The 116,264-nt window shown below is 39.6% G+C and overlaps 2 protein-coding genes across 15 annotated transcripts; both read right to left on the reverse strand.

Annotated features, from left to right (window-relative positions):
* Positions 1–16,061: 16,061 nt before the first annotated feature.
* HEATR5A (HEAT repeat containing 5A) lies at positions 16,062–79,613 on the reverse strand. Of its 11 annotated transcripts, none has more exons than XM_068684422.1 (38): positions 79,513–79,613; positions 70,519–70,597; positions 69,072–69,312; positions 67,857–68,068; positions 64,184–64,292; positions 63,496–63,645; positions 63,045–63,216; positions 60,907–61,067; positions 58,169–58,424; positions 56,903–57,058; positions 55,784–56,034; positions 52,825–52,936; positions 51,759–51,911; positions 50,331–50,430; positions 49,464–49,573; positions 45,287–45,450; positions 45,013–45,188; positions 43,451–43,556; positions 42,321–42,511; positions 41,709–41,868; positions 40,449–40,638; positions 39,712–39,881; positions 36,784–36,810; positions 34,728–34,866; positions 33,444–33,626; positions 32,458–32,697; positions 30,902–31,083; positions 29,167–29,235; positions 28,556–28,735; positions 27,080–27,314; positions 26,391–26,639; positions 25,468–25,595; positions 23,566–23,713; positions 22,620–22,892; positions 20,811–21,035; positions 19,748–19,899; positions 17,993–18,206; positions 16,062–17,713 (listed from the first exon to the last, which is right to left on the reverse strand). In XM_068684422.1, the coding sequence occupies exons 3-38, from the start codon at positions 69,195–69,197 to the stop codon at positions 17,412–17,414; spliced, it is 6,171 nt and encodes a 2,056-aa protein (XP_068540523.1). In that variant the 5' UTR covers positions 69,198–69,312; positions 70,519–70,597; positions 79,513–79,613; the 3' UTR covers positions 16,062–17,411. The 11 variants fall into 11 exon arrangements, with proteins under 11 accessions (XP_068540523.1, XP_068540522.1, XP_068540519.1 ...); XM_068684421.1 differs by having other exon boundaries at positions 19,748–19,902; positions 33,444–33,623; positions 79,513–79,612; XM_068684418.1 differs by having other exon boundaries at positions 19,748–19,902; positions 79,513–79,612.
* Positions 79,614–88,203: 8,590 nt separating this feature from the next.
* On the reverse strand, positions 88,204–97,917 carry DTD2 (D-aminoacyl-tRNA deacylase 2). 4 transcript variants are annotated; one of them, XM_068684432.1, is made up of 4 exons: positions 97,776–97,883; positions 93,808–93,932; positions 90,507–90,576; positions 88,204–88,558 (listed from the first exon to the last, which is right to left on the reverse strand). In XM_068684432.1, exons 2-4 carry the CDS (start codon positions 93,826–93,828, stop codon positions 88,233–88,235), a joined length of 417 nt encoding a protein of 138 aa, XP_068540533.1. In that variant the 5' UTR covers positions 93,829–93,932; positions 97,776–97,883; the 3' UTR covers positions 88,204–88,232. The 4 variants fall into 4 exon arrangements, with proteins under 4 accessions (XP_068540533.1, XP_068540532.1, XP_068540531.1 ...); XM_068684431.1 differs by having other exon boundaries at positions 97,734–97,872; XM_068684430.1 differs by lacking the exon at positions 93,808–93,932 and having other exon boundaries at positions 97,776–97,917.
* Between the last annotated feature and the right edge of the window lie 18,347 nt (positions 97,918–116,264).

The following is a 116,264-nucleotide window of genomic DNA, read 5'->3' on the forward strand; positions in this document are numbered from 1 at the left end:
CTCTCCCCCCCATGAGTAAAATACAATTGGCGATAGCTTTTTGTTTTAATCTTGCTATATTGCCATGTTCTCAGCCACTTCACTGTTGCACAAGTCCAGCGAGCACAAACACAGTGTCAGCATCTTGACTTTCCAAACCTCAATGCCAACTTCTGAAAGCATGGCAATCACAGAACAATTATCTGCCAGCTGTAGAGCACGGTGTGTTTACTTTGTGCAGTCTTATGCAATCTGCTGCAACGAGCACTATGTGAGAGGTTGCCTGGTTGGTCGTTCAAGTGTTGCAATTACACATGTTGATGTGGTGAGCATATTACTAATGTTGACGTGATAAATGTATGAGTGACATGCGGGTGTTTATGGAGGCACCCAGCTGAGTCATTGCTCGTTTTGTTAGACTCTTCCTCAGTAAAGCTTCGACTTCCTGGAAGGTTTCTTATCCTCAGAACCGAGGGAACAAATATGTGTACGTACAGAAGAACGTGGCTTTCAAAAAGTTGCAGACACTTCAGTATTACCTTTTCTTTCTTTATGAAATAGTAGTTCAAAAACATATAAATTATAGTGCTGTTTCTTAAATTAACTCACCTATGTGGATTTTTTATTGCTTTGTCTGTTTTTGTTTTTGTTTTTTTTGTTTGTTTGTTTTTCTATAGATTCACTTTTTTGGTGTTCAAGTCTAGGGAGTAAGAAGTGGATAATCTTTGTATCACTTTTTTATATCACCTTTTGCCTCAGTTTACCCTCAGCTATATCACTTATGTGGACATACAATAGGAAGGAACCCCTTATCACAGCCTGCCTTACTCATGTCCCTCATACCTCTGATTGCCAAAGAGAAAGTGAGGCAGAAATTAGACATCGGTTATCTATCATAGGCGGTAACTGTACCCAGTCCACCAGTAACATACGCAATGGCCATTAGTCTAAATCCAAGACAGGTGCAAGGGAAGCTCAGCACCTCAAATCAGAGTATTTCTCAAGGTCCCTAGTGGCACACACCAGGTTATAACATTCTCTGATTCTCTGATTATCACATTCTGTGATTATATCATTTCTGTGACTCATGATTCTGTGATTCGGAACCAGAAAACTGAGAGTTGAGATTTGTTTCTCCCAGTTTTACTCCCCTGCTGTGTGAGTAAAACATACAAGTAATCCCAACCAAGAATTTGATGTGGCTCCCGAAGTACGAATGAAGTATTATAAATCAATTTCAATGTTCTTTGCTGATGAGGCGATGTACAATAAGAATAAGGTATTTTAATCATCAAACAAATGTTTCATATCTGTGGATTAATAGCCCGTGGTTACTTACAGTTGTATTGGAAAGTGTAATTTTTACTGACTTAAAAGCTTATTAATGCCTTTTACTGTTCTTGTAATGAAATGATGCCCTATTCACCACCACTGTAAAATGTCTTAGCACGCAAAAAGGAAAAAAAAAATCTGAAACTTCTAAAACCTGAATTACTGGATTAGTTGCTAACTGGTAAGTGCTACATTCTTCATTCAGACTGGGAAAAATTAACTCAATATTATGTTGGAACATGTCAATGTTCAATGTTAGCACTGGCCTATGGCACTTGAGACAGAATGAAAAAAAAAATTACTGTTTACTAATGAAATACTAAAACTTGCTTGCCCTGTTGGGGGGCCCTAGGGAAAAATGAGAAAGTTCTGTAATTTGGTAATGGTGTATTCTTTTGGAAAGATAATCTGTGCACTCTACAAGTTCAATTAAACTTTGGACTGTTTGGTTTATAGGAAAGCTGCCATTCATGCAACTTGAATCCTTGTCAGAAGTGATGAAATGACCTTATTCAGAATTGTGTTAGAAAGATTAAACAAGGGGGGTGGGAACTGGGTGGTCCTTATGGGTCCCTTCCAACCCAAACTGTTCTATGGTTTTATGAACTTTGACAGGGCCAGGTTTTCTTCTTTGCCAGCTGTGAGTGAATGCAGCAGATACTGCTGGGGGTCTCTCTCCTATTTTCTTTACTTTGGACTTCCTTTGCTGGTCTTTCATTTTTTCTGAACTTCCTTAATGCAAAGATTTTTAAAAAGAGAGAAAGAAAGAAACAACAACAACAACAAACAAACTCAGAGACCTGAAATTCATTCTATTATGTGGAATGGCAAACTAGAATATAAGGAAAAGGATTAAAAAAACACAACCCTTCTCAAGACATAAATAATAATAATGACAATAATAATAATAATATGCTCCTGTTTAGAAAAAAAAAAAAAAAAAAAAAAAAACAAAAAACTTAGAAGGAGCATATTTTGAATGAGAAAGCTTTTACATCTCAGGTGTGTTTATACCAGGTCTGTATTGGCTTAAACAGCATGTGCAGCAGAAGGAAAAAGTGGACATACTGCAGTGAAGACTCAAAAATGTTTCCCATTCTAACTACGTTTCAAACTGTGACTCGAGCCAATTAAAGAGAACATTTTTGATCTGATAGTAGAGAGCTTTGTGGCAGAGCTGCAAGTCTGTAGGAAAATTGGAAAATACATAAGCAGTCATAAGAGAAAATTAGTGTTGATATCAAATTATTCTCCTAAGAGCTTTCACTTACTTATCTAGCAGAACTTAAGCATAATGAAGATGGAAAGTATACTTAGTTGTTAAGACATATAATGCATGGTTACTGATCTACCGCTTACAAGTTTCATCACCCGTGTTTTACCTCCTTAGGAATTCAAAGACCCACATGATGAGTGAGTGAGTCGCACACGGTAAATGATTCATACCCATTTTTCTTTTTGTACCCTACCTTTTGGCAACCAATTGACTCACACCAGAAAGATGGGATTTCAGTGAGCAGGACACAAAGTTATTCCAGCTACTGCACAGAATTTTGCATTTCAGTTCTTGTGTACTCAGCACCAATACCCCCAAAAAGAAGCTAGATATAAAGTAGTTCTGATCCGATGTCTGCCCCAAGTTTCTGTGACTAAGCTTTTTCTGTCAGTGTCCTTTTTTCACTAATTCTTAGCTATTTATGGTCAGACACCAGCATTGTTTTATTAGGCAAGCATTTTGTGCATGCTTTTACTGTTGTTTCTATGTAATTAATTATATTTTTATTCTGTAAAACATTAGCTCGTTGGGATCTTGTCATTCATATAAATTTCTCTGTAAACACTGATCTCAGTGGACACAGGTAACTTATTAAAATGACTGTGTATTGTGTGTCTGAGCCTGCATCAAAGCAAGAATGTACTCTACCCAGCTTCTACACAGAGTGCCAGCCTTAAAAGCAGCAGGCCAAATTATTTTGTAAAGAAATGCTGTTCTACTGAAGTCAGTAAGACCTTCCCAGTTTGACCCAGCCCACAATTTGGCTCAAAGACTAGCACCTATTAAAAAAGTTTAGCTGAACCTAGTTTCCAGAAATACCAAGTTTTTAAAAAGATTCTTATCTGGCTTGATGTTTTAAGATGAAACTCTTTGGAGCACTTAAACTCAACATTTTGGTTCTAGCCTATCTCCAACAAAAGATTTGTTCACCAAAGGTTGTGTTATATGATAGCTCTTTAATCAACAATATGGCTTTTCATCGATCATTTGAGGAACAGCAAATTACAAATTTAAAGAGTACAAAGAGTTGACAGTAATTTTGTAGAATTTCTGCTTGTATTTCAAGAAGAAAAACATTTAGATTGCCCCTTGCAATCTAGTTTTAGGGAGCATGAAGCAGAGTTATTCTGACAGAGAAATGTTACCTGCTTACAAGGTGTCTTCATACTGTGTCTCATTTATGATGTCAGCGGTTACTGTTGTTAGAAGCATTTGTCTACCTCGTTTTTGCACTAGTTTTTCATGTATGTAATTACAGCTGCTTGACTACAATGACTGGTCTATGTCCTAGTCCCGGTTCTGACCCTGATGGCAGAAGGAATAGCCTGGAGCTGCTCAGTCTTATGCTACTGATTCCTGGGTATTTGCTAGTGGAGAATCAGTGTCACTGGTGGAAATGTTTAATATCCTAATGATCAATAGGCCTCAACTAAGATTTAAGCATTCCTGCACATGTGTGACAAAAGAAGTTTCCACCCCAGATAGAAAATTTAGTGAAAGGATACAAAAGGGATCATGGGGCAATATTGTCCATACTGATAAGCCATTTAGTAGTTTAATTCTAAAGTCCCAAACCCCGACTTCTACATGTTAGTGGTCTCCCGACTACATTGAACTAACTCTTCACCTTGTGCAAAGAAAGCCAAGAGGAAACAAGAAGCTAATCTGCATCTGCATTCCATACAGAGCATGGATGGATGTAAGCCAGCCTGCATCTCCCAGCCCAGGGATGATTCACCAAGACAATGAGGATATACCCAGAGGGAAAGATTTGGTCCCTGTACTGGAAAGAAGGGGAGCACAGCTAGGAAGGAGCTAGCCTTTCCAGCTTTACACCAAGTCAGAGCTTCTTTCCCTATTGGGAAACATAGATAAAAAATCAAAGCCAGATTCCAATCCAGTCTCACAGGCAGGGCTGGTGCCTCTGCTTAGTAAGGTTGCTCAACGTTTAATATTATTAGTAATTCTATGGGAAAGCAATAAGCAATGTTCTGAAAAAAGACCTGATTACTGGACATGGAAGTTATATACAAATATACTTGCAGGTTATCTCAAGCAGGTAGACTCAGAAAGCAGCCTTAAGACAGATATTTAGAGGTAAATTGCACCTTCCATCACAGTGTAGTATCCCACTGATATGTGAAATTCAAGAATAATTCTGTAGGTGTTTGTACATGTAACTGTGGGCAGAAGTTAGCCCATAAGCACATTTGAAAGTCAGAGATTTCTTCTCATGGTGATAGGTGAGGAAGATGAGACTTCTGTATTCAGAGTCAGGCAATTCATGTATACTTCAGCAAGAACTATGCTGTAGCAACAGGATATCCTGTTTTAAATAATAAAGATAATTACAGACTTCAAGATTGTAGCCCCATCTTCTTTTCGTCTTCATCTCAATTAACAATGACAGTAAGAAACAGGATCCTGGAACTGAACCCTCCTCAAACATTTAGAAGATTCAAGCACCAAAACATCCATAGCTGTAAAGTGATACACAACGTTCTCTATCCTTTAAGCAGGATGTCTGACTCTTTACTATCTTCTTCCAGTAGTACTCCATACCTATCATGGGATTATTTGCTCTAACACAGCAGTTTTAAACACCTTGAATGCCTGCTTCAGTTATGCACTGCTTCAGTTATGCAACAAAATATGGAAAATAGTTTGTACACTTATCAACTACAATCTGCAAATGACACTTGACCACTTTTGGGGACATTCCAAAACCAGAGGATTGGAAAATGCTGGCACTGTTACAACACATCCTACATGCAGGATGTCTCAAAGTAGTTCATTAGGACTGTACAGTGAAGTACATTGCATGTTTATCTTCAAAATATTGGACATCCTCGGTTAGTATGTGGTTGTTAACTCCTGAAATGCCTGAATTCTATATAAGGTGGTGCTGACTCTGCTAATTTGGAGTTGGTTAATTCCCCACCCCCTTCTATAGCAGATTTAACAGCTTTCTTCCACGAGCAGAAGCCAACGCAGCGCTCCTATGTGCTGACACTTCCTCTTTTAGCTCAGTGATGCCTGCCGTGTTACTCTAATAGAGTATGCTCAAATCACAAATGGGAACTGAAAGCAAACCTATTAATTAATAGTAAAAGCAGTTCTGTCTATACAAGTTATTATTTATAAAAAAAAAAAAAAAAAAAAAAAAAAAAAAAAAACATAGAATGGCAGACTATAAAATCATGCAAAACTTGGGACTCAACACTGATATATCCTGGACTACTGACTGTGAAATATGTAGCTGTGTTGAACAAGTCGGCATTGAGGATTTTCTTTATCTGATGGCCTTAAAGACAGTTATAGGTAAGACTGGCAAATGGGATTAAATATTTGGACAAATTGTATTGGTAGAAATTATGTAAATCAAAACGATACTTTTAGTATTGTTCCACAGTGGTGTTGCTGGGTTTCCTTTCAGGCAATCTCTGTTGGTAGACCTATTTGGCACAGTCACTCTTAAGAGCAATCCTGACTGATAAAACATATTTTCTCCCAGGCCCTTCCACCTCAGACGTGGAGCATTTCTGGGATTGTAGCAACACCTACTGCACCACACCCTTGAAAGAGCTTTTCAAATACCCCACACCAAGAAATCCAACTCTCTTTTTGGAGTAGAGTTTCCACAGAAGTTTAAAAGATTTTTTTAAGGAAACACATCTGCAATGCCTTAAGGAGTTCTCCTCCAAAGTGATAAACTATATGGAGAAAATGATTCCTTGGATTTTCCATCCTTGAAACAAACCTTTCCCTCATCATCCTTCAAATGACAGACACATCCTACACGTAAACTTCTTTTGTAAAGATCAGGCAGAACTGATAGGAAGAAGGCAGGACCATCAAAGTACTTCCTCTGTCTCACAGGCACACTTAAGTACAAGTTTCATCTGCCACCAAACCCACGGGCTTCTGCTTCCTCTCGTCTAGGGGCAGGATAATCACTCAGTTATTCCATACAGTACCTTCAGGCCTGGGAGTAGCAGTGCAGGCTGTATTTACCTGATAGGTTGCTGCAAATGCGTCTCCAAAAATCTAAACCACTTCAATACTGATGATATAACATTTCTGGAAATTATCCCCCTCTGCTATTTCTTTCAGGAACTCTGCATGTCTAAATCCAATCTGCTGTACGTTCAACATTTGCCTTTGCAGTCTGTCCAATCTTCTTTCCTCCCTTCCTCCCTTTTTCATTCCAAACTAGTGTTTACATGCAAAGTAACTTGAAGTTCCAGAAAATTCCCATATTTTAATTTAAGGTTTAGCTACCAAAACGTTTGAATTTCGTTTAAATCATGCTGAAGTGTTCCTCAGGCTGTCATTTTCAGCTTTCAAGACCACTAGATCAAAATGCTCTTTGTAGGATAATCTAATGCTCTGCCTCATGGCAAAGTTCAGATCAGCCCCTTTCAGCTTGGAAACCAAGCAATATCAGTGACTAATCTGATACAACAAATACCTGAGAAAATGTTTAAAATATGAGTTATTATAACTTCCATTTCACCAAAGTATCTCATCTTCTGCACATCAGTCTTTTTGATTCTATTTGGAACATGAAATGGAGTAGAGTGATTTTAGACCTGAAGCAACCCAGGAAAAAATGCTCTTAGTGTTGCACTTAGTGTGCGTGAGCACTTTACATATCGGTATATAGTGATATATTAGTGATATATTATATAGTATATATTATATCAGAAATGTGGCAATTGAGTGCCATGTGTAGCACCTTAATACAATTTATTTTACCAGCGTTTCCTTTTACAAAAGAGACACCCACCTGAAATAGCTGCCATCACTCACTGAGTGACTGGTGAGAACACGTCCAGCTGTGACTTTACTTAGAGAGAAAGCCGCATAAAGTCACAAAGCATCAGAGTGCCCTTCTGTACAGTAGGTATGTTCTCTGCTTTCTTTTCACGTTCTCCTTTCATTTCTGATTTTGTGGGCTGTACATGTAATAGGTTTTGGTACCTGGATAGTATTGTAGTATTGTTCCTTGTTTTACTGCTTCTATTGTTTCTCTGTTTTACAAGTAATCTTATCAAATTGCTATTAGTTTTTTTGGAAATTATGTTTTTGTTCTCAGAATACTTATTTACCATTCTAGTGGTCTGGTCAGTGGGAGTCAACATCACTGAATCTTAGCTCAGCTAACAGAATAATCTTGGATTTATAAATAAGAAAACAAACGTAAAAGCTCAGCCATTCTACTTTGGAAAGGTTTTGTTATCAGGGTCAATTTGCTGATGTTGGTGTGACTATCAATGAATCCAGAGGCTTTGGTTTCTAGATAGCATTTGCTACTAAGCAACTGGAGCACTTCTTAACCAGATAACTTGTGCAACAACTATTTTCTTTGCATGACAACAGTCCCTATGGCCTTGATATATTTCTATAAGAAGTGATGCAGCTGTCACTTTAATTTAGACCCTTTCAGATGGAGGGGAAGCATGCAAGAGCACAGCAATGCTCAGTCTTCACAAAATGTGTTTTCTTACACCTCTGTGATTTGTTTCTATTTCCTCTCTCTCCCAAAAAAAGGGGAACATGCACATTTATTTGTGCTTTTGAAAATCAGTTCCCCTCTTAGGCCCTAGTTTGTGCAGACTGTGTTATCAGCAGCTTAAATTTCTTCAGAACAGGGGAGTAAGAAGAAGCTATAATTAAAGACTAAAGGTATTTACCCTCTCTTCCCTGCCCTGAAGGAACTGAGCTGCTGCCAGCAATTAGACAGCTGGCAGTTCCCCAGGGATTACAGTAAGCAGGAACTAGTAAGTGCACTCAGTTCTCATCTACCTGCCCTAGAAAAGCTTATTTGCCACCGAACAATGACAAGCACTTCACAACACTCTTTGGATTCTTTCTAGTCTTTTAAAACCATCTGAAATGGCCTTCATTTTTCAAAGAATTTCCTAGGTTAAAGTCCTCATTTAAGAAGAGTGGCAAAAATTTTGCAACATGCAACTCCTCCATAAGTAATTTCAAAACCTTTTAATGAAAACATCAAATGTGTGTGCATGGATGTTGTAACCAATACTCAAGACAGAAGGCAATGAAAACTAGAGTTAGCGTCTGCCGTTGCAGTTGATTAGTTACATGCTTTTCAAACTTGTCTTCATACTTCGCATACTATTATATATATATATATATATATATTATTTTTTTTTTGTGGAACAGGCACTGCTTTCCAATGAAGTTCCTGTCATTGCTCTGGTGGTTGTCATGGTTTGCTTTGAGACCAGAGAGAATATGATTGATTTGAGTCTGCTTTGCATATTTGGTTAACAGGTGTAGATCCCTGGTATTATATGCAAGTAACTTTACATTACTTCTTACAATAAAGTAACTGACTTACATCATCCTGTGCTGCACATTATGAAGTATTCTGTTTTGATTTACGTGGCTGGTTGGAAGTCTCTTTATTTCCTGATTACGAATAATGGACACTACAAAACAGAATAAACAGAGCTAATAAATCAGAAAATTATGGGAATGTTACAAATCTGAGTAGGTTCACATGTAAAATATTTATAGGATTCCAGTCAACTATTAAGCTATGAAAGAGCTGAGACTAGTAAGCATTGAGACTCTGGGATTTAGTCTGGTTCATCACATCACACACTCTGGTGAGTGCTCTCATCAGTAATGTGAGTCACCAGAAAAAAAAAAAAAAAAAAAAAAAAAAAAAAAAAAAAAAAACAGGTGAAGTCAAACAATCATCTTAATGTGAGAGCACAAATATCTTTGTGGCAACTTAAACAAACCCGGGGGGTAAACTAGCTCTTGCCATAAAGAATCCCCTAGCCTAGCCCTAAGAATGCTCTCCTGTTCTGGCATAGCGGGTGAAACTAGGATACGTGGGACTGATTGTCAGAATGCAAGTGAATGCCTGTGTGACAGTCATTGCTGAGAATTTAAGTAAGTGTCCTTTTCTAAGAATTGGCAGGAGAGTTTCTGACATACTGCTGCATTGACAATTGGGTGACATGACAGTTTATCTTGCATAAGCCATTTTGAAGGAATGAATCTACTAGGCAACTAATTCAATTACTATTTCTTCTTTCTCTCACTATACATGCCATAGTAGCATGTATTGTTATCTTTTGTTCTGATTCCCGCTTTCTTCCTCTGTCCTATCCTTTAGCATTCATTTGATTTGAAAAATAGTCTCTCAACAACATTGTTGCTTCCTCTGCAGCCTTTGTAGTTGCTCCTTCCCTGCTGCTTTTCCCAATGGCCTGCTTCGTCTTCACAGAAATCTCTCTTGCCTCACTTGTCCAGAGCATGTTGCACTCCAGCACTTGTACTGAGCAGAAGTTGCTCTGCAAGCCACAGCTGGGTGTTGGCTATCTGACAATATGGAACATCGCCAGAGAAGATCTGAGTTTTATGTGGTTCTGTGATACTAGCATGAACAAAAAACTTCCTGAAACGCTTACTTGTTTGCTCAGTTCTTGCACTTATTATAAGTACATTAGATACAGAAAAGGTAAACGAGATTCACTTGTTTTGGGGCATTATTTGTAGTTTAGGTACAGCTTTACAAACCTAGAGTCAGAGAGAATCCCCTACAGCTGATACACAATCCCTTACAGTTGATATACTCATTACCTCCTGAAGGAGAAAAACATGGCACCAGAAACCATTCTTCAAGTTAATGTCTGGAACAAGCCAGTGAACAATATGGTTTTGAAGCCTGATCATTGGCTGTGAAGTTCACTCAGCCAAGCCATCCTACAGCCTAGGAAACCCCTTCCCAAAGGCAGCAGCAGGCACTTTAAGAGCTGGTGTGTCTCCTCTCACTTATGGATCAAAGACTTTCTGGCCAACTTATAGAATGGAAAAAATTCTCACATAAGTACACAAAGGTGGTCTGTTATACACAGAAGTGTTGTAGCCATACCGTTCATTTCACGCTTGACAAACAAGGTAAGTTCCTGTTTCCTTTTCACTTTTCTGCTCTCAGATTAGTCTTCCCTGTCTGCTTCAAAAGTCGCTCTGCTCTATAGTCAGCAAGTCCAACATCATTTCCACTTCTGTTTCGGGTAGCAAAGCTTCAGGAGTTTTTACAAATTACTGTTTATCCTAAATCATTTCAGTTCATGGTTTGGCATGTTGTTGGAAATGCACAAAACTGAGCAGGACACTAAGTGGATAAGTGTGCATGCAGCAACAGGTTTAAACTACTGCTCTGAGGGGCAGAGACAGAGCCATGCCTGCATTATGGCAAAGAGAGCTTTGTGAGCAGGTTCATAAAGAAACCTACCAGAAAGGTAGGCAATTACCCACCTGGGTAAAAGGGTATTCACTCAGCTTGTCCAGGTTCAGTTGCCTTCAGATGCAGAGGATGACTATGGTAGTTCATACCAAACTTACTGATTATCTTTCTTCTTTGCACCTACAGGATGCATGCATGGCCTTTATGCCATGGCTCCAGAGCTACGTGGGAAAATCAGGACTGCAAATCTTTGAAGCCCTGAGGGTCTGTATGTATCTATACCTACTGTATGTTTTACAGGGAGCCTAGAACTAAAGATCACTTGCAGCTCAAACCAAAAATTACACATTCTTGAGTTTCTTTCCAATCAGCTTGGAAGTTCTTGTTTTACAAAACTGAAGTGTTCCCAGATTTGTTGGCCTCGGAGTGGAACTAGGAGGAATATGGAATGAACAGTCAGTGTACCCTCCCTCCAACCATGATCATGTCATTTGACTCCCTGACAATTAAACACTTCACCACTTGACAAGTCACATTTGGCTTTTCTGCAGACCAGCACAGGCTTAAACTAAGCCAACTGAGTGAGTTTTTTTCCATGTTCCTCTAGTTGCATTCAAGGAAAACATAAATGTTAAACAATAGCATTGTTTAGCCAGTTATACATCGAGCAGAGCTGTTCACAGTAACAGAACCAAAATAGATACAGCTTGAGCAAGATGGCTGTTTTAAAATCATGGCTGCAGTGGTAAACAAAGTGGATAAGCACATTTGTTTGCTGCTGCAAGGAAGTAGCAAGCTGTAGCTAGATCATATTTTGTGTCAGATTCAATGTGGAAAAAAAAAACATTTACTTGCATTTTTGCTATTACTTCTCTTCATCTCCCAGTGCCATCCTTGCTCACTTGATAAATATACTTGATGACGAAGTATCATAAAAGAAAGCCTGACTTCTCCTACAGGATTTTTTTTTTTTTTTTATTCCTCTAACTGCATTTCAGGTAAATTTGGTGGCAAAAGCTTCAGCTCGTTATCGTTGTGTCTTTGTTTCCTGTAAAACATGAGTACAGCTGTTACAAGGTTTTTTCCTTGGTGTTTACAACAAACCTTACATGAGAGAAGACTAAAACCATTTGCCTTCATAATGATAGGCAGTATTTTTAAACTATACAATATTTCTATTTTTAGCTATTAGTCAAAATTGTTTCCAGAATCCCTGAGGCCTGTACTGCCACAGAAAACATGTCTCATACAAAACCTTTTTTTTTTTTTTTTAAATTCAGAATACTGAGAACTGAGTAAAAATACATATAAAATATCATAATCAAAATCTTATCAAGAGAAGGCTATAACATAAGAAATATTTCCCAAACGTAGCAACTGGGCATCTCAGCAATTGTACATTGCATTTCATTGGCAGTGAGATAATTTACATGAATTTTAATACTTGAATATTAACACTGGTTTGAAAAAATCCAATTTTAGGCTAGACAATTCATTAAATGTGCCAGCTTAAAATAGGATTTTTTTGTAATCTTTTCCATTACTAAATTTAGCTTTTTACCAAGTTTCAAAAATACACTCTTCTCATCTGCAAACTTCTTTAAGTATATAAACAATGGGCTTTTCTATTATAAGTGGACAAATCCGCACATATAATAATATGCATATGGAGAGCATGCTCTGCTGTCTGGTAGTCATCATCTCAAGTTGTTTTTTCATGTGAGTGCTGCCACTCGCTAAGCAGCTAGAGTGCAGGCACAGAGGAAGGAGATCGGATGCCACATCCTGCCCTCTACACTGATTCAGTGTACTTCAGATACATTGACTCAGTACTTCAGATCACTAGGACTATAGCAGTGGGAATAAGACCATTGAGCAAAGTTCACGTTCAGCTACAGCACAAGTGAATTTGAGTTAATCTACCACAGATTACTTAAGGGGAGGGGACTGGAAGTCTGCTTTTGTTTTGGACTGTTCCTCAGAAAAAATCTTTAGGCCTCCTTTTGCTATATTTAGATTTCACTTCCCCTTTCATTGTTACATGCAATAAACCATTTATTCTCCAGAGAATGTCTCAGGGAAAAAAAAAATTTACAACTGTACCTCAAAAACCAAAAGAAGCACCACAAAACATTTTGGAGTGACCGGTAGCATAGCACTGGCATTTTTAGGGTCTCCTTGCACAGACAACATAATGCATCTTTTTACTTCAATTCTATATAATTCACTTTCAGTGTTAAATGTCTAAAACATGTAAGGGACAGATCAAGCGTGTAAAAGCTGGTCAAACATGCTTTTTATGTGTGGGTATACGCCACTGTCATTAAGCAGCTTGAGCAGTATACATGCAAATGAACTGGGTGTTACACACTTGAGCTAAATGGAGTGCTGAGTGAAATGCCGTCTTCTCTCAGCACCATCCTGAGCTGCTGCTGAGGTGTGTACAAGTCTCAGTTAAAATACAGTTTAGCTTGATTTTACCGGCTGTTTTTAAGCATGAGTTACAACTCAAGAACAATTTCCTTATGGCCTAATTTTAAGAGAAACTTTATCAGGCAAAACGTCAGATAAGGCACATGGGTTACCTGTGCAAAAAGCAGTGTCTAGCAATCCCTACAGCATCAGGGCATTTGTGCAGTAGCCAAGCAGCACTGCTTTCAGGACGTAAGGGTGTGACTCTTCCTTGGTCCTTTGACACCACGGTGCAGAGAAATAGGAAATTTGTCTACCTTGCTGTATGTTGTTTTATTTAAAAACTGAACAAACAGTGTTGACGTTCTAAGGACTTTTTCCCTTCCTCACTTGCTTTTCTTGGAGTATTATTGGCCAAATTTTCCAATGAAAGAAAATATGGGAAGTTCATTAGTAAATCGAAAAGGCATTGACTGATTTCAATCGCTATTGGTTAGGAAAATACGTAATTTTAGGAAAAAGTTTATAATATACTGATAAAATAGCTACATTTCAGGAAGCTGAAAAAAAGGTTTATACCTCTCAGTGAGCTTAGGGATGAAGCTTGAGAGGACACTGTGTCATCACAGTGACCCTTCACATGTAATGCCTGCCACTGCTACGTTTTCAACTTCACTCAACTTTAAATTGAAATGCCATAGATCGCCTGATCCCTGCTAAGTAGTATTACTACCGATAAAATTGGCAAACTATCCTAAGTCACTCCACACCAAGTGGACCGACTTGCATTGTTACTGTTGTACCAGTTCTGGAAAAATAATAATTTCATTTGGAAATTCTGCTCATTAACTGACTTTTATTAACAAGAAATGATTATGCTTCCTGTGCATTTGGTAATCCAAGTTTATGGTGATGCATGTATCACTTCACTGATGCTCCTCTCAGCCTGAAGGTGACTGCTGCCCTGGGGAACATACCAGATCAGAGTCCGGGCAGTTCTCATCTAAACAAGGCCATTAGAAGCGTTGCCTATTCAGCTGCAACATTACAGACACGTATCAAACTGAAAACAACCACATCCCAACTGGGCCATACTTGTGGATGCTTTTGGCTAATTCTGTTCTGTTGCAGTGAACAGGAAGTTGTCTGCAAATAATTACTGCACAGCACATATATTGTATTCTACAATGTACCCCTATTTATATATATTCTTAACATTGGACATAAGCAGGAATTTTTGTTACACAAAAACATTTGACTTTAAACAATGAGTAGAAACATACAAAGTAAACATGCATGCTGGCCACATGCTTCATTGCACAGAAAATTTACTGGAAGTTTACTGGTGCTTACAGAAATATGGCAAGGAAAACAATCAGCAAGGAGGCATGGGGCACACAAAGCTGTACTGGTACAAGTTAGATTTTGTTTTATGGCTAAACATATGCTTGGCTCTTTATTTATGACTAAACGTATGAGCTTGAATGCCAAGCAATGCCTAAAAAAGAAGAGTAAAAAGTAGAATTACAAGCCAAAACTATTCTTGCTTATTTTTTCAGGAAAAAAAAAAAATCAAGTTCCTTGTAAATAGACAAGACTGCATCAAAGATATCTAATACAAAAATATTTTGTGTTTTGGATAATTGAAACAAGATTCTTCTATGATCCATTTATAGAATCTTAAATGAGTAGATTTATTCATGTGAACATGCAACTTGTTTTAAACGCACATAATAAAGCACAACTCAGGGCAGATGTATTTTTACTGTCTATGTGGATGAATTATCTGGATGGATGAAGCTCATGCATATATCCTAATTTACAGAAGATGTTAGGAATTAGCAACGGTTCTCTTCACTCAATCTTGTTGTATTTTTTCTGCATTTCGAACACAGATATGTTGAACCTGGAACTTTTCCACACATGGCCACAAGACTTGACCAAGAAACATCGAAGCACAGAGTTATGGTGCTTTTCAGTCTAAGTTCGGTATCAGCTACTGTCATGAGGTACCTTAAAAAATTCAGGACTAAGCTCTTCTGAACTTTCATCAATGGCCTTCTAACAGCTTTGCTTGGTGCTCTTGCAACTTGACTTTGTTTCTTAAAAGCAAATAAGATTTCATCAGATTGCATTAACAATATAAAAAAAATAGTAAAAAAGAGATGACTGCTGTTTTTACATATTACTCAAATAAAAAAAATAACCACATATACCTCTTGTAGCAGCTAATTTTCTCAGCAATGCATTTGGCTGTTAGTAAATTGGACACTTTGTTAGTAAACAGGACACTAGAGTCATTTAAAAGTTTCAAGTCTTCAAGTTTAATCAGAACCTATGATTTTCCAGAAGTGGCCTAGGAACAGAAGAATCAAACAAAAAAACGTACTCAGTCAGCTTTGAAAGGAAAAATAGGAAGATCAAGAACTGACTGAAGAAATCGAGATAAGTAACTGCCAAACTTAACCTAACTCCCTCGTGGCACATCCAGCAATAACTGCAGATTTGACTGCAGTGAAGGAGTGGAACAAAATGTCTGGCTCTCCAGGGAAAGACGGAAGGTATCTAAACCATCTTCTCATAGTTCATACATCTCAGCATTTGACACAAAACTGCTATGTACATATATATAAAGTGTATCTCCCTGATCCTACTTATTTACCGTTGTACTATGAAGAATAGAAGACGACCTGCCATGTCAAGTCATAGACCTTGGTGCATCTGGCTCGGACATTTCTCACTAGTTTCCTCGCAGCAGCATACAAACATTTCTTTCTGTTACTGAAGTCCTTTGAGTTCCTCTGCTACTGGGTGAAATAAGTAAGACAAATCTTAAGTGAAGAAAATTAGCTTTATTTATGTAAATTAGAAAAATGAATTGTTAGAACTTTGGTCAAATGGTTAATTATGTACAATTTACAATTATATTTATATACAAAACTCTTAATAAAATACAGTACATCACGCTTTTCCTGAGTCACAGTGTGTTTCTCAGTTCTTTCTTTTTTTTTTTTCTTTAAGTAATTAGAATCTAGAAGGAAACACTATCCTCAGTTTGAGTGTTTGGTTTAGACAATACTGGTATTAAGAAAAGTCAATACTATATATAGAAAATACTTTATAGCCATTGCAATTTTAATAGTTATTTTTCTATATTAAAATATGTTCCTTAATAAAAATGTTACTTAAATATTCCTTATTGTGAGTTTGTTGTACTTTATTTGACACAAGACAAGCTGACTTCAGATACGCCCATCCCTCAGTGCAGAGATATATAGACTTAGGTGAGTTGCATGTGTGTAACTGATCATCTAAAGATCAGGAGACAGACATCCAGATAGAACAGATGTCTGAATTGAGGCACAGTGTATTAAATTTACTGTCCTATTATGGACAAGATATGTAAGCTTCAGTTGCCTGGCTAGCATAATACAAAATTAACACAAGTATACATCCTGAAAAGTGAGACTATGTCAAGCAGCAAGGCACCAAGCCTGCAAATACTTACATACATATGCATAATAGTCCCACTATGTAAAGCACTATTGAACCCTCAGTGAAGAAGCACTGTAAAGCTGTTTTTAACAGCATTTGTTAAATTTTGGCCAGCTCAACAAGTTATTAGGATTAAAGCTTTCAGTATTACCTTTACTGAGTTGAGTTTTTTGAGATCAACAATAATTTATTGTAAGGCTTACAAGGGTATTTAATCTGTTTACTTAACAATGCAGTATCTTAAATTAGTAATTAAGATAGATTACCACCTGCAAGTAAATTTATATCACAGCTAAATCCAAAAAACAGTTAGGGTGACTTATTTTCGACAAACATTGACTTAAAACAAAGTTAATTTTACTTTATGGCTAAGTGTGGGCTGCTCCTAAATATACCTATGGTGAAGTTCACTATAGTTTTTTGATATAGGCATATGCATTTCTGATATTTTAGTCTAAAATAATCAAAAAATACAAATTAAATGACCTCAGATTGATCTATTCATAGCGCTTGGAGATGTTTAAGAAGTCTGTTTAACAGGAAGTTATCTAGAGATTTGTTCTCTATTAAAAACTTGCTATAATTTTTCAATGCAAACCAAATGATGTGATCAACTCACAGACCTCCTCTGAAAGAAATTAAAGGGGATATTTTTTGCTGTTAATATCAAAGTGCAAATATTAGACTTTAGAGAAAATTGGTCTTTAGCTGAATGCTTGAACTTTTCCCAGGATTTTTTGCATGTTTAGCAGTCTTCACTTTGATGCTTTCTTGATTGCCTTTTACAGCTGATTCAAGCCTCGCTTTCATAGTTGGAGAAGACGACATTAATTTTTTAAAAACTGAAGAGTACTGTGGACCGATCTGCATCAGATTTTGCAAGGCAAACTCATGTAGATTTTTTGTTGCATTTGTAGCAGAACCCAGGGCATTTTCATCCAAAAGAAATGAAATAAGGATGGGAAGAAGGCAGGCCACCAAATGAGCACCTATAAACACAGAAAACAGTACTTACATATACACTTTTTATAAACAGCTTAACATTTTAGTTAAAAGAATTTCTCATGATTCAAGTCAACATTTAACACAACTCATAAAACAGCAAGCGTTATTTAAACCATACAGAAAAACAAACCACCATTGTAACAATTTTGGTGGCAATTATTGTTCAGGACCAGTTCTACAGTCATCATTTTGTTTTAATTTATTACCTGTGGCAACTTTAAGCCTGTGCAATGCTTTGGATACTAGTAATGGAAGTAACTTACGGTGTTCTTCCTCAGCAGTAGCTATAAGAGCTGTTAACACCTTGATTCCCTCCTGAATAACTTGAAGTTCAGCAGCATTTTCAGGTTTTGCTTTTTCTGTTTCCTGCAATTTCCTCACAATGGATGGTGCTAAAGAATGAATATAAGGATATGACACAGTTTTGTTTGGATGCTGAAAGATGGAGTGCAGCAGCTGGTAGCATTTACACTGTACCTGAAAGGAAAATCAAAGTTGCAGTTACAAACTGTTATACAAGTCAGACTGTTTTAAAACTCAAAGCTTGTCAGATAAAATTTCAGGGAGGGCGAAAAATCTGCCTCACAGCTCAAAAATTCATCAAGTTGCAGGACACTAATGCATAATAATTGATAGGAGCATTATAACTTCTAACCAAATTATTAACAGAAACTAGATCATGCTTCCTATTTCCAGAGTCCTACATCTTCCTCAATTTTGGGGTAAAAGAAAAAATATCATTTTTGTGTTAAGACAGTGTGTTAGTACTGTTTTGAAAATAATCTGTATTTTACTGACGAAGAACACATGCTTCAAATGAAAATATTACTTCTGTGAAACTGTAGGTACAAACTTAGCAGGTGTCAAAAGGTGCAAATAGCTTATTGTGTGTGTCACTGGAGGTCAGTAGGACTGAAACTGTGAAGTGCCTACAGAACTTCTGAAAGTCTCAGATACCTAAAACACTTAGAATGTGCAAATGCATACTACCATTATTTTCCTCAAGTCCCATTCAGCATTCCTGAATATGGCTTGTCATATTCAGAATATTCAGTCATATTCAACTTTTCCTGCTTCGGCAGGGAGGTTGGACCCGAAGATCTCAAGGTCCCTTCCAACCCCTACAATTCTGTGATTCCTGAGTTTACTATCGGGGAAAACCATGTTGACAGTACTAAAAATGTGTCAATATATAAAAAAGTAGTTTTCTAACAGCTGAGTTAGCTGTCCAGTTAAAGGTAACTTAGTTCAATCTGTAGTTACTACATGAAGATGTCCAGAGAAGGAGCAAGAGAACGGTTAACAGTGAATTCTCATATTAGTAGAACATAAAATCTAATGCATTTTCAGAGCTGGACTTTCAGAGTGAGTGTGTCCCCAGCCCTTAGAAAAGCCATTTGTATTTGCACTAATAATAAATAAAATTTGTGATTTTATTTTCTTGATATGCTCTTTTAGATGAAGAGAAGTAACAAATGAACTGTAGCGCTACGTTCTAAAGTATGTGTATACAAACGTTTATAACGAGGTCAGAACAAAGCATTAATCTAGTTCAATACCCTGCCTCCAGCAGTGACCTAGAGATGATGCTTATAATACGGTATAAATTATGTAGTGGTACTTCCTCAACATACTCCTCCAGCTTCTAAAGAACTACAGCTGCAGTATTTCCTGACCAAAAGGGGTAGTATCTAGGCATTTACAACAAAATGACCAATAATATGAAACAGGTGCCTAAAGAACTATGCAACTGTATCATGTACTTATCAGTGTGTAAAGCTCTGAGTCTGAAACAAAAAATGAAAATTATAGGAATGCAGAACTGTATTCATAATAAGTAAGTGATAAAATGCACTGCTGGACAAGTTTTTGCTAACTCGTTCAAACTATTTTAAAATACAACAGATATCCTGCAGAGCAGATTTAATTGGAGTCAACACATGAAGCAACTGAAGAGAAAATAAACAAAAACATATTTAATATGCTATTGATATTCTCACAAATTCACCAGTACTTACAAAAGGATCCTTTGAGTCAAGTGTTATTTTGAACTTCTCAATACAACGCTTTTGAAGGCACTCTATGGTAGTAACTTCTGGACTGCTGGACAAAATAAATACTGTAATAGCCGTAAGCAGGCTAACTTCATCACGTTGTTGTTGAAGACCATCTACTATCAATAAAGCAAATACACTGTTAGATTTGCATTATATAGCAATTCTATGAATTCAAATGTTACAGAGATGGAAGAGAAATGTCTACATGTCTCTAGGAATCTTTTTACATACGCATGACAAACTGATGCACTGATAAGGGCTTTTACTGTAATAAAAGCCAAGGCTAAAACGGGAATTCAGGAGTGGTCATATGCATATTTAGGTATACCAGCATACTTTATTTAATTTTTTCTTTGTATAAGGTGCAATAATTATCTCTGCAAAGCTGGTATGACATGTTAGGGTACAACAATCTTTTTTTTGACAATTATATAAAATCTGAATTAAGAACATACATCCTTCTGGCATGACTGAGACCATTGTTTCCACAAATAAATAAAAAAACAGATGAAAGTTCCAGTAACAAACTACAGCATTGAGATTAAATGGAAGGAATGACAAAGTCATACAAAATTGGGAAGCTGAAGAAACAGTACACAGAACACTAACATTAAGACAAGAAGTTACTTTTCTTGAACTATTATTTTATTCCCTTTGCTGTCAACACAGACACTAGCTCTTCATAAAGAAATTATGTGCAGAAGAACTGTTTTTATGCTCATCTACACTGAAGTTACAGCTCCTGTTCATTTCACCACACTGTGTAACTACATTGTGGCATTATGTAATACAGGAGTAAGGCTGCAGTCCCATGCTTATCCTTTACAGATTTTGACTTCTCACATGAACTGTAGACACAGCATTGCACTATAGTCTCAGCAGTACTTAGCTGTTGGAGAATTAGTTGGTTACCAAGTTCTTAGTGTTTATTTATTTAAGACATGCAGAAATGTAGTCTAACAGAACCAACCAACCTTCCAAAGTTTTTTTACTTTTTAAAAAACACAAACTAAAGTGTGCTTACCTTGATCCCAACAGTCAAGCACTGTGACCAAAGCACTGCGCAGAAGATCAGTCCATGCAGTCCGACTCTTCTCTGCTCGAGCCATTGGAGAAGACAAAAGTCCTTTAAGAGCTTGCAGAGATGCAGCAACTGTCAAAGGTAACTGGCCATCTTGCAGTTTCACTGCAGTTTCTTTAAGCACTCCAATAATTAGGTACAATATAGTAGGCAGAACTGAAACACTTCCTGTAGAACAAAGCAAATTAATTTTACAGAAGTGAAAAAAAGGGACCTCTGGTATTTAAAAATATGAAGAACTTCTCTTGGATTCTCTTATCTATCTAGGGTCAACTAGGTCACTAGCTGAACCTGCTTGGCAAGGGATTTGGACCAGATGATCTCCAGAGATTCCCGCTATCCTTAACTATTCTGTGATTAACAAGTGGTAATTCCAAAACTGGTAGGAGGTAAAATTTCTCTCAAATGATGTGTAATTAGTCAAGGATCTCATTGCTCTAGGAAGTCACTGAAAATCAAGAATCTACTAAGATGAATAGAAAGAGGTTCGCCGGTTAAAAACAGGTAACAGAAATTCCTAGAATTAAAATAGCAAAGTCTAACAATAATTTTGGAAGAGAGGAGACCTCTCCTCCTCTCTAAGAAGAGAAGTAAGGTGTCCCACAGCCTACTGAACAATCACCTCTCGCTGACAATCTGGCAGTTGACATTCTGGAATAAGGACCTGTTAATAACTTAAAAATAATTTTAAAAACCTTTAATTATACGAATTGACCTTTGGACATGCTTCCTTTTTCAATCTTATCCAACTGACTGTATAATCAAGCTGAAGTTTTTTTAGTCACTTGACTTAAATGCTAAGTTCCCTGGTGTAAACATCCCATCTGCTCCAATCCTGCATGCTGTTTGCTTGTGGAGTAACTTAAATGGTTAAAGACAAAAAGTACTACAGAGCCCAAAGAAAATTCACAACTATTTTTCTTAAAATATAGCTGCCCTCAGAAATAAATGATGCTATGTCAGTTTCTGTTTGCTTTGAACTGACTAATAACGGGCTACAGAAAGAAATCATATAATCACCCTACAACAAATAGCAAGAACTGTTAACTATTACGCAATAGTTAACAGTTGTACAATATTCCAAAAGAAGAAACCTGTAAAAGAGCACAAAGGTAAAAAAAGGAGTTTCCAGAAGTAGTAAAAGCAAAAATTTGCAAAGGAGTAATAAATACGTAAGGTATGAAAAGAGGAGTAGGGCAGAAATGGCTTATCAGGGTGGCTGAAACAGCACTGAAATATCATACACATGAGCATGGTATTGTTGGGGAAACAATCTTCACCTTTTAAAGTGTGGTGTGCATCCAAGATGAATCACAGGGTGAAAGTCAGCTAATCTGAGGAATCTGTCATAAATCCTTAACAGCAGGTTGCTAATGTTTAAATGATGGCTTTAAGTGAAAGCTAACATGACACGTTTCCCTTTTAAAATTAATTTATGTTTGCATTATAAGTTCTGGAATAGAAGATTGAAGTAGGATAGAAGCATGTAGCTATTGTATACTTCTCTCACAAAATGAACCTATTAATTGCACTGCTACATGTGGGAGGAAAAGAAAAACTGCTCTTTCAATTGCTTCAGTAACTTTTGTTATCTGACTGTCAAAAAAAAAAATCAGGACAGGAAATTGTCACAGGCAAATCACAGAGCTTGCTGCCAGATTTATCCAGTTGAGAAAATTAGGTAGTAACAAGGGTGCTCAGAAGAACCCAATACTCTTTCATTTAATTTTTCCTTGTGATGAAATAGCATACCTTCAGGAGAGCAGATTGCAGGAACATCAGAGAGAATAACTAATGCTGCTGATACCAGTCTACTTCCATCTTCTGACAATAACAGATGTTTTCCTGATTGAACTGCAGGGCTACAAGTTAATTTAGGGTTGAGCTGGGGAAGCTGTCTGACAAGAATACAAACACATAGCTCTAGTGTTGCAAAGACTAATGATTTCCCAGGCACCAGTCCTCCTGTATCTTTGCCTTCTCCAAATTCTGGTAACGTTTCCTTTTCTGCAGCACCATCATCAACTACAACAAAAAGAAGAAACATAGCAGAAATCCGCAGACTGTACCTTGTTTCCAAAAAGTTTACCTCTTAAGACTGTTTCATCACCAAATGACCATCTCAACACCTACACATGTGTGCATATGTATTCCAGCTTCTATTGGCAAACATCCATCCCTCTGAAAAAGCAATCTGTGCGCTGATTGTGAAAAGGCAAAAGCATGCGCAGTATTTAGACTTCAAACATGCAGAGGTACCATGCGAATACAATGTCATTTTGCTGTTTTTCTCTTTTTTTTTTTTTTCCCTATTAGGAAAAGAACTTTAGGGAGTTACAATCAAAGAAGACAGTGCTGTCTGGCTTTTAACAGCTGTGTGCGCCAAGTTTTTCTGTTGTTCTACTGCAACTGATCCCACCTTTCCAGTAAGATTTCTCCCTCCCTGTCACCACACAAGGGTATCCAAACTGCAGTTTTCCTCCTCACTTCATGCTCTTTAGTCACCTCCAAAGTATCATACCACCCCAATTTCTTAAATCAGGCACCTGAACTGACTTACATGAACCAGGATTAGTCATTAACTGAAAAGCTTTAATTAAGACGCATGTTGGATGCATCACCTTCAAGAATTCCATCTTGCAAGAAGAACTGCCTTAACTCTGTTCATATGTACTCAGCATCTTGTGTATTACTGTACCTTCTGCACTTCTCCGCTTTTCCTTCACGTGTTCCTGAGCTGCAAAAAGAATCAGCCGAACAACTTCAAGGGCAGCAAGCTGAATATCAGGTGATTCTCTGGTCAGTATCAGGCGATGCAAAACATTCAGCAGCTCTACACCCAGCTCCTACGGTAAGAAAAATGTTTAATATATTCACATTTTGATGCAGAAATCTTAGAAATAGCGTCTCCCAAACAAATGGCTAATACTTGTTAAAGCCAACAGTATTACTTTTAGTAATCTCACTAAAGAACACAGCAGTACTATTGATACAATCACAGGACTTGGCTTTATATTAAAAGACCTACCTGCTAGCTCCCAGCAGGAGGGACCCTGCTCAATTTTCCCCCCAAAACCAGTAATCACAATAATTTAGAGATAAAGCACTTAAAACTATTGAAGAAAAAAAAAAAAAAAAAGTAATCTTCCTGATTTTTAACTCTTGAAGATGGGAATACTACAGTGAATTGGGCCTTTTGCTATCCCTGCTACAGTATGCACATTCCTCTGGAGAAAGCAACAATAGTCAACAGAAGTTAGGCATGTTCACAGGCATTATCACTTTAGCTGTGTTAGACAACTGTGTGGTACACAGGATTGTATAAGCTTAATTTAAAGAAAAAAATATGTATTTTTTTCAATACCACTAATTTTGTCCAGTTTCTTTTTATCAACTTCAATATTCAAAACAGCATTAATTGCACTGTTCCTTGACAGAGTAAGATAATGTGTCATCCTGCAAGTATTCATTCTGAGAGCAGGAAATGAAGGAAAAACTAAATAGAGAATCCAAACAACAAAAATGGGGTCTCTCTTCTAAAGGAAAAAGGAAAGAATATCTAGAACATGTTTTTCTCTTCTTCCCCGTTGTTGAGAAATCCTGTAATAGAGGTTTTTCTGTATGATTCCCATCCTTTCCCATAAACGAAAATCAGGAGTGTTAACAAGATGGCATTTGCTATACTCTGTTCTTTACAGGCACTATTTGGAACACCAGTTCTAGCCCAGACTCTCTCCCTAACCCGTCTTTCTTGTACGCCAAGAAAACCATTCTTGCTGAAATCCCTCATGACCCTGTTTTCACCACATTGTTTCTAGAGACACGTCATAGCTCTCTGAATTGCTAGTCTTTCCACCACAATCAGTGATGTACCTTGAAATTATATTCCTAATTTTCTGGAATTCTGTGTTTACCTGGCTCTCATCCTACTTAGCTGATTATTCCTTCCTGACAAAATCTGCTCAAGTTTTCTGCCCCTCCCTAGCTTCTACAGGTTCTATGTTCTGCTTTTTCTCTACTCCCTCCCTTTACAAAGAAGGACCTTGATAAAGCCTATAATTTACTTACTGCTTTTGTGTTGAAGATACTTGGATATACAATACAGAGCAGAGATACTGTTTTAACTAAAATTATGCATTATATCTGGCTTTTCTGTAAATATGTCAAGCTGAAAATGAGAAAAAGAACTCTTGCTGCTTAACTCCTTGCAAAAACTTCCTTAATTTTTGGGATGGCACCTGCTCCTGGTCTGTCTGTCAGTCAGTCTTACAATCTGGATGTAATCTTTGACGCTAACTTACACTTATGCCCTTATACACGGTGTTTTGTCTTACAGATGGTAAGCAGAAATAATCTACTAAGATGTTACTTTTGCAATCTTCAGAAATAAAACTTCAGTCTCCGTATCTAACATCTCATACCACTATTGATCCAGCAGCTTTTTTCCTTCAGTCTTAAGAAATACAGTCATGACTAGATTACAAATCCATCAAGTCTGCATGGAATAGAGTTGTCTAAATGATAAGGAGCTTTTTACTGAATCCCTGATTTTTTTTTTCCCCTGGAAATTAGCTTTGGGCTCTGATCATTAAGACGTTACCTGATCGCCTCCTATTTTAGACCTTGGCCATGGGACATCAAAGAGTGCCTGTAGGGCATGTAAGCAGGCAATAATGTTCTCCATTGCTGCATCCGATCGAGGAGAGCAGAGAAATTCCACACTAATTCCTGTACAGATAAGAAGAAATATATAAATATTTTTAAGAAATGTAAAAAGTGCTTTTAAAGTGATTTTGTCAAATAATAAGTAATCTAATAGTATGCTGAGCAGCCAGATATTTGTATTTTTTATTAAGTGAATTGATCTCCTATTGTTTATGTTTTAGTGAAAGAACTCTACTTCCCCAAAAACAATAAAAGTACTTGAAGTGCTAGACAATTTAAGATGTTATTATAACTGTCTTGTAACAAATAACAATAAATAAATTAGAGCAATTTTCAAGTAAAACACTGAGGTCTGATGAACAGGCAGACAATTCTATGAGTCATAAGGAATACACAGAAGAATATTTGCCTAATTAAATTGATTTATGTAACAGAAGAAAATAACCGACAGATTAATAATAGTTCACAAACTCCAAGGCTGATAGTTTTTCTTCCTATTTTACAGAATTGCTAAAGATTACAGCTACCATAACTGGATCATCACCTACAAGTAAATTACACTAGGCCTAAGCTTGCAACTCCTAGACCAGATAAAATCAAATAACTTTTTTTCTGAGGTTTCAGGACTCTTCAAAGGACATATTGTGACAATGGAGATGAAATACACACAAACTGTGATCCATATTCTCAACCCAGTTAATAATAACCCAGCTGTAATTCCAAAACATGTGATGACTTGGGAAACTGATCAATGTATGTATAAGAACAGCTGTGATACAGAAAATGTCTATGTTTTAAGTTTTACCTATTAAAAAAATACTTTCGGTGTTACAGAATCAAGACGGATCACGCACTAACCCAAAATAAGATGAAATCTGTCAGTATTCACATCCTCAGGAGATTTCACTGATGGCCTGGTAGAAGAATCTTGACACATTGTAGTTGGGGTGACAGGTCTAGAGAGATTAGTAACTCCTTCATCTGGATCAACAACAATGAAACCTGTGGTAGTAAGCCACAATGCTGTAGCATAAAGTATTAGTGCCCAGGAGTTGTAGTAATGAGGTCTGGCATTTTCAATCGTCTCCGCTGTATAAAATGTACCACCTACAAAAAGAGAAGTTACAGTTTCAAGGATATAATTTATTTTCATCTATAATAATTTCTCATTCATAGGAAACTGGCATTCTTCTTATTGAAATGATATTTACCATATTTTATATGATTTATTATTATTACTATTTTTTAAGCGTGGAATATTAAAATTTAGGTTAACGACGACACTTCATTTTGATTTATTTCGATAGAATTCAATACAATTACCTTTCCCTTCTTTCAACCATAAAAATATCCAACTAACAATACTGAACAAACTGCTTTTCACATCAGTGAACCTTCTAAAAAGCAATCTATGTTTAGACAGGTACACAAGTATGCATATCCTCTATAGAATTTCATCTTACTGAAATCTAACACAAGTCACCTAGGACATTAATGACATGTACTTACAAGTGAGCTATAAAAATACAATTTATTTGCCTTCTTACCTTCAGCAGGTAGTTGTGATGCATATTCTGAAGGCAAAATTAAGAGAGCAAAATCCTGAAGTGCAGCAAGCCAGAGTTTGCTTAGAGTTCCAAGATCTGCCTGTACTAAGTCCAGAAGCCCACTGGCTGAAGATGATGTATCTCTGTAGCTTTCCTCCACAGATTTTGTATTTTTTAAAGAGTGATTTTGTGCATCACTTGCATTTTTTTGCTTTTCAACTGCAACTATGTAAACCTGTTATATATTTGAAAAGACATTTACAAATATTAACACTTGGAAAACTACTGTAATCACCACAGCCTATTGAGCAAGCATAAGGTTTACTACAATCTTTTCCTGCTTCAAGTCCAGTAGACTTGGATGACTTAATTACAAAAATTTATCCCCACTTTATTTTGTAGTAGTTTTTCAAATCCAAGATCTAGCAGAAATTATTAACAGTTTAATTTGGAGACTTCTAGTGATTGGAACAATCTACAGATTTCAGTTCTAAAACCTGTACTTCACATTTCATCTGAATTTTGTCTCAGTTTCTGACCAGTGAAAGGATTATTGATGAATGCCATTAAAAAACTTTTATCCATATAATCATTTTAAATTGATCATGGCACGCCTTATCATTTCCTTGAATAGATTGAATAGGTTGATCTACTTAAGCCTCTCAGTGTAGGCTTATTTTCATTTTCTTTATTCCTACTTGTTGGCTTTTCTCTGATGGCTTTCCTATTTTTCTCCAATATTATTTCTCCAGTATAGACACCAGAAGTTGGTATGTGTTTCTACAAATGGTCATGTAAATGTCATCTCGTCTGCTTTCTTCAATACACCTGCCTGCTTATATACAGAAATACCATACAGAATTACTGCGTGATGTGATCGTATTTGGCTGGTTATCCATTCACAGCACCAAGTTCATTGTCAGTGCTTTCTAAGACGTCTTCTATAGGTTACCTACATTGCTCACATTTTCTAAATATCTAATTTTGCATATACACGTATTAAAACATGCAATCATGTGAGCTGAATTAAAGGCAGTTAGCCAAGGCAGTACTGAACTTACACTGTTGAAAGAACTACCTGTAAGAAATTAAATGCCAATAAGCAATGAGAAAAACGATAGCTGTTTAAAATGGCTATGTTCAGTGGGCCATCCGCATAACCATTTACACCTTGCTAATTTTAACTGAATAGTGAAACATCAGAAGGTAAGAATTCTGATTTTATGAAATATGAATAATATACTGCAGCAATTTAACAATCAGTGCTATTGTCCAAGTTTACAAAGTGTATCATAGATCACATGTATTTTCAATGTGGGAAGGGCTGGTGTTCATGTACTATTTAGAGGTAACAAAGCATAGTAAAGAATGAAAAACTTCTGTTTAATGAAACATGTAAGAAATTTCTGAAATCACTCTGTGTGAAAGGTTCCAATTCACCTACCAGAAATCAAGACATGGAGCTGTTACACTAACCTCTGCCCAAGCCTTAAGCACAGCCAGTATCTCCATCGTTGAGGTACTTTCATTATATTGTTGACCTTGTGCTTCTTTCCCAGCTTGCACTTTGACCAAAGAGGATACAAGCAACTGGTGAACTCGTCGAAGGTCATTAGGATCACTTACTACACCACTTGCTATCCAGGCACTGCATACCTAGAGTTGTAAAACAGTTAGTTAGAGACAAGAGCCAAACACCACTACATACTCTATTTTTCCATCTGAAAAATGATGTAAAAGAGATTTAATTTCTATTAAGACATAATTACTTCCAGATAATAATCAATGTTAAATGGTATTACAGTTCAGTATACATAAGTAACAAAAGCCAAAAACATTTAAGAAGGATGTCATAAACAACCAAAGTTTCAACTGCTACAAAGTTTCTCAAAAGATTTTCAAGTGCATAAAATCTGTGGGATTTTATGTCATTTTACACAGAGGTAACACAGGTGACATTATTTTGTGTGCATTGAGAATTTGAGACTAGATGATTTATTATTTTCTTTTTCTTGTGTGATGTACCAAGCAAAAAAAAAGATATTCACAGGGTCTGTTACCAAGGACTTCTGACATTCAACACTTGCCTGACATGCTTTTGCTGTGACATCTGGAGGAGTTTCAGGAGCAAAGGCAGGCCTAAGGGCTGCTCCAACCTAAAGAAGAGTTATACAACAGAGTACACGGTTAGCAATTAAGTAAATAATTACTTTCTATAACTAGGCTTTGTTGTAGTTTTCCCTTATAAAGCATAGTTTCCTTTTCATTTTTCAGAGTTCTGTGGTGGGGTTCAAGCAGAGGGAGACCACAGCAGCCATACTTTTTTGTTTGTTTTGCTTACACAGAAGACATGGTTCTCTTTGAAACAGGTCTTCAAAGAGGTTTCTGTTCTTTGCAGTCTAACATTGAAATAGAAACTTCTACCTTCCCGACCTCTGGATTTGATGAGTAGCTTTCAAAAGGAAAAACAATGTTCCAAACTGTGGAAGACTTACAAGAATACCTAATAAGTGGCATTCTGTTACTCAGAAAGAAGACAATTCTAAGGAAACAAACAGCTGAAGTTGGGCAACTTTGGTAAGTGAAAGAAGGGGAGAACACAAACCCCATTTACCTAGTAAGGAATACACCAATACATACTTACCAGGCTACAGAGATTTCACCTACTGTTATTGTTGAAAGCTATTTTTCCCTAAAGGCTAATGAAAATTTCACTTGTTGATTTAGGTGATATCTTTAAATTCAAACTCAGCCAGATACAATTTGGGGTGAAATTGCAACATGTAGTAGAGGATATATATCATATCCAGTGCAATGGCACCATCCTTACTGAGACTGTCACCCTCTACAGTAATGATATATCTACCTGTCATTTTTAGGATCTTTTAGGGTCAGGTGAATGAAGCCCCTACAGAAAGATTACAGTGATGATGGTTTACATCATTTTAAGGACATACTGAAAGGGTTCCGTTTTGAATTGACGCTAAAGATCAAGTATCACCATGTGATTTTGTTATATGCCAAATGACCAATCAAAAGCAATTTTTACAACAGGTCTGCTGAAGATAAATACACTTCACTGATGATGCGTCTCAGCATAATACAAGTACAGGAATTATGACTGTCCATCTTAAGTTCATGAAAATAAGTGCTAAGTAGTTGGTTTTAGTGACAGATAATGACAGTTTGTTAAGACCCCCTAAAACTTAGACTTCATTTAATGAACTTGCAGACAAGACTTCAGGAAACCGCAACTTAAGTCTGGAAAAATGCATTCTTCTCTACTTCTCTATTTCTGGTTATTATTATGGACAAAATAAATTAAAAATAAATAAATATTTGACAAAATAAATTTTAATGGCTTCACATCTCTTGAACTTCTGTGAAACAGTTGATTAGAAGCTCTAAGCATAGTATCAGCAGAAACACTTTAAGGGTAATGAAGCTTAAAAGGACAATTATTAGATCTACTTGTAACTTGCTTGATGATTTTGGATTGCAAGGAAATGATTTTTCCCCATGGTAGTTCCTGACTAACTCTAGGCAATCCTCCTTTCCACAGACTGCCAACAGAAGAATATTGTTAGGTTGTTTTCTGTTTATTGTTATCGAATAGGGTGGAAGGAAAAAGCTGAAACTTAAAAAATGTTAGTGCTAAAACATCATACACTGACTGAAAAGATGCTTTCTAGATAAATTAAGATAAAAATAAATGAGTAATAGTTTCGTTAACAAACTGAAACCCAGCTACAGCACTACCTACTACCAAAAGCAAATTCCTTTAACTCTACACTTTTCTAACTTATTAACAATGGTGCTTACATTGGCTTGATATTGCTCCAGAATGACATGACCTGGAAACTCTGGTTCTGGAACAGCTGCAAACTTCCGAACAACAATTAGCAATGTTTGAAGCCCAGAAAGACGAAGCTGATCACTGTGATCTGTGGCAGCCATAAAAGCCATACGGATCAAGTCAGCTAAATGCAGTACCAAAAAGTCATCTAAGAACAGAAAAAAAAAATAGTTTATTGAATTTAGATATGGACGTATTTTATAACATTGCTCCTAACATTTTCAAAATGTGTATTTCACATTCTACAACACATCAAGGATTCACTCAAGGCAGTTAACATATACAACAATCGGCAAATTGTCGGCTGAATATGAGCCAGCAGTGTGCTCTGGTGGCCAAGAAGGCCAACGGCATCCTGGCTTGTATCAGAAACACTGTGACCAGCAGGGCTAGGGAGGTTATCGTCCCCCTGTACTCGGCTCTGGTGAGGCCGCACCTCGAGTACTGCGTTCAGTTTTGGGCCCCTCGCTACAAGAAGGACATTGAGGTGCTTGAGCGGGTCCAAAGAAGGGCGACAAAGCTGGTGAGGGGCCTGGAGAGCAAGTCCTATGAGGAGCGGCTGAAGGAGCTGGGCTTGTTCAGCCTAGAGAAGAGGAGGCTCAGGGGTGACCTTATTGCTCTGTATAAGTACATTAAAGGAGGCTGTAGCAAGTTGGGGGTTGGCCTGTTCTCCCATGTGCCTGGTGACAGGACGAGGGGGAATGGGCTAAAGTTACGCCAGGGGAGTTTTAGGTTAGATGTTAGGAAGAATTTCTTTACTGAAAGGGTTGTTAGGCACTGGAACGGGCTGCCCAGGGAGGTGGTGGAGTCACCATCCCTGGAAGTCTTTAAAAGACGTTTAGATGTAGAGCTTAGGGATATGGTTTAGTGGGGACTGTTAGTGTTAGGTTAGAGGTTGGACTCGATGATCTTGAGGTCTCTTCCAACCTAGAGATTCTGTGTAATCTTAGTTGGACATCTTATGCTACCTGATCTAGCCAACTTTCCGTTTGAATGTAAAAATGTACTTAGAATAAAGCATAAATATCTTCATGTATGATGCCCATTTTCTAAAAAAGAAGCAAAACAAACAGTTTTGAAGAAAGCACCTCTAAATAAACACAGGCAGGTACTGAAAACTGACACTGCATTTTTGTTAGTAAAATTAAGGAAAGAAACTGGCAAATTAAGTAAAGAAAAATGTGGGTATTTCTTTTGGTAATACTCACAGATAACCTAACTGTGTTGTTGTAGGCTGGTGCCAGCTATCACTTCTGATTGCCAATTCTTAGGCAGAAACAATGGTTCCATCCACATGGTGCTACAAGCAGGAAAATGAGTGTAGATGTTGCAGTGATATGCCAATATTTTGACTAATTAAAGTTGCTCTACACCTTAGTCAATATAGGCTTCAAATCAGAGTAATTAGATGTTTCAGTGATTACAAACAACATATTTATGATAGATTTCATTAAGATGCAAAAAGCTAACACTTATTTTAGCGTTAGCTTTCTGTAAAATTCTTTCAGTGCTTAAGATGTACCTCTTGAATCACGTTGTTTTCTTTCCTGAGCCAAGGTTATGTCAAAGTGTGCACTGCCTGCATTTTCACACTGGTTTATAATTTTACAAACACACTCTGCAGCAAAAACTCTGGTAGACCATCGTGGATTACTGAAGGGATGAAACCTCTCATCACTTTCAGATGTTAATATAGATGCATCATCCACTTTAGCAGTTTCTTCTTCTTGAGTGGTATCTATTGAAGCCACTGTATTGAAATCTGTTAGGACACAGGGGAAAAAAAGTGAAACGTACATATTTTTTTTTTTGGAGGACTTATAAGAAAATCTCTTCAAAAGTTCATCTCTATCCTTCAACTTGCTGTGACTCCCATTCAACCTCAGTGTATTAAAGTCAATGCTAGATCTAGAAACAAAGTCCAACAAAACTGTTTGCAGTGACACATCACAAGTTACTGCCTTTCCAAATCCAAAAATCCAAAACCAAACCAGTTCTCTTTTTGCATCATGAGATGAGAGTGTAAGAGAGAGAGAAGGGGGAAGAGAAATCCTTTCGCAATACTCAACCTAGTAATAAATTTTATTAGCCTGGGAGATTCATTAATGATATAATAGGTCTGCATCATTCCTATCATCCATAGGAAAGATAGTCTGAATATTTTTCTTGTAGGTGTTTGCCCTGGAACCACAAGCTCAAATGTACTCCGTACTTCCCTTCCTGGTATGCCAGTAACTTAACATTAGGGTAGTAAAACAGCCAGAATATGAACAGCCAAGACATACTATATGCTTACAGAAACCTCTTCAGTAGCAAAAGCGCAATCTGAAAAAGTTGTATTTGTTGTGAAAAAAGTAAGTTAAGCGGTTAAGTGTTTCAGTATGGAACATGAGGTACAGTTCATGAACATCAAACATTCAAGAAGCAGTAACAATTCTTCAGTAACAGAATGTACTGTTCCGGACCTTATTTTCATTGTGTTCTCTACTAGAGTCTCCTAGTACTTACCAGCAGAGGCAGCAAGAACATCTTTACAAAGCTTCAGCCAAAAAGAGAGCTTTTCCACTGCCATTGAAGTAAGCATATGACTCAGAGTTTCTTTGATATCTTGGCACAATCTTTGATCCAATTCTTTGTCCAGCAAGCCCAGCAATGCCCCCTCCAGGCCTATTTCTCTGATGTTAATATCTACTAAGAACAAAGTCTGTGAGATGAATGCTATATATCATAAAACTAATTGCCACAGAAACACCACTGAAGGTTGCACACAGAGTAGCATGTAAACAACAAGTATCTAGTACTCAAATACTTTTGAAATAATAATACATATTGCTTTAATGCCATGTTTAAGTAATCTGGGAAAAAAAAACAAAAAAAACACACTTGGAACTTTTACAGATAATACTACCAATAGGAAAAGAGTTACCCCAGGGAAATAAAATAATCCCACTCAGAATTTCACAACACTACTATCACCATAGCATCTGAGCTCTGAAAAAAATTTGTCTGAAAAAATTTGGCTATCTGATTCCTCACACTGAAACATAAGGTAACTCTAAAATAATCTTTTAAATTGAAAACATTAGTTGAAATTATTCACCAGCACAACTCAAAAAGACAAACAGAGAATTTTTTTTTCAAAAATCAGCGTTTTTACAGAATGGCTATAATCCATCTTCTGAAAAATTTCAGATGAGCTTGAATTAAAATCCCAAGTGACATAATTTATTACCACCATACCTGTACAGAAAGGTATATAAGGATGAGCTAGTGATCGTTTTCAGACCTTTTAGAAGGAAAGAGGGCTCCATACACTCAGGACATGAAAATTCTAGGGATCCTAGCTAATCATTACTTAGCTAATTCTCTGAAGAGGTCAACAGGAACTTTCTTCAGCATATTTTACATACCTTCCTTCAATGACAGACTTAATTTAAGAGGAAATTTATATGGGAAAGTAGAAGTAAGTATGAAAATACATGTAAGATGGAGGACTACGAAGCTATAGTCTTGGGTTTCTCTAGAATTGCATCTGCATTTTTTAGTTTAGTGACCTTTACTATCTAGAGTATATGAAAAGCAATATTATCTTTGTAAAATATTAGTATTTTACCACTAAGAAAGGTTTGATGTTTCCAAAATTTTATACTATATAGAAAACTGAAGTAGAAAATTTTGGGAGGTTAAAGACTTCAACAAGAACATAGCAACGTTTTCAGACTCATAGTGGAGTGTGTTTAGAATTCGTTATCGGTGCGTCAAGTTCTTTGATCTCAAAACTTCAATGCTTACCTGGAGTGAAATCTTCCCTGCTCTCTTTAACTAGTGCAACAGCATATTCTGATACTTCAGCAGCTTCTCTTTGTACAAGCTGACGTAGGCAAGCTACTACTGCACGTCTCAATAACAAGTATGAGCTACAGAGATTCACCTGAAACGTGCGAAAAGAAACAGTAAGATGGTTAACAAGCCTTTATAAGGTTGGTAATTTCAGCTTTATTCCATAATTGCAGTTATGAAAATCTGTGAAGTCAGTAAGCATGAAATTAATGCTAATTTTTCTCAGCTTTTTTTTTCCTTTATTTTTAACTACAAATAAAAAGGTTTCACAACTCCTATAATCAGTTTCAGCATATCAGTGCTTTTAATCTTTTCTCACTAAAAGTAATTTACAAGACTGGTTTTGGGCCAGATACAATTCTCACCAGTGTCAGTAGAAGGCCCCATTAACTTCAATGACAGCTGAATTGTGGTCTCAATGCATAAGGCTATTCTTTGCCTACAGAGTATATGTAAGGGACTTGAAAACTCAGTGCAAGAGAAACATACTCAATTCGTCATTGTTACATGTAAATAGGGAGATACCAATGTAATCAAAAGGGTGAGACAGTCAACCAGGCTTTAGTAAATCTGAACTCCATGCATAAAAGGAAGTTTATAAGAAAGGTCAAGCAACACTGCTACAATTTCTTTGTAAAAAAATATTATAATGTCAGATTACATCGTACTGTTTTGGAGAAGGTGAGAGGAAGGGAGAGAGTTACTGGTAAACGTATCACACTAAGACAAATCAGCTCTCCCGAGCAGTTTCCAACAAAAATTTTATGGTGTCATCATATTTTAGCATCACCAAGGCAGTGCATTTTTTTTTTTTTTTTTTAAATACTGGAAAACATATGATAGATTCACTATCACAGGAACAAGCAAAACCCCTTGAAAAGGGAAAAAAAAACAACACCACAAAACAAAAGCAAACAAACAACGAAACCCCCACCAAACCAATTGCCTCAAGTTTCTTTGTCAGAGCATTTTGATTTTTAAATTTGCTTGACTTCAGTTTTAAGAAGGGGATCCCAAAGATAAATGAACCACATGCATGGACAGTAAGGACAGCTACACCAATATTTATGAAAATTCTAATTTAAGCTTACGTTATCATCAAAACAGTTATCCACTGCAAGTAAGCAATTGTGCACCCTTTGGTGCACAAAGGAGCTGATCCTTTAACTAAAATAGACAGAGCTGGTGTCTGCTGCAGGGAAACCTCGCGGTAAGGTCATGCTCCTTATGTGTCGGCAAGAGGTGAATGTATGTTAATCAAAGTAACTAATCTTTTATCAGTTAATTAATGTAGTTAAAAATAACAACTTAAGAACACAAAGAATAATAAGTGATATAAATTCTCAGCTTTGTTATGTTAGTAAAACTAAGCAGCATCTTCTGAATTTTTGTACATGCACATGAATCTACGATACGCAGAATTATATATTCAATGCACACATGGATACACTCTCTACATTATTCTTCTAAAAGAAAAGTAACCTGACTTAGTATTTCTGCAACATACTTCAATTGAAACTTCACAAACAAAAAATGAGGCTTTTAATGCAACATTTATGCAAGCAGGCTACACATTCTGTTGCAAGTTGGACGTGCATAAACTGCATGCTCATTTTTAATAGGGGAAAAAAAGAGAGGATCTGATTCAAGCTACGGGACAAGGCAAGATGCACATTTCTCATCTCTCTCATTTTCCCGTGTTCTCAGTTGGGGACAAAACTAAACAAGAGACACAAAAATGCAAGCACCACAGACAAACTTAAATGAACAAATATTTCCCTTTCTGTACTGGACATGGTAGGATTAAAATGATACCTAACTAAGCACATAAATGAAATGTGTGTGCCTTCTGCAGGTTAGGAAGGGTCTGGTTAGGATGGCAATAAAATGTCACTTGACATGCTAAAAGAAAGTACATTAAAATGGTTAGGAGGAAGAGACAAAACATGAAATAAAAACAACACTGCAAACTGCTAAAGTTCAGGATTAACAAGGCACGGGGACCTACCAACACAGAATTATCCAACAAGATTTCCTGCACAAAAACAAATGACAAACCAGTCAAGACAAAACCAAAAATATAAATAATCACAGTGATACCAACCATACAAGGAGACCACTACATGAAAATTCAGTATATATTAAAATTCAGAATGTTATCTCAAACGTACCAGAAAATATATTTTATCTTATATTTTATGAACAAATTTAAATCACAAGCCAGCTGCCCTTACAATTAGTACTTAAATAGTACCAAGGCAGCATCATAGCATATTTACTGACATGGTATGCTCATTTTGTTGCAAAGTGTCTTCAGTGTCTTGCAGCTGAAAACTGGAGTGTTCACTGCATCATACACTTCCACAGACAAACTCCCTAGAAGGCTGTGCTTACAGAATTTACCTTTAGAGCTAATGTTAGACATGATTCAAAGATATGATTTATATTCTGCTGGAGCCAAAAATTTAACTGACAAGATATGCACCTGTTAGATGCCAAACCCAGTGCAAAAGATCCAGCTGACAAACAAGGCATACTTCAAGAAGCTGGAGAAGGAAAGCTAGATGAAGACATGCATGTGTACACAGTAAAATACCTAATGAAATAAATGAATAAAGAACTGAACTCATGAACCTGTTGCCCAAGTCATGTTTTGTTAGGGCTAGCATAATGGTCTAAATTCTGTGGGGACCTGAGCCCATGTTATCCTCTAGTGGATGGAGGAGGTACTTTGCAGCTGCAATTGTGTTAACGTGCCTAATGCTACATTTATAAATAAATAAATACAAAGAGAATGTCTAATTCAGAACTTAATAAGTTTGAAGACAAATTTTCTGCAAACCTTGGAGGAGTAGGGTAGAAAGGAAAGTTCAAAGATCGCTTATCTGACAACAGATTCTTTGCCTCTCTGTTTTTCTGCCTTAAATAATGAGTGCAGTGATGAACATCCACAGTATCTGATGCCCAACTTTTATACTTTACTTCTGCTTAAGACTTCAAAATGCCTTGCAAAGGAGGAGTGTCACACTTTGGTTACCACATATAAAAAATTAAACTGATGGACAATGACTTGCTGAAAGTCATCCTGCATGCCAAGTACAGTCTAGGGCAGATCTTAGGGCCAACCAATGGCTTCCTCTGCTTCCCTACCGAGATGGTGACGTAGACATTGGAAACTATATGGATGCATGGTGAATTTTACAAATACATCTGCTTGTGCAACTATCTTCTCACTGAACTGCAAAGCACACATTGAAATAATCTCCATTTATGACACTCACGAGTGACATATTGACATGTCCTGAATATCAGCAACACCAGCCTTAATTCTTTAAGAACTTCTTTACCATGAGTAAAGTTCAACCATGCAAGGCCCCTGACTTTGGTGGATTCCTCTTCTGTGAAGCTCATTAAATTTCTGAGGGTGAAGATAATGTGTGTACAGATGCACAACCACATACACCAAAGCCATCAAGTACACATCTTAATTTAGAAATTATTACTTTAAAGTTTATAAGGTACTTTGTGAAATACTTGAGATAATTCCTAGAAATAATAGAAATTTTAAAACATCATATAGACAAAGATTTCATCGTAACAACCTATTTATTCATGTCTACTTGGTATTAGTTAGACATACATGTATCATACTGTACATGAAAGCAGACTGTAAACTCCATGGACTTTCAAATGATCCCAAATCCTAAACACATCCTCTGTGCAAGAGAGTGACTCACTTGACTTGTTTCAACTCTGTCAGTGTAAGAAAAATAGTGCTTTGCCCAGAGAAGAGAAAATTGTAGCTGATGCATGCTAGAAGAAAGAGCACTTTAGATTACTTCCAGCTCTGCAACTAGTATATATATGCCTATGACAATATGAATCTGAAAGTTTGTCCTTCAATTTTTCCTGGCTCCCACAGGCATCTTTGTAGACAAATGGAATGAAGATAAATGGAAGGTATCTAAACTTGATACAAAGCCAATATATGGTCAGAATTGATATACAAGCATTACCCAGGGGAAGATGTAAATAAGAGCTGTGTTAAGATAGACAACACAGATTTAAAATAAACACACACTCACTTTGTCTTTATTTTGTCTTTATTTATGGGGAGACTAGACAGAGTTTTACTTAAAAACAAACAACAAAACCCTAACCCCTAAAAAGACACAAAGGCTAGTAACTACCAGAAAATGATTGTTATTTTCTGAATAGAACTAACTCTCTGGGAGCTACTCAAAGACAGAGGTACTCTGGGAAAACAAACAAAAAGCAGTAAGCAAAAGAACCCACCTCTTTGTCAAACAGGGTTGAAAAATGTTTTTTTCTTAAGACCTCATTTCAGTCTATTACTTAAGTAAGTGTCAGAAAATTTTATACTGGCTACCAAGATGTTAGTACTCTAAATCATTAGTACTGAAGACATTACAAAACATAGAAATCTACAATTTTTCACCGTCATGCAAGAAAAAACCAACAACAAACAAAACCCATCCTCAACAGTTAGTATACACACTGTTTTTTGTTTCTTCTCCCTTCCCCCTCACCTGCTTTTTTTTTTTTTCAATTTTTATTTCTTTACCTAAGACTGAAATACAACTGATGAAAAACTTTGGCGAGTTAAAATAGCTGTTAAAATCCAGCAAAAGATTGTAATGGATAGTATGTTCTAACAGACAACTGGCCTGATTAAGAACAGCAGAACACACTTTCAAGCAGTTCAGAAGTACAAGATTTTTTTTACAGTGTGCTCTCTTATAAAGGGGAGGCAGAAGAAGAGAAAATAACCAGAAACACAGAGAATATTTGCCTAAAAAGAACACCCTAGATCACTTACACTGGTTAAAGAACCATCTGCATTTTTTAATCTGAACATGATATTTTAAAATACAACTAGTATTGTATTGATATAGAGTAGTAAACATATACTCACACATAGGCAGCTTACAAGGCTAGACAAGTTGACATGACGTGGAGCAAACATGTGAAGCTGCTGAAGACAAGAGATGGCTTGAGCCTGAACAAGGCAGTCAGGATTATCTTGCATCACTGCACAGCCCAGGAGACAGGAAGTTCTTAAGGCTGAAACTGTCGCACTGCTGCCTATATTCATAAGAAAATACGTTAGCTTGTTTGTTCTTTGAAAACACCAACTTTTCTTTCAAGACATAACCCATCTTTTCCCCAAGCTACCTGTAACTCTCATCCTCTTGAAGAATACTGTGTGTATCTGTTATACTCTGATATCAATGTATCTTATTGCTCTGTGGAAATTTCAGTGTTCAGGTAAGTAAAATTTGATGTATCATTTTAGGTAGCCAAATTTTATGTGCCTGCATCACAGCTAAGAACGACTGGCACCAAAGTTTTCATGATGTAATACCTTATGTTTTCATGCTACATGTAAGAATTATCAGCCCAATGCAAGGCTTAGAGAACCATTTCAAAATAAAGAAAAGATGTCAAAAAGAAACACTATTTTTGGAAAACCAGCAGCCACATCAACTTGATGGCATAAACTCATGGTCCATGAAATGCTGCTGAATTACAACAAGGAAAAAACTTCACAGATGCTTATTTGCTTATTAAATTTTAATTGCACATCCAAACAGTGTTTCATAATTTTGATGCTTAAACCAAAAAAGACCGGCAATACTGTATAATCCATACCTTGCAACTCAGGGCCCAGTGTGGTAATCAGTGCATTTAAACAGCGACCAAGGCTTTGGTGAACTTCAGTGTAGGTAGGAGGCACAGTCAACAACAACATCAGAATGAGAGATAAGGTAGGTTCCACGTGCACATGATACAAGGGGCCAGCTAAATCTACTATCAATGACAAAGAGTGTAGGGCCCATGCCTGTAAAATAAAAGAAGCAACCATGTTATGGCTATACGACAGAATAAATTTAACATCTTTTAAAAATTGATAGTGCAAAGAAATTCAATTTGTGTGATAAAGAAGTTGTCCTTCTAGGCTCCCACGGGACACATGGAAGTGTTTTAGAAAGCACTTTTGAGAACCAGGTGCTTAGTAAGCCATTTTGAATATTTCATGAGGAACTTTGTTCTGCAATTAAAGAATTGTTTTAAAAAACATCGTCATTTCTAAATGTTTTTAAAAAACATCTTCATTTCTAAAAAATAAATTAATGGCAGGTTAAATTAATGTTATTATTCCTCACACACATTGTTTGTAAAATGTCTTATAGTCCCACGTGCAAGAACAACAGAACTACCAAAAATATTACAAGAGTGACTAAAACATGGTTTGTTTTTATCTTGATTATTTTGCACCAATAGCCACATCTGTTTCATGCCAGCATACAGTGCTTCTCTAAGTAAAGATAATGTAGATAAGGCTTAAAATAATTCTTTAACTGGGATTTAGATGATCACATGCAATACAATCAATGTTTCTTAAAGCTATTTTATTAGATAGTTTTAGACAGGAATAATCTTCAAAACATCTTGCTTTATTCAAGGAACTATCTTGACAAAGTTCTATAGCATTCAAGCTACAAATCCATCATTTACTATGTAATCCTTTACGGAAAAATGCTGTGAAGCATACATCATAGCAGAGACCAAAACTGACAAGAACAGAAAAAACAGGTACCATCTCAAGGTCAAGATAGAGGTAAAGATGAAATTAATCAATTCCTAAAACATTTCATCTTGTTTTTGAAGCCAGCATATTTTAGCCTTATGATCCTCATTGATCATTCAAAAAGAACCTCTTGTATCTCATCATAGTGCTTTCTTGGAAGGTAGATTTTGAGCATGGGCTAACAGTTTTCATTGCCGCTCCAGCCATCACCTGCGAGTTATATCTAACAGATTGTGAAGTGTTATCTTTACACGAAAAAAACTTACACTTTAAAACATAAATAAATTCATTTGTAACAGAATGTTTTTAGATAAGTGTACCTGTACATCAGGAGAAGTACTATCCTGAGATAAGGTATAAAGGATTCCAACGCATGCATTCAGGTGCTGAGTAGAACCTATTCCTCCTAAGTATCTATACAGACATCCCAGAGCCAAAGAATGGCCTGTTCTTGATACCACATCTCTAGCAGATTTTAGCCTAGTAATTATAAGAAAAGAAAACTGTTAATTTGATCTCTAAGACTGATCTTATGCAATACGCACATCTACAAATGGAAAGTGTAATACATCATCAGCCAAGTCTTTTATTAGACATTGTTATATTGCAGAAATTTTAAGTTTACCATCTATCATCTGAAAGTAGCAAGATATACTTAAACAATGTCATTAGAACATCAGCCCATCTAATTCATTTGACAGTCTACGTGCTTGCTTAGACCATCATCTTAAATAGTAAAAATAAGAGCTGTATGTAGAAACAAGGCAACGCTTTTTTCCTGTTAATTTCTCAGGTAACATCAAATTTAAAAAGACATACAGATTTTGTGCATGTTCTTTTAATTATCATCATACCGGGGCCCGGATATATTTCAAGTGTTTTTAAAAACTTAACGAGTAATTTACTGGTTTTTTTTTTTTTTTTGAACTTACTTGTCAAAACTAACTTGTGCTAATCCAGCAGCGAAGGCACTGTCAGAAACTACCTGTGCCAACCTGGCCCAACACTCTGCAGCAGCACACCTTAGAAGGGGATTATTGCTTTCCAAGGCACCCATTACCAATGTAAGAGCAGACCTTTTAACTTCTTCTGGACCTAAACTTCCCTTGCAGTTGGCCAAGTGCTAAAAATAGACAGTAAATATATTAAACTTCAATGCAGTACAGTAATCAAACGTGTTTTTCTGTCAGTCGTGAGAAAAATTCAAGATCTGCAGAAGGAGTTGGATTTTATTCCCCTCTCATCTGAGGAGTTCCTTAATTTTTACTTGCTGTTTGAGAGTTAGAAGTCTAACTCCACATAAGCAAGCATATCACGCCATAATATCAACATTCTGATTTTTAAAAATAATGGATAAACTGTAGAAGAACACAATAAACCAACACCCCAGCAAAAAATTCAAGAAACATCAAGAAGGAAAATAGTGACAACAGAATAATAACAAAGGAAATCAAAAAATCCCAGTCCAAAATAAAAAAAAAGAATATGAGCAAAAACTAAACCAGTTGAATTGCATACTAAATGTGCCAGAAATACTAACACTGTATAACGAGAGGTCTTGCCTATTATGAAAACATTTTGTCTTATTTTGAAGAAAATCTAAGGAAATTATGACAACTGCACATGAATAGAGGAAAACACATATAAAGCAACAGGGAAAAGCAAAAAACAGCTGATAGCAATGAGATGATGTTTACTCCTCTTTACTTGTCTTTATCTCTACAGTATGAAATATGAAAGAAACAGTGATACAAACAGAAACGATGCTAACAGAATTTTTCGATCTATTTCCTACTGGAATTACACTAGTATGGATTGTAATATGCTATAGTGTACTAAAAAAGTTTTTTATCACCCTTTAATGTCAAAAATGGAAAAAAATAACAGTGACTATTCAGTACTTCAGGAATATGACACTACAAATAATGCCACAGAAAACAGTAGGGCTAATTTTTACCTAGATGATTAATCAAAATAACTTCTACAAAGACACATTTGAACCAAAGCAACATTTTGGGTTGGGAAAGTGAAAGACAAACAATGGAGAGAAACAAAGATTTACCTTCAAGGAAGTAGAAAAGGCTGACACAACGTTTAATTGTACTGTTTGTTGCCGTGATCCTTTTGTTTGCTTTATGGAATTCAACAACTGTTCTAACACCTGGAGCCTTAAACAAAATGAGAAAAAAACTCACAGAATTAAGAAGTGAAGGAAAAATCAATCTGTCTTTTTACTTTATAACACATATCAAACACATATACAAATATGTATAGAGAAAGACTTAGAACAAATATTTTAAGTCTCAAGCCTTTTCCTTCAACTGGCATCCTATTACTTTTTTTTTTTTTTAAAAATATTCCCTATCACATGATCATACTATAAGATCATGAGCTTTTTACTTTTGTTCCCTTATAGCTTATATATTTGCATATAATTGCTGATATTTGAGTAACATAAGACATACTGTTAAAAGGTACTCTATATGGGAATGGTATATTTTGCCTTATAATTGAGAAAGGATGAGTTAAAAAAAAAAAAGTCTAGTTATATGCAGCAAATAATACAGGTATTGAGAAATGGGTGAAGAACAACCAGCAACCTGGTGACAGGAGAGGGTAAAAAGCCCAGACAAACTGAGGGGAGGGGGAAAGGAGTTACTCATGAGAGAATGAAGATGGAAATAAGAAAAACATAATATGAAGCACATAATATTAAGCATGGGGCAATTTTACTGGCAGGTATGCATGTATAAAAACAACTGCCTTGGGATTACACTAAACAAAACTCCATACAGTGACAGAGTAGCCAATCTAAGCAGTGAAGACATCAAGACTCAGAACTCACATGCTGAACACTCATCCTTTACAGGAAATTACAAAACCATCTTCACGTACAGGGATTGTGATTTGAGGATTAACTACAAGTGGCTTTAAAAACACCAAGGTATGTTTAATTGAAAAATAATTTATTTGCTGTGATGCTACATTCAAGAAAATTACCAACAGCATGATGAACAAGTACCAGCATGCAAAAATGTTGATGAATTTCATGCCTCTGCAATTGGTATACTTATGTGGCAATCAAAATGCCATGTGGGCAGTGGGAAGACATATACAGATACACAAAACCCAAGAGAATTATCTCATTCCTTTCAGCCTTCTTGTACCTTTACAGAACTGTATGAAGACACATATACTTGTTTCTCTCCATTTGTTTTTTATGCAGAATGAGGCAGTGAAAGGGTTAATTTTTGCCGTGACTCATTACCTTTTCCCCTGTTTTGCTTGAAAATGTTTGGTAATTGGGTATTGTACTATAATAATTGCATATTTTTTTTTTTTTATTGTTCGGGCTTTGAAAACAAAAGTAGTATTTTTCTCGGTCAACAGAATTTATTATGACGACACTAAACTCTTACTGGATGTGCCTTTTTATTGTAAGCACTTTTTAACAGATTGTCTAACCATTTTCTAGTCTGAATAATGTTAGTCAAATAGTTGACAAAATCCACTCCTTGAAAATTCACTAATTTTTTCAGAAACTTCTTTGGTATTCAATCTCAAGCACACTGACCATCTTTTAGCATCTCCCAAATTCCCCAACAGTTGAAATTACTACTTTACCTGTGAGTTTCTGCTATATGGGAAAAAATAACTCCAAATAGACGAGTTGCTGCACTGACAACAGACAATACAGGAGGTAGTGGTTTAGGTATTGAATCACGCTTTGCAACTTTCTCATATATTGAATAGGGGTCATACTCCAGGCTGCCTCCAGCTACGCTGTTACCTAAAACGAGCTGCAAGATACAAGTAACCAAGTCATAACCAGCACTGACTTAAATAATTCGAACTGAATGAGAACACAGTGCCACCAGTATATTAGGCCAAGAAGTACCTGCTCTTCAATAAATCGGTGGTCAGTCTCTTGCAGTAAGGGACCAAGTAAAAGGAGATCATCTTCATGACAAAGGGGTGGAAGCAAGAATGTGGAGGCATCGATCTGGCCATCTGGTATAGTTAAGTCTGCAACCAACTCTTTCAGGACAGCACAGAAGCTTCCTTCAAATGAAAGAAAAAAATATTCAAAAATTTCAGTTAATTACTTGCCATGTGCAACTTTATGAGCAAAAACATATTTATTCTGAAATAGCAATATCCATCTAACATTTTTCTGAAGTTCCCAAGTAGTTAACTGGAGAACACTCTTCTTCCTACAGAGAAAACAGAGCACTACTTAAGGTAAACAAACTCAGCATACAGTGATCTAGAAGATGAAAACCAGAAACCTTTATCTTAACAGAAGGCATAATGCCACTGGTTAGGTACATTTACAGTTAAAATAGAGGCAAAAAAGCACTTAGAAAGACAGACATTTTTCTACCACAAATATGCTGAAAATTAGTGCTGTGGAATGTGTTACATAACCAGGCAGGAATACTTGGACTTGGCAAGCAGAAGCCATTTAAACCATGCATAAGGTTGGTAACTAACCAAAAGCTACAAACTGTGCTCCACTATTCCAGGAGTTTGCACTCGTACAAAGCAAACCATGCAGAATTTACTCTGCATTACATTAAGATAGTTTAGACTAGTAATTAAAATTTTCATACATTTTTGTGTCTAAAAATTCAGCCAAGACTGTACATTATTATACTTCAAAAAAACAACATCAGGTATTCAGAGTCAGACTACTTCAGATTTTTTTAAACCATCCCCACACTGAAAGAACCTTTTCTGCTGCTAAACCATGCCTGCGGAGAAAGGCCTCATGTATTTGATAAATAGTACTGAAAACCACTGCAGAAGTGATCTTAAAAGTGTATACATATTCTTCATACAAGCGTTACATACGACTTTTAAGATTGCAAAATCAAGGTGTAACGAATTAGGAAATGCCATCACTATAGGAGACTTAAGTCCACAAATCTATTCCTTGGCATTCAGTTTTCTTGTTAGATGTTCACACCATTACCCTGTAGCACTGAAGTTGCTTATACTTTCTCAACACACAGAAGCTCCAAAAAGTGCAACACCACAGTTGCCACCACGTCTCTCTATCCTGCTTCTGATTAGCCTCTGACTAAAAAGCAGGTATGTCATTTTTTTCCAAAATGCTCGACTCAAATCTCAATTTTTAAATGACAGCACTGTCAAATATATTCCAAGATGCAGATAACTGTGTGTCAAAGGGACAGAAAATCAGTCTTAAAAAACAACAAAAAAAACAACACCAAATTAAGAACAACCAGAAACTGCTCTTTCATGAGTTGTTATATATCACAATAGAATAAAGCAAAAGTGAAACATCTCTTTTCTAAGAAAACAGTTTTCCAAATCAAATTTAATGGTGATGCTCAGCATTTTTAACAGAGTTATTCTAACAAAGTAAACATTTATTTTAGTTCCAGCCACTTAACCATTCTCATCGTGCCAAATAATACTATCTCAGCATAAAATGGATCCAAATTTTGAGCCAGAATGCTGTTCTAGCATTGCAACCATTCATCTCATCCTATTAAGGAAGAGAAATGAATGCTTGCATTCCATTTTATGGTTTAGACAGGAGAACATAACAAGCACGAAAAGCTGAAGAATGTAAAGAACCCTTATGAGCCATATGATAAAAAGCCATTAATTTCAGATCACAGAAAACAGAAGCAAAACTAATAAACAAATTATAAACTACCTGTGTGCAACTCTCATATTGAACATAATAATTAAAAATTGAATATTAACTCACAAGAAAGCAATGTTTTAGCCTTAAAAACATAAGCACATTATCATCCAAAACTAACAACACATGAAAGTGATCTAGAATGAGAATCATCACGTTTGAAACAAGAACACCTTTTTCCAGCCTGACAAATGCTTATTTTCTATCTTCTACATTGCAATGTTTTAACCCTTTGCACATGACCAAAGAAAGCAACTAAAACATTAAGAGTTTTTCATTGCTGTTCAAATTAACCTAATATATTCTCATGTCTGTCAACTGTTAAAATAATGTCAATAATCAGGTTCTACTCTTGCACGCTCACAGTAAGCCTTCAAAACTCCACTGTTTGATCTTACTGGTGACTGGAAGCATCGAGAGAAAAACATCATTGATGAGGAAAGAGAGCAGGAAAGAACCAAGCAAAACCTAAACCAGCCCTAGTATCACAGACCTCAGAAATCTGAAGGTTTGAGTTCAGAAATAGGCTTAGATCTATGATTACAAACTGTTTCCAAACATTTCTTTTGTTGGATACTTCGTTTTCTTCCACATTTTTGTTTATTTGTTTTTAGATCCACACTGTTTGCAAATAATTGGACTTAAAACTCAAGTTATATTCAGTCCTCCTCAACAAAAAGAAACACTTTCAGGTTTCTAGCCTCTGGCTAACTACCTGGATCTAAGAAAGTGAAAATTAAAGAAATAAAACAGGTGAATGCTTCTCGTTCAGTGTATCACTCTGAGCCATGCAAAATGTGCCAGGTTGTGCAACACTTCTATTTGTCCTTGTGATAATAACTAACATTAGACATAGAAGAAAGCATCCAGAGTTCCATAATCATATTGTTTTCCCAATCATTTATTTTTTTAAATATATTTTTTTAATTTGCTGTTTCTCCATGAAACTGTCATACTAGAAATACTATGGAAAAGAGGTATTTCTTATCTTTTCCTTAAAAAGGTTTTTGGCATTTCTAAATGACACTTACATAATTAAAATACAATATAGCTTGAAAATAAGCTCTTGCAATCTATCTTTTTTCCATTCTTTCCTCAGTCCCACACAGCTGTATTACAAATGGCTGAACAACTCAGACACTGTGTGTCAAACTAGTGTTTTGATTCTAAGTGCTATTTACAAAGCTTTCAGCAGCATACCAACTTACTTATAACCTATCTTTTAAACTTTCTTTTTCTTATTGGTTCTAGATTGCAACACCCTCAGCTAGGACGCTGCTTTTTCCCAAGATTCAGATGTTATGCATCAGACCGTAAAATACTATTTTTCAATAGTTAGACTATGCAAAAGTCCTAAGCAAACCAAAAAACTGTCAAACCTGCCCAACCTCAAACACCTGCATTCTATGAAATTTTGTCCCCTGTAATGAAAGAAGAAAAGAAAGAACTTGCTTTGAGGGATGAAGGTGATATTCCAAGCTTTTAAGCTGCAATTCACGCATTAGTATTACATATGATGTATAGCGAGTGTTATATTCAGACCTGAGACATGACAATGACTAAGACAGAGAAATCAGTGATTTATCCTTATGAGGATTCCTTTAGCAGTTACCACTAGATGGAGCAGATTATTTGAGTAAGCATTTCCTCCATGATACAGAGGACACAACTAACTCAATGACTTGCTGGCCCATATGGGCCCATAATAAATATGGCCTGGCCCCATATGGGCTGGGTTGTATTTCTTTCAGTCTATAAAGTATTGTGTGGCAAGCTACTCACATGACAATTTAAAAACTACAAAAATAATGTTTTAGTTGATCTGGTAGTAGCTATGGTATTAGATTAGATTTTAAATATGGCAAGTTATATTCTGCTAAAGAACAGTGAGTCTGTTCCCAGATTCTATTTACATGTTTCTTTAAATACATTTTTAAAATAAGCAATAAGGATAAGATTAATATATCTGTTATACATAAGTCTTCTTGAGGCAATTACTCTCTCCATCTTTAGAGATCTTCAAAAGCCATCTGCACATGGTCCTGTGCAAGCTGCTCTGGGTGTCCCTGCTTGAGCAAGGGGGTTGGATCAGATAACCTCTACTGGTCCCTGCCAGCCTTAGCCATTAAAAATAGCAAGGCTGTCTACCTTCAAGTTTTAACTAAAAATATCACATAAGTCTGTATTTCTAGTAGAAGATGGAAAAAAGGAAGAAAGTGAACACCAGCTTTTCAAAATCACTGTGACTTCACTACAATTTCATCAAATACAAACAGATGGACTAAATTTGTTAGAAAAGTTGAGACTAAATTTTGCTAGCTGAAAATATGTTGACCAAAAATTTAAAAATAAGACCATGACATTTTTAAACAGATTTTTTTGTAAGAAAAGTACTTACCTTCATATGTTTTTGGAGGCAATACTGCCAGTAATTCATAAAGTTTATGTCTGTAAACTGTTGATGATGTTTTTAAGGAATTTCCGTATGACTTACATATTGAAGAAAGCCTTAAAATACAAAAAGCATATTAAGACATTTTAAAGAGTTTAAGGATTATGCATTACTGGTTTCATTTGTATTATATTCTACTGAATACTTCTAAAATCTATACATCTTGTAGGTGCAGTTTTGATTTGCACTAGCAATAGCAGAAGGCAAACTATTTATTTCACATCCTCTGGCAGAACCTCTTGGTGGTCCATTCCCAGTCATTCCTTTTATTTAATACTTGAGAAATAAATTAGGTTTTCTATTGCCTTTGGTTTTACCTATATTTATTACCATTAACTTTTTTTTGTGCATATATGTTCTGTGAGCTAGAATTTAGAGCCCAAACTCATTCAATCACTACTTAGTCTGAAATAAAGGCAAAAGTTGAAAAATTACAAAACCCTTTACAGTTTTTTTGTCAATTTATTAAACTTTTTGTCCCCGGGTTTTCTTGAACTTAGCTTTTGTTTTTTTATTAAGAATGACCACAGATATACACAAATGTTTATGTTAAATAAAAAAAAAAAAAGCAGAATAAAGACATTAAATTAACAAAAGCATACAATAATTTCTTCCCTTAGTTTCTTTATGTAATACTTCAATACTTAAGACATTATTATGCCAGCCAAAGCCTTCAGCTATACAGCTAAATCCTATACTCTACCTTCTGTTCTTTTGAAAAGAAAGTTCTTAACGTGCACTAAATCAATTACAAGCGAAATGCTCTGTAGCTTTTCAGAATCAGAATCTCATTTAACAGTTTGATACACTTACTGTGTCAATAAATCAACAGCACTTGGGAGAGGAGGAAGAAGTCTCTGAACGACTTCATCCGTAAGAAGACCAGCACAGTGGGAAACAAAGCTTTTGATAGCTAAAAAAAGGAATTGGAATTCAACGTAATTAAAGTGAGATATATAGAAAAAATCACATAATTACCTCACTTAAAATTTAAAAATGGAAGAAAGCATGAGGAAAAAAAAAAAAAAGGGTTTGACCAATAATTTAAGATACTGATAAAATCATAAATGAAAAAATTGCATTCACAGATGCATTATTTTGTTGTCTTAGCTTGAATATTTGTACTTCGACTTATAGTTGCATACATGAATGCAAGCATTTTTCTGCTATGAACTGAGTTATTGAATACAACTCAACTTCATGATAACTCCATGACAATTATAATAAAACAAAAAGAAAAAAAAATGGGAAAAGGATGATGATCAGACTACCTACTGCTTATATTGTTAGTTTTTGCTCTAAGCTTAATTACTGGAGTTTAAGAAGCAACTTATATGTAAGCTTAAGTATTTTTCACTGTTTACAGAAAATTAAACTTGAATTAATATTCAAGACAATATACCACATAAAAGCTTAAAATATTCTTGAAAATATACAGCATAAAAGGCATACTTCCAAAATAAACAAATATTTAGAGGTTCAGGTTACTTCTAAAATGAAATTACTGTTGAATTCCACGCTTTCTGACATATTTTAATTGTGAGAGAATGGTGATCTCTGCAGCTCACATCTCTCCTATGCAAAGGAGAGATGTGAGCTGCAGATAATACTTTAATACTTAATAATACTGATAATACTTAATAATACAGATAATACTTTAATACTTCAGAGTACATGACTGCAACACGTTAATATCTGAAGAGCAGTGAAATGGTCTTTTGAAAACACAAATTCCCAACATTTCACAATGAAATGCTTTCATAAATTTGTTTGACTGATTCACCAAGCCTATTTTGCTTACAGTAACTCAAATATTAGGTAACAGAACTGTTATTTACTAAACACAGTAGACTATACAAGCAACAAAAAATATCCTGGTTTGTGTCCTCAGATGCTACTGTGATATGCATGTTAAACAGCATCAACAAGAGAATCCTTCCTGATACCACCTACTGCTTGGAAAGAACCAATTTTAAGAACAAGAGGAAAAATCCTCTTCCCTAACATATTGTTTTAATTTTTTGTTTTTATTTATTTTGTGATAATGAAACACATGTATATAGATTCACATAGGTAAATCACATAGGTAAATGTATATGTACACACACACAAGCTTGTAATGTTGGAGAATGAATACAATCTCTACCACCCAGTGAAAAAAATCAATATGAAGTATCTTTGTTCTTTCAGATGGAAAACCTAACTACCATCCCAACTATAAAGGCAGCACAGCCCACTTACCACAGAGAGCACCAGCACGGCCTTCCAGTGTTACTTGCCATGTAAAAGAATCTCCTCGTGTCTTCTCTGTTTCTAGGTCTTTGGGGGATGATGGAAAGACGCACTTCCACAGTAACAGCATTCGTGGCAGATGGTGCTGGACAACTGCAGGACCTGTAGGTATTGACAGCTTTCATACCAATGTGAAGACCCATAAAGTCTTATTATGTGAAGACCCATAAAGTCTCATATTCCCCTTTTGTATGTTCACCAAATTACAGCCACAAAAAAGATCTTTATGCTACTTTCCTAGCCTACTCACATATCATCGGTCAGATGTTCCCTTGGTATTCCATTTTCATACATGACTACATACCCACTGACACATTTACTAGTAAGCCACCAAGTCAGCTACAGCCTCTGCCTTACTAAGCACAGACCCTGGAGATCACCAGCATAGAAGAGATACAATGCAATAGCAACATGCAGAAAAGCAAACATTTGTTATAGTTTAATGTACTGTAGTAATGTACTTGTAGTACAAGAGAAAACTGAGAGCCACTAGGCTGAATTAATAGATGAAAACATAAAAAGTTTAATATATGAACAAAGCTGTCAACACACATTCTTAATTAGTAGTTTAATATTAGAGTCAATAATCTGACCAGTAATACATATCAGAAAGTTCGTTAATATTTCAAGTATCTGACAAGAGGGAAATATGCTCTTCTTATTCATTTTGTGCTGGGACAAATCTTGAAATAAATACTTAAATCAATAAATAATCACTGAAAATTTTTGTAACCACAAGGACATTTGGTTAGACTGACATGGAAATTTTACTTCCCACATTTAATTAATAGCGGTCCCAACCAGTCAATATTTTTTAGACTGGATTTCCAATGACCTAATAGTGAATTTTAAAGTAATGGCATTTTTATTTTAGAAAATTTTCCTACATATTTACATTGTTATTTTAGAATTATTTTGCAGTGGTAAGTGAAATTAAACATTGGAAGAAATAAACTCAGAGACAGAACACTGAACAGGCTAATTTAGCTTAAGTAAAATGTACTAAGCCATTTACCTAACGTCATGAGGGCAGCTATCAACAGCCATCCAGCCTGTGTTCGCTGCACTGAAATGCGACTGTTCTGAGAAGCAGAACACAACAACTCTTCTGCTACAGTCATGATTACCTTCAAAATTAAAGAGAAAAACAGAGCATCAGCATCTTAGTAACTAACTGAAATGCTTTTTCAATTGTATTTGCTATTTCATTGTCCCCAAATACAATGTCATCTTCCTCTCAGGCTATGGCAAAAAACTGAGGCTTATAAATGAGCAATGACAGACTTCAGTACTAGTCTAGGATGGCTTCAATAGTTGCTGTGGGGTACCAGCTAAGTTACTTAGCTTCTTCTCCTTTTACCAATAGTAAAAGGAGAGCTGATAATTCTCTTTTATCCTTACCATACATATTACTGTGAGTTCTGATACTCTATTTATACCATTATATAGAAAAAGGATACCATAAGACCTATGAATTAGAGCTCAGAAGTCTCAAGAGGAGTAAAAGAACTTTTTATCCTTTTTTTAGCATAAATCCTACAATTCTCATTGACAGTTTAGAAATCAACAAATAGTATGATTAAATAAGCAAGTTCGAAGTGTATGCTAAGGCATAATTCAATCCTGTCTGATCTTCTCCACAATAATTGCATGTGCCTACTGATGTGCTACATGCGAAGTGACGATCTTCACTTGCTACCAAAGCACAAACTACCTAGAATTTACAGGGAAGAACATAGAGGGTGTCAATTGGACAACGGCCATAGATGACTAAAACTTGTAAGAACATTCTCCAAATCGCTGGCTTCACATTGTGTTTCACATACAGGTTTCTTAACTGTTCAAAAGTTTTTTTTTTTTGTATTGTGTTATAACTGATTGCCAAAACAAATTGCTTGCAAATTACCATTACAAATAAGTGCCATTATCAACAATATCATGAAAAGCCTCAGTAAAGACAACACCCTTACATAATTTCTTTGCACACTTCCAAAACCATGAAAGTTTGCATGAGAGTTAGCTTCAAGAAAATTTGAAGTTTTTGACCTTAGAAAACTTCATTAAACATTAATAGACTGTAAAGTATTTTCAAAATTCCATAATACTATCAGTTGGTTGCAAATGAATAAATTCATTTTGATAGATTTCTGATTAAGGTTTAAAGTATTTGATTCTAAAATTTAAAAACCACTTTGTATATTCTAAGTACCTGATAAACATCCTAGAAAGGATTTCACTGAATCATTTCTGACAATTTTTCTATCCATGTACTAGTAGAAATGTTTTATTTTCAAAAGCTTTTTGAAGTACACGCACTAGTATGGAATGTTACATATAAAACCACTACTTATTGTCTTGCTTTGAATAGGTTCCACCTGCAACTCTAACCACGCTCTCAAAGGAAAAAGTATTAATATAAAACAGCTACTGTCCAGGTCAATACTGTCTACACTTGATATTTCCTTTTCAGAACTGCTCTGTTTAACACTGGTCTCTTTCAGTTCCTCAGAAGAGGAGTTAGTTGGGAAACTGGCAGTGTTCCTAGGAAAGAATGGAAAAGGGCTTTTGTCAACTCTTCTGTTCTCCCCCCTGCCAGCTTAGTACAGACTACAGTGTTTCTCCCACACTTTTCTTTGCCCTCCCATACCTCCTCCTGGCCCTATTTCATCCTATTCTATTACTCTAAAAGAAATCTTTGTAAAGAATTAAGTTTCTCGGTCAAATAGATATTTTAGCTCTGTTTAGGTGTATAGTATTTGAATGGCCCTTTTCTATACAACTAGCCAAACAACAGTCATTTTGTTCTCTCCCCATGGTCTTAGAGACAATCCTCAGAAACAGTTTTTAAAAGCTAAGAACTTTTTTCCCCCCTAACAACATGAATTATTCCATCAGCATTTGGTAAACTGAATGAGAACTGAACCTAGTAATGTCTGTTGAGGAGTGGAGTTGAACTGCTAGTGCTCAGTAACAGTGAAAAGGTGGCCCTGAATCACTGGTAAGGGTGATTTTTGCTAATATCCTAAAGCACTCCTTTCATTTTACAGTGATGTGATAACATCAAAACCCACAATCCTTTTGACAAGGCGTGCCTCTTCTGAAAAAATCTTTTTCACAGCCAATGGACGTAAGGGTAAAAGTGAGAAGGTAAGTTTCTACATTTTGCAGAGAATGTACTGCTGATATTTGTTTTGCACTGTGTTTTTTCCAACTTGGAGTAACCCTATGGATGAAGTGCTCATTGAGATGGTAACGGTTTCTTCCAACCTGCATATCTCTAGCAAGATATCCAGAAAACTTCAAAGCACAGTCTATCCTACTGCTTTGGCATAATCTGTGGTTGAGTGGATTTCCTTTCAGGACATTTATTTCTAACATCACAGCGTGCAGTAGATTTTTATCTATACTTCTTTATTTATTGTTTTTATGAAAAGAAAAATCTCTTCATTTGGGAAAGCTTGACACATTTCAGCAGTTCACCAGTCTAGCATTTTCTCACCATTAACACTGCTGTGAAGCTTGTGGGAAAGAGACAAAATGTCAGCTTTCTAATTTAAGCCAAACTGGCCCAGCATTACAGAAGCTGTAATGTTGCTGGAAATAGTATAGTTTGAAATTCTGAAAAACTTAACTCTACTCAAAAATGGTTTCGCTAAGTAAACCTTTCTTTAGGATGTTAAATTTAAGTCCTCACAAACTCTATCCCAAAACAGGTAGTAGTACATAAAAAAACTTCCCTATTAGAAAAAAAAATGAGTCCGAGTGGTTAATAAAGTCACTAATGATGTTTCCCAAAAAATTCGAAATCCTGACACATTTGAGAAAAGCACTTGCTTATTTGAAATCCCCTTCTCGAGGAAAGAAAATGTCAGAACAGTATCTCGTTTTTTATGGTCATGTGATAAAGAATACATGCAAATACTGCTACAAAAGACATCAAATAACTGTCTAGAAGTAAAGTATTCAGACCATACCTTCCCTTTTCCATGTGGAATTCCTAAAGGACAGTGTTTTACTGCACCCAACAAAGCAGCAACAGCAAAACTGTAGCCAGTTACTGCTTCCGGGGAAGACTTCAATGCACTCAGACGTTCAATGCAACGATCCAAGAGTAGGGACACATAGGAGGGCAATGCTACTGCAATACAGCGTAAACACCATGCTGCTGTTAGTCTAACTGAAATGCTGGGATGAATGATGACAGAAATTACTGCTTCCAGAACTCCTGAAAAATACAATGCATAAACACGTTTAAGAAATTGGCAAGCAGGTGATGCCTAAGATGATGTTAACCAGCAAAAAAAACATACAGGAAACTGGTGAACAAGCTAGCATCTAATTTCTGTACTTTTCTTTTAAAAGTACTATCAATTTTTATTATGAACTACTTGTTTTTTAAGTATTGTAGCATTTAAATTTGATGACAAGTTACCCCAAATGAAAAGTAATAGGATGAAGAAAAACACCAAAACCTAAAATATGTCATTGTTCATCAATATGAATATAAAATGTCTGTAAGTATTCTCAAGCAATCAGATATCCAAGCAGTGAAAACAGATGTCCACACAAACCTACCCAGAAAATAAAACAAACAAAATAAAACAAATAAAACACTCTCAGTGCAGCTAAAATAAAACAATAAAGGTAGATGAAGACACTCAGCTTGATCAAAATAGTGCAGTTTAAATACAACCCTTACTGAAGTTTATTTTGATACTGTTTTTTTTTTTTAAATTTTATTTAGTGTTACTAGTTTTAGTAACTAGTAACTAAATTAGTTACTAGTTTTACTAGTACAGGCAGAAGATGATATAGTTCTCTTAGGGTAATGCCTGAAGATTTCATATGGCATGCAGTAAGTCAACTTGCCCTTTCTTTTTTGCTTAGTAGAAGAAAGCAGAAAAGGACAGAATTAAGGAGGTCCCATTAAGGAGTCTGCATGCCAGAAGAAAGGTTGATACAGCCAATGCCACAAGAAGGATCCCAACAGATTGTTAAGAATTAACAGTCTAGCCATAAGCAATCAGAGAAGATCACAGTGAACAACTCAATGTATTTTGTACTCTGGTACATGAATAATTCAGGGCATATACCTGTACTGGAATCTTGTAGTAACGGTGCTGCTGTAGTTCCTAAACCATGGATGAGACTTCCAAGTTCCTGAAGTGCGCACACAAGTACATGCTGACTTGCTGTTACATCTGCGTTCGTAATTCGTGTCTCCAAGTTACTGTCACTCATTGCAGCATCTGATAAAAATACATGAAGAACCCCATGAAATTGCTACCACAAATGAAACAAAGAGATAGGATAGCGGAATTTGATATGGTAATTTGTCTGTATTACTAATTGAGCTTCTATCATTAGCATTTTTATCACTGACCAAACTGGTTTTATAAAGGTTTACTTTCACTGAGGCCAATATATTGCTGTTACTCAAATGGGTAGTGTAACACATCTGTGAGGGCAGCAGGGTAGACAAAATGGAAACAAAAAAAAATTGCTGATTTGAACATGATTTGAAACAGCACACTATTCTCAGCCTTCCTGAAGATAACTTGAAACGGTCATGGTTTGACAAGGAATGGATATAACCTGCCAGATTTTACTATACAGTATGAAAAAGTAACAGGAGGAAAAGACAGAAAGAGCACATGAGTGAACATGTACAGATGTACAATGGAGGGGATAGAGAGAGAATAATAAAGGGGAAAATAGAGAAAAATTAAATTTAAAAAATTGTTTTCTGGTGTTTATTATTTTTATATGTTCATCTTCTGAGACATAAATGATGTCAGTTTAGACACTTAACATTTAGATATTTAACTAGGATACAATATGCAACTGTATAGCATTCTTTTTCTCTCCCCACCCCAAGGGGGATGATGGTGGGAGATCAGCAGTTTGGAAGCCTTGTACAAGACCTTAACGTGCAAGAAAACTATTTTCTCCAGAAGAAATGCTTATTTTGTCATAACAAACCATCAGTAGTGCCACCTTTACTGAACAGGAAAGCAGAATCTTGCTAGATATATTGTAACTGCCAGTTTCACTTATTTTACAATACATTTTTTATTATATTATTATGTTTGTAATTGAGTGAACTGATTTTGCCAGCGAAAAAGTATTTTTTTAATGTTTACGCTTTCGTTTACACGCATGCACAAACGCACACGAACCAATAAAAAAGTACCCCATCAAAGTACACCATCAAAAGCCCTCTACATTAGTATGGTAATAAGCCAGCACTATATAGTTTGTTTCTGCCGTCTGGATTAGGAAATTGGACAATCACTTAAATTAAAAAAAAAAAAAAACAAAAACAGAAGCCCAAATGGATAATCTTGTTAGACCCATACCCACAACTTTCTTCAGTTTCCAGATGGCCTGACAAATCTCCTTGGCAGCTGCAATTTGAGCTTTTTCCCCAAGAAGGCCTCCTACTGTAGCTCGAAGGATAAACGAAACGCAGCGGCGACAGCCGATAGCATCCATCTGACTCTGAATAGCCTTAGGGTGAGACTGAGAAACAAGATCTAAAATATGGGAAAGGAAGGCAGAGAAGTTCCTTTCAAGCCATTGTCCTCCTAATGTAGAGGCAAATACCACATATGCCTGGAAAAGATTTGAAAAGAAGCCATATTTCAGAGCATTGTCATCTGGAAAACTTCTATCAGCTATCCCACATACATCATCATTTTTATCTCTGCACATTGCCAGAAGTATAACGTCACTGAACTGAGATTACTTATACATGTCCATAAATCATGCACGTTCTCACCTGCATGTAGCTGCACATTTTTTTTTTTTTTTTATCTGTTTATATAATTTAAATTACTCTCAAAACTGTTCTAGCAATATTGCAGCTTAGTTTGACTGTAAGTTAATTCACAGTGCTTGCCCATTTTATTTCATTCCAGGGTGTGAGAAATGGCAGTTTACTCTGCACAGGCACTTGTTATGTAAAACATTGTGTTTGGTCTCACTGAACAACAGCTTCCAGCTATTTAACATTCTGCACATGGAACACAAATTTAATGTATGAATGCATTTTAAGAACTACTATGTTACAATACTATAACCCATAACCCTGAGAGAATTTTGTTATTATAGACTTGGAATTAGGGACTATTCGCAGCCCCCAAGTACTGCTCTTCATCTCAATGAATTTTAATTGTTTGCCTTGCAATGAAGGTACCATAAAAAGGCTATGGATGTCACAACAAAGGGAAAGAATGCAGAGTCACTTCACAAATCTAATCACCACAAGACCATTTCTTTTGCCACATAATACACTCCTTTACAATTCTCTGCCATGTGCATGTGTTGGAATTTTTTAATGAATTAATGTGCTACCACCAAGAAAAGCGAATAACATAAAATGAGAATATGCAAATGAACATACAGAAGTCCTTATAACACAGTTCACAAATACTACCCCATCAACAAACTTCTGTGTTTACCTCATACATACTTTGTCTCATGCCTAACACTAACAACTAAATGATTCATGTAAAATAAAGTGAAGTACTACAGATCTTGACAAATACTACTTAGGCTTAATAATGCACCAGTACATTACCCCCTGTTTTACAGATTTGAAAACTGAAGAATTTAACACAATAGACTTGTGAAGAGTCATACTGCCATGGCTACATCTTGAACTACATCTTGAACCTGCCTGCATATGTGAACAATACAAAGTCTTCTTACATATGTAAAAAGTCATTTTCAGTATTTTTCTTATTTTTTTTTTAATTTATAACAAGCTGTAATTCACATAACAATTAATACATTTTATAAATGCAACCATTTTCTACTTACAGGCATTGGTATACACACAATTTCAAGTTTTTCTTATAGAAACATCACGCTGATCGAACTGTGATGGTAAAGTTACAGTGTAGCACCAATACTATTGTATTAACAGAAGTGCATGAAAAAAGAAGAGAATCTTTTTTCAAAAAAACCCACCACTACAAGTAGTCAAAACACTGAAATCAAACACCTAATCCTGGAAAACTAATAAACCATGATGTACGTAGAATACCCTAGGAGTCTGGCATGCATTTTCTAGGCAAATAGCTGACAATATATTATTTTTTTCCCCAGCATTTCTGTCATTCTGCCAGAAGTTAATGTTCCCACCCAGCATGAGCTGCACATAGAAGACAATTTGCAAGCACCTTCTAGCTGCTTCAATGCTAAGTCTGGCAACTTATATCACTAATTCAAGCTAATTTACAAATTATTTTTGCACTGCAGAAGTAAAAAGGCAATTAAAAATCCCCTTACTGGCAAAGGGCACACATATCATATGCCTGTGGGGACTGTAGCATTAAAACAATCACTACTGTTCGATATGTTTATGTTCAGCATGACCTTTAGTCTTGATTCACAGGTTTAACATTTGAGTATCTAGGTTTTCACATATATATGCTGTTTAAACACACATTAAGCATACATTTACTGCAAGAGGGCAAGCAGATTTTATCTGAAAAAAAATAAAAATTACATTGTTTTTACCAGCACGCACTGGTAAAAACTTCAGCCTTTCTCAGTTAATAAGATTCTATCCCTGGAACACAACAAACCAATCAGCAGATGCTTGCTTTTTGTCACTACATTCTGCTTCCCCTACTTTTCAAGCACTTATTACTCAAAGCAAACACATTCTTTCAGAAGGGGACTAAGAATGTTTGCATAGAGAAGGAAATCATTCCAAGTTGAAATAACTTGTAATTCTCTTAACTTCCTCCTCTAATTTTTAGGCATAAGGTCTAACAGTTTAAACCTAAAAATATATATATATATATTTTAAGTACTTATTTATATCACTTAATTGAAATTTTTATCTCTTTAAGATTTCATTAGTGTCACATACTTCATTTTGAAAATTTCAAACCATTAGATAAACAATAAGCAACACCAGATTTTTTTTTCTTTCAGACCTAACTGAAGATGTAAATCCTAATTGTAAATTATATACATTTTGTCACAGAAACAAACAGGATGAAATGAGAAATATATGAAAGTAAAACAATTGTTAGAGGAACATTTGGCAATCTCATAATATTATAAATAATGTAATACAAACCTGCGTGACTCCAACTCTAACATCTCTGCTGACTGAGCTGGTCCCTTTCAGCATATCACCACTGGCTCGTAGGAAGCCACTACTTCCACGCAAAAATCCAGTTCCTAAAAGCTCCATCACTTCTTCCAAAGAGATCCTGCGGAAGTTATGCTTGGTGGATGCTAAAAGAGAGATGTAAATGTTTAGAGGAACAGTTCTGTAAAGTTTACATATATTTCAGAAGGAAAAGTTCAGCTCCAATCATTTTAGGAAAAAATAAAAGCACCAGTTTCCACAACCAGAGTCAAATATTATTGAAACACAATACATGCATATATAATATATATAATTACATAATTATATATATAATTATTATATATGCATGTATTGTATTTATATTATAATATTAAAATATTATATTATATTATTATAATAATAATTATATATTTATATACACACACACACAGATGTACCTCCCTCAGTATCTACCATTAGATCTAAGCCTCCTCTGGCTGCATGGCCTATGCCTCCCACCCTAAGCTCCATGACAGCTTGAACTTTTGGATACATTACTACTGAAGATGACTCAATTCCAGACCTCAGACAGGTTACCTTTTTGCTGTGCTTAGCCAGATACGGATACAGCAACTAGTTCTTTTAGAAACAAAAACCTTCTCACCTTAGTATAAAATAAACTCTCCAAAATAAAGAGATTAATAAAGCATTTTTACAATGTTCTAGGAAAGTATTTATCTTTATTTCCTATTATGTTATTTCCTGAAAGTTCATATAAAACCTATCCTTACATTTGTGCATGCCAACTTCACACAATTACCGCACAGTATGCAAACTAAGTGACCTAAATTTTTCACTACATTTTTCATTGTTTTCCAAGTACTTGGATGAGAAAAAGAATGAGAGGACTTAAGGTACTAGTATCTCAAAAACAATAACAAAAAACAGCACCAATAGGTTATCAGATACAAAAACAGAAATTTCATAACTAAGCACTTCCTCATGTCTTGCTGCCTCCTCTTCTCTCCCAGCTCATTTGAGCTCCAACCCAGCTTCAGCCTCAGTTAGCTCTAACTTGTTTTAACCTAGTGCTTCCATACTAAAAATAACTAATTAAACAGTTGGGCGAGCTTCTTGTATTACTGAAGTGCTACGTTACTGTTATGTAACTACATCGCTTACAGAGAGTAAAAGAAAAAAAGTCTATATAGAGGTCAGAGATTTTTTTCTATTTCTAATGGTAAAATACAAGAGAGAATTGTTCTCTGTAACATTATAATTCTCTCCCAAAAGATTTTTAGAAAAATACCTTTAGAAATCAAGACTTTAGAGTCTCTAACAGTTGTACACAGCCTTTAAGCCCCAAATAGGACTTAAAGACATAATTTTGTCATTTGGTGCTTACTGTATTGATGCCTTTAAAAGCAGAATCACACTCAGGCGAACTCTGCATCACGTTATGTTTCACTTAGATTACAGTTCTGTATTTAGTTTTGGGCTCCTAAGACTGGACTAAAAACTTCCAGTTTGAATGACAAATATTTGAGATGTTTTCACTTTGTGCCAGGAAGTTTCAGTCTGTCAGCAAAAACTGTTACAAGCTCTATTAACAGAACTGCATGCTCATTTCTGCTTCAGATCATATTTGTAGTACTATACAATCCAGATATAGCATAGACGATTTTGGAAAAACAGCTTGAAAAGATATCCTCAACTCCTTTGTTTGACAGGCAGATACTCTCTCACATCTTAGTGGCTTTTACAATGCTAAAATTAATCTTTCCTTTAAATTGCTGAGGTTACTGAGTTCTCCACATACAATAATAATCTTGTAACAGAGGAAACTAGTTTTACCAAATATTTTTCCTTGTTGACCACTTCATGAACTGCTATTGAGTGTGTGTACATATATATACACACATATATATATAAAAAGTAACAAAACTATAAAAGCATAGCACTACATGAGAAGAAACATTACAAAAAAAAAAAAAAAAAAGACCAAAGTACAAATATGAAGAGCCAGATGAAGTTTACATTGTGATTTCACTTTAGGTTTCAGAACTTCAGAGTTTCTGATCAATTTTTTATTTATTTTATTTTGTTTACAGATGAGGAATCAGCAAACAAAGTACATACTTCACCTGGTGTCTGCTTAGATGTTAAAGCTCTAGCCAAAATTGTGCCTAAAAGTTTTGAAACTGCTAACCGTACATCATAATTGGAACCTTCAAAGGATTTAAAACACAAGGTCACAACACTATCCAGGTCTGTACTCCACATAAATACTGCTTCATTCTGAAGTTCAAGAAGACACTAGACAAAAAAAAAAAAAAAGGAAGTAAAATCGCTTAACGTCAACATTTTGATGTGGAAAAGCACTCTGTACAGATTTTAGCTTGCAAGACAAGATTTCTCCCTAAAATAAGCACAGTACTTCACATTAACAAATACTTGATTTTTTTTTTTTCTGCCAAGACAATGTCAAAGAAATATAGACATACAAACTAAGTATTTACTGCTCTGTTTGTCATCCACTAAAACATAATTTTATTTAGGGAGCATACTAAATAGGGAGTTATTAACACACTTTACCTTTGCAGCAGCACAGCGGACTGCCATAGATCGATCTGTCAAACATGATCGGGCAGCTTTGTAAATGTCTCTATGACAGGGGATGGCAACAGCTCCTAAACCCTTCAATATATTTTGTAAACTAAGCATTATTTCATAACGACCTTGAGACTGAAAAATTAAAAAGAAGAAATGTTAGATTTCTGTAATCCTATACTTCTTAGAAATTAAAAAATGCTCATCACTGATACAGGTAAACAATGGTCTGAGTCCTTTTTATTTATTTATTTCTTACTGTTAGAGATCTGTTCAGGCTGAGATGAGTTAAAGAGCAAACTTGTTCTATAGCACTATAACCAAGTGAACATAAAAGTTCTACATTCTGTGGAAAAATACAGGCAGTGTAATACTTGAAATATGAAGTACAAGCTGGAGCAAAAACATTCTCATTAATAAAGGCAATTAAATTTTCTAGATTATCAAGTTCTTTCATGAAAGCAGAATGAGAATAACTACACACTATCATTTTATGGTCATAATCCGTTAGTAACTCTTCAGAATTTAGACTTTCATTTTTATACTATAACTTTCCACATTTCTTTCCATTTCATAAATTGGTATCATGCAATTTCTCATACTCATGGTCCATCTACCAACAGCAAACATCCCATTATTTTTCCAATCATTTTTAAACATGCCATTCCAATACCTCTGCATTCTTCATTGCTTTAAGCACATTCCCAACGGTGTCAGTAAAACTGTTTCCCAAAATTCTTCCCAATTTTTTGTATAAATAGCCCAAGCATACCACCGCAGCACTAAAACAAAAGCAAAATGGATGCAACAACAGATGAACGGGATTAAGAAGACTAACGTAATCAATGGGCAAATAACAAAATAACTAAATACAATGTTCCAAAAGTGTAAGCAGATTATCAAAAGGAAAAAAAAAAGTGGTCTGAGTGGGGCACACATTCACACTCCAGGAGAACTGAACACACAGGGGCTAGGAAGATAACTTGAATAACAAATTATGGTAATACAAACCTCCAATAAATTTTACAATTGACATACATTTTTCATATCCACCTTTAAGCCTTACAAGTGAATTTCTAACAAAGAATGCCCTGCATCCTGCAGTTTATGTCACTGCGCTACAACAGATACTGACAGAAGTAGACGGGGATTGGTTTATTTACAACATGATGGTCAGGAGTAGACTGCAAACGGTCTAATACTTAAAATTCTGGCATGTGTGTATAACAACACATAATGAGGAAACAGAAGTCTAAGCCCATGTTCTTTTCACTATACACAGATGCTGAGCTTATTTTCCAGGTGAAATACCTGACAACTGGAGTCTGCGTGCTCTGTGTGCTTATTGGAGTTTCCTTTAGCAAAAGAAAAAAGTGCTAAATTTTGAGAAAAAAAGGAAATAGAAAGAGTTGCTTAATTAAAGAATGCTTTCCTTTAAATGATTAAGGCACACAGTTTGGTTTTGTATTGATGTATTCATAACTAAACAATTTTATAACTAATACAAGGAAGAAATAAATGGTATCTTTACTCGGCTTTCTGCTCTTTGGTCAGACTTCCTTAATATGCAGTGACACTGCACAGGATCACCTTCAGGAAAACTGTATTCTCCTGATGTCCCAATTGAATTTGAGTGTTACATAAGCAGTTTTAAAATCCCATACTGAACACATTCTTAATTAGGAAAATGAATTGAATATTAACTATAACTCCTTAAAACAACAAAACACAGTAAGAAAAATAGAGTATTTAATAAACACAGATTAAAAGAAATATCCCCAGGACTACCTGACCACATCATGGAATGACCTGGAAACACTCTCATGTGGTTGGTAGTACCACCATTACTGATGGTAGGATCCATCAGCGTTAAATAGTAACTTTTGGCAACAAATTGGCACTGTTTGTTGACAAGTATCATCTAGTCACCTAAAGATGAGAATCGACCTATTTCTGTACATCAATATTTAACTTGCTATAAAAATTGGAAGCATGGAATTTAGAAAGCTCTTCTGACTGCCTTCTAGAATTGTAACTCTAGTTGTCTGAATTTTTTTTTTCCACAAATATTTCCAGCAACAACTATGAAAGTTTTCTAACCAGCCAAATGCTTTTAAAATACTGACGACTTAAAGAAACCCTAGTGGATATTTTTAAAACTTTGTAATTTAAAGTAAAATAGTAAGCTGTAGTCACATTAAATGACCTATTCGTCTGACCTGATGCAGAATTGACACCACACTCCGCCTTACATGAGCACCACATTCTTTAAACACGCTTGCCTAAAATATTTCTATCTTCCATCCATATTAAAGAAGAAAAATGATAGATTATGAGAGGAAAAGAAAATCACTAGAAAATCTACTTAAAGGAATCTCCAGGTGAATAACATACGCTAACGAACACTGCTACCAGACAACGTGGGAATGTATGCTAAATGACAAGGACAGATGGCAAGCAAGGACACAACTTTAATCAAGATTAAAAAATAATAAAATAAAATAAAAAATAAGTCTTCCCTCACTGAACTCCAAGTAGTCCCTTTACTTGCAGGACAAGATGAAAGTTTTTATTCAATAGAGTTCTGCAGTTTAAATTATTTTTCTGTAGCTTTTTGTCTCACTGCTACTACTATAAGAAATCTCTTTTTCATGCTCATTTTAAACTAAGTCATGTTTTACCAGTGCTTTTTTCTCCACATTTACTCTCCTCACCAATGTTTTCATGCCCATCAGGATTCTGAACATCGCCTCTTCTCTCTTTCTCTCCTAGCTACGTTTCCACGTTCTGACTCTGGTTCTCCCTTGTTTCTGTCTTTGTCATTTCTGCCTTGCTGCCACCTTTAACTTTAATTTACTTGACTACAATCAAAGATATATAATATTTCACACATGAAGGCTACTCATAATATTTTTATACCTTAAGGTTTGCTTTCACATCCTGCAAGAGCAGTTCATGTTGCCTCTGTTCTGTTGGCTCTTTAGACATTTAGAAGCACCTGAAATGTTTGTACATAACTAACTATATCCAGTTTAACTTTAATTAAGAAATTTGCTCAATAACTGTATTTTGTACCTGGAGTTGTATTCATCTGCTTTATTGCTCTTCTCAGCCTTCTTCTTGTTTTTAGAACACCTGCCCACTCACACTCTGTTATCCATTGCTGCTATGCTCTCTGGCCTGATTTTCAATTGTCTGGATGGAGATCACCAACTGTCTTCTATCCTTTTCGTTCCTGCTGCACATATACAACATTTAATACTACCACATCCTTTCTTTCATTATCTATCCTGTGGCAGTGAACTCAGATTTATGTCAGGTAAATTCTTTTCTTTTACTAATGTTAAAAAAAGCTATGTATTAAAAGCCTTCTTCATCTCTTTTGTAAAAAGCAGTGTTTGTCTGACTTGCTGTAAAGCATGGTTTCCTCCATATAGCAACATGTATTGCAAGCTGTCTGTCTCCTCACTCAACAAAAGCATAAACCATCCTTAGTTTATCTTATTACCTTAAAGCATGCTGTGGTCATTTATAGTTTTAAATAACAGCATATGTATGCAGATTTAGCATGTCTACATTCCTAAATAAATTAATTCTGCTTAGCTTTCAAATCACTCAAGGTGTTTCCTTCCAGTGGATGCAGTAAATACTAAACATCTCAGTAAGTCAAATTTTGTTCTAACTTATTCAGTCTATGCTGACTCCTATCAGCCACCAAATTACCATTTTGTTCAATGCTTCAAAAGTAATGTGATTTTAATGAGTCTTGATGTGATTGATTTTTACACTGTATTTATGCAAATCATAAAAAGAAACTTTTAAGTAAGGATGAAAAATCCATTTTTTCATTAAACTCTTATGAGTTTATGAACTCACAGGTGATTTATGTTATAAAGTATTGACCTGAGTTTATTCATAACATGCAGTTGCACTTATCCAAAATTTCCCAGTGAAGACACATAAAGTGATAAATAAAACGCTACACAAATACTTAACCATTCACAACTTTGCCCTGAAAACAGTGTATAGTAAATGAACAATTATTGCAATGCTTAGAGGGAAGGAAGTAATTTTAATTTGCTTTCATGTTTCAGATGAACCTAGTTCCTCTATGTAGTACTCAGCCTTAAAAGTTCAGAGACGTTTAGAGGAAAAAAATATATCTGGGCACACCCACAATAATGATTTTTAATCAGGGAGCCTCCCAAATTCTGGGTGTCATACAGTAAAATGCCTGTAGTGACCAACTGGAAGAAATGAGGGAGCACACACTCCCCTACATTTCTCTCTCATCATGTATATCCGTCTCGGTTGTTACTGTTTGGGGGTAAAAGAAAAATACTTACAGTTTTGTAGGCAGATAACTTGGTGAATCATCTTTACTCCGAATGAGTTCATTGCATTTTTCAATTGTTTGGTAAACAGAGAAAGTGTCTCCAGTGCTATAAAGTACAGCTAAATTTTTGGCAACTAGTCGCCTAGTAGGAGGTCCTGGTGCATTGTTTAATAAAGAAGTCAATTGTTCAACCAGCTTCTTCTGGTTTTCCCTAATATCAGCCTGGAAATAAAATCAGTAACCAGTTAACTTCAAGTTAAATGTAAAGGTTAACAGATTAATTAATGCTAATTCTCTTCACTTTTTGATTATTACTATTCTGATACTATGACATTCTTGTTTAAAAATGAACATTTCTTTGCAGCTTTCTATGTAAAGAAAAGCTATCTCAAAAATAAGAATATTCTTCAGAACACAATTTTCTAGTAGCATTTCAAGGGTATTTTCCTATGGCAATCGGAATTATTGCTAAATCTTGCTAAAATAAAATTGCCATTTTTTGCTTCTTTTACGTTTTCTTTTAAAGGAAAACAACACCAGGTAATTCAAGGTAATTAAAGTAATAAACAACTTCACCAGAATTTCAAGAAGTTGAGCATTATCTCTTAAAATAATCAGGTACTTTAGTCTTAGCTCAACTTTTTTTTTTTCCAAATTCCCCTTAAAAATAGAGGGAGGCTGACACTGTGTTCTATTTAAATTATTTGTGTTAAACTATCTAACTCTTAAATAACATTATCTAGATTGTTTTACTCTTACCTGTTCACATACCCTACTTAATATACACAACACAATGAAACAAACAATTGAAGAGCTGGCTTGACCTCATATGATTTGATTAGGAAAAGAAAAACAAAATGAAAGATGTTAAATTCCTGCTTGCTAGAGAGATATCAAATAATTGTGCCATTGTAGATGGAAGCATGACTGTTCTTATTCATCACAGTGTTGCAAAATCTTGCATTAATAACCCAAGGTTTTTGTTTGGTTGATTTTTATTTTAAAAAGAACAGTTATTTCCCAAATTTCTTTTCGTTGCACAAATCTCTCACTTGAAGGCTTGAGGAAGCTGCTGCTATCAGTGAATGTACTTTCATTACGTGTAAGTAAAAGACATGAAGCAAAGGAAATGGAATACTTCTGTTTGTTTTTAAAGAAAATAGGGAACAAGACAGAGAAAATAGCTCTATAACATGCTCTTCTTCGCAAGTGTCATTATACTTACTCTGCTAGTCACTGGTAGAAGTTTTTCCAAAAACCGTAACCATTCAAAAATGAACTCTGATTTTTGATATTCACCAAGCTGGTTATATTCTTCTTCATTGAGTAGTAAACTGTGAGCTAACTCCATTCCTTGAAATTTTCCTCAAATCTCTCCTCAAAAAACAAAACAATGAACTGCCGGAAATGGTTTAATCACTCAGGTTTTCTTCTCCATTAATAGCTGATGTCAGCAGTTTGAACACCTAAACAGAAAAATGTTTCTAGATATCAGCAGCTATATAATCAAAAATCTATTTTTGAAAGGAAAAGTTAATATTTCAAATAACACATCGGAGGGGTTCTTACCGAACTACTATTTTTAATTCATTGTGCTTTGGATTAAGTGAGGTTTTCTAGCATATGCTCAAGCATATACTTGAAAATAATGATCAGCTGGCCCCAAACACAAAGGATTTTATTATCTCAAATAAGTGCAGCAATGGGAGCAACCCACACCTAAGAACTCATGTTAGTTATGTCCACAAATACCAATGTTAGCATCATATTCAAAGACTTTATCTATTCGCAATGCCAAGCAAGGTATAAAGAAAAAAAAAAAAGTAATACTCCCCCACTTTTCTTTTTAAGAAAGTGAAAAATTGATATTTCAAGAACAAATCCCATTGAAGTTGCTAGATTTTTACTTATCTCAGAATATTTTAGTAATTCCTGCATTGCGGGTAGTCATAGCTAGAAGCAAATCAAGATGAAAAATACTTTAATGATACCTTTCTCTTCTCCCCCATCTAAATGCCACATAGCCTCAAACTACAAAACACAATATTCTGTAGGCTTTGTAAACAAAAATAGCCAAGGAGATTCTGGTAAAATGTTAACCGTATTGTAAAATCCCAAACAAATTATCCTTTCCAGAGGTCACTGAGACTGCTGAACACACATTTTTCCCTATGCATTTATAATATTATAGTGTAAAATGATCTATCAAACAGTCAGTGGGCAATACAAAGCAGTGCTAAATAATTCAGTACCCAGGTTTCCATCACAGACACAGCAGAAGGTTACTTTTACTACCTTCTACACATTTGTATACAAAATTTGCTCACAAAGGAAACTAGCACATCTATTTTCCTTCAATGAACTTCGATTTTTAATTTGCCTGAAATAACAGGCAACATGCTATAAAACAAGTACAGATAAATGTACATAATCTGTAGGATTATGTATTCACTGAACATTTGAGCAGAGTTTCCTGACTGCTCAGCACAGGAATCACAAGTGCAGGTCACACAGCATCCTCTTTCCTCACCCACTACCTAGTACACCTCTAAATCAAACTACCACACCAATAACTGTTTCAACATGCATGCAGAGATGAGAACTACAAATCAGCTTTCTTCCCCCAGCTGAAAAGATCACGGATCATTGTCAGACACTGGCCCTTCACTTACCTAGCAGATAATTCCTTCTCATTGTAAAATCCTTCTCTCTACTCCAGGTTCTCAGTTAAAGGATGTCAAGAACTCCTTCCTAGAAAAGGAAACAAAAGATCAGCTTTGAAAAGCACATGAGATACAAGCGTCTGTTCTACAGGAAACAACAACTCCAAGACTTGCATACTGACAATTTTTATTTAATGGCTCACCAAAAGACACTGAAATGGAGCTCCACAAATATTAACTCATCATATTTTACATCTGAAGTTGGCAGACCTACCATATCACCATACAATTTGATTAATTTCACTACTGAAACCACCTATTTCTGTTTTGCTAACTAATTTGAAAACACACAGAAAAGTAAGTTCATTGAGCATGACACCATAATTACTTTCTACAAATATAACATTTCTTTTTAAACCTTATCTAACTTGAATTTAGTCTGGCAGGACACAAAACAGAGGTTGCATGCTATTTTAAAAGTAACTACTTATCAATCAGTCTTGAAATTGAAAACAATTTCAAACTACTTGGAAATTCACATGTGACTTAAACTTCTTTCCTATAGGTTTTTATTTCTAGTATTTATAAAGGCCAAAGATTTCCCATTCATTATTTCCATCTTCAGTGGTAGTTCGGGAACAGCTGGTGCTGTATGGTCAAAGCACAAATTCAATGATCGCTAACATTTTCAGTGTTTACTTCTTTCTCCGTACAACAATTTACCCACGTTAGATATTGCACAGCGAAGTGAACAGCTAAACAAGCCCACGAAGGAAAGTAGCTGCAGGTTTGCAGCACTGCTCAGAGCTGTCCTAGCCACCCATCCAGTGTGGCCTGGCCAGAGCTCACCATGTAACATCAGGAGGGCACGCAGCAGACCAAAGGACTCGGGGCTTGTTACAGGAAGACCTCCTAAGGCACCTTCCACCTGGGACAAGCCTATCAACTCTCCTGCTCACAACTCACGCTGTCAACTTATAGGAAGTATTCTGTTAATAGCAGTCAAAGATAAAAGTTTGTATTGTTCTGCTGAGCTTACTCTGAATTTTTTTTTTTGTTAGGATTTGCATAATCTAAATTATGGAAAAATGTTGTAGTGTAGTTGCCGATCCTTGTAATGAATGCCTGCTAACATAGCTAGAAATGCTCTCATTTCTCAAAGGAAAGACTGTTATCACTTCTGAATTACAGAGGCTGATTGTTCATTATGCAAGACTTGGTTTTGCAGAAGCTGAGCTCTGTCAGTGCAGCAGACGATCACAGACCTGACTTTTCCCATTGTGGCCAACAAGCAAACTTGGCCTCCACAAAGCTAGGCACAAAACTGTATGCTCCCCACTCCCTTCAAAAAAGCACATCTTAAACACCTACTGAAACACCCATTAGAGAGTGGTAAGCCTGCACACCAGCCTCAAAAGGAATAGCAACACCACCACCAAAAGGAAACAGCCATACAGCCTTCTGAGAACACAGGTGAGAAGGCAGGCAATCACATTTCTCCCACAAAACAGTGGTTTTGCAGTCACACTGGAGGACAGTGCAGAAAGCATGGTTCTTATGGGACTACGCGAAACAGAAAATAAGCACAGAATGTGGAGAAAAGCTGGGATTAATTCACACTAAATATAACCTTGTTATGCACACAAGATGTTACTAGGCGATCTCTAAGTGCAGAGGGAAACCTCACACCTCAATGTGTACACCCAACACAGGCGCAACTCTGACTAGAAGAAAGGCGAAGCCGTGGGGTGGGCCAGGCCACAATGAGGAACGACCGAGTGCTGCACCAGCCAGGGCTGGCGCTCCTTCCTTGAACATCCTCACACACCAGTGAACTGAGGCAAGTACAATTTATGAATGTGAAGATGCAGCCACAGTCACACGAAACCTGTTTTAAAATGCTGAGTTATTTGATAGTCCCTTGGCATTCTTCTTTCCCCCTGACGTTATGATTTTGATCTTTCTCAATCTGAAACAGAAATCTGGAAAAAATAAATGTGAAGTTTCGCTGAATAAAATGCCATGCCATCAACAAAAATTACAAGAGACCTAAATGGATGATAAAACAAAAACATGGATCTCCATTTCCCAGCTGGTATGATATGCAATTCTTTTTTTATTTAGATTAAAAAAAAAAAAAATAGTAGTAAGATTCACTTTCCCACCAGTGCTACAAGAGCAAATCAAATAAACATCCCAATTTCCCCCGCCATGAACTAGGTTCATTTTATTTCATGCATTAACTATGCTACAAAACTGTCACAAAGATGAACTGGACAAAGCAGAAGTTGCTCCTACTCAGCACTAATTTATTTTTTTTCCATTTGCTAACTAGCAATTTGGCAAGCAGGATTTTGTTTAAGACTGACAGAAGAGAGCTTGCAAGAGCTTTGAAGATGCCCTACGTGGAATATTTCCTGTAAATTTAAAGGAATATAGGGCAAATCAAGCATTAAAGGGTAAAGCAACTGAGTTTCAAAAGATCCTAATGAACTACATCAAAGAGAAAAAAGGGACTTTCAGTCCTCAAAAAAGGAGAAAAAAAAAATGATGACCAAACAAGTGTAAGACCCATCTGAACAGCTTCCTTTAGCAACTGGCTTTAAAATATGAGAGCCAACAGGTCACCACCCATTACAAAGTTATAACAAAGACACCGAGCTGAAATTCAAACTTGATTTATTATGTGTATCAAGCTTGTTCTGAGATAGCTGACCTCATGTTTTAAAGGCTGAGGGAAGCAGTCCACAGACAACTGTACTCCTTCCACATGCAAGTCTAAGACAAACGAATGAACTGCAAATGAAAAATTATCAACAGTAATGACAACGTAATGAACTTTTCCCCTTCCTTCCAACCCATAGTATATTTTGTTTCTGTGTAAAAACAAACAAACAAAGCAGAAACAAACAAACAAAAAAGAGTCTGGAATAAAACAGACTCCTAACCAACCTCTCCCCCCAAAAAATATTTTTTTAATTATAAACCATCATTTCAAGGAAGACCAGAAACAGTAATGGAACCTACCACACAGACTGAGCATGTATGTTCAAATTTTTCTTAAAATTTCTCACATTTGACCTAAAATTGTAAAAGATGCTTGTCTCTCTTTGCCAAGAACAAGTTCTCCTCTACCAGAAATCAGACTAACCTGACCTATCCGTGCACAATACTTGGATAGGGACCTAGTGTCCTATATTATGTAGTGAAGAAAATTAAGTACTGTGTAACTCATCTTATTAATTTAAATTTTTCTGTTTCACAGGTATTATAATAATTCTGCACTACATCCAATACAAAACCAAGATCATGAACCCATGCATTCACTTTTGTCTCTAACACTCGTCTTGCAGAGAAGTAAGAAGGACGCGATCCTACTAAGAAATGCACACTGCTACTTATCATCAGCAATGACTAATAGTAACAAGTGAGTAACGGTATGAGCAAGAGTAAAAAAATAACCAGTAATAATTACCAGTATTTTCATACCAGCTGCCACTAGGCCAACTATGCTATCAGTATCATATTCATCACACTACTGGAAAAACAGATGAAGCACACTCATGAGCTGCAAGTTGTCCTCACTGCGATGCAAGTGGTATTTTAACTGACTTTATGGTTTTGGGATTTTTGCCCTCAATTCAAAGGCAAGCTGTATCATCATCTGTCTAACAAGCAAACCAATGTGTTTAACAGTCTTCCAGCCTGACACATTTAGTTATGGTCATTAACAGTTCAGATCAATTTTACTCCTGCAGCACTGTTTTAAAAGTTTAATGGGATGATCGTTACCCGTGCAGCCGAGCTGACCGTATGACAAGACAATCGATGCTTAAGCTTATCGGGAGTACTTGCACACAGCTGTTTAGGCTGTCTTCAAAACACAACACAACTTCTACCCAACTCCCTCAAGTTTATTTCTGACAAGTGAACGTCAGAGGATGTTTCTTTTTGCTGTCTGGGCCAAAACCCACCTTGATGCACCAGCCAAATTCAGCTATTAATGAATGAAAAATGGCCCAAAGAGCAAGTCCAGTAGTTACAGTGGACTTTTTATGCCAATAGAGAAACATAAGCAGGCACTGAGGTGTGGTGAAGGCAAAGAGTGCAGGACCAACCTCACAGTAACTCCAAAGGTGGTCTGATTGCCCAGGGAATGAGCGATGCAGTTATTTTCAGCTCTAACTTAGCTAGGAGTCACACCACACAGAAATCGTCTAACCAAAACAACCAACAGTGATAGAGTTGTAATAGCTTGATAAGAATAAACCCGATCCTTTCGGGGCCAGAAACTAAAATCCCAGCCCATATCATCTTAGGCTTTAAATGCTGAAAATACCACTCAAGTGGGAATATCCAACTGTTACATAAAGATATTTATGATTACTTGAAAGAGAGCTGTCATAGTTTACTTACTGACTTACAAACTATTACCGACAAACACCCAGAAACTGCCTCACAAATCTTCAAGAAGAAAAGCTAAATAAGTATCAACATGGATCTGTTAGTGCTCAATCTCCTTTGCGTGGCATCATCCTCAGCATCATTTTGTGCCTTTCTCCAGGCCCACAAGCCTTACAGTTTTCACTCGACCATGAAGCGATGGCAGGTGCCTGCTGTGCCCCAGCACACATTCACCTCTCCACATACATTTTATGTTCAGCAGGGCTAATCATTCTTGTCCTCTCACTCGACAGAAGAAAAGTTGAGAATTTCAGGCACCCTCTCACTGCTTGCTTTCATATAACTTCAAAGAAAACACAGTAACAAGCTGAGGGCATTTCAGCCCCAAAAGCACTGGTATTCTCAACCGATTATACCTGTAACAGGAGAACTATGAAGTGGTTATGAAACGAGAGCCTAGTTTGTAGTACACACACACGTGCTTGAATTAAGCAGTCATCAGGCTCATCAGTGTGGATGAAGTTTCCCCCTGGCATCAGACTTGATAGCTTTTCATTCAAAATTAATGTCCCGCCATGAGAAAGCAGGATTCTTGCACTCGTTGCAAAATATTTTGCAATGTCAGAAAAAGATATTTTGCAAAGGTATTCTGCAAGGATATTTTAGAATGCCCTGTTATATTGGTCAGCAGTAGGAACTGTGAAGCCAAGCATACAGAAGATATGACTAACAGAGACGTTCAACAGCAGTTCACAAGAAAAGGCTAAAAGACATTTCAAAAGCACACCCCAGAGCACACAGAAAAAGAATACTAGGCCACAAAGGAGGCCCAAGATTTTAGGACTTTTAAATCAAGCAGAACTGTAAATATTATCATCAGATTTTAAGTGCACTACCACATGAAAGATGCGTGCCAGAAATTAAATCTCACAGCTGAGTACTTATAACGCACACTCAGTGTTATGAAGGGATTGAATTCCACTCACAAATCAAGTTTTCTTCCTTCTAAAATAAAAATATGTACGTCCTTGCATCACATGATTATCCGAAATCGCAAAAAAATAATAATAAATAAATAAAACAATGAAGAATCTTACCAATTAGTTGGGCAAACAGCAAAACGATATAGCAGATCATTACACAACCACCCGTTTTTTCCTCTAATTACTGCTGAAAATTTCAGACTGGAACAACCGCCAGTCATGTTGTAAGCAATTATTCAGCTGAGAAACATGATGCCGACATCAGAGATGCTGAAACAAGATGTCTCTCTTTCAGGCTCACTGGGTAACTGTTCTGGAAGAAGCGATTTGCCCCAGGAAAACTATGTATCTATCCTGTCAGTGAATATTTGGCAGCATTTACATAGGTACTTAAAGTCGTAATTCAAATGCTTCTTCCTACATTGCACATTCCATGCAGATTTTCCTATTTTCACAGCACATTTGATGCTGTGCTAAAGAACAAATACCATACAGCCCAAACGACACCTTTGGTGATTCTTAACTACTTTCAACCATGTTGCAAAAGAAAAAGGCTGTGTTTTGATGTTTTGTGAACGAAGATGCTCACACAAAGTACTTGTTTACTCCCATAGGCACAGATCCAAATCTCTAGCAAAATTTTTATCAAATGCTCTTGATTTCCAAATTTCAGAGGCCTCACCCACTACCTCAATAAGCAGTAAAGCTTAAATGCAGTAAAAAAAATAACTGAAATTTATCAGAATCCTTGTTTTGGGCTTGCTGTTTCAAAAAATATTCACACAAGGAATGTGACCACCCACAACCCTCATACATACCAGTGACATCGATAAGAATCACAACACAATATGCATTTGCTGAAGTGTGAAAGAAAAGACAAGACAATGTCTTCTGGGAATGCTGAATAATTTCTGTGAAGTTTTGAGGACAAAGCTTGATACAATGAGAGAAAAAAAAAATACCCTGGAAAATGTGCCTGGAAATACAATCACCCTTTTAGCAATGCAAAGTATTCAAGACATTTTGAAGACAAGGCAAACACTCATTCACCGTGTTAAAATGTACTTAGCATTTGCTTCCATGTTTATTATAATCACTTCAATCTCTATCTCCACCTGACAAGAACCAGTCCAGGAAACAAGATAGGAGAGCTCCGTTCACTTATTGAGAAATGGAAACCTGCCATTTCCTGAGCTCTGCAGCAGGCTCTGTGACCCACTCTTTCCCCAGCACCCACACCTACACCCACACTAGTTGGGTTCATTGCTGAAAGTTTAAGTCAAAAGCTAAACTTGCTCCACTACAAGGACATTAACATTACTTACTTTTCATGCAACCTTGCAAACCACATCTAAATAATTAATAAATGCTTCTAATAGTTTGAAATAAAACCCTGTATCATATCTGGCAAAGTTGACTCTGACAGAGTGAGTTCAAAAGATTTTTTTTTCACCCAAAACTGCTTAACCTTCAAAAAGCAGTAACTAACTTCAGTTAGTATAACAACGCATAGAATGTGTTAGTTTTCTTTAGTGACAGGTTAGAAAACCGGTGCGACAGCAAGACAAGTGCATAAAAACCAGAAAAGCATAAACAGTGACGCAAATCCTATAAATAACTTCAGTACGTCTGAACATGGCTTTATTCTTGACAATGTTGTAGATGATGTTGTTTATCGAATACAGCTAAAATACATCAACCTGAATATACTGACATGTTTTTCTCTCACATTGAGGGAAGTTTTGTGATATTAAATTCTTTGTTAAGCCTTTATATTGACTTACAGTAGGTAAAGGTTGATTTTAGCTACCAGTTTTCCACTCAGGTTAATGCTGAGTCCAGTCTAGCTTGGCACTAAATTAAACCACAGGAAATTTTTGCTAAACACGTCCTGAAACCCTGAAAAAGTATATTTATTCTTCCTGAAGATCATTATGGCCATCACAGTACTAGGTTATTCAGTGCCATGACCAGCCCTCCACTGTACGGAGATACACTGACATAGAAATTGAGCAGCAGAAGCCCTCACAGGTGCAGGCTCTGCAGGAGCTGTGTTGGACAGAGCAGGGGCTGCCATCAGGGCACAAGTCACGGACAGGCAGCACTGTGATAGCTCATTCCCCAGATACTTCAAATGACCGCTCCTCAAGGAAAACTCCCAAACCAGCTCAGAAAAAAGTCTAACTGCATAGAGATTTCGTGCTTTTTCAGTTTGCAGTGTTGACACAGTTCGTGTCCTTTTTAAAGTCCTGCTTCCTTAAGAACAGCCAGAACGGCAATGGTAAGAACTAAATAGCACAAACATGCCACAGCCTGAAAGTATCATTGTGAGAAGGTGTTTCTAACCTGCTGCTTCATCAGGAAGTTCCTCATTTTATAAGAGATGATATCCTGCATTGAGCAATGAATTTTTTTACAGTCTGGGATACAAAGCCAATCAATAACTCCGGTATGTTACTGGCAATATCACCAACCCTGTGTTCAAGAATCAAGGACAGTTTTCTGTTTCTCACTAGACTCAGTGTAACATTAAACTGCCCTCCTCCCCCCGCCCCTTCATTGTGTCAAACCATCAGGAAAAGGAAAGAAGAAAAAAAGCAAAAAGCTTCCTTCAGTACACAAGCAGAAATACTGTCATCTGTGTCTCAACTGCTATTTCACACCTGAGTTCAGAGTACTCTCTGCCCCCCCAAATCACACCATGCAGCACGACACCAACACACACGAGGCAGCCCAACTACTACTGAGGATGGAAACAATATTGCTGGCACGTAAGATTAAAATAAGAGCTCAATGGAATTTACAGTGACAGCTACAAGCATTTAAAATATTAACCCAAACTTATATATAATTATATAAATACACATTACAAACAGTGACTTGGATGTTTTTAGGAGATCTAAGTTCGTGTCTAGAAGCACTGAGCTGAACTCATCTTCTTGCCCCCTCCTCTCTCATCCCCCATGCAGCTATGTCAGTGAGCCTTTCCCTTGCTTTAAATAAAGGTAAGGTGCCGGTTTCTCTTTCCCTCGTTCCTCACTGCCACACTCGCGCACCTGTACAGGTTTCACTTCTCCACACGCGTTTATTTGCCGGCTATGCTGTGCAGACACGCTGGTTGTCCCACCCGGACAGCCAAAGACCCCAAAACGCCAGCAACCGCATTCCGCCCAGCTTCCAACCCCGCCGCCCCGCTCCCAACCCGTTCTCGATTAAAATCATTTTTAGCAGACCGAGGCAGCCCCTCGAGCCCTGCAGCTCTCCGCGGGGCAGCGCCCAGCCCCTCAGGGCCGCCCCGCGCACTCGCAGCCTCACCTCCTCGGCCCCTCCTCGCAACCCCGGCCGGAGCTGCAGCGACGCGGCGACCCCCCCAGCCCAGACCCCAAAGGCTGACAGCCTTCCTCCTCCTCCTCCTCCTCCTCTTCCTCCCTCGCAGCCAGGGGCGGCCTCCCACCGGCGGCAGGCTGCAGGGGAGCTTCCCACCGGCAGGCCTCGGCCAGCCCCAGCCCCCGCCGCCCCCTCGGCGTTTGTGCCCGGCTCGCCCCGCCACCGCCCCGCTTCTCCCTCCCGCAGCCCCCGGCGGTGAAGGCTCGCCCCGCGGCCCCGCTGCCGGTACCTGGGCGCAGGGCCCGCCGCCTGCCTCCCGCGGGCTGCCCGCGGGGCTCGGCTCGGCTCCGCCCGCCGAGGGAGGGCGGAGGGGGGCGGCCGGGGCCGGCGGGAGGGAGGCGCCGCCGCCGCCACAGCCTCGCAGGGAGGCGCAATCGGGGCCGGAGCCATCGAGCTCCGGGGCCCGGCCGAGAGGGCGGGAAGAGCCCGGGTCCCTGAGGTGAAGCGGTCGGGCTCCGACCGAGGCGATGTGGAGGGGATAAAGATAGCACCATCCTCACCCCTGACCAGGCAGTGGCGATTTTATTGCCGTGTTTATTGACTGAGGATAGCTGCCTCACAGAGCTGTGGGGATCTGTTGGTCCTACTGAGATTTACAGCTGGTTCTGGTCAGCATCTGTCGCGCTGCTGGCTTCATGGCAAGGGCTGGGGCCCCTTCGCACTACACCAGAACAGTAAGGACATGCAGTTTACAGACTTGATCATTTATCAGGCCTAACACATGCGAAAGTCACAATTACACTCGGGTTTCACCAATATACATTTGAACCCGGATCAAGAGCAGATCCCAAGTCACCGAGTCATTCTGCATCTTACTGAGGAGGTGAGACAGACTTGTGGGTTTCTCCCCGGTTGTGCTCTACTGAGCAGCTATGCCAACTGAAGGATGTTGCTATATCATAGGGAATTACCTTCATCCTTGAAAATGTTCATAAGTGAGTTCACTGGTTACCTGAACTTTTCTGTTTAGGGAATGTTCTTTTCTGAACTCTGTCTTCAAAGTTGAAAGTCTGTCATACTAAAAGGAAGGCATATATCAACCGTTTTTAGTTAAATATATATATATATATATATATATTGTAGTTGATGCCCAGCAGTGTCAAGATATTTGTTTCTATGTATACATTATATATATATATATATATATATATATATATATATTGCATTCCACTAGCTACCTTGTAGAGCAAACCAGCAGACAGACCTGAGGTCTAGTTTCTGCTGCCAACAAGTTAGTTTGGTGGTAATAAGATTTTCTGGTTTTAATTCCACAACTTCAGCTGCTGTTACAAAGCTGATGAAGAAAATAATGCCTTCTGTAATGAAAGACTTTTCAGCTGGATAACAAATCTTAGCGATGATCTTTTATCATATTATTCTCCCAGTACAGCATTAGTTAAACTGAGGAAGGGAAAGCTAAGATTCCTTTCAACAAACTAGGTTCTCTGGGGCTATCTTCTTTGAAGTGGTGCAAACCACTGTGGGGAGGGCATAATGCCTGGGATACATGAGTGTAGGAGTCAAAATTGTGTCTAGCCCTTACGTAAGCTCAAAAGTTCATCCTCAAATAGATTCAAGGAGTAGAGTTTCCATACAGTGTAATCCTACATGAACATGTGCCTCCAATCATGCGCATTGTACCACTAAGGAGTATTTCAAAACGTGTTCTCACAGAACTTCCTGGTTATATTCTGCTGCAGACACCAGCCTGCATTTCCGTATTTGGACACTGGTTTCATTTTTGCCAAATTGCCTGTGGTGAAGAAACAGGAGCGCTGATGCAGCAACCTTTTGCAATAAATTTCTGCCAATGTATGTGGTAATGAAGAGTATGTGAATGTCTTATACCTCAAGTAGGAAACTATTTCCATAGTATATTTCACAGAAATCAACTCTACAAACTCCTGCTGGTATAAAGGTGTTTACCCCTAGTATTGGAAATAACATATACCCCCAGAAAAGAGTTATTTGCTCAGTTAACCTCATTTTGATGAGAAGATGAGTTGCTGCTGCTCAACATAAAGCGATCTGCCATTTCACTTGTGAGAAAGGTCAAGTAAACAATTTCTATTCAAAGACCGTTGGTGCTATGACATATTCAGAAAACTCCAGAAAAACAAAAGGTACTCTCTGATGTTCCTGAGGTAACAGAAGGATCTGGTAGTGCTTGTGAAGGGCTGATTATGTGTAGATCATAAACAAAAAAGAACCCATCTAGAATAATTTTTAGAAGATTATTGCTGTTACTATTTCTATCATTTATTCTGTTGCGGTGACAAGCAGAGACCCACTCAAGACTAGCATTTCATAATGCTAAATGTTACATAAGCATAGGGCAAGAAAAAGCATCACTCAGTGAGAAATAATGTTGCTCAGTTCTTCCCAAGAATCATCTCTCCCAGACCCCAATATGTGTGATATCAGCTCTAAGGAATGCTGTTATAGTGCCAAACTGACACAAATCAGTTGGAATAATGAGGAACAGTGATGCAGGGTTCTCCTTCCAGATCAGCTCTGGATACAGCAGCTTTAAGACTGCTTTGTGCCAGCAGTACTTTATGAGGATAACAATCTCCATGTACTGGTTTTGTAGCTAACCTCGATTCTTTAATATGATTTTTCCTCCCTAGATTGGTCAACAAGAGTGTTAACCATGCACTGATTCAAATTAGCATCTCCATCAGCAGTAATGCATGTTGTTTTTATCTTTACCCTTTTCAACCTGAAATTAAAATAAATAAATAAATAATATATTGTTACGCATTTGTAATATTCTGTTCTAAAACAGGCAAAAATAGGATAATTAAATGTATTCACCATGTATTAATTCAATTCTCCCTTTCTCCATTAGTCCTGACTGAGCTTCAATAGCAAATTAGTTAATAAAATAAGCAACTGGCAAATAATTGCAATGCACAAAACTGATTAGTCTTCTCATTAGTTAGTCTATTTTGGTAAAGTGGGTTGAAAGATTTAGAGCATGAATCAGTTCTGCCAGACAAATTTCAGTCATAGTAGAAAATCTATGCAGTCACACATGCCTCTAAGCAAAATATTTTATTTCTTATAGCTTTATAATCCTGGGTGACTACAGCGACAGAAAAGAATGTATTCCTTTGAATTCAGTGGGACTGTGCAAGCGTGAGTAACAATCACTGGACCAGGAGCCTAATTTAAAGCAGATGAAACATCGCCATGTAATTATATAGCAAACAAAACCAAGTTACATTACATTTTAAAGTCTGCAAGAAAGAACGTAATTATAAGATAATACATACATTTCTACTTTATTTTTGAAATAAGAAATTATACAATGTACCTATTTAAGTACAGAAGCAGACTATTAAGGTTTGATCCTGCAAACAGTTACACCATCAGCAACAGGCAATTAACATTTGGCTTTAATCTGAATAAAAATACTAATGTGCCTCTGAGCATTGCAACATGCACAGTTCTAGAACTGCTGTAGCCATTAGTATCCATGGTTGTCTGTTATTGCTCTCTCAGTTGAGACAGTAACTACTTAAGTGCTTTAAATCCCCATATTGAAACATTTACTTCCCTAAAGTAGAGGTCTTCTGAAGGTACATAGTCAAACTGTATTGGATTTTTTTCACAAAGCCTTACTTATGAATCTTTGTGTTTTTAAAGATTGAATATTTAAAATAATATATGGTTTTATTTAATGCTTAAATATTTCCAGACTTCTTTTTGTTCCCAGCATAGTCACTGTTTGTACTATCACAAAATACAAGGTCTGAATTCCTGTCAAGCAATTACACAGTCCTGGTGTTATTCTTAATCCTAAAATGTAAATAAAAATAATATGCAGGCATGGAAAATATAAGATACTGCTACCAAAATGGAAGTGTGAAATAAGGAAGGGAGATGTGTCCTATCAAAACCATGGCACATAAATCTCAAATAGTTCAACACATGAATAAAAGATCAGTCTTCATTGGTAAAAATGAATAATATATTTATTTATTTATGTAAATTTTAAATACTGAAGAATGCTGGATAAAGCGTTCTGACGAGAATTAGCTGCACATTAATAGGATCCAAATACGGTTTGCCAACTGATTATTAAGACCTCCCAAAGACCTTTTGCTTTCACTGTTAATCTAGAAACCATGTTGCAACCTCTTTTCTAATGGAGTACATCTAAATAGCCTGAGTTCTTCACTCGCATTTTAATACATACTGACGTAATAGGGCACATACTGCAGCACTTACACAAACAAATACAATTAAAGTGAATAGAAAGCAATCTTAAATTCACAATAACAAGACATGCAGAAACATAAATACGTTTCATATATATATGAACAACATATATATATATATATATATGTTAGACCAGTGTGATAGGAAAACCATTTTTTTGCATTTCCATGCTCAGTAGGTCGTTGCTATTTTAGAAACAGCATAGAGTTGTTTGTAGTGATACCACACAGTTCACTGAGGTACTCCTGTGGATATTAGCTCAGGACACATTTATAAGGCAGAGGCTAAGGCCAATTTGTGTAGCTCCACCAAAAATGAAGAGATGTGAGTGCATGCTGCATTCCAGTGCAACAACAGGAACTGAGGTGATTTTTTGCATTTAGTGTAAGAGGCAAAAAGCAGTGTTTTTAAACATTTTTTCCTTGTTTTCACTCTGTCTTATAGATGGAAAAAGTGGAACAGAAAATTGCTTTGCCCAAAGCCACACACTGGCAGTAATTGAACCAGTGGACAGCTCTGGTTTAAGGAGAAAATGCGCAATACAGTCACATAGTCTCAGTAATAACAATGCAGTTAAAATTGTTATACACGTGCTACCTATGATCTACCTGGTGTTACACATATGCTTTCACCACTCATGTGGTTCTCAAGACTTCCAGGAGGAGATGAGAGTGTGCAGTGAACCATGCTTATCCAGAGCACGTTGTGCCACAGGACTGAGAACTTGGTGTTTATGGTTTCTTCTTTCTCTCCTTTTCCCTCTTTTGGATTAACCTGGGTTTGTTTTTACAAGCTTTCAAATTATTTTTTTTTTGCCATCCAACATTATGGGTCAGTCAGGTTCTTTTAGGGATCCTTAGTAGAGTGAAGCCTGGCCACAGGGTTGAGGTTATAATTATAATTTATAATTACAAAAGTAGCAATCAGCATAGCTTATTGTTACTTACATTTGTTATCAATTAGCATAGCTTATTGTTACAAATAATTTCTAGTAATTAGTTTAACTTTCTTGTTATCTATAATTTTTACATCTTCCTTTTTCTTCACTGGATTGCAACTACATATAGTGCATTTTATTTATGTTAGATACGTGTTCTGATCTTGTCTGTACCCCTAAATTAGTTTTGTCCAGCTCCAGGTCTGCATTTTTTTAATTGCCATTTGGCAAGTTGTTTATAGCCTTAGCATCTCTGGTGCCAGTCTGTGCCACATCCATCTTAGCATCCATGCATGTACATCCCCACACTGCAGCTGATGTCTTCGCTTCCCAAGGTTGCTGCTATCCTAACAGGCCTTTATTACTCTACAATTTAACAGTTTGCTAGAGTCATAAATATATAATTCTACACAGAATAGCTTACTATTAATAGCTATATAAAAACTGAGGTTATTACCATATGAAGCAAAGTAAAACAAATTAGCCATAGTCTCCTGTCATTAGAAAAATTGTTACAGCAAAATGAAGTAAAACCAAAGCTCCAAGATCAGTGAGTTCAGGCAAAATATGGCTGATAAACCTCCATCCAGAGGTTCTGTAAAATCAGGACTAAGCTTATGGACTGTTAGTAGCAATAGCAATACTGTATTACTGGGCTACATGGTATCATAGAGGACCCAGTAACAGACAGATTGCAGAAACAGGAAATTAGGCTAGCTATTGCACCAAATTCAGAGATTTTCAAAAACTATGCTTTCAAGTGTGGATGGACATCTCCATAGTCACTCTGTTTTCTAGAGCAAAGTTGGTCAATTAATACTAGGAGAAGAGATTCATGGACACTTGCTTAAAGCAGGTAAAATGCTAAAGATTCCCAGATAATACAAAGAAAATGAAGGGTCTGATTAATTGTACTAAATATGGATGTTTATTACTTTGCAATTCTGGACTAGTATTTTTATGTTGCATACTGTGTGTAACAGTAGAGGTAAGGATTTCCACAAAGGGCACAGGAAGGAAGCAGGAATAGTGCTGACTCAAAAACGAACTACTGCAACCTCAACTCATTAGTTTTATAAGAGCAGTCCATAGTCCATGCATGCTCAGCTCACACAATCTGGGTGTGCACACTGCAAACAAGGTCATAAAAACCTGACAGCACAGTTTCTGATGAACTGGGAGGCCATGCTAGAATAGCATAACGACTACTCCTTTCACAGCTTATTTTGAGGAAGTGTGAAATATTAAACATCTTACAGAATAAACATTCTCCAAGTGAAGAACAGGATAGTTGTTTGAGCTTTTGCCTAGTCATAGAATAAAGACTGTTTAAAGAAGTGTGCCATGTCATCTGTTTAACGTGTATATTCATGTCAGAAAGTAATGAGCATTTGGCTTTGAAAAAATAATTTTAATCAATTTCTTCATCAGTATGGTCCATCCTGTTCAGAAATGGCTTCTTTCAGTAAATGGAGCGTGAATCAATAGTAGATATAAATAAAGCAGTACAAAGGGCACATCATTCAACAAGCTGCCAATTGTTGTTGCAGAAGATGGCAGAAATCAGTATCCCAAGATGGATACACTAAATCAGAAACCGGCAGATAATACATAAAGATGCCACCTTTTAACAGAAACTCAGGATTTCTCTTGTCTCCTAAGAACTACTGAAAATACACATCAAATTTCATGTGTTTTATATGAGACATCAGTCCAAGATGGAGTTTGGTCTGAAGTCTGTTTTTCACTAAACATTTGCAAGCTCACCCCTCTTAGAAATTGCAGAGTTCTTGAAATACAGAGAATGAATTTTCAGGCTGCCAAAGATCTTTCTGGAGCCAATAAAAAAAAATATCTGCAGGCTTTGTATTATACTTCAAAGGATCAGTTATTGAGATACACCGAATAACTGCAATTCCTGTAAAGTAAATAGTGGTGTTAGTCAGCAGTTTTTAGGATTTGGCCCACAACAGAAAGAGGAATAAAAACAGTTCTCTCAAACAGACGAATATCATAAAGAATTTATATTAGTTATTCATATCAGGACAATCTTATTTAAATGCCTCTAAGAAGAATTTATAATACAATTCGTATTGTGTCTGTCATAAGTGTTAATTATTAATGAATAAATACGTAATCTGGGACCTAGCTAATATTTCCAGCCCATTTATGTGAATAGATGTTTTCAACTGTGAGAATACCCAGTGCCAGGAACTGAACATCCTTAAGTATTTCAGAATTACTAACTGTACACCTCACATTAATCTGAAAAATCCTATTACTCTTGTATCAAAACTATGAGCTTTATATCTGTTCAGAGAATGTCCTTCTCTTAGTATAGCTTGAGCTTGCAGATTACACCTTCAGTTATGTTTTATTAAAAATAAGGATAAGGCCAAAATATTTGTAAATACTGATCCACGATGCACAAACAGGCATGCACACTAAGCATGAGGTTTTACATCTTTTCCAGAATAATTTTTTTAAATTGGAATTCTGGATAATTGCTGTAAACAATATAGATGTCTGATTTCACTTTGAAACTTTTTAAATTACTGACTTAAAAAAATGTGATGCAGCATCAAAGGAGAAACTCAGGTTAAATGCACTTGAATCAGTTTTGAACGTGCCACATGTTAATGTAACCATTTTGTTCTCACTGCCTTGTGACATAGAATTTGCCATTGCTATCTTAATGCCATCTGTTAATAATGTTCATTACAATACTGCATAAGGGATCAGCTGGGACTAGGACCCCAAATGGGCTAGCACAGTGTATATAAGAAATACAAGCTTTTCTCTGCCTCAGATTCAGTATGTAAAAAGGTGAAAGGAAATAGCACAGGCAGAAAGAACAATGAGATGATGGCATACGTTGTAACATTTTTATTTTTGTCTTCGTTTTAAAATTCCATTCCTTTTCCTGAGGCTCTCTTATGAAAGAATTGAATAGACAACAAGATGAAGGTAACAAGGACACAGAACAAGTTATAGCAAGCAGCCCTTCAAAAGCACATCTGAGGACATTCAGAGTACAAACTTTCAGAAAGCAATTCAGTGGTACTGCCCTGACTTTAGTTTCTGCATGTGCCTCACTCTTTCTTACTGCCAGGTCTGTACAGGCTGTCTTATTCAGTCCTATGTTTAGCCCTAGTGCTACCTGAAAGTCCTGCCTCTACATGTGCTGGGTGGGAGGGGATAGCCTTTGATATTTAGTAGCTACTATCTGAAAGGCTAAAAATTCAGTGAATTTGTGCTTTCGCTATCTTTGTGAGCTAGAAAGCATTTCTCTCTTATAGATGGAAAGCAGGAAGGCAATAATTAAGTGTCTGACTCAGGAAACTGGGTAACAAATAATTACAGCTACAGCATTCTTTCTTTTTAATCCATAAACTTCACTTCCTCAAGTGTACTTTACCACAGCGAATACGGTAATATTTTGTCATTATTTTGAAGTAACAAATGTATGCACGACCTTACTAGTAAAGTTCCTTCAAAAAAAAAAAAAAAAAGCCAAAAAGCCTTCCAAATGAGACATTTTCATTGGATCAATCTTAACAATTATTTTAACAATACTTCAGATGAGTATATAGATAAAACACATGCTCATTATTGCAAAGCAGTCTAAGGCATCCTTCTATTTAATGGGATTAGTAACACCAGCACAGATGAGTCAACGTCCTTCTTACAGTGTATCTCCCAAACCATTTAACTACATTAATATTTTGAAATAAAAAAGACAACAGTTACAGCCAGTACTGTATCCAGGATAGCATTTATTTTTTTCAGAATTCAACCAAATGAGTGTAAGGTCCATTTGTATCCAGTTTTAACACCTGTCTGTTCCCATATGTGCCATACTTGACGAGAACACCTGCCTCCATGCATTTGGCATTGGCAGCCAGTTCCTTTTCACATAAAGTCACAAACTGAGAATAAAGTTCCAGCCCTTTTTCTTTTTCTATGTTTGCATGGTACTGCATCTTTCTTCCCTTCAGTTTACCACCCAGGGTAGCCTGTGGTATGATGAGCACGTTGCCTGGTAAGTCAAGGAGAGATACGTACTCTCCACTTTCATTTTCACTTAATTTAACATTCAACAGCGTGTTGACTGCAAATTAAAATAAAACAAAAATTAGTGGAACTAAAGTAAATTAACCTGGACCTAATATACCAATAAAACAACATTTAAGATTCATCAAGATACCAAAAGATAGGACAAATGATTGAAGTAAAAGAAGCTAACAGAACAGAAACATGAACAATCGAAAAATACTATTAACCAGCTAAGATGTCAGAGTATTGTGAAGAATACAAAGGACATTTATATGAATATAATACATCTAAAGAGTTATTTCAGGGGGACAGTGGCTGACTGTCTGAAATCATATAGTTTTTTGTAGTTGGAGCTCCCCAAAGGAGCCCGGGATCCAATCAGTGACCCTAAATTAGTTGTGTGGTAGTCAGGAAACATTTACAGAACTCTATACATGGTAGGAGATAAGACCATCTTTGGTGCACTCTGGAGGTGTTTCTGTCCTGACTTTCTTTTCCTTCTGGATGGAGTAGTTTGCAGCAGGATCCAACACCTAACTGATACTGCTGAAGCCCCAGGCTCAGCATTTTGGTCTCATGTGGAATGAGTGCTCTTCAGCCTTCCACTTGGAGACCTGCAGCTGTCAGCTTGTCTTTTGAGAGAGGAGGCAGGCAGGAAAGTCAAAGATGCAATTTAACCCATAAACTGCAATGTGCAAACTTGTAGACAGACTTCTTGCATTTACTAGCATCATATTTTCCAGTGTTTCTACAACAAATCAAATAAATCCGCCTAAGTGTCCTCCAACTGTAAAACCCGTAAGGGTACTAGTCATCTCATGGAAGTCTAAATGACAACAAAAAACTCACTTAAACAGTTTCAAAACATACTAAGAAAAAATATGCCATAAGCAGACACTTAAGGAGGATTGTGGGAGATGAATCTCCTAATAGGAAACAGAACTTTCCTTTTTCTGGCCTCTTTCAGCTGCCACACAGCTGAAAAGGTGATTATTCTCAAGTATCACCCACAAGAAACTCTCACGAGCACAAAATCAATTTTCATATCATGCGGCTTTAAATACAGTCAAAGGTTTCAACTTAGTTTAGCATCACAGAAAGACTGTGCCCTTGAACACCAAGAGCTGCTCTCAGCATTTTCAATAGCACCTGTGCTTGCACACTGCCAGATCTTTCTGCTAGTCCCAGCATGTGGCTTGAAATAGACTATTGTTACATGACCTTTTGTGAAACTACCACTAACAGCAAGCCACAAAAAGGGACATTTTTATGTGGAACATGCATCATCACTGGATTCTCCAGGTGAAGAAATGAAATAAAAGTAAAAAAAAAAAATTGAAAACAAAAAAACCAAGTCAAAACTACATTGAATGAAGGCAGACAAAAATCACGACCATTTGACCTTATTCACAGCATCATCTCCACTTGAATGTAAATGTTAAAGTGCATGCAGAGAAGACAGAAAGAATACAGATATTGCTGTTATCACTTGTGAACCAGAAGACTGCACTTGAAAGACTAACAGGGTATGTAGTATCTCTGAAATGAGATGGGAAGGACAGTTTAGTTATCCACCCAACTCCCTCTACTGGCCATACTTTTAAATATCCTGCACGTACCCTGAGATAAAAATTAAAATACCTCTTAAATCAAGCCGTGAATTACTTGAAAACATTCTTCTCTAAGTTCAGTTCTGTCCTGGACTGAAGCTGTTGCCTGATACATGTAATATGTAAGACAGTAGGTGTTGCACTTTCTGTTATCATTCTGTATGAATTGATATTCTAACAGGTTGATCATGAGTAGGCAGCCAGAAAAAGAGATACAGGCAACTGTCAAATGAAATATGACCAAACAAGCTATTCTTTCAGCCAGCTGATTGATTTGGAGTGATGCTATTTGATGGCTTTTTGACTTCTAGTCTAAACAGTTGCTGCCTTCTCTGCCTCTATCACTTAATTCTTTTTCAAGCAATAGAAGAATTTATAAAGGTTGTATCATACCAATTTTTGGAACAAGATCTTGATCAGCACCTTTGAAGAAGCATATGTAGATAACAAGCCCTCTCTGGATCTATGAAAGATTACAGAAAAATATGTATCAGTGTCTCTCACTGCCCACCACACAGGCTTATCATTAAATCCGGTACAAAAAATTACAAGACCACGTAACAACAAAGTTCCCAAAAGCAGTCTTAGTTACTTCCTATAGCTTCAGACATCAAATTTACAGGCTTATGGAAGCTTATGAAATGCATGCTGATTATCTGCACAACACTGCTACACACAATTAAGCCAATTCATTAGCTCCATGTGAAGCCAAGTTTAGTTAGAATCTAGCACATACAGTATTACTGTACACAAGGTCACAAATTAGAATTAGAGTATTTAAATACAGAACAGGAAATAATTTAAGCTTTTTATCTATTAAGCATACAGATAAAATATTTTTGCGTATGAATTCTATTTCCAAATATGAAATATGACAAATACCATGGGATTTGTCATTGAACTCTATTATATTTTGATGTTAAAACTAATCCAGTACAGGATAATTCTGACAAAACACAAAGTCTTTTAATTAGATTTAAATATGATTACTGATTTAAATATGATGACCAACAATTATGAAGCTGTTCAGAACATTATAAAGTTACCAAAAATATAATTTATCAGTTTGGGTGAAATCTTTTTGATGAAATGGGACCTTTCCCTTAATTTGTACAAAGGATATGCCACATCTTTAGAATTCAAAGAGATCAGTTTTAGGAACTAGCTATTTGAGGAAGGAATTAGGTCTGTACTGAGGAGAAAATGTAAGACAATTCCTTGGTAGCTTTTTTACTCCCTGGTTTAATTCACAAAGAATACATGTGCCAACCTGTGCTTTATTGAGATAAACGATAGGCTCTGCAGCCAACTGCAATGCTGTCATGACCAAGTATATGTGAAAGGTTTAAGCTCTTTGGGAAAAAAACAAACAAACAAACAAACAAACAAAAAACCAGAAGGCATACAATATCCACATCCACACAATATCCAAAAAAAAACAACCAAACCATCCACCCAACCCTCTCTCCACTGCTTTGTCAAGGATAAGTATCCTTACCTTCCTATTAGAAGGAAAATAAATGTCAGATTATAGTAACTAAGAAATACTACCTAAGAGATACTAACTAGATTGTGGCATGAAGAATTCATTACTGTCAACGTTATCAAAGCAAAAAAGATAAGAAATACGTGGAGTTTCTTAAAAATGAAAAAGAAAAAGAAAAGAAAAATAAAATCAATGCTTTCTCTTCCTTTTTATTTACTCTCTTTTCTTTGAAAGATAAAGGTTTTTGGTAAGGAAAACTATACACATGAGGTTTATCCTTTTGTTCGTGTGGAGATTGAACAAAATGCTCAAGGCAATGACTGATGAGAGCTATGCCTTCTTAACTATTTTTCTAGTTGCTAACTTCTGGAAAAAGAGAATATTCTTTGTAGCTGAAATGTCACACACAGAGATTCTCTCAAAAGCTATAAATGGCTCCTTTCAAAACTCATTTCGACTACTGCAGAATATTATACAGCTTTCCATTCCCAAATGATTGCCATATTTCATAAACACTGCAAGAAATTTGATGGCCTGAACCTCAAATGGCATTTCAAACTCTCTCTTCAAATTAAGGAGAGAAATACAGGCTGCCAAAGGTTAGATAGTCTTATATGTTTAGCTAAATATTAGTTCCAGAAACAGACTACCATCAAGATATTAATAAAGAATAATAATGCACACATACCTACTAATAAAAAATTCTTTATGAAGTAGGTAAAATACATTTACCTTGCATATATCTTACCACTGAATTAGAAATAAGTGACTAAGCTACACTGCACACCTCACAGATTATTCTGAGATTTGTGATAGTTTCTGTTCAGTTTCACATATGGAAGTAACAATATTCTGCAAGAAGCTCATTTAAATAGACAAAAAGGTAAATAAAGTGACATTTAGAAGTCCTACGGCCAGATAGCTAGAACCATTAATTTTCATCCTCTCTCATGATTTGCTGCCTGATTTTGTATATACTTTTCATCACAAAATGAGACACATTGGTTTCAATGTCTCACAGCAATTAGACAGGCGATTCTATTTCTATTGCATGTTTATGATTTCTAGAACACTTTGCAACCATGTTACAGTTGAAACTTATGGTTTAAACTGTGGTTGAACATTATTTTCAACATGTTCAACTGCATTTCAACCTCCTGTTATATATATATATATATATTAAATTATTTAATTTTACTTAACTGAGTAGATGTAAAACTGCATGCAATTTCAAGAGCTAACCTAACATTAATGTATGTCAGTCCTCAGATCTTACACCGATGGTTCAGATGTTCTAAGACATCTAAGACATGTTGCCAGTTAAGGAACAGGTACAGGTAAAGCTTTTGAACCAATGCAAAACCATTGCCAATGCTGAAGGTAACAATGCTGTTCCCTAATGAAGCCTAGCTGACAGCTCTTCAAAGCTATATTTAACTCCGTTAAAGTCAAGCAAAACACAAATTATAAGGTTACAAATCCAACATGCTGATAAGCAAACAACCACTACAAAGAACTTACATAGTGACAGGCAGGCAGTTGGGCTGGGAAATTGTGCTGTGTGGATTTGCTGTTACCAGTAAAATGCCTACATAAATAAACCAGCCAAGCAAGTGACTCTGCAGCACAAGCATTTACGATACAACTGTCCCAAGTAATCATCAGACCAGGCAACCTGCCTTAGGAAGGGCTGAAGTACCCAGCCCCTATGGCCATCCATCCAGCCTCAGCAACCTCAGCAGCTTCCAGACATCCTTTTTAGCTCTTTGGCAGGATCAACAAGTAACTAAGGCCTCCCCCCGCCCTCCTGTTTTCTGCAACATTCACCTGTTTTTCGCAAGATTTCATTAGCAAAACATAAATATATTCTGCAAAATGTCATCTCAACGTGCTTTTCAGCAAAATGTAATGCAATTGATAATGAAAACAGAGGTGCTTTGCAATCCACAGAAAGCCAGTTTGCAAAACTAACTTACGTGAATTATTCTTTGACATTTCCATTTCAAGTTGAGTTACTACCTGTCGAGAGAAGCTTTATTCACATTTCATCCATTCTGCTGCATCAAAGAGAGATTGCATAATCTACCATGGGCTGCAGAACAACCTGCACCTGGTATTTTGCACCGTTTGGTATCTTAACCGGAAGACAAACCAGGGAAATAAGATATGGGCGTGATGGGTTTCACTGCAGTAAGTGTAGGTACTTACACTCTTTAGCTGAATATTCATTTTACATTTCTTTTCTCCCACAGTTGTGGAATGCTCCAAATCTCATCTCATTCTTCTCCAGTGTTTAGAAGGGGAGTTCATTTTCTTTCCTCCAAAGTATTTTTCTGTATACATAAACATTTAACGGATCCTATCTCACCAACATTTCTCCATAAACAAGGCATCCTGTCTCTGGTAATCATCAGCAGGTCAGAAAAATACAATCATGAAAATATAATGAAGAGCAATACAGATATAATGTACACACCTAGCATTCTTCCAGATAAAGAACATTCACTCTAATGTTCATAAAGTACCTGCAGGGGTCTTTTAAAGCTCAGAAGCTATTCAAAGCCACCTGCCTAATGTGCTATTTATAGTACATGAGAAGTTGCTCAAGGTCAGGACCTACTTTTAGGTTGTAACAGGTCACTAAGCATACACTGGTTTACATAAATTATAGTTTACAAGGTGTTTCTTTATTTTGGCACTTGTGCACATATATGGAGAGTAGCATTATCCTACAAGAAAGTATGAGAAACAATTCCCTTTAATGACCTCTAAAGAAGTCATACTGAAGGAACCACGAAGTTTCCATAGCTCTTGTTACAACAGATTTCTCTTTAAAAGCTGGGAAAGATTCATAAGTAAGATTCATAATGATTTTGGTTAAGACATTTAAAACGTGAAGTAGGAGATATAAACAGCATAAATCTGTTTAAATTATGCTGATAAATTACTGCCTCATAACAGTTTTATTCATGATATATAAAAAAAAAAAACATATGCCTCTATTTGGACAGCTGGAAAGACAGCAAGCACGACGACTTTTCCGCTTTTACCTACAAGATCTACAATTATTTCCAAGATTAGCAAACAAGAAATAGTGTATTTCTAAAGTTAATTTATGCTGTGCTGAGCAATCTTCACTATATTCCTTAAACTGAGAGGCTAATAAGGCCTTCAACCAAACACGGCATCTGTGAGATGACACATACTTTCTTCAAGCAAAAGTTCTGGCTTTCCAGACCGGACTGTACAAAGTAGGTCAAAGATCCATCATCCTCTTCTGAACCAGGAGAGAAACATTTCAAGAACTATGTGCAAGTCATACAGTGGAAAGCCCTAAGAATGGAAATTTTGTATTTCAACTCTCTTCAGGTTTGTTGAATTAACTCATACGCCCTTTAAACATACTACAATCTTTACCTTAAAAAAGATATATATGAATTGCTACATTTAGCCTCTTCTGTTGTAGTAGTCTTTAAGAAAGACAAAAGACCAAACTAAAAAAACAGAAAGGCTAAATGATTGAGACCTATATAAATAATTTATTCTAGTGTAGGGAATGCATAAACAGCGACAACAGCAGGACACACCCCCAGTGGCAGCCTTCATGCTTTGGTAAATAGCCTGGCCACTCCGTATGCTGCCTAGCCCTAGGAGTCTAGAGGCCTACCTACCTTCCCCAACATATGACCATGGGAAGAAAAGGGGAAAACTACAGTGTTTCCCGTGAGCTTAATTTTTGGTTACTGGTCTAGAAAAATTAAAATAAAAATCCAAACAACTACTACTGCAGTCACATTGCTCTACCTGGCCTTTCTTCTTTAAGTGCACAGTATCACACAATTAACGAGGTACAAACTCAGAGGCAGTTTTAGATCTTTTGTTGTAAAAGCTATTTTGCTATCAAAATTATACTGATGCACTATTTATTTCATAAAACTACTCATATTACGAATTTAAAAACCACTTTTTGCCTGAAAAAAAACAAAAATATAGACATCTCTCTGAAAAGAGATACACACCCCCAAAATCTTCCATTATCCTATCGTTAAAATTAAGCCTTTTTCTTTTCTTTTCTTTTTTTTTTTTCTGATTTTTCTTGGCCTGGGTGGTGAAGGGAGAAGAGAGAGGTTTGAGGAACAACCACTGCTGCAGAGAAGACAGTGGCACTGAAAAGCCACCAGGCACCTTGCTGTAGGAGGAGGTCATGGGCCAGACACAGTCAGCTCCATAGCAGACCCACTGCAGGACACACCTGAGCCCACCTCTGTGAGAGTGTATTTAAGAAAGGGCAGAAAATGCCAGCGAGGGAACACAAACAACACAGGAATAGGAGGTGCTCTGTGATGGAGCAGCCATGCTCCTGAAGGGATCCCCATGCTGGTGTGTAGGAAAAGAGCAAGAACGAGCAGTATGAGAAACTGATCCCATGCTGCCTTGCCCCTTGTGAAGGGACTGAGCATAACCTGTGCTGACAACATGAGGGAGTTGTCAGTTGTAGGAGAAGACCCAGCAGCAGAGACTGGGTGAGGTGTGTGAAGTCAAATTTAGCCTGCAAAACATAGAGGGATGTCCTCCTGTGTGTCTAGATGTTCATTTTTTTCTCCTTCCAATACCCAAACTACTAAGTAAGTACTTGATAATTATCAAATTACCAAGCTAAATCCGTTTTGCCTATGACAGCAACTAGTAAGCATTTCCCCCCCTTATTCTAGAAAACCATAAAGGCTAAACGGTTGAATGGTTTTCCCCCTAGAAAACCCGCTAGTTTTCACAGAATCACAGAATTGTCTAGATTGGCAGTTAGCAAACAGTTAGCTTCTGACGCGCCACGCCCTGTTCACTAACGGCCGCGCCACACCCTTCTGATGCGCCACGCCCTGTTTTCTAACTGCCGCGCCACATCCTTCTGAAGCTCCATGCCGTTTGCTAACTGCCGCGCCATGCCCTTCTGATGCGCCACGCCATTTAGCAAACAGGGCATGGCGTGACCGTTAGCAATGGCCACGCTCTTCTGACGGGCCACGCACTGTTTTCTAACTGCCGTGCCACGCCCTTCTGCCGTGCCATGCTGTTTGCTATCTGCGCGCCACTCCCTGTTTGCTGTCTGCCATGCCACACCCTTCTGACGTGCCACACCCTGCTTTCTAACTGCCGCGCCACACCCTTCTGATGCGCCACGCCCTGTTTTCTAACTGTCTCACCACGCCCTTCTGACGCTCCATGCCGTTTGCTAACTGCCGCGCCACGCCCTGTTTGTTATCTGCTGCACCCCTCCCTTCTGATGGGCCACGCCCTGTTTGCTATCTGCCATGCCACGCCCTTCTGATGCACCACGCCCTGTTTTCTAACTGCCACGCAACGCCCTTCTAACGGGCCCCGCCCTGTTTGCTAACTGCTGCGCCACACCCTTCTGATGCGCCACGCCATTTGCTAACGGCCGCGCCATGCCCTGTTTGCTAATGGCCACACCACGCCCTTCTGACGCACCACACCCTTCTGACTTGCCATGCCATTTGCTAACTGCTGCGCCACGCCCTGTTTGCAGCACCACGCCCTTCTGACTGGCCACGCCCCGTTTGCTAATGGCTGCGCCACGCCCCGTTTGTTAACAGCCGCGCCACTCCCTTCTGACGCGCCACGCCCTGTTTGCCCGCCCTGGTCCCCGCGCTCCCTAGGGGCAGTTCATGAGGGCGCGCTGCTGGCTCCGCCTATGCCTCGTTCACCTCCCTCGTGAGGGCTGCCAGGTCCTGGCGGCTCCCTCGAGTGGGCTCGGTGCCGAAAGAATTAGCCCTGCCTGTCCGATCCCCTGCTCCGCTGCAGAACGCGCCTGCCTCAGAGCCGATCGCCTCGCTGCCTTCCTCCCTCCTTGGGCCAGGGAGCTCCCGTAGGGGTGCCGTAGGGCCACCTGTCGCCCAGGGCTCGCTTACACCCCAGAAACTCTCTGAGGGATGAATTTCCGCAGAAACAACCCACGGGTTTTGAAGACGAAGACAAAACGCCAGCCTCGTGAGGCTGCGGGGCAGTTACCACGAGGATTGCACATCTGCCTGGAGCGCCCCCTCCACAGCCGGCCTCACCCTCTCGCCCTGCCGGCCGGGGGAAGGGCCGAGCCCTGAGCCCTGCGAGCCCATTACCTCCACCCACTCGGGCTCGGAGCCGTTCTCGGGCGGCCGCACCTGCAGCCGAGCGGACAGGCACTGCTGCAGCACCGCTCGGGCCAGCACCGGCCGCGCCGCCGCCATCTCGGGCCCGGCGTCCCCCGGCGAGAGGCGTCCGGCGGCGGAGCGCCGCGGGAGGGCGGGGGCGGCCCGGGGGCCGGGCGAGGAGCCGGGGCCGGGCGGCGGCGGGCCCCGCCAGCGGCGGCTCCGTTCCTTTTCCGGGTGAGCGACGCCTGGGCCCTGCCGCAGGGCGAGGGGCGGCTGCCGCTCGCCGCCCCGCGGCGCTCGGGTCGCGGCTCCTCGGGCTGCTCGTTCGCGAGGAAGCAGCGTGGGCATCGCTAAAAATTGCGGAGAGGGTCAATGAGTGCTCTGCGCTTTGCAAAAGGGAAAGTGGGGCTTGCGGGTTGTCAGCGCTCTCTAAAGAGGGGACAGGTAGCGAGGACGCAAGGGTACAGCTTGAGAACCAAGTATTGCGGCTCGTGCCTAACAGTGCCCTACAGCTCGCAGGAAGCTGCGTGTTGTTTTGTTTGAGTGGATGAGAAATAAAAAAATAAAATAAAATTAAAAAATCTGCTTATCTTGTGGGGGAACGTGGCGTGCTTGGGGTAAGACTAGCATGCTGTGTAGTTTCTGCATGAGAACGAAAGACCATGGATTACCGATCTAAATACTGCTTGTCAGTCCTTCAAAAACAAATAATGTTTATTTGAGTTGGTCGAGGTCCCACGTTGGAACTCTGGTTTTCAGCAATGCTGTTTCAGAGCAGAGGAAACAGAAAAAAACACAGTTATACAAAAGGGGGCTGTGTAGGTAGGGTCCAGAATTAGGACCCAAAGAAAAATGCATAATTCTGAAATGAGCATCCATAACAAATTAGAAAAGCTAAGGTATTGCAACTGCTTTTTCTACTATTCTTCAGATTTCTGGCTACATATTGTGACATTCACTAAACAGCTGCCAAATCAGAAGTTCTGCCTTCCTCCCCTATGTGAATCCTGACACACACAGGTTTCGAATAACCCCAGCTCCAGCAAAGTCAGGACAGACTGATGCAGGATGCAGTTCCTCGGCATTCATTTTAAGACTGAAGATTTTATTTTCAAAATATATTTATTTATTTATTTTAAGGTAAAACCTAATAACATCAGTAAGAAACTGAATTTTATTACCTGGCCTCAATCATCCAGTAAATTAGTGCAGTTAACTTACACAGCAAGGGGCAATGTGCACTCATTAGATAGCCATTGTTACACATAGGGGTATATTCAACTAATGTTATTTTAAAATAACGTTCTCTTTTGCATTAGGGTTCTTTGGGGTTGCTTGTTCTAAAGCAAACCTTTATGAAAGAAGAGGAAATCTCGCTAGGTGGTTAGTGGATAAACTAGCTCATTTTTGCTAGCTGTAGGGTATTGTTAAGTATGAGCTATTTTTATTTAAACTCAGCTAATTTTATTTAAAATGCCTTCTGTTCATTTACTCTAAAGCTGTTTCCCCAGACTCATTAAGAAGAACTTAATGAGGTAGAAAACCATTTAAAATGATTTTTTCATATATATTTGTGATATAAATTGATTGCTAAGGAAAATAGATATTATTACAGTCTATGAGCAAATTATATAAGAAGAATATAAAGGGATATTAAGATACAAGGATATTAATTGTTCTTTGCTGTGATACCATTATTTATGCCAGGCTTTGATGCAGAACATTTATTCATATGTAAGTTTTAAAAAATATGCTTGTGAACCAGTGCATAGAAAAATAGTATGCCATCATTGTTTGTGTAATTCTTTATCTAATAATCACAGAATTGTCTAGGTTGGAAGAGACCTCAAGATCATCAAGTCCAACCTCTGACCTAACACTAACAAGTCCTCCATTAAACCATATCACTAAGCTCTACATCTAAACGTCTTTTAAAGACCTCCAGGGAGGGTGACTCCACCACTTCCCTGGGCAGCCTGTTCCAATGTCTAACAACCCTCTCAGTAAAAAAAGTTCTTCCTAACATCCAACCTAAAACTCCCCTGGTGCAACTTTAGCCCATTCCCCCTCGTCCTGTCACCAGGCACGTGGGAGAACAGACCAACCCCCACCTCTCTACAGCCTCCTTTACTGTACTTATAAAGTACATTAATGTCGCCCCTGAGCCTCCTTTCCTCCATGCTGAACAAGCCCAGCTCCCTCAGCCGCTCCTCATAGGACTTGTTCTCCAGACGCTTCACCAGCTTTGTCGCCCTTCTCTGGGCTCTTTTGAGCACCTCCATGTCCTTCTTGTAGTGAGGGGCCCAAAACTGAACACAGTACTTGAGGTGCGGCCTCACCAGAGCTGAGTACAGAGGGACAATCACTTCCCTAGACTTGCTGGCCACACTGCTGCTTACGCAAGCCAGGATGCTGTTGGCCTTCTTGGCCACCTGAGCACATTGCTGGCTCATATTCAGCCCACTATCAACCAATACTCCCAGGTCCTTCTCTGCCAGGCAGCTTTCCAACCACTCATCTCCCAGCCTGTAGCTCTGCTTGGGGTTATTGCACCCCAGGTGCAGGACCCGGCACCTGGCCTTGTTGAACTTCATGCAGTTGACCTCAGCCCATCGGTCCAGCCTATCCAGATCCTCCTGCAGAACCTTCCTACCCTCAAGCAGATCGACACAAGCACCTAATTTGGTGTCATCTGTGAACTTACTGAGGGTGCACTCAATGCCCTCATCCAGATCATTGATAAAGATATTAAAGAGGACCGGCCCCAGTACTGAGCCCTGGGGAACACCACTAGAGACCGGCCTCCAACTGGATTTGACGCCATTCACCACGACTCTTTGGGCGACGAAGTGTACGCCAGTCCAAGCCACGAGCAGACAGTTTCTTGAGGAGAATGCTGTGGGAAACAGTGTCAAAAGCCTTGCTGAAGTCAAGGTAGACCACATCCACAGCCTTTCCCTCGTCCACCAAGCGCATCACTTTGTCATAGAAGGAGATCAGGTTCGTCAAGCAGGACCTGCCTTTCAGAAACCCATGCTGACTGGGCCTGATCGCCTGCTTGCCCTGTAAGTGCTGCGTGATGACTCTCAAGATAATCTGTTCCATGAGCTTCCCTGGCACTGAGGTCAAACTGACAGGCCTATAGTTTCCCGGGTCTGCCCTCCAGCTCTTCATGTAGATGGGCGTCATGTTTGCTAGCTGCCAGTCGACTGGGACATCCCCCGATAGCCAGGACTGTTGATAAATGATGGTAAGCGGCTTGGCCAGCTCCTCTGCCAGTTCTCTCAGTATCCTTGGGTGGGTCCCATCTGGCCACATCGACTTGCGCACATCCAAGTGCCGTAGCAGGTCGCCAACCATTTCTTCATGGATAGTGCGGGCTGCATTCTGCTCCCCATTCCCTTCCACCAGCTCAGGGTACTGGGTATCCAGAGAGCAACTGGTTTTGCCACTAAAGACTGAGGCATAGAAGGCATTAAGCACCTCTGCCTTTTCCTCATCTTTCGTAACTAAGTTCCCCCCCACATCCAGTAAAGGATGGAGATTCTCCTTAGTCCTCCATTTTGCATTAATGTATTTGTAAAAACATTTTTTGTTGTCTTTGACGGCAGTCGCCAGATTGAGCTCCAGATGAGCTTTGGCCTTTCTAATTTTGTCCCTTCACTGCTTCGCAACATCCTTGTAGTCCTCCTCAGTGGCCCACCCTCTTTTCCAAAGATTGTAAACCTTCTCTTTCCTGCTAAGCTCAAGCCACAATTCTCTGTTCAGCCAGGCCAGTCTTCTTCCCCGCCGGCTCGTCTTTGGGCACGTGGGGACAGACTGCTCCTGTGCCATTAAGATTTCCTTCTTGAAGAGCGCCCAGCCTTCCTGGACTCCTCTGCCCTTCAGAACCGCCTTCCAAGGGACTCTCCCAACCAGAGTCCTGAACAGTTCAAAGTTGGCCCTCCAGAAGTCCAATACAGCGGTTTTTCTGTTCCCCTTCCCGGCTTCTCCAGGAACGGAGAACTCTACCATTTCATGGTCACTCTGCCCAAGACAGTTTCCAACCACCACATCTCCCACCAGTCCTTTTCTGTTTGTGAAGAGAAGGTCTAGCGGGGCACACCCCTGGTAGGCTCACTAACCAGCTGCATCAGGAAACTGAATCTTCCACGCTCTCTAGAAACCTCCTAGACTGCTTTCTCTGGGCTGTGTTGTGCTTCCAGGATATATCTGGGAACTTGAAGTCCCCCACAAGAACAAGCGCTGATGATTTCGCAACTTTTGTCAGCTGCCTGTACAACTCCTCCTCAGTCTCCTCATCCTGGTTCGGCAGCCTATAACAGACCCCCACCAGGATGCTTGCCTTTTTGGCCTTCCTGCTGATCCTAACCCATAAGGACTCAACCTTATCATTCCCAGCCTCAAGTTCCATGACATCAAAACTCTCTCTGATATAGAGAGCCACACCACCACCCCTTCCATGCTGCCCATCCCTTCTGAAGAGCCTACAGCCAGGCATTGCAGCACTCCAGTCATGAGTGGTCCCACTATGTTTCCGTGATGGCAACCAAGTCGTAGCCTGCCAGCCGCACGATGGCTTCCCTCCTCCTGTTTGTTACCTATGGTGCATGCATTAATGTAGATGCAATTCAGTTGGGCCATTGCCTTATCCCCCGGCCTTGCCATTGTTCCCCCTGGCACAGCTCTAACAAGCCTTGTTTCAGCCCTGTCCCCCTTATCACCTAGTTTAAAGCCCTCCCAATGAGCCCTGCCAGCTCCCGGCCGAGGATCCGTTTTCCCCTTAAGAGATAGGGACCCGTCTGCCGCCATCAGGCCGGGTGCCGAGTAAAGCACCCCATGGTCAAAAAAAAATATATTTCTGTGTTGACACCAGCCTCTGAGCCATGTGTTTATCAGGTGGGTTTTCCGTGTCCTCTCTGTACCCCTCCCTGCCATCATAGGGATGGATGAAAACACCACCTGTACTCCCGCTCCATCCACTAACCGTCCCAGTCCCCTAAAGTCCCGTTTGATGGTCTTCAGGCTTCTCTCTTCAATGTCATCACTGCCAGCCTAGACTATTAAAAGAGCATAATAGAGGGGCGAACCAGGCTGGGAAGCTTTCTGGCAATGTCCCTGACCCTGGCCCCAGGGAGGCAGCAGACTTCCCTACGGGTAGGGTCAGGCTGACAAATAGGTCCCTCTGTTCCCCTGACCGTTGTGACCGCCCACAACAATCACCCTTCTTTCTGTCCTGGTGGAGGCAGTCCTGAGGCGTGGAATCGACTTCCTCGCCCTTGGCATCCTCCTGGGTAGACTTTCTACCTCTTCCTCAGCTACTGGCCTCTCAAGCTCCAGGGCCTCAAACCTGTTGCGTAAGGGCACCTGGGAAGGTGGGGCCAGTGGGGGGGGGCATCACCTGCGATGTCGAGCATGGACCTGTTTCCATTCCTCCTCAACTCCTAGGTCCTCTCCCTCTGCCCGACGGCGACAGGGCAGGGGGTCCACCCCCACTTGGGGTGTCTCATCCCAGCACCTGTCCTTCAGGCTGTGCAGGGAGTCGCTCCACAAGTCTGTCTCCCGCTCACATTCCCTGATATCCCTCAACCTCTCGACCCCCTCCTTGAGTTGTGCCACGAGGCAGACCAGGTCATCCACCTGCTTGCACCTCACACACAGTGTCTCTGCCCCCTGCAGGTGGTAGCAACAGGCTCAGGCACTCCCTGCACCCGGAGACCTGAACTGCCGCAGTTTTGAGTCAGGGTGTGAAAAGACTTCCTACATTGCAGTATTGCAGGTGAGCTAGCGGTAGTCCGCCGTTAGAGGAGGTGTTTGTATGGGCGGGGGGGCGGGGGGGGAAGCGCTCTGCCCTTCCTGCTCGCCCTGCCTGCGCGAACTGCCGCGCTAACAGCCGCACCACTCCCTTCTGACGCGCCACGCCTTGTTTGCCCGTCCTGGTCGCCGCGCTCCCGGTCTCTCGCGCTCCCTAGGGGCAGTTCTTGACCGGCCGGGGAGGGGGCGCTGCTGGCTCCGCCTACGCCTCGTTCTCGCTTCGTTCTCGCCTCGTTCTCCCTTGCGAGGGCTGCCGGGTCCTGGCGGCTCGCTCGAGTGGGCTCGGTGCCGGAAGAATTAGCCCTGCCTGGCCAATGCAGAACGCGTCTGCCCCAAAGCCGATTGCCTCAGCAAATGGCGAAAAACAAATTAATTTTGTTGTAACACATCCTGCATTTCTTGAATCGTGTTGGGCCATAGTTAGGTGGAAGATCTCACAGAATCACACAGAATCACAGAATTTCTAGGTTGGAAGAGACCTCATGATCATCGAGTCCAACCTCTGACCTAACGCTAACAGTCCCCACTAAACCATATCCCTAAGCTCTACATCTATACGTCTTTTAAAGACTTCCAGGGATGGTGACTCCACCACCTCCCTGGGCAGCCTGTTCCAGTGCCTAACAACCCTTTCAGTAAAGAAGTTCTTCCTAACATCTAACCTAAAACTCCCCTGGCGCAACTTAAGCCCATTCCCCCTCGTCCTGTCACCAGGTCACCAACCTCAACCCTCAACCTCAACCTCTCCATCTCCTCCTTGAGCTCCGCCACCATGCGGATCAGGTCGTCCACCTGCTCACACCTCACGCACGCAGTTTCTCTGCCTCCCGCCGATGGTAGCAACAGGCTCAGGCACTCCTTGCATCCGGTGACCTGAACTGCTGCATTTTTTAACGGGTAGTCGGTCTGGGTGTGTACCGATTTCCTGGACAGCGCACCGTGCCTGGTGGATACCATTATCGCCTAGCTAACGGCTGTCGTTAAGAGGTGTTCGTATGGGCGGGGGGAGCGCTGTGCCATGCCTGTGCGAACTGCCGCGCTAACTGCCGCGCCACTCCCTTCTGACACGCCACGCCCTGTTTGCCCGTCCTGGTCGCCGCGCTCCCTAGGGGCAGCTTTTGAACGGCCGGGGAGGGGGCGCTGCTGGCTCCGCCTTCGCCTCGTCAGCCTCCCTCACGAGGGCTGCCGGGTCCTGGCGGCTCCCTCAAGTAGGCTCGATGCCGGAAACATTAGCCCTGCCTGGCCCGATCGCCTCGTTTGTAAGTCAGAGTGGGGTAAAAATATATTGGTTAAATTTTGAAGTTTGGATTAAATTCGGATTATTATTATTATTATTATTATTATTTATTTTTTTATGGAAACAAACATCTGGACATCTAGAGAATATATCAGTTATTATATCAAAGAAATTTTCATGCATTTTTTTTAAATTGATAGCAGTCCCAATGTATTCATTGTATACTGTGTACTTTTTGTACCTGCAGCAGAGAAGTATGCATTTTGAGACTGGCTGTATCCAGAAGACATTTCTTATTTTCACATCAGTTCTGTTCAAGAGGGGCAGATGGCAGTATGAACCATTTAAACCATTTATCACAAACTTCAGTGGACATGCATTTTTCCTTATCCTTAGTGTTAATGGTCATACATATTTCATGTGCATTTAATGGAATGTCTTATTTTGTGAAGAGAGGGGGTGGTGCTGCGAGCTCTGCCTTTGCTGGTACTCAGGTTTCTCCTGTTTATCAGAGGATAAAATGCTTGAGGTCTTTCAGGACCAAAATGATCTCAAATTGTCTCGTATTCTTCCCTAGGGATGATTTTTTTGTTAGTAATAACTTTGGTGTTACATGCCACTTGGCAGGGGCAGTAGCTGACTAGAACTTTGAAGAGACAAGATGCGTCTTAGAAGTTGTTCCTCTCTCTATGGTGTTTGAAACCCTAATCAAAGGTTTTTCAAGCAGCTATCACATCAACAGAGTGCCCCTAGGTAGTGTCATCTGTCTTGAAGAGAAACTATATAAAGCTGCAGCCTGGCACTTAGATAGCAAAGATACAAAATAGGTTATATCTTGGTAGAATTGCCTCTTGTGGGACAGACATAGCTGAAAGGGCACAGAGTGTCAAGGGAAGAATTATATTTAAATGTTCCATTTTATCCATTGTCCAGTGTGGAACTCTTTCTTCGCACGTGTACAGAGAGGAGGGGAAAAAAAAAAAAAAGTAGCAGGGCATGCATAAGGAAAGAAAGAGTACTTACTTAAATCACTTAGAAACATTTAGTAAGGAATCACAGGTGGATGCTTCTACTGCTGTGAATGTTGAGACAGATCTGATGGATTCTGCTGTGACAGCTGGTAGAGGTTGCTGTTAGAAGACTCTTTCATCATCACAGATGACCAGGAAAGTGAAATTTGCAGCAGTTAAATGGCAAATCTTCATCACATGAGATACAGAATATAATATAAAACAATTTGTAAAGTGAGATTAATGTTTAAAGTATATTTTTGCTTGCTTACCATGATTACCTAAAGAAAGTAAGAATGCTATTAATCATGGTTTCTTTCTCTACATGTGCCATGCATATTCATTAACTATTGTACTTTTACTTGTTTGGGTGTCTACTGCACCAAACATTTGTCTCTGCATGACTGACAGACATTAATTTTAAAAGGACTTCTGTTGATTCCACTGAAGCAGGATACAGAGCAGTGGGAGTAGCCTACTTACGGTATGTACAATGCGGTCTAATTTTAACACCTTCTACTGGTTAAATGCAGTACAGTATTTCTTATTTTTTTCACAGAACTAAGCTGATCTAATAAGATACCTGTCCTGAACCTGTGTTGTACAGAGCCAACCCTGGGTTTTAACAAAGCCCTCTCAATTCTGGAATTCAAAGAGATATTGTATGGAGCTACCCAACTGGCTCTGGAAGGAGTTGCTCAAAGGTGAGCAGTTTTCTGCTCTGGTTTAGGAATGGTAGAGACTGATTCCTGCGGGCATATTCATGTGTCTTTGCACTTGCTCTCCCACTCCCTGAACTTGGTATCCGGGTTCTGCTTAGCATAAGTGCATGGAAACAACTTGGATGTAGGACAGTAATTGAACCAATGAGCCCTTCCACAGTGGCAGAGACACCTCCAGCAGTGCTGAAGAAATAAGCTTCTACCCAGCCATGAAAGGCTAGCTCTGCAATCACAAGGCCCAGACAAACTGGGAGGAGCAGAAGTGCTGAAAAGGAGTCTGCAACTGTGCAGGCCATTAGTTATCACTGAGCAAGCTCAGTATTTCCACTCAGGCCATCTGGGATTGGTATAGCTCAGCTTCAGTTTCTTGTGCCCCGTATGGAAATCCTTGCCATGTAGGTCCTGCAATTTTTATGTCCTACATTCAGGACTGGTTCAGTGAAGACCCCAGGTGACTCCAAGTGTTTGTACTGTGCTCCACAGCCCCTTTGTTATTGGTCCACATTATCACAGAATCAGACAATTTCTAGGTTGGAAGAGACCTCCAAGATCATCGAGTCCAACCTCTGACCTAACACTAACAAGTCCTCCACTAAACCATATCCCTAAGCTCTACATCTAAATGTCTTTTGAAGACCTCCAGGGATGATGACTCCACCACTTCCCTGGGCAGCCTGTTCCAATGTCTAACAACCCTTTTGGTAAAGAAGTTCTTCCTAACATCCAACCTAAAACTCCCCTGGCACAACTTAACCTGTTCCCCCTCATCCTGTCACCAGGCACGTGGGAGAACAGACCAATCCCCACCTCGCTACAGCCTCCTTTAAGGTACCTGTAGAGAGCAATAAGGTCGCCCCGAGCCTCCTCTTCTCCAGGAGGAACAAGCGGCTCCCTCAGCCGCTCTTTGTGGGATTTGTTCTCCAGACCCCTCACCAGCTTCATTGCCCTTCTCTGGACTCGCTCAAGCACCTCGATGTCCTTCTTGTAGAGAGGGGCCCAAAACTGAACACAGTACTCGAGGTGCGGCCTCACCAGAGCCGACTACAGGGGGACAATCACTTCCCTAGCCCTGCTGGCTACACTGCTTCTTATACAAGCCAGGATGCCGTTGGCTTTCTCGGCCACCTGAGCACACTGCTGGCTCATATTCAGCCCACTATCAACCAATACTCCCAGGTCCTTCTCTGCCAGGCAGCTTTCCAACCATTCCTCTCCCAGTCTGTAGCTCTGCTTGGGGTTATTGCACCCCAGGTGCAGGACCCGGCACCTGGCCTTGTTGAACTTCATGCAGTTGACCTCAGCCCATCGGTGCAGCCTATCCAGATCCTCCTGCAGAACCTTCCTACCCTCAAGCAGATTGACACACGCACCTAACTTGGTGTCATCTGAGAACTTACTGAGGGTACACTCAATGCCTTCATCCAGATCATCAATGAAGATATTAAAGAGGACCGGCCCCAGCACCGAGCCCTGGGGAATGCCACTAGTGACCGGCCTCCAACTGGATTTGACTCCATTCACCACGACTCTTTGGGCCCGGCTATCCAGCCAGTCTCTAACTCAACGAAGCATATGCCAGTCCAAGCCAAGTGCAGCCAGTTTCTTGAGGAGAATGCTGTGGGAAACGGTGTCAAAAGCCTTGCTGAAGTCAAGGTAGACCACATCCACAGCCTTTCCCTCGTCCACCAAGCGCATCACTTTGTCATAGAAGGAGATCAGGTTCGTCAAGCAGGACCTGCCTTTCAGAAACCCATGCTGACTGGGCCTGATCGCCTGCTTGCCCTGTAAGTGCTGCATGATGACTCAAGATAATCTGCTCCATGAGCTTCCCTGGCACTGAGGTCAAACTGACAGGCCTATAGTTTCCCGGGTCTGCCCTCCAGCTCTTCATGTAGATGGGCGTCATGTTTGCTAGCTGCCAGTCAACTGGGACATCCCCCGATAGCCAGGACTGCAGATAAATGATGGAAAGCGGCTTGGCCAGCTCCTCTGCCAGTTCTCTCAGTACCCTCGGGTGGATCCCATCCGGCCCCATCGACTTGCGCACATCCAAGTGCCATAGCAGGTTGCTAACCATTTATTCGTGGATAATGAGGGCCACATCCTGCTCCCCATCCCCTTCCGCCAGCTCAGGGTACTGGGTATCTGGAGAACAACCAGTATTGCCTCTAAAGACTGAGGCAAAGAAGGCATTAAGCACCTCCGCCTTTTCCTCATCTTTTGTAACAAGGTTTCCCCCCGCATCCAGTAAAGGATGGAGATTCTCCTTAATCCTCCGTTTTGCATTGATATATTTGTAAAAAGATTTTTTGTTGTCTTTAACGGCAGTCACCAGATTGAGCTCCAGATGAGCTTTGGCCTTTCTAATTTTGTCCCTGCACAGCCTCGTAACATCCTTACAGTCCTCCTCAGTGTCCCACCCTTTTTTCCAAAGATTGTAAACCCCCTTTTTTCTCCTAAGCTCAGGCTGCAACTCTCTGTTGAGCCAGGCCGTTCTTCTACCGACCAGTCCTCTACCAACCAGTGTCCTGAGCAGCTCAAAGTCAGTCCTCCGGAACTCCAGTACTGCGGTTTTACTGGTCCCCTTCCTGGCCTCGCCAAGAATAGAGAACTCCACCATTTCGTGGTCACTCTGCCCAAGACAGCTTCCGACCACCACATCTCCCACCAGTCCTTCTCTGTTTGTGAAGAGAAGGTCTAGCGGGGCACCACCCCTGGTAGGCTCACTAACCAGCTGCATCAGGAAACTACCTTCCACAGAAACCTCCTAGACTGCTTTCTCTGGGCTGTGTTGTGCTTCCAGGATATGTCAGGGAAGTTGAAGTCCCCCATGAGAACAAGCGCCGATGATTTTGCAACTTCTGTCAGTTGCCTGTAGAACTCCTCATCCGTCTCCTCATCCTGGTTCGGCGGTCTATAACAGACCCCAACCAGGACGCTAGCCTTGTTGGCCTTCCCGCTGATCCTAACCCAAAGGGACTCAACCTTGTCATTCCCAGCCTCGAGTTCCACAACATCGAAAGACTCTCTAATATAGAGAGCCACACCACCACCCCTTCTGTGCTGCCTGTCCCTTCTGAAGAGCTTATAGCCAGGCATTGCAGCACTCCAGTCATGAGACTGGTCCCACCACGTCTCCGTGACGGCAACCAAGTCGTAGCCTGCCTGCTGCACGATGGCTTCCAGCTCCTCCTGTTTGTTACCCATGCTGCGTGCATTGGTGTAGATGCACTTCAGCTGGGCCATTGCCTTATCCCCCGGCCTTGCCATTGTTCCCCCTGGCACAGCTCCAACAAGCCTTGAGCGAATGAACGTCTGTGCGAACGGCTGTGTGGTGCTTAGCTGCCAGCTAGGGGAAACCATGACAACAGCAATGTAGTCATGTAACCAAATTGAAGCCAAAACTTTCAGCGCGGTCCTTGACCTGAACAGGGAGTGAGGATCCGTATCCTGCATTTATACGTGATAGGTTTATGTGCAGCCAAAGTAAATACTGCAGTCGGAGGTCATGGCGATAGATTTTGAAAAGTCCGGCATAAAGAAGAGATCTCAGAAAGGCAAATTTAAGCAACATTAATGTCAAGCAAAGTCTTTCTGATTGCTATATTCTTTATCTGTTGTGACTAGACGGATGAAAATCTATGATGGCAATTTTGCCTTTTAGGTCATTTTCTTTTTATTTTATTTAAGTTTATTGGTCTTATTTTAACAGGCTCTGTACTAATTTTCCTCACAGAATGACTAGCAGAAATATGAGCCTTATGTGCCTCTTGTATTTAATTCATTAGGTCAACTCTAACCACTAAGCCAGGTTATTTCTATTAGCAATAAGGAGCAATTGAACCTGAAACATTGAAACCTAGGTTGATGAGCCTATTCCACAAGGTCTCATGACTCCACACATGTGAAGTGAAATCTGCCAGGTGGGGATCATTTGACGTTTGCTATAAAGGAAGCATGAGGAGTATGGGAAGAATTGCAACTCTAGGGGAGTGTGAGGGTTCAGGTTACTTAGGGTGCTTTTCTACTGTCCTCGTGAAATGGAATCAGTGTTCCTAAGTAGGCCTGCTTTTTCATCGTGTTTTCTACAATCTCTGTGAAATAGTTTGAGACGCTCTGTGAGCTAGTAACATCGGTGGTGACTACTCAGAATGGGAAAACCCTGTGGTGCTACTTCCCATGAAGATGTTTGGTAGTAAGTAAAATTCAGAAGCTGGCAGGTAAGTGTTCCTGGGTTAAAAAATTTGATACGGGTTGGGGAGCTTGAGGATTTCTTTGACCGTGTCTGTAACAGGGCCCCGAGTTCTCCAATATATTGATGTTATCAAAACTAGCATCCGCTACTAAGACTAAAGACAATATCACAGATTATCTTCACTTAATCAAATCTGCTTTCCACAGGTAGCAATCGTTATGGCACCAATTTGGTCAGCTAAATGTACAGAACAGGGAAAACCTTAAAACATCTAAGATATTGCTTATCTTCTCAAAATGATGTTGTGATGTGATTAACTCCTGTCCTCAGGAGACATACAGTATGGTATAATTGCCATGCTCGTACAGTCTGGCTTGTCAAAGATATAATCACTTCGTTTTTTTTCTGAGTATATGAAAACACAGCTTCATATAAAAGCCTGCCTCCTGGAAGTGAGATGTAAAAATGAGGTGAAGTTGGCAAGCATAAAGAAGCTAGATAATGCTTGTCAGTTCTTGTAAAAAATTAGTTCTTATTCTTGAATGTTTACTTGGAAAAGTAAGTATGTGCTGAAAGTTGCATGTTGATTGTTTGATTCTGCAAAGCTATCATATCTGTGCCTGAATTAAGTCCTAGTTACAAAGGTATGCCTCTGCACTAAGTGGGCAAAGACAGCGTAGAAGAGAATAAAGGGGATTTGTCTATTTTTATTTTTTACATATATTTTTTGTCTGTAATTGTGGACCTTGTTTTTATTATTATATTTTTTTTCCATGTCCAGCTTGGATTTCTTGAATGCTTCTCAGGTTCAGCTATGGGGGATAAGCAAAACACAGATACTGAAAAGCATATTTACACTAAGATTTGGATTTGTCTCTCCTATCTTAAGTTAAGGTTCATACCAACTATTTTAGGTTTAATGCCTTTAGGTTCTCATCCTCAGGCATATATCTTCGAGTGCATGGCATAGATCAGACGCATGCCACTGTACCAGTGCCTTATTTCTCTCTGATAAATATGACTCTAAAGTCTCTGTAGATATTTAAAATTAAGTTGCCATTTACAAAGAGGGGTTTATATTGACTTGATTACATTTAAGACTATGGCTGGTCGACTTGCAACTACCTCCTAGTGGACATTTAGCTTTTAGGAAGCTTTTTATTTTTATTTTTTAATTTCAAGGAAAAAGGATGGGTACTTAAATTTCGTATCTAGCAGTACTATTCCACATAGCTGCAGGCATCTTGGAACTTGGGTTTTTTAAAGTATCTGTCATGTGATCATGGATAACAGATCCTCAGTCCTCCAGGGCCCCTCAGTCCCTCCAGGGCCCCTCAGTCCTCCAGGGGCCCTCAGTCCTCCAGGGCCCCTCAGTCCTCCAGGGCCCCTCAGTCCTCCAGGGCCCCTCAGTCCTCCAGGGCCCCCTCAGTCCTCCAGGGCCCTCAGTCCTCCAGGGCCCCTCAGTCCTCCAGGGCCCCTCAGTCCTCCAGGGCCCCTCAGTCCTCCAGGGCCCCTCAGTCCTCCAGGGCCCCTCAGTCCTCCAGGGCCCCTCAGTCCTCCAGGGCCCCTCAGTCCTCCAGGGCACCTCAGTCCTCCAGGGCCCCTCAGTCCTCAGGGCCCTCAGTCCTCCAGGGCCCCTCAGTCCTCCAGGGCCCCTCAGTCCTCCAGGGCCCCTCAGTCCTCCAGGGCCCCTCAGTCTCCAGGGCCCCTCAGTCCTCCAGGGCCCCTCAGTCCTCCAGGGCCCCTCAGTCCTCCAGGGCCCCTCAGTCCTCCAGGGCCCCTCAGTCCTCCAGGGCCCCTCAGTCCTCCAGGGCCCCTCAGTCCTCCAGGGCCCCTCAGTCCTCCAGGGCCCCTCAGTCCTCCAGGGCCCCTCAGTCCTCCAGGGCCCCTCAGTCCTCCAGGGCCCCTCAGTCCTCCAGGGCCCCTCAGTCCTCCAGGGCCCCTCAGTCCTCCAGGGCCCCTCAGTCCTCCAGGGCCCCTCAGTCCTCCAGGGCCCCTCAGTCCTCCAGGGCCCCTCAGTCCTCCAGGGCCCCTCAGTCCTCCAGGGCCCCTCAGTCCTCCAGGGCCCCTCAGTCCTCCAGGGCCCTCAGTCCTCCAGGGCCCCTCAGTCCTCCAGGGCCCCTCAGTCCTCCAGGGCCCTCAGTCCTCCAGGGCCCCTCAGTCCTCCAGGGCCCCTCAGTCCTCCAGGGCCCCTCAGTCCTCCAGGGCCCCTCAGTCCTCCAGGGCCCCTCAGTCCTCCAGGGCCCTCAGTCCTCCAGGGCCCCTCAGTCCTCCAGGGCCCCTCAGTCCTCCAGGGCCCTCAGTCCTCCAGGGCCCCTCAGTCCTCCAGGGCCCCTCAGTCCTCCAGGGCCCTCAGTCCTCCAGGGCCCCTCAGTCCTCCAGGGCCCCTCAGTCCTCCAGGGCCCCTCAGTCCTCCAGGGCCCCTCAGTCCCTCCAGGGCCCCTCAGTCCTCAGGGCCCCTCAGTCTCCAGGGCCCCTCAGTCCTCCAGGGCCCCTCAGTACCTCCAGGGCCCCTCAGTCCTCCAGGGCCCCTCAGTCCTCCAGGGCCCCTCAGTCCTCCAGGGCCCCTCAGTCCTCCAGGGCCCCTCAGTCCTCCAGGGCCCCTCAGTCCTCCAGGGCCCTCAGTCCTCCAGGGCCCCTCAGTCCTCCAGGGCCCCTCAGTCCTCCAGGGCCCCTCAGTCCTCCAGGGCCCTCAGTCCTCCAGGGCCCCTCAGTCTCCAGGGCCCCTCAGTCCTCCAGGGCCCCTCAGTCCTCCAGGGCCCCTCAGTCCTCCAGGGCCCTCAGTCTCAGGGCCCCTCAGTCCTCCAGGGCCCCTCAGTCCTCCAGGGCCCCTCAGTCCTCCAGGGCCCCTCAGTCCTCCAGGGCCCCTCAGTCCTCCAGGGCCCCTCAGTCCTCCAGGGCCCCTCAGTCCTCAGGGCCCCTCAGTCCTCCAGGGCCCCTCAGTCCTCCAGGGCCCCTCAGTCCTCCAGGGCCCCTCAGTCCTCCAGGGCCCCTCAGTCCTCCAGGGCCCCTCAGTCCTCCAGGGCCCCTCAGTCCTCCAGGGCCCCTCAGTCCTCCAGGGCCCCTCAGTCCTCCAGGGCCCCTCAGTCCTCCAGGGCCCCTCAGTCCTCCAGGGCCCTCAGTCCTCCAGGGCCCCTCAGTCCTCCAGGGCCCCTCAGTCCTCCAGGGCCCCTCAGTCCTCCAGGGCCCCTCAGTCCTCCAGGGCCCCTCAGTCCTCCAGGGCCCCTCAGTCCTCCAGGGCCCCTCAGTCCTCCAGGGCCCCTCAGTCCTCCAGGGCCCCTCAGTCCTCCAGGGCCCCTCAGTCCTCCAGGGCCCCTCAGTCCTCCAGGGCCCCTCAGTCCTCCAGGGCCCCTCAGTCCTCCAGGGCCCTCAGTCCTCCAGGGCCCCCTCAGTCCTCCAGGGCCCCTCAGTCCTCCAGGGCCCCTCAGTCCTCCAGGGCCCCTCAGTCCTCCAGGGCCCCTCAGTCCTCCAGGGCCCCTCAGTCCTCCAGGGCCCCTCAGTCCTCCAGGGCCCCTCAGTCCTCCAGGGCCCCTCAGTCCTCCAGGGCCCCTCAGTCCTCCAGGGCCCCTCAGTCCTCCAGGGCCCCTCAGTCCTCCAGGGCCCCTCAGTCCTCCAGGGCCCCTCAGTCCTCCAGGGCCCCTCAGTCCTCCAGGGCCCCTCAGTCCTCCAGGGCCCCTCAGTCCTCCAGGGCCCCTCAGTCCTCCAGGGCCCCTCAGTCCTCCAGGGCCCCTCAGTCCTCCAGGGCCCCTCAGTCCTCCAGGGCCCCTCAGTCCTCCAGGGCCCCTCAGTCCTCCAGGGCCCCTCAGTCCTCCAGGGCCCCTCAGTCTCCAGGGCCCCTCTCAGGGCCCCTCAGTCCTCCAGGGGCCCCTCAGTCCTCCAGGGGCCCCTCAGTCCTCCAGGGCCCCTCAGTCCTCCAGGGCCCCTCAGTCCTCCAGGGCCCCTCAGTCCTCCAGGGCCCCTCAGTCCTCCAGGGCCCCTCAGTCCTCCAGGGCCCCTCAGTCCTCCAGGGCCCCTCAGTCCTCCAGGGCCCCTCAGTCCTCCAGGGCCCCTCAGTCTCCAGGGCCCCTCAGTCCTCAGGGCCCCTCAGTCCTCCAGGGCCCCTCAGTCCTCCAGGGCCCCTCAGTCCTCCAGGGCCCCTCAGTCCTCCAGGGCCCCTCAGTCCTCCAGGGCCCCTCAGTCCTCCAGGGCCCCTCAGTCCTCCAGGGCCCCTCAGTCCTCCAGGGCCCCTCAGTCCTCCAGGGCCCCTCAGTCCTCCAGGGCCCCTCAGTCCTCCAGGGCCCCTCAGTCCTCCAGGGCCCCTCAGTCCTCCAGGGCCCCTCAGTCCTCCAGGGCCCCTCAGTCCTCCAGGGCCCCTCAGTCCTCCAGGGCCCCTCAGTCCTCCAGGGCCCCTCAGTCCTCCAGGGCCCCTCAGTCCTCCAGGGCCCCTCAGTCCTCCAGGGCCCCTCAGTCCTCCAGGGCCCCTCAGTCCTCCAGGGCCCCTCAGTCCTCCAGGGCCCCTCAGTCCTCCAGGGCCCCTCAGTCCTCCAGGGCCCCTCAGTCCTCCAGGGCCCCCTCAGTCCTCCAGGGCCCCTCAGTCCTCCAGGGCCCCTCAGTCCTCCAGGGGCCCCTCAGTCCTCCAGGGGCCCCTCAGTCCTCCAGGCCCCTCAGTCCTCCAGGGCCCCTCAGTCCTCGCAGGGCCCCTCAGTCCTCCAGGGCCCCTCAGTCCTCCAGGGCCCCTCAGTCCTCCAGGGCCCCTCAGTCCTCCAGGGCCCCTCAAGTCCTCCAGGGCCCCTCAGTCCTCCAGGGCCCCTCAGTCCTCCAGGGCCCCTCAGTCCTCCAGGGCCCCTCAGTCCTCCAGGGCCCCTCAGTCCTCCAGGGCCCCTCAGTCCTCCAGGGCCCCTCAGTCCTCCAGGGCCCCTCAGTCCTCCAGGGCCCCTCAGTCCTCCAGGGCCCCTCAGTCCTCCAGGGCCCCTCAGTCCTCCAGGGCCCCTCAGTCCTCCAGGGCCCTCGCAGTCCTCCAGGCCCCTCAGTCCTCCAGGGCCCCTCAGTCCTCCAGGGCCCCTCAGTCCTCCAGGGCCCCTCAGTCCTCCAGGGGCCCCTCAGTCCTCCAGGGCCCCTCAGTCCTCCAGGGCCCCTCAGTCCTCCAGGGCCCTCAGTCCTCCAGGCCCCTCAGTCCTCCAGGGCCCCTCAGTCCTCCAGGGCCCCTCAGTCCTCCAGGGCCCTGTCCTCCAGGGCCCTCAGTCTCTCCAGGGCCCCTCAGTCCTCCAGGGCCCTCAGTCCTCCAGGGCCCCTCAGTCCTCCAGGGCCCCTCAGTCCTCCAGGGCCCCTCGTCCTCCAGGGCCCCTCAGTCCTCCAGGGCCCCTCAGTCCTCCAGGGCCCCTCATCCTCCAGGGCCCCTCAGTCCTCAGGGCCCCTCAGTCCTCCAGGGCCCTCAGTCTCCAGGGCCCCCCTCAGTCCCTCCAGGGCCCCTCAGTCCTCCAGGGCCCTCAGTCCTCCAGGGCCCTCAGTCCTCCAGGGCCCCTCAGTCCTCCAGGGCCCTCAGTCCATCCAGGGCCCCTCAGT

The sequence above is a fragment of the Anas acuta genome, chromosome 5 (assembly GCF_963932015.1).
Source record: "Anas acuta chromosome 5, bAnaAcu1.1, whole genome shotgun sequence".
Classification (NCBI taxonomy): Eukaryota; Metazoa; Chordata; class Aves; order Anseriformes; family Anatidae; genus Anas; species Anas acuta.

Excerpts from the sequence above, each read along its gene's own strand:
- HEATR5A (XM_068684418.1), bottom strand. The coding sequence starts at position 69,197 with ATGGAGTTAGCTCACAGTTTACTACTCAATGAAGAAGAATATAACCAG. Across the intron at positions 51,912-52,824 it reads AGCTGCCCTCATGACGTTAG|GTCCTGCAGTTGTCCAGCAC; the intron begins GTAAATGGCTTA and ends CAATACCTACAG. Across the intron at positions 29,236-30,901 it reads TGGAGCAATATCAAGCCAAT|GTTGGAGCAGCCCTTAGGCC; the intron begins GTAAGCACCATT and ends ACTCTTCTTTAG.
- DTD2 (XM_068684429.1), bottom strand. The coding sequence starts at position 97,841 with ATGGCGGCGGCGCGGCCGGTGCTGGCCCGAGCGGTGCTGCAGCAGTGC. Across the intron at positions 90,577-97,733 it reads CCGAGCCCGAGTGGGTGGAG|ATCCAGAGAGGGCTTGTTAT; the intron begins GTAATGGGCTCG and ends AATCTTTCATAG. Across the intron at positions 88,559-90,506 it reads AGATCTTGTTCCAAAAATTG|TCAACACGCTGTTGAATGTT; the intron begins GTATGATACAAC and ends TTTAATTTGCAG.